Source organism: Podarcis melisellensis (genome assembly GCF_964234715.1).
Source record: "Podarcis melisellensis genome assembly, chromosome: 5".
Taxonomy (NCBI): domain Eukaryota; kingdom Metazoa; phylum Chordata; class Lepidosauria; order Squamata; family Lacertidae; genus Podarcis; species Podarcis melisellensis.
Window position 1 is genome coordinate 940,814 of NC_138537.1, and position 103,751 is coordinate 1,044,564.

The 103,751-nt window shown below is 48.7% G+C and overlaps 1 protein-coding gene across 1 annotated transcript; it reads left to right on the forward strand.

The window, feature by feature from the left end:
* Positions 1 to 9,125: 9,125 nt before the first annotated feature.
* MB21D2 (Mab-21 domain containing 2) lies at positions 9,126 to 71,533 on the forward strand. The gene is made up of 2 exons (XM_081911133.1): positions 9,126 to 9,402; positions 69,519 to 71,533. The coding sequence occupies exons 1-2, from the start codon at positions 9,141 to 9,143 to the stop codon at positions 70,781 to 70,783; spliced, it is 1,527 nt and encodes a 508-aa protein (XP_081767259.1). The 5' UTR covers positions 9,126 to 9,140; the 3' UTR covers positions 70,784 to 71,533.
* Positions 71,534 to 103,751: the final 32,218 nt, after the last annotated feature.

Genomic DNA, 103,751 nt, shown 5'->3' on the forward strand with positions numbered 1-103,751 from the left:
TCTTATCCTGGGTCTGAGAGCTTTCCTCCTTGTATCTCTGCTAGGCCAGATTGAAATCCCATGTTCCCAGTTATGAGAAAATCCGAAGAGAGATTTGCCTGCATTCTAAACCGCATTGCTCTTTGCTCCACTTTGTGGCTAATGAATTGGTTTAATCTGTTAACTGCTCTGAATAAATGGGAAGATAGCGAAAAGGCCCTTAATGCCTCCCTCCCCCTCCCTGAATAAGCAGGATGCCTTTCTAAGGGTAACAACCTTTCTAAGAGCGTCTGCCCCCAGCTCTCCATCCTGTCCTCATAAGGCACACCTGAACTACCTGCCACAGAGTCATCCATTTTGTCACTGGACAACATGTCAGATAATATTGCACGGATGGGCGGGAGACTTGGAAAGACCCCAGGCAGGTTCTGGGGCTGGAGATGCAGACATCATGTTGCCCAGCAGGGCCTTCAGATGCTGCCCCCAGAGGGTCTGTGTGGGGCTGCTAAGAGACGACAGACGATAATTGAGGGCAACAGGGAGGCTCTTGCAGGTAGAAATTGAGGGAATGTTCAGGGAGGCAGGAGAGGATATATTGTTGAATAATATCCTTCCTAACTTGCACTAGCAAATTCTACAACTTAGCAGAGTTTTAACATTCCCCTTTTAAATACACAGCGGTTAGCTTGTTGCAAGCTCGTTTAAGCTTCTCAGTACAGTGGTACCTCTAGATGCAAACAGGATCCGTTCCGGAGCCCCGTTCGCATCTAAAAGCAAACGTAATCAGCGACGGCACGTCTGTGCACACACGCGTCACTTTTCGTCATTTTGAGCATCTGCGCATGCGCAAGCAGTGAAACCCGGAAGTAATGTGCTCTGTTACTTCTGGGTTGCCACGGAGCACAACTCAAATGCGCTCATCCCAAAACACATTCAACCCAAGGTATGACTGTATAGGATTCCTGGTAATCCCCTTTAAGGTAAAGGTAAAAGGACCCCTGACCATTAGGTCCAGTTGTAACCGACTCTGGGGTTGCGGCGCTCACCTCGCTTTACTGGCTGAGGAAGCCGGCGTACAGCTTCCAGGTCATGTGGCCAGCAGGACTAAGCCGCTTCTGGCAAACCAGAGCAGCGCACGGAAGATAGATGTGACACAGTCTTCTATAAAAGTATAAAAAGAGTTTACTCACTCACATTCTGTTCACAAATGGACTTAAGTTAGGAAAGTAATATACACCTGGAATCTATCCCATAAGGAGACAGTCCCTTTGTGCATCTTGGGCTGAGCAGATGTTGCTTCTTCGACGAATGTGGTCAGAGAGAGAGAGAGAGATGGCTGACCAGTCCTGCTCTTTTGTTACCTGTGCAGGTGAGGTCACGCCCACCTCTAGTCACATGCAGAGGAAGTTCTGACTGGCTGGTCCAGACATCATCATCATCATCATCACTTTTTATTTGTATGCCACCTTTCCACAGTTAAAAAACCAATGCTCAAGGCGGCTTAGAGCATAACAAGATTTACATAATTACCAAAGTCATAATATATAAACCACATCAAAAAATACACAACCAAATGGGAAACAATTTCCACATAAATCAAAATCTAAAACTAAGAATACAGCATTAATATCACAGTTTAAAATGACACAGGTAAAAAATAATAGCAATTTAAACAAAAAATGAAAACTAAACTAAACGGAGCCCTCTCTGCCCAGCAGCAGCGGCGACAGCAGTCCTTTATAGAGCCTATCAGGCCCCGCCCTGGCCAGGTGGTGAGTGGCAGGACTGGGGCCCTCAGGCGCTGAGCAGCGAGTCCTCCCTGTCCACTCTAGGGATATTGTACTTGACTGCTCTTGTTTCACATCCCATAGTGAGCAGCCCCTTCTCCCTCCTTGCCCTGGCACCCTGCGGCAACCACAGTAGCCAATTGTCTGGGGATTTAATTAAGAACCTAAGGCAGCCTCCTAATGCCTTTCACATGCATGAGATGAGGGAAAGGCTGACCCTACGGAAGGATTTCAGCTTAGTTCCTGCCTTGCCTCTTGGGTCGCCAGATGGGTGGGCCAGAGCATCCCAGGCATGGCATCATTTTGCAAAGGAAAAGAAATGCCCACAATGCATTGCTGTCATCAGCACTTGGACCACATGACTGGTCGTTGTCTGCCTCCCTCAAGCTCCCGAGCCTTGGAAGGGGCAGGCCTCCAGTCTCCTGCCTCATCAGGACCTGGTATTTTTCTTGTTGTTGTTTAGTTGTTTAGCCGTGTCCGCCTCTTCGTGACCCCCTGGACCAGAGCACGCCAGGCACTCCTGTCTTCCACTGCCTCCCGCAGTTTGGTCAAACTCATGCTGGTAGCTCCGAGAACACTGTCCCACAATCTCGTCCTCTGTCGTCCCCTTCTCCTTGTGCCCTCCATCTTTCCCAACATCAGGGTCTTTTCTCTTCTCATGAGGTGGCCAAAGTACTGGAGCCTCAGCTTCAGGATCAGCACTCAGGGCTGATTTCCTTCAGAATGGAGAGGTTGGATCTTCTTGCAGTCCATGGGACTCTCAAGAGTCTCCTCCAGCTCCAGAATTCAAAAGTATCAATTCTTCGGCGATCAGCCTTCTTGATGGTCCAGCTCTCACTTCCATAGATCATTACTGGGAAAACCATAGCTTGAACTATACGGACCTGGTATAGGCATAGGCAAACTTGGCTCTGCAGATGTTTTGGGACTACAACTCCCATCATCCCTAGCTAACAGGACCAGTGGTCAGGGACGATGGGAGTTGTAGTCCCAAAACATTTGCAGGGCTGAGTTTGCCTATGCCTGACCTGGTACCTCCAGGAGTTTCTGCCGCATAGTCTCACTCCCCTCCGCAAGTGCTGTGCCCCCCTCCGGATCTAAATCAGAGGGCTCACAGAGAGAGAGAGAGAGAGAGAGAGAGAGAGAGAGAGAGAGAGAGAGAGAGAGAGAGAGGTGTAGTGGTTAGAGTGCAGGACTAGGAACTGGGAGAGACCTGGGTTCAAATCCCTGTGTGGCCACAAAATTTACTGGGTGAACCTGGTGGCCAGTCACAGTTCTGCAGCCTAACCAGCCTCGTAGGGTTGTTGTGAAGATAAAGTGGGAAGAGAACCACAGATGCCACCTTGAGCTCCTTTAGTAGCTGCAGAAATTGGCCTTTTCCAGAAAGACTATCTGAGCAGCCCAGAACCCCATGCCTTACTCCGGAGAGTGGCGGCTCAGCAAATGAAGCCTTAGAATGGTCTCCACTGCAGGGATTCCGTGGGCACATTGCACAAATATGCATTTTGCTCATTTAATTATTTACTGCATATATATTTCTCCTTTCTGCCAAGGCATCCAAAGGGGTTTGCAATTTAACATACTAAAACAGAAGGATGCTACCAATTATGAAAAGCCGCTCAGGGTGGCTCAGGGTGATGGTGGTTTTATCAGGAGTTTGATAGCATGAGCTCCCTGGCCTGTTCTTTTTTGTGGCCAAGGTCCCAGTTTCATCAATGTCATACAACCTTTTCCATTTTGTCCTCCTTGTGGGGAGAGAAGGAGGAAGAGGAGGATCACTGCAGGAGGCAAACATCCCAAAGAGACAATCTGGGCCCTGGAGACAGATGGACACAACAATGGCTCTTTCTGGGGGTGCCTCACTTTTGCACGCAAACACACTTGACACCTTCTTTTCAGGGACAGCTCTCTTTCTGCTAGGGTCAGATTCAACAGATTTATGGCCCTTTTAAATCCAGGGCTGCCCGCAGCACCTGTACTCTCGGAAAGAAAGGATTTGCAGGCTTCCCGTGCCTCAGTTGGTCTCCTGAAGGTTTATTGGGCTCTTTACAACCCTTCAGAAAGCACCAGCTGAGTTTCCACATCTGGGAGGCTTTCCCCCATGACGCAGTCTGTCTCTGAGCTTCTCAAAGCTACCTGCTTATTCTGCATCCCTTCCTCATTCCAGCTGAGTTTCCACATCTGGGAGGCTTTCCTCCATGACGCAGTCTGTCTTTGGGCTTCTCAAAGCTACCTGCTTATTCTGCATCCCTTCCTCATTCCATTTCTTACACAGAAGTTAAGACAACACCCAGTCTTTATTGAGAATTCCCCTTCACTTTCCTTACAGCAAAAAGTCTGGTTTTCCAAAAAGGGGTGTTTGTTGCACTAGGACAGTGGTTCTCAAACTTTTTTCTCTGGGCCACATGTTCAGAATTGCCGTATTTTTCACTCTATAGGATGCACCGGACCATAGGAGGGGGAGAACAGGGGAAAAAAATTCTCCCCCTCTCTGCTCAGCGCCCCTTCCATTTCTCCTCCCGCTTGGCTGAAGGAGTGCTGCGCAGAGAGGGAAAACTGTGCAGCGCCTCTCCAGCGAAGCGAAGCCTGGAGAGCAAGAGGGATCAGTGTGCACTGACCCCTCTCCCTCTCCAGGCTTCAGGCGGCTATCCGCAAGCCTTCGGAGCGCAGAGGGAACTCCTGCTTGCAGATAGATGTTTGAAGGCCCCGGAGCGCAGCAGGAGTTCCCTGCGCTCTGGGGGCTTCAGGAAGCTTCAGTGAAAGCAATGCGAAGCCTCCGGAGCGTGGGGAGAGCACTCCCCCTGCACTTTGGAGGCTTCGCGTTGCTATCGCTGAAGCCAAGGAGCCTGCATTCGCTCCATAGGACGCACACACATTTCCCCTTCATTTTTGGAGGGGGAAAAGTGCGTCCTATAGAGCGAAAAATATGGTACTTGCACCATACCAATTTTGTTTTATTGATAAGAAATACATTGGGAAACAAAAAGAAGCAACTCACGTGTTGATTTATAGTATGACCCTGGGACACCCAGAAAGTATTAAAAAAATGCAGCTACATAAGGACATGAATCATTCCCAAAATAGAAGGTTAAGAGTCCTTGAATCTCAATGGGACAAAGGCTCAGAGTCCACTTTCTTAGGTGATTATTTCACTTCTTGGAACCCTTGTAGATTTCTTGAGTGTTTCAGGAACTTCTGTCCAGGACATCAGATAAACAGCCTCTTGGTTAGGAAAGTTGGCAGTCACAGGATTGGTTCTCCATGGGCCTTCCTTTCTCATTTTTCAAGTGAGCATCACATGAGATACTCTCTCCCTCTGTTTTTTCTTTTAACTGTGGTGCAGCATTTAAAGAAGGATTCCTGGCAATGCATCCCCTCTGTCCCAGCTGGGGACAGCTGCTGAAACCTTTGCAGCGCCACGTTTGCTGACTTTGCAGTTGCAGAGCCTTTCATCACCTCTTCCCTGTGTGGGGCCTTGATCAATTTTTCATGCGTTCGAGTTCCTTTGTAGCATTTGACCTTTCCCCAAAGGGTGCATTTTCAGGACCACCACTTACAAGAAGAAGAAGAAGAAGAAGAAGAAGAAGAAGAAGAAGAAGAAGAAGAAGAAGAAGAAGAAGAAGAAGAAGAAGATCGAAAACCCAGGAAGGCAGGCCAGTGGTCCTTTTTGCTCGGAATAATGCAAGAGTCTTCTGCTGGATCAGGCCAATGGCCCGTCTAGTCCAGCATCCTCTTCTCAGATGTTGGGGGGGGGGAACCAGCAAGTGGGACATGAGCACAAGAGCGCACTCCCCTCTTGCAACTGGCATTCAGAAGCATTGCAACTGTGGAGGGAGCGCATAGCTATTGTGGTGAGTCTCATCGATAGCCTTATTCTCCCCCATGAATTTGTCCAGTCCTCTTTTAACCATCCAAGTTGGTGGCCATCGCTGACTCCTGTGGCAGGGAGTTCCGTAGATTAACCACGCGCCACAAAACGAAGTACGTCTTCTTATGTGTCCTGACTGCCTGCACTGACTGGAAGCAATGGCTCTCCGGGCTTTCAGATCCCTACCTGCATATGCCATTGGGGATGGAACCTGGGAACTTCTGCATGCAAACCAAATGCTCTACCAATGAGCTACGGCCTGACATCAAACCGCTATTGGATGGAGAGACTGCAGAGTCTATGAAGTCTGGGTAGGGCAGCCCTCAAGGTGATCTTACCATTAAATTGAGAGGGGACATGTTAGCGAAGCAACCAGCTTGGCATTCACAGTCGTAACCAAGAGAGGGCAGCAGTGGGCACCCACGCCAGCCAGGGAAGACTAAAAAATAGGGCTGGCAGACCTGAGGAAGAGACCTGAATCACTTGCAGCAGGTGGAAAGGTCTTGCAGGGAGCCCCATCTTCTCCACATAAATCCTCCATTTTTTGCCTTTGAGTCCAGTGTTAAATCCATCACAGTCTTTTTTAAAATTATAAATATTTTATTAATTTTCTTTTATTATAACAAATTGCAAATAACGATCATCCAAGTTTACATTTTCCAATCCACCCCCCTCCCCGGTGACTTCTCTCATCTTCCCTTCCTGGTTTGTTACACTGATTGTGGTCTTCTGCATATTAATATTCTTTAGATGTTACGACATTGTCTTCCTTCATATCTTACTTGAATAAAGTTGTGAATGTTTATTCAAAACCTGCCAATGAGTCCATTTCCTTTTTGTTGTTTCTTTGGGTAAGTTGTAAAAGGTTCCCATTCTTTTTAAAAGTCTCTGTTGTCCTTTTCATGTAGTTTATCTGTAGAATTCTGCATAATTCACCCGTTTTTCTTGCCATTGTTCTTTTGTTGGTAATTCTTCAGTCTTCCAAACTAGAGTTATGCAACTCTGCTTGTTTGGATGACACGGGTTCTACCCACCTATGTATTCTGACAAATTCTGGCTGCCCCCTTGTCCTTCAAAGGGAGCTCTCCTAAAGGCTGGAATCATATATGCACACTTAGAATTATAGACTTGTAGTGTTGGAAGGGACCCCCAGGACTCATCTAGTCTGACCCCCTGCAATGCAGGAATCATGGCTGAAGAATCTCCAGCCAATGGCCTCCGAGGAAGGGAGTCCATTCCACTGTCAAACAGCTCCCAAAGTTACTGGGAGGAAATCCCACTGAGCCCCATGGGGCTTACTCCTGAGCACAGCAGAGGGGTTATTTTGTACTTATTGGTGCAGCACTTTGGTTTTTTGGATGCTGAGAGGTAGGCCAAGATTTCCACAAGCTTCTGAAAAATATTTAGGATGGTCTGGAGGTCATCCTCTGAGCGTGCTCACACTACGTTGTCATCAGCATACTGAAGCTCTATGGCGGAAGTTATGGTAACCTTACTCTTTGCTTTCAGCCTGCTCAGATTGAAGAGCTTTCCCTCTGTTCGATATATGATGTCTACTCTGGTGGGGAGTTTCCCTTCGACAAAGTGGCAATGAAAATAATGAATAGAGTTGGGGCAATAACAGAACCCTGTTTAACACCTGATCCCACTGTGAATGGTTCCCTTTGAGAGCCATTGTTATCTGCGATTGTTGCTGTCATATGATCATGGAGGGAGCCAAAGGATGTTCACAAATTTATCTGGGCAGCCAATTTTCAGAAGGACAGTCCACAGGGCATTACGATTTAAAGATTGTCTTCCATGAACACGGTGTTAACAATGAGTCCGTAAGTGACTGTGGAGGCCAGTTCTGGATCCACAAGTCTTTCCACAGTGGGGACATTGGTTCCTGGGCAGGAGTTAATCATGGTGTAGATTTGCCAAACATGCCTTCTTCTTAGCGTGTTTCTCCCTTGCGTCCTGAGTTCAAGTGTCTTCAAAGCCCAGGACACCTTTGGTCAAGGCTGTTCTCCAATTGGAGCCCTTGCAGGCCAGTGTTTCCCAATTGTCGGGGTTTATACTACATTTTTAAGATTTGCCTTGAGACAATATTTAAACCTCTTTTGTTGACCACCAGCATTACACTTTCCATTTTTAAGTTCGGAATAGAGTACAGTCATACCTCGGGTTAAATACGCTTTGAGTTGAGCGCGTTCGAGTTAACGGAAGTTACGGAGTGCATTACTTCTGGGTTTCGCCGCTTGGGCATGCGCAGACGCTCAAAATAACGTCACGCGCTTGCGCAGACGTGCCGTCGCTAGTTACGTTTACCTCTAGATGCGAATGGGGCTCTGGAACGGATCCCGTTCTTATCTAGAGGTACCACTGTAGTTGCTTTGGAAGACGAGGAGGGTGTCAGCTTCTGAGCTACACAGAACACTGCCATCCATGCTTGACCAGGCCAAAGAGTTCTGTGTAGCTTTTCAGATTTCTCTACCAATAAAACAAAACATATCAATTAATTTCGTTGACGAAGGAGATGTGTATGGGACTTAATGGGAAAAGATGAGTAAAATCCAGCATCAAAGGAACATTTTTGCAGCGGCCAGTGGCAGACTTGGTTGGCGGCCAAACCTTGCCTTGGAATAAATCATGTTCATTTCAGAGCTACAGGCCAGAGTGTGTCCCGTTGGCCTTAAAGTGCACCCAGCCGCGATGAGAAGCAAAACAAAGTGGGCGCGAACCGAAACAGGCCCATCGGCGTGGCAGCTGCCTCCGGGGTCAACAGAGACCCTGAGCCAGCTGAGCAGAAGCTTCTTCCTTAAGGCAGAGGCGCGCCTGGACTCCCTTGCGCACTTGCCAGAGCCGGCAAGCGCGGGTTTTGCGCCCCCCTCGGGCTGCGCCTTTGGCGGGCTCCAACCTGGCCAGCCCCTCGGTGCGCCCCGGCCTCCAGGCTTCTTGTACGGGGGAACGGATCCTGCGCCGCCCCCAAAGCTCCTGACAACCTCCCTCCCCCCGGCGGCGAGGGGTCCTGCTCCGCGGCGAAGCTTCCCGGGTGCGCTCGGGCGCGCCGCATCGGAGCGCTCTGCGTGGCTCGAAAGCCGGCCGCCTGTGCCCGGGCGCGCGGGGCGGCGCCGGTTGGAGGTGCCGGCGTTGCCGCGCGCGGTGTGGGCGGCGGCGGCGAGGCTGGGCCGGGCCCGGGAGCGCGCAAAGCAGCCTTGGCAGCGCGGCCACTGGGAGCGCCGTTGCTGGGATTCCCGGTCGGGCGTCCCGGCGGCGCGGCAGCCGCGCTCGCTCGCGCGCTCCCGGGCGCCGGGATCCGGGGCGGAGGAGGAGGAGGAGGAGCCGCCGCGGGGCGGGCAGCCGGCGAGCGCCAGGCCCGGCCTGCCTGGCTGCTGCTGCCTGGGCGCTGGCGGCGGCGGCGTCTGCTCGCGGTTGCGCGGCGCCTGGGGTCCGGCTGGCGGTCCGGGCGGCGGGCGCGGCTGCCGGGTGCGCTGCGCCTGCTGCTCCTCCTGGCCGGCGCGAAGATGGCCGCTCCGCCGCTGGCCGCCAAGGCCGGCTCGGGCGCCGCGCCTGGCCCGGGCCGGGCTCCCTCCTCGGCGGCGTCGGGCGGCTCCTCGCTGTCCGCCGCCGCCGCCGCCTTCCCGGAGCTGGACTTCCGCTCGGGCGCCCGCGTCGAGGAGCTCAACCGGCTCATCCAGGAGTTCACGCGCCACGACCAGCGCGAGTACGACGACCAGCGCGCGCTCGAGATCCACACCGCCAAGGACTTCATCTTCTCCATGCTGGGTAAGGGGCAGAAGCAGGAGGCGGCGGCGGACCAGTTGCTGCGCGCCGCTGCCCGGAGGCTCCCGCGGGCGCAGGGGCGGCCAAGCCCCCAGACGGGCGCGGCTCCGGGGCGCCGGGATGCCCTTCTTCGCCTGGGAGAGTCGGGGAGGTGGCGATGGTCCGTTTCGGGTTAATGGAAATAGGGTGGGGGGAGAGGAAAAGGGCAAGGACCCCGACTTGTCGGTGGGGGGGGGAGTTCTGGGCGTGATCCTGCCCCCCCTCCGTATGAGGCTGGGCCCTGGGGCTTGCAGGGAGCCTGGCACCTGTCGCACTGGCGGCTCTTGCCTGCAGCCCTGAATCGGAATTACGCCCCCCCCCCATTTCCAATAGAGCATGCTTCCAGAAGCCAGGATGCCACCCTGCTCCCCAGTCCTCCCCATCCAGCCCAAAGCCGTGGGTAGCTTGGCAGAAATGCCCGGGGGGGGGGACACACCGCTGGGCAAAGCCTCGTGCGCCTCCTGGTCCAGCTGCGGAGGAAAGGCAGCCCTTGAAGGCAGGCCGGGGGACGGAGCCGGTGGTCCCTCTTTGCAACGGGAGAGGAAGCAGGGAAAGCAGCCCCCCCCCCCCGCAGCCCCACTTTGCTGATTATTTCGGAGAACCCGCCCGTTCACCTCGGCAGCGAGGCCACGGCTGTGGCTCCCCCCCCCGCCCCCAGCTCGTCAGCTGAGACAAAGGGCAGAGAGGGAGAGGGGTGGGCGCCTCCCTCCCGCCGGTGCGCAAGAACAGCGCTCCCACCCTGGGCAAACGGGGAGCCTTCAGGCCATGGGTGCTCAGCTGGCGGGATTGTGTGGGGAAGGGGGAGCGCCCCACCTCCTTCGTAATTATGAAGTCTGAGATGTATTGGAATGGACATAAATCACTGCTGGAGCGTGTTGCAGGCCGAGTAGAGAGTCAAGGCGAGTCCCCTGGGATCGCAGCTGCCCTCCTCGCCCTCTTAGCGCTGCGTGAAACTGTAAGATTTAATCCTGGCTGGAGCAAAGGACCACTTCTTTGGTTTTGCTTTTGAAGAGGGCTTTGCAAAGCCAGGTAAGGAAGCCCTTCTCCTCTGGCCTAAGGTGGCTGTTGCATTGCCCAGGCCTCAATGCTGGCTGCCTTTGGTCCCAGCTCTCAGCTGTGGTTCCACGATGAAGCTGCAGGTTCAGCAGGTGCCCCTCTCTCCTCCCTTGGCCTACCTGTGAGGAGGAGGAGGTTGGAAGCTTTCCTTTCCGTCCCTGTTCTTCATTAACTGCCCTCTAGCATTGCGTCCAAACTACACAAACTTCAGGTTATTCAAAGGAACAAAGGTCACACTGAGGCTGACTTCTTCCACGCAAACACCCATTTATCTCTCTGCAAACGTGGAAGGATATATTCAGCAACTTTTGGAAACACGCAAACTTTTTTTTTTTTGAGGGGATGGTCTTACCTTTCAAACAAAATGACCAAGGGTTGGCCAGTCTTTATTTTCAGCCAGTAAATGAGGCTAACCACCCTTTCCCTCCAGAAATGTTCCTGAGAGTGGAGCTGAGCTTCTAGTCACCTTGCGGCTGTGACGGAGGAGTGTTGTGGGTGGGGGTCAGTGGGCACAGGCTAAAATGGACAGGGGGAGAGTCTGAGGCTCAGGCATGTCATGCTGAACCGTAGTTTAGTGTAGCACCTGGACCCAGCCTTTTGAGCCGCAGAGTCCCAGAACAGCCACGAGCTTTGCAGTCCCAGGGAAGCCTAGTGTGATCTGCTATGGGGCCTTTGTGAATACTTGATAGGATTAGTGATCTCTTGGTGATGATCCTGTTGCTAAGGTGCTCACGGGACGCTTGTTTGCTGCTTCCTGTCTTCCTGTCTTTTAAAAATAATAATTTTTATTGAGTTTTCCATATTTAATTACATTTCATTACACAGATCTATAACATAAAGCATTGCTCCAACCAGAGCATTGACTTCCCTCCCTTTCTGACTTCCCAACATCTTTTAACAATGCTTCCTGTCTTTTTGGCCTTGGTAGGCTCTGAGTTCCAGGTGCCAAGCAGTTAGTTCCCTGGACCGTTTCCCTTCTGTCCCTGATCTCGTCCCTGCCCTGGCTTGGCTCCTGCTGCCAGTACTGGGGGAGGAACTGCCCTACGTATAGCACAGGGCCTTTGATCGGGAAGCAGATGCATGTGGCCGCAGAGGGTACTTCCTGCTACCCTCACTCTGACTTGGCACTGGCCAGAGCGTAACACTCCCTGGTGCTCAGCCTGCAAACCAAGCCACATCTCAGCTCCTGACCCCTTTCGTTCCAGCTTGGCTGTAACCGGCTGGCTGGGCAGTGAGCTAGTAGCCTGCCTGCAAGGCTGTGTCAAAGGGTTTCTGTCGCTCTGGGGTGGGAGTGCTTGAATTCCTCCCCAAGCCTTAGAAGCCAATCAAACCTTGGTGATGTTTTTGGAGCCCCGGCCGCCTCCCCCTGGCCCTTAGTAGATTCAGTGAAGGACCAGGCAGCCACACTAAATCCAGTGTTGTGGGGCAGACCCCCAAGTTCTCCTTTTAGCGCTGCTTGATAACATGAGAAGCCCCTGAGCATGCAGGAGTGGCCCACATTTTCATGATTTAATCAGAAACACTTATATACTGCTTGGTATTAAAAAAATGTAATCTCTTAAGTCGTGACTTCTTATAACACTTTGGCCTGTGTCTGGGTGAACTGGGGGCAGTGGGGACCAGTCAGAAATGGCTTCTGTGGGGAAGGTTGCCGTGTTTAACTGTGAATTTCCGTGAGGAGTGACTACCTTAGCAAAGTGCTTCACAGGTGAGGACATTGTCGGGTTCACTAGTACGCTGGTATAACTGGGAGCCCCTCTCCAGGGGTGTCCGTGTGATGTGCTGAGGAGAGACAATCTGGCTCTAAGGTCCACAAGCTTCATTGCTTGTTTGCCAGCATGTGAGAAGCAAGAGGCCTGAGAGCAGTTTAGGGCAGCCTCTCACGCCCCTTCAAGGCGTCTCAGGTTTGGGGGTGCCTCTGGTTATGCTGCTGCTGCCTAGATGCCTAGATGGCTGTGGGGACCTGAGGCTCCTTCTCTCCCTGCAGCAGCTCTCCTGGTGCAGGATCGGCCCTTTGCCACTCATGCAATATCTGCATAACCTGCCTCCTGCAACAGGACTGCCTTTGGAAATGCTTTTGGGACAGGCATCTGGTCCAGAATGCAACCACAAGAGATGTGCTCAGCACGTGAAGCATTACTACTCTGATATCGGATCAACTTGGCTCCAGTTTTGGGACTGGTTCAAAGGGCTGTTACTTAAAGCCCGAAATATCTGAAGGGTGGTAGGAAGCTATGCAAGGCAGGGCCTTCTCAGTAGCGGCACCGAGATGGCGCAGCTTCTTGCCATGGGTGGTCCGTCTGTCTTCCTTGCTGATGGGTTTGAGCCGACAAGTTAAAATGTCTCCATTGGGTCTTTGAGGAGATAGAACAGGACAGATAGAAAGGACTGGAAGCGGTTTTAAGATGCAGCTGTCTCTGCCCAGCTTGGCTAAAGGTCATTTCCTGAGGCAGTTGTAGCAAATGGAACTTCCAACCCTGCTCAGGTGAACTTGCCTGTCATTCAGTAGCTAAGAATGTGCCCTGCAGGTGCACAAATTCTCTAGCAGCAGTAGATGGCTCGATGTTTCTGCCGCACCTTTGCTGTTTGCAAAGGCTGGGCGTGTTCCCCGTAATCTTTACGTGACTCTTCTTGTCCTGGCTAGACTTGCTCCAGGAGGAAAGCGCCAAGGGTTCCTGGAGAAGCCTATGTTAGCAGCTCTCTCGCTCCCACTTGATAGAGAACTTAGCTGGTGAGTGCCCGCAGGATTAGAACCTTATTGGGGTGGCTCGCTCAGAGGAACCCCTAGGATTGCAGCAGTACAAATAGGAACCCCTTCAAAAATAAAACCCTAAGGGAGCAACCCCCTCCCCCAAAGGACCCACCTGAACTGAGCATGCTCAGTGGCTGCAGAACGCTGAGCTTCTGTTTGGGAGGGGAGAGAAGCATGAGGGAAACAGAAGGGAGTAAGAAAACAGCAAATCTTCTGAATGCTGGTTACAGGGGAGAGTGTTGTTGCGCTCAGGTCCTGCTTGCTGGTTTCTGGCTGTAAGACCAGGGGTCCTGGCCTGGGTGGGCCCCTCTGGCCTGATCCTGCAGGCAGACTCTTCTAATGTTCTTAGGATGCCTGGCCGGCCGGCCCCCTGAACAGAAGCTCTCCGTTGGCTGCCTTTCCCACTTGAAATCTAATATTCCCCAAATCATGCCTTTAGAAAAAAGGTCTAGGCATGTGCTTGGCAATGGCACATAATTATATATCTACAAGTGGTAACTAGGATACCGTTCATGGTGGTTCTCCATCTCTCTCTCTCTCTCCTCCCCACCCCCACTCCCACCCCGCCCTACGGAAAAGCCTGACAGGATTCTGCATGAGCTCACACTCGAGAGAAAGAGCCGTTCCGTACAGTAGGCACAGTGTTAATGAACTCGAAGCACTTCCTGTTTGCAATCCAGCTGTGCATCTTTCTCATCATCGGCTTCCTCCTTCTCTCTCTCTAAATGCTGGAGCTCTGAAAAGGCAGGGAAAGTTCCACAAGGAAGGATAAGAGTTATTAGAAGCAGCCTTGTAAGATGAGTAACCGAAGCCGCATCCTGGCCCCTCCGGCTGCCCAAAGGAGAGACTCCCAAGGGATTCCCAGGAGGGTCCCTTATGCCTCCTTTCATCAGCGACCCCAAAGGTGTCTCCCTTTCTGGTTGGTGGTACAGTGGGGTGTGTGCTTTGCGGGCGCTCTTGTCTCTTCGCAAGGGGCTGCAGAGGTGGCGGCGGCTGGATGAGCCTGGAGAAAAGAGCTTATGGAAGTGACCTAGTTATTGTGTTATCTTATCGCAGATAATCTCTCTCTGCCTCCCCCTCCCCCCCCCCGCCATGGCGTCTCTGCTCTGCCTTCGCAATTGGAGGCAGAAGCACTCCCAAGTACCAGTTGCTACAAATCGCAGGAAAGGAGAGTTGCCCTTGTGCTTGAATTCTGCTTGCTTGTTTCCCATCGGGGGCATCTGGGTGGCCCCTGTGAGGCGGGCCGTGGGTCAGATCCAGCAGGCTGTTATTCACGGAATAGAAGGCTGCCAATGGCCTTGGCTCTGCTGGAAACAGCAAGGCTTTCCCTGAGTGCCACTCGCTGGAAGACGCAGGAGGGCAAAGTTTGGGTCCCGCTTGCAGGTTTCCCATAATAAACACCTGTGGGAGCAGGATGCTGGGTTGATGGCCTACTGGCCTGATCCAGCAGCGCTCTTCTGGTTTTCTTAGAGAGCATATGGATTGCCAAAGAGTGGCGACGGGGGAGAAACTATCTGGCTGCTTCCCATATTTCCAAAGTCAGGATTTTCACCCTGTCCTTCCCGCATCAAGTGCTCATCCTTTGTGTCTGATCCAGAGTCCTCTTTAAAAGGAGTAAGTGTCAAGTGGTCCAGTAGCGATATTGTTCTTCGTTCTGTATTGGGGACCAGAAACTCAGCTCCACAGAGGTGCTAGCTAGGGGGTTGCGATGAGCTTTGCGCTGCAACAGTTTTCTGACCTGTGGAACATTTGGCTGCAGATAAGAGTGTTTGTGGTGCTTGTAGTGGGGGGTTATTGGGTTATTGCTCGATAGCTGAGAGTGAGCAAACCATATCAAGGATGCTTCTCCTCTCTCTCTCTCTCTCTCTCTCTCTCTCTCTCTCTCTCCAGTCAAGGAGGGTATAACTTTTATGAAATAATTTTTCACTCTGTAAGACGCACCAGACCACAAGACACACCTAGTTTTTGGAGGAGGAAAACAAGGAAAAAATATTCTGAATCTCAGAAGCCAGAACAGCAAGAGGGATCTCTGCGCAGTGAAAGCAGCAATCCCTCTTGCTGTTCTGGCTTCTGGGATAGCTGCGCAGCCTGCATTCACTCCATAAGACGCACACACATTTCCCCTTACTATTTAGGAGGGAAAAAGTGAGTCTTAGAGAGCAAAAAATACGGTAATTAAAATAAAATCAATGAAGCATTTGTTCTCCCCCATCCCTATTGCTGTCACTTCTGCAGCTGTTTTATTTCTTTAAATGTTTGTAAGCACATAAGAGGAGCCTGCCAGGAGCTCACAGCTCTTTAGATATACCCTGGTCTCTCCCAGGCCCTCATCCCCGATGCCACACTGGTGCACAGGGAGGAAGGGGACAATTGGTGCACAGGGAGGAAGGGGCTCCACCTATGATTTGCGGTGTGCATTTAGCTTACTCTGCAAAATCCGAAAACTTCCCCACGAGCCTGAAATGAGTTGAAAGGGTCTCCAGCGCACAGCAGAGACCCTGGGATTCCGATGTGCATTGCCTCTGAGTTAGGCATTGTGGAAACATGGACGGCAGGTCACTTGCGTGCACGATGGAGTTCCCGCATGCACCATGGTGAGGAAAACACCTTGCCAGCGGCAAGCCAAGCGCTTCTGAATCTCGCCGTGTGTCAACAAGCCTTTGGTTTCGTACCTCAATTGTCACGGCAGACTCTGTCGCTTGTCTGGCCTGTCTGCTGGCTAAGTCGTGATTTTAATCCTTTGCGACGTGTGGCTTCTGGGTGTCACTCTAATCTCCATCTGTGTGACAGGGAACCGAGCCATGGGGGGATGTCCTGGGGGGTTCTGGCACCCGGAGACTGATGGCGTGGTACTTCTTTGGGCAATCGCTGCTGCCCCCTGATGAATGGAGCTGCGCAGCTCGGCTTGGCGCACTGCTGGGTCTTGTGCTCTTCCCAGCAGGCAAAGGTGGCAAGGAGGGAGCTATGTGCCAGCCAGACAATGAACTGAGGTTTTGCTGGGGGGCGGGGCGGCGCCTGTTGCCACAGGTTTGCCTTGCAGCGCTTGAGCAAGTAGACTAGAAACTGCCGCATCTTTCACTGTGATTCCTGCATGGCTGGGGGTTGGGCTGGATGACCCCTGGGGTCCCTTACGATGCTGCAGTGCAGTTCTGTGGATCTACGCCTTGTGCATTGAGTCCCCCCCTCTGTGCTCATCGCATGGCAAGCGGCGCATGTGAGCTCTTGCAGGTAAGATCGCACTTCCGGTGCCTCTCAAAAGGAGGTCTGCATTCCAGCTCTACCTCTCTTTTAAATCAGAACCGGTGAAGGTCCTGTGTGAGTGCCTGGAGGCGGTTGGAAGATGGATGGCAGCAAACAGATTGAGGTTGAATCCTGACAAGACAGAAGTACTGCTTTGGGGGGACAGGGGGTGGGCGTGTGTGGGGGACTCCCTGGTCCTGAATGGGGCAACTGTGCCCCTGAAGGACCAGGCCTGGGAGTCATTTTGGACTCACAGCTGTCCATGGAAGCGCAGGTTAATTCTGTGTCCAGGGCAGCTGTCTCCCAGCTCCATCTGGTACACAGGATGAGACCCTACCTGCCCGCAGACTGTCTCACTAGAGTGGCGCATGCTCTGGTTATCTCCCATTTGGACTACTGCAACGCGCTCTACGTGGGGCTACCTTTGAAGGTGACCCAGAAACTACAATTAATCCAGAACGCGGCAGCTAGACTGGTGACTGGGAGCGGCCGCCGGGACCACATAACACCGGTTCTGAGAGATCTGCATTGGCTCCCAGGACGTTTCCGAGCACAATTCAAAGTGTTGGTGCTGACCTTGAAAGCCCTACCCGGCTTTGGTCCAGTATACCTGAAGGAGCATCTCCACCCCCATCGTTCAGCCCGGACACTGAGATCCAGCTCCGAGGGCCTTCTGGCCGTTCCCTCATTGCGAGAAGTGAGGTTACAGGGAACCAGACAGAGGGCCTTCTCGGTGGTGGCGCCTACCCTATGGAACACCCTCTTGTCAGATGTCAAGGAAATAAGCATCTATCCTATTTTTAAAACAGATAGGTAGCCGTGTTGGTCTGCCATAGTCAAAACAAAACAAAAATTCCTTCCAGTAGCACCTTAAAGACCAACTAAGTTAGTTCTTGGTATGAGCTTTCGTGTGCATGCATACCAAGAACTAACTTAGTTGGTCTTTAAGGTGCTACTGGAAGGAATTTTTTTTTTGTTTTGACTATTTTTAAAAGACATCTGAAGGCAGCCCTGTTTAGTGAAGTTTTTAATATTTAATGCTGCATTGTTTTTAGCACTCGATTGGGAGCCGCCCAGAGTGGCTGGGGAAACTCAGCCAGATGGGCAGGGTATAAATAATAAATGATTAATAATAATAATAATAATAATAATAATAATAATAATAATAATTGTGTGGTGTTGCAATGCGCTTGAAGTGGCCCTCTGAGAAAATAAGAGAGTCGCAGAGTTGGGAGGGACCTCTGAGGGACATCTAGCTCAGCCCCCTGCAAGGCAGGAGTCACAGCGAAAGAATCCCTGACAGGTGGCCTCTGCTTTGAAGCCTCCAATGCAGGAGAGAGTCCACCGCCTTCCGAGGGCATCTAAGAGAGACCAGAGGTGGTTTATGGGACCCTTGCATGGATTCACTCTATGCCTGCCCCAGAATTCTCTCCCTCGCTATTTTTTTTTTTTTTAAATAATTTTTATTCATTTTCAAACACACAATAAAAAACAAACAAAACACAAAACAAAAACATACAAAACATTTAAACACGTATAATTTCATAATCTTACTTTCATGCACCTTCTTTCCTCAGACTTCCCCATACCTCCCTTTCGCTGCATCCTTATTTTACAATTCTTTAGCAACCCTTTAGTCAATTTGTCTATTAGTTCCCTTTCATTAAATTTCCTTAAATTTATTAGTTACAGCTGTAATTCTCTACTTCTTACCCCTTGACATCTTAACACTCCTCAATTTTACAACAATTTTTCAGATACGGTAATCCTGGCTTTTTAAAGTGGTTTTAAACATGGATTGGGAGGGGAAGTGCTGTGAATTTTCTCTTCTCCAAAGGAGCCTGGGGTACAGTCCCTGTTTGTTTCCCCAGGGCTTTTGTTGGGAGTGTGCTGAGACAGTACAAGGCTGTCCTTGGCAGTTAGCAAACGTTCTTTGCTCGCTGGCCTTGTCTATCCACGTGGCAGCATCTGGCTGACTGACGGGGATTTATCCCCCCCCCCCCGACTGGAGGCCAAGAATCTCTTGCACAGAGCTGACTGTTTCTAAAACTTGGGCCTGAAGGTGCTGCACATGAATAGCTCTTGGGTCTTTGGTTAAAGCCCCATTTCTTCCCGTTCTATGGATGGGTAAGTTGAGGCACAAACTCTTCTTCCCATAAAACCCCCTTCTGCATCTTATGGTGACCACCTAACTGGGAACTAAGGTTGGAATTCGCAGCGCTGGGTTCAGTGTTAGGTGTTTCTTATTTGGGTAGGGCGGCAGTTTTGGTGTACTTTGGTCGGTAGAAGCTTAGTAACCAGTTCAGCCGTGGCGCATCTGGAAACACGTAAATGATTATTCAAAGTGCAATGCTAGTTTGCGTATGCCGTGACACAATGTCAAGGTTCAGCGATGCCTTGGTGCAAGGTGACAAAATGTTCTAGTCAGATAAGGTTACCGCACATGCAGGAGAATTGAGCATAGGCCAGTGGTGTGGACTGGGGTGGGTGGAGAGGAATTCAAGGAAACCATGGTAGATTATTATTTTCTAATATGATTCAGAACCTTATAAGCTCCAGATTAAGAACCCCTGCATGATCTGACATGCCAGAATCCCGCCTTTAAGCTGTGATACAGAGGTTTTGCAGCTCTCTGTGTTGTCTGAAACTCTGCAAACTGCTGAAGAACCCCTTACAGAAGTGTCTTTCTCCATAGTGAACGCTCTTCAGTCTCAGGGTGAGCAAGGCGTGTACTGGCCATTTCAGAGACTGGAGTTCCTTTGCCACTTTGACGTTAACATTCGTGGAAGAGGGCCTACAGAGGACTACTAGACACAATGACTGCGCTCGGCCTCCAGTCGGAGGCAGCAGTCCTTCATTAATTTATAGAGCTGCGCAATTGGAAGGGACCCTGAGGATCATCTAGTCCACCCCCTGCAATGCAGGACTCTCAGCGGAAGCATCCAAGACAGATGGCCAACTAACCTCTTCTTAAAAGTCTTCAAGGAAGGAAAGTCTGCCACCTTCTAAGGAAGTCCACTCCCCTGTTGAACTGCTCTTGCTGTCAGAAAGTTCTTCCTGATGTTGAGTCAGAATCTCCTTTTTTGTAAGTTGAAGCCATGAGTTTGAGTCCTACCTTCCAGAGCAGGAGAAAACAAGCTTGCTCCATCTTCCATGTGACAGCTCTTGAGATATTTGATGATGGCTCTCATTGTTGTTGTTGTTTAGTTGTTTAGTCATGTCCGCCTCTTTGTGCCCCCCTGGACCAGAGCACGCCAGGCACTCCTGTCTTCCACTGCCTCCCGCAGTTTGGTCAGACTCATGTTTGTGGCTTCAAGAACACTGTCCCACCATCTCGTCCTCTGTCGTCCCCTTCTCCTTATGCCCTCCATCTTTCCCAGCATCAGGGTCTTTTCCAGGGAGTCTTCTCTTCTCCTGAGGTGGCCAAAGTACTGGAGCCTCAGCTTCACGATCTGTCCTTCCAGGGAGCACTCAGGGCTGATTTCCTTCAGAATGCATCAGTTTGATCTTCTTGCAGTCCATGGGACTCTCCAGAGTCTCCTCCAGCACCAGAACTCAAAAGCATCCATTCTTCGGTGATCAGCCTTCTTGATGGTCCAGCTCTCACTTCCATACATCACTACTGGGAAAACCAGAGCTTGAACTATACGGACCTTTGTTGGCAAGGTGATGTCTCTGCTTTTTAAGATGCCGTCTAGGTTTGCCATCACCTTTCTCCCAGATGGCCCTCATATCTCCTCTCAATTGTGTCTTCTCCAGGCTAAACATACCTTGATCATCTTGGCTTGCCCTCCTCTGCACATCTTCCAGCTTGTAAACATCCTTCTTAAATTGTGGTGCCCAGAACTGGCAGAATAGTGCTTCAGAGTACGAGTTGCTGGAAGCCACAGGAGGGGAGAGGGCTCTTGGGCTCGAATCCTGCACGATGGTTTCCCATTGAGGCATCTGCTTGGCCATTGTGAGACCAGGATACTGGACTAGCAGGCTCTCCTGATGGTTTTACGTTCTCTGTCTGGCACACGAATGTTGCTAATCTAATCTCTCCTCCACCCAGACCTTCATAGTTCCTGAAGAGTCTGGAATTTGCAGATGTGGCATGATGCATTTGGGGTGTGGCCAGCGAGTACACCCCAATATCAGGGTTTGGGGAGCTTCTCTTGTTTTTAGGAGGTTTTGTTTTAGTCCAGGGGGGCAGGCAGACCCCCTTGGTGTGTGGTTCTGTCTGGTCTGCCAGGCTGGGTCTTCCAGCTGTGTCCTGTTCCGTCCTTCCCAACAGCACTCTAATCTCTGACAAAGTGGCGAACAGATTAAGCCCTGGAGACACTTGACTTCAAGGGCCTCTGGATTGGCAGTTCGGTGGTGGCTGGAGCAGGCGGGGAGGAGGGGGCTGGAGTGGAGCAGGCCCCTGCCTTTTCTGTAACTGAGCTGCAGTCGCAGAGTAAACACGACCTGCATTTCCATTCAGGATTTTGTTCTCTCTCGCATATGGAAGGAAAGGCGGCCAGCTCAGCTCAGCGACTCTTTCTCGGTTTGGCAGGGGGAAAGGCCAGGCGTGCCAGGCTGAGAGGGGAGCAGGCGCCGCTGAGTCGCAAGGGGAGCGATGACAGCTCCCTAGGAGGGCCTGGGCTCTGCGGGTTGACTGTCTGGCTCCTGTCTCTGCTCCAGAGATGATGGAGAAGCATCCCTAGGAAGGAGCAGGGCTGGACATCCAGGAGGGCCGTGGCTCAGAAGTGGAAGTTGTGCCGGGTCAATCGCTGCTCTGATTTTGCGAGCGTACAGGGCGGAAAGTTCCCTTCCACCCTGGCTTTAAGAACAAAAGGACTGCGGTTTGCGAAGGGGGCTGAGAATTGCAGCTCTGTGAGTGGTGAACTGCTCCTCACAGGATTTCTTGTGGGGATCCGTGACTAGATGAGCCTTGAGGTCCCTTCCAATTCTTCCAGGGACTCTTGTCTCATGTCCTCATGTCTATCAGGCTTGATTTCTCTGCTCCACTGATAATAATAATTTCTTATTTATAACCCGCCCTTCCTGGTTCAAAAAACCAGGCTCAGGGCGGCTAACAACAGATTTAAAACACGTAATTGATGCAACAAAAAACCAGCATAAAATACAGTATAAAACGTGAATAAAAAATTCAGAATTCAAAAATCAATTCAGGGGGGAAATACATCCAATAAACACCAGATGATCACCAGGGCTAACTAGCTAAATTAGTCCTATTTGGGCCAGCAAGGAGACCAGGGGAGAATTAGCTGTGGGATCCCAGAGTGGGTTATCTTCATAAAAAGGAGAGGGGGAAGGAAGGAAGGGGAATAAAAGATCAGGCTAAATTCAAATTAAAGGCCAGGCGGAATAGCTCTGTCTTACAGGCCTTGCAGAAGGAAGTTCAATCCTGCAGGGCCCTGGTCTCCTGGGACTGAGTATTCCACCAGGTCGGAGCCACCACTGAGAAGGCCCTGGCCCTGGTGGAGGATAATCTGACTTCCTTAGGGCCTGGGACCTCTAAACTATGGTTATTCATGGACCTTAAGGTCCTCCGCAGGGCAGACCAGGAGAGGCTGTCCCGTAGATTCGAGGGCCCTAAGCCACAAAGGGCTTTAAAGGTCAAGAAAGACCTGCACCTTAAACCTGACCCAATACTCCACTGGGAGCCAGTGCAACTGGTAAAGCACTGGGTGAATATGCTCCCATGGCAGGGACCCCGTGAGGAGCCTCGATGCAGCATTCTGCACCCGCTGGAGTTTCTGGGTCAGCTTCAAGGGCATCCCCACGTAGAGCGAATTACAGTAGTCAAGCCTGGAGGTGACCGTTGCTTGAACCTTTCTAAAGCTTCTGGCTTGAGGTACTTCATTCTTGAATCCACAGCAAAAGGTGACCGAGCCAAAAGAATGACGACATTATGTAATGTTGTTCCTCCTCACTCTTGAGGTTCTGAAAAAACAGATGGGCTGAGGCCAAGTTCTGGTCTTGGAATGCTTGACCTCTTCTCTCTCCTGGGGAGACTTGGGCCATCTGGGTCTGGCCATGGAGGCTGAGCGTAGCCGTCCTGGTCAGCAGCCTACAAGAGCCTCCTCCTCCTCCACAATTTTGTCTCGTTGCCTTTCTAAGTCCCCTGCCTCCAGTGGGAGTGAGTTCCATAGTTTTTACTCACCAATTCCACTGAGATTTAGGCAGTTCCAGATGGAAATGCCCAAAGAGAAGGGCGTCTGTGATGGATGGGAGTGTCTTTAAAATGAGATCTTGGAGGCACAACCTCAAACAGTAGGAGGCTCTGAAGAAGCCAACAATTGTTACTCAGCCATGCTTGCAGCTGCTGCCTGCTCCCTCGGGGCCTCATCCAGCCCTCCATTTCTATGACTTTTCCCCACAACCAGGCACCTATAACCGGGAGCGAGGCTGCCTGGACAGAGAAGCATATGAGGGTGAGGATAATGTGTGCATGGAGGGTTTCGTCCCTTACATCTATGTCCCTTCCCTCTCCTTTTTGTGTGTCTGAGGCAGATCTGGGCTGATGCAGACCCACACATCTGCTGTCCCCACTGTGGCTGTAGATTGAGTCTGTGAAATTGTCTACCCCTTCCTCTCATTTTCACCCACTGGAACACTGTGATTCAAACCGCAGCTCTCCTTGGCATCAAGGGTCCAGCTTGAGCTGGCGAAGCTGAAGCCTTGCTCTTTGGCTTCTGTAAAGGTAAAGGGACCCCTGACCATTAGGTCCAGTCGTGCCCGACTCTGGGGTTGCGGCACTCATCTCGCTTTACTGGCCGAGGGAGCCGGAGTACAGTTTCCGGGTCATGTGGCCAGCATGACTAAGCCGCTTCTGGCGAACCAGAGCAGCGCACAGAAACGCCGTTTACCTTCCCGCCGGCGCGGTACCTATTTATCTGCTTGCACTTTGATGTGCCTTTGAACTGCTAGGTTGGCAGGAGCAGGGACCGAGCAACGGGAGCTCATTCCATCTCCGGGATTTGAACCACCGACCTTCTGATCAGCAAACCCTAGGCTCTGTGGTTTAACCCACAGCGCCACTTGGGATCAAAGTCTCTTTCTGGGCAAGGGGGCCGGGAAACCACTTTTCCTAAGAGGTTTGCTGCTTGGGGGGAGATCTCCTCCTTTCTCCCTGGCTCAGGTGGTTTGGTGCTTTGGAGATCCCCTTTGTGATACCCTCACAAGTGAATTTTCGTAAGGGTGGGGGTTGCGTTCTTCCTCCTCTGTCATCTGCCCCTATGATGAAATGGCTCTTCTTAGGAAACAGCCTCTGGGAAGGATAACCTCGGAGGGGGAGTCCCTGTGGCTGCTTCTTCCTCTTAACTTGAGACCTCGGGCAGCCGCACTGGCTTCCCTTTTCTCTCTGCAAATCTCCTTCCTGGCTCCCCCCTCCCTCTGCTGCCCTGCTGTGGTATTTGGGGAATGTGACCTCCGCCAAGTCACAGCTGCCCTTTTCTTTTCCCAGAGAAAGAGGCGGGGGGGGGGGCACATTAGGGCTTCTGTGGGCCAGTTCCTTCGCCCACCGCAGAGAAGAGCCATTGTGCCCTCTTTGCGGTGTTATTTAATTACAGATTTATTTGCCTGGTGAAAGCCCCATTAGAGCAGCGGGAGGTGGCAGCATCAGAGCATCACTTCAGGGGCCGAGTCCTGTCAGCTCCTCCCCCTCCACCTCTTGCCTCAACCATTTTTTGTTTCGTTTTTAGTTTTATAAAGGATTTTAAGTCTTTGAGAGAGAGAGAGATTTATTGCATTTCTGTGCTGCTTTCCTTTCAAACAAATCCCGAAGCTTCTTAGAACAACAACAATTGGCAATAGTGTAACAGTGTCACAGGTCTTCTTTGGCGATCCCTTGTAGCCGAATAAGATTGTCTTCCTCAGCACGGTCTTAACAATGAGTCCGTAAGTGACTGTGGAGGCCAATTCTGGATCCACACGTCCTTCCACAGTGGGGACGTTGGTTTCCGGGCAGGAGTTGATCACTGTGAGGGTTTGCCAAGCGTGCCTTCCTCTTAGCACGTTTCTCCCTTGCGTCCTGAGTTCAAGTGTCTTCAAACCCCATGACACCTTTGGCAAAGGCTGTTCTCCAACTGGAGCACTTGCAGGCCAGTGTTTCCCAATTGTCGGTGTTTATACTACATTTTTTTAAAGATTTGCCTTGAGGGAGTCTTTCAACCTCTTTTGTTGACCACCAGCATTACGCTTTCCATTTCTAAAATCATAAAAGAGTAGTTGCTTTGGAAGACGATAATCAGGCATCCACACAACATGACCAGTCCAACGAAGTTGAAGAAACTTTGCTTCAATACTGGTGATCTTCGCTTCTTCCAGGACACTGGTATTCGTTCGCCTGTGTTCCCAAGTGATGTGTAAAAAGTTTTTGGAGACACTGTTGATGGAATCTCTCGAGGAGTTGGAGATGGCGTTTATAAGTGGTCCACATTTCACAAGCAGACAGTAAAGTTGGTAGTACAATAGCTTTGTAAACAAGCATTTGGGCTTCCCCTTTGAATGTCCCAGTCCTCAAACACTCTGCACTTCAATTGGGAGAAAGCCGCACTTTCAGAGCTTAGGCGATGCTGGATTTCTGCATCAATGTTGGCCCTTGTGGAAATATAACTGCCCAGGTAGTAGACGTGATCAACATTTTCCAATGTTACACCAGTGTAACAGGTACAGCTCAAGCCGTATTATATAATTAACAAAACACCAGCAAGACACTTAATGATCTGTAAAGCACAGTAAACAAACCCACAACAAAAAAGTAAAAAGCTGAGCATCACAGTTACAACGTAAGTTATATGATTAACTGATCATCAATAAAACATTTATAACAGGCATAGGCAAACTTGGCCCTCCAGATGTTTTGGGACTACAATTCCCATCATCCCTGACCACTGGTCCTGTTAGCTAGGGCTCCTGGGAGTTGTAGTCCCAAAACATCTGGGGGGCCGAGTTTGCCTATGCCTGATTTATAATCTATAAAACAATGTTGAAAGGCAGCAATTGAAAAAGTTAGCTGAGGGCACATTCCTCTTGCAGCGGAGGCAGGTGTTTCCTCTGTGACCCCTCCCGTTGCCCCTCTGCCGGGCCAATCTGCCTCGGTGCTCCGTGACCCTCCTTGAACATCACCCCACAATGCCCTGGTGCCAGTTCCCCTGGACCACGGCTGCAGCATCCTTCTCCATGCTTAAGCCCCCATCCCAGAAAAGATGCCAGGTTAGGAGGATGAGGGGCAGGTGGGATTGATGGATTGGACTGGATTGCTATCTTTCTCTGTTGATTTTGGTTCAGGTGAATCCCAGAGCAGCTTACAAACAGGAAATAACAGTAACATGAACGAACATCACAAATGCAGCATAGATCATGTAGAATAATCAAACCATAAACCAAAGAGAATATAGATAGAAATTGCTCCCTCTTCTGCTGCAACTGCCATCTCTGCTCAGGATCGGGCAGGAAAGAGACCGCCAGAGTCTCCTCCGGCGCAACGCTTTGGGGGGGAATCCTTCTTGCCAGCCTTTCCATATGTGGGGGAGAGAGGGTGTTTCGGAAGCCCCCCCGTCATCTGCTGCACCCTTCTGTGCCGGATCAGACCAAAGACATGCCTGGAGCTGGTGCAGCTGTGGAGCGTCTGAAAGGCAGGTTGGGGAAAGCAGATCTCTGCTGACGGATGCTGAGACCCAAAGTGGCCTTGCTTAGCCTTGCAAGAAGTAAGAGGCTCGTGAGAGTCGGATGAAGGTCGCTACATTAATAATAATAATTAATAATAATAATAATGTAGGGGAGTTGTTCATGTGCAGTGTAAGTATTTGATTCTTTCTCTTTCCCTTCCTCCCGGGTTGCCTTTGCAATGGGCTGCACTGGGAAGGGAATAAACATGGTGTAGCAGCTGAGCAGAGCTGCCTTTTGCCCCCGTCTTTTCCCCGTCATCTCAACCCCATGTGTGCCCACTCGGCCCCTTCAGTTGGCGGAATTGGCACTGCGTAATCAAACAATTAAACCCCTGCGTTGTAAACAATTATCAGTAATATCCAAGGCAACACGATGACCAAGTACAACAATGCAATATCAATATAAACTCTTTATATTATACGGAACATTGAATAATATGAAATATGCACTCTCTGCAAAACCAAATAAACAGAAATCTTATAAATCTCTGAAAGTCACAAAGTGTGCACACTCTTGATGGATTCTCTTGAAAACATAGAACCAAATAAACATAAGTCTTATAAGTCTCTGAAAGTCTTTGTGGACTATGCAAGTCTCTGAAAGAAGCCATGGGTCAGATTCTTATCTGGTGAAAACAAGCCGTAAAGCTTTGTTTTATAACATCCAACGCTGCCAAAGTGGTCCGCAAACATATACCCACTGTTTCATATAATTCTTCTTCAGCACAGCAGAAGGACACAGAAATGCTTCATAAACTGCAAATGAATTATTGAATTATTGAAACGATGACCTGCAGGTGCCATAATAACAACAACAGCAGCAACAACAACAACAATAATAATAATTTATTATTTGTACCCCGCCCATCTGGCTGGGTTTCCCCAGCCACTCTGGGCGGCTTCCATAGAAACCAAAAATACACTAAAATATCACACATTAAAAACTTCCCTGAACACAAGATGCCCATTCCTCATTGGCAAGAACTCAGTTGTTTAGTGTGGCAGCAACTACACTTCGGAACTCCCTGCCTATTGATACCAAGGAGACACAAAACCCAGACGCTTAGAAATGCTGATGTGAAGTTCAGTCTGTTTTAGTGTTTCAACTTTTTCTATGCTTTAAAGCATTGTGCATTCCTCTTGGGTTTACTTTTTTGTAAACCACTTTGAGGGTTTGTTCTACAGGCAAGCGGTGGATAAATTTTTCGAAACAAACAAACAAGCGAGAGATGAAATGGTAATATTTGAAGGTCAGCTGCTCTGTTGCCTAATATTACTGTTCCTGCTCAGTTTTTCCTGGGGCTTATGGGTTTTCCTTCCTTCCTTGCAGTCGGCCAGCCTTCTGCCGTCTGCTGTGTGCCGCACACACAAACGGGAGGCGGATTAGAGAGGGAGGAAAGCAGATTTGCTGGATTCATGTTCTGCTGCTGCTGGGGAGAAGGGGGACTTCCTCTCTCATAACAAATTTCAGGGAAAGCTCATAGCAGTTGCGCCCAAGGCTTCTTGAGAGAGGATATGTAGCAACGGAGGCTGAGTTTCATTTGAGCAGTGAGGGGTCAGTGCGTGGGGAGAATGAAAACTAATAATAATAATAATAATAATAATAATAATAATAATAATATCATAATAATAATAATAATTTATTATATATACCCCGCCCATCTGGCTGAGTTTCCCCAGCCACTCTGGGCGGCTTCCAATCAAGTGTTAAAAACAATACAGCATTAAATATAGTATTGTGATATAGTATTGTGCTTTGCCTGGAAAACAACTACAGTGGTACCTTGGTTTAAGAACAGCTTCGTTTATGAACAACTTGGATTAAGAACTCTGCAAACCCAGAAGTAGGTGTTTTGGTTTGTGAACTTTGCCTTGGAAGTAGAACATGTTTCGCTTCCTGTTGCGTGTGTTCCATTTGTAAATTGAGTCCCCCGTTGCTATGGGAAAGCACGCCTTGGTTTAAGAACGCTTTGGATTAAGAACGGACTTCCAGAACGGATTAAGTTCGTAAACCAAGGTACCGCTGTACTTGAGTTTTAACTGCTTTGCCAGAGTCTGAAGAAAGCAGGGAGTGTGTTTTTTTTTGGGGGGGCAGAATTTTCCATGTTGGGCTTTGGAAGAAGCATAGTAACCTGCAACTCCAAGTTCTGTGTTGAAATGAGCAGATTTCCATACAGGTCTTAGAAACCTAGACTTGTTGGGCGGTTCCCCTGGGGTCATCTAGTCCAGCCCCCAGCAATGCAGGAATCTCAGCTCAAGCATCCCTGACAGGTGACCACCCAATCTCTGCTTAAAAACCTCCAAGCAAGGAGAGTCCACCACTTTCCGATGGAATTTCTTCCACTTCTGAGCTGCTCTTCCTGTCAGAAAGCCCTTCCTGATGTTTATTCGGAATCTCCTCTCTCATAACCTGAAGCCATGGGTTCGAGTCCTACCCAGCCACAGTGGACTCTCTGGGCACTGCCGCTTTGACTGACTGGGGATTGGGCTGTTCACCTGTCGAATGTCTCTCTCCGTCAGAAAGTTCTTTCTGTTGGGTCCCTACCCTTTTATTTAACAAAACACATATACAGTGGTAGCTCGGGTTAAGTACTTAATTCGCTCCGGAGGTGCTTTCTTAACCTGAAACTGTTCTTAACCTGAAGCACCACTTTAGCTAATGGGGCCTCCCGCTGCCACCGCCGCACCATTTCTGTTCTCACCCTGAAGCAAAGTTCTTAACCTCAGGTACTATTTCTGGGTTAGCGGAGTCTGTAACCTGAAGCGTCCGTAACCCGAGGTATCACTGTACCACTAGATCAAGCTCATCAGTTTTGTTGAATTAATTAAGCCACATAGTTTTAATTGGATTTTGAATAGAAGTGTGCCGTTCATTGTTACCGTTTTGAATTTTTCTGTTCTGCTGCCTTCAGTAGCAGTACTGAGTTGGGCAAACTGCCGTTCTGAAAAATGCTTTTTATAGAGCAGGGGTCTCTGGGGATGAGTTTATGGAACCAAGAGGGGCAGGGTGCCCCAGAAAAGTTTGGGGGCCAAGCAGGTTTCTGGGCATAGTGCCCCCTCTTTAGTCCTGCTGTTAACATGGGTGATTTACACAATCAGCCTTTAAAGCAGTAGCACAAGATGCGCTATTATGGGGTAGAGAAATATGTAGGAGAGTGTTTTTCCCCGAAGTGTGTCTGTGGAGCTTTCACGGGGCTGCTCATGTATGTTCTTGCTGCCTGTGAGGCTTCGCACTGGGCTTCTTGAAGTCTCTGCTGAAAGAGTGGGTTCCGAGTTCAAATTCTGGCTCATTTGGCCTATCTTGGCATTTCCCCTCCATCCTCTCTAATCCACTGTCAAGTCCAGCACAGCGCAAATGTGGTCTTGGGAAATGGTGAGCAGGGACGAAGCTTAGCGACAGGCCTAATAATAATAATAATAATTTATTTGTACCCCACCCATCTGGCTGGGCTTACCCAGCCACTCTGGGCGGCTTTCAAAAAATATTAAAATACTGTAATACATCAAACATTAAAAGCTTCCCTAAACAGGGCTGCCTTCAGATGTCTTCTAAAAGTCTGGTAGTTGTTGATCTCTTTGACATCTGGTGGGAGGGCGTTCCACAGGGCGGGCACCACCACCGAGAAGGCCCTCTGCCTGGTGCCCTGTAATGTCACTTCTCACAATGAGGGAACCGCCAGAAGGCCCTCAGAGCTGGACCTCAGTGTCCGGGCAGAACGATGGGGGTGGAGACGCTCCTTCAGGTCTACTGGGCCTTTGAGGCCATTTAGAGCTTTCAAGGTCAGCACCAACATTTTGAATTGTGCTTGGAAACGTACTGGGAGCCAGTGTAGGTCTTTCAAGACTGGTGTTATATGGTCTCGGCGGCCGCTCCCAGTCACCAGTCTAGCTGCCACGTTCTGGATTAGTTGTAGTTTCCGGGTCACCTTCAAAGGTAGCCCCAGGTAGAGCGCATGACAGTAGTCCAAGCGGGAGATAACTAGAGCATGCACCACTCTGGCGAGACAGTCCGCGGGCAGGGAGGGTCTCATCCTGCGTACCAGATGGAGCTGGGAGACAGCTGCCCTGGACGCAGAATTGACCTGCGCCTCCATGGACAGTGGTGAGTCCAAAATGACTCCCAGGCTGCTCACCTGGTCCTTCAGGGGCACAGTTACCCCATTCAGGAGCAGGGAGTCCCCCCACATGCCCGCTCCTGTCCCCCAAAAACAATTCTTCTGTCTTGTCAGGATTCAATCTCAATCTGTCAGCCGCCATCTATCCTCCCAGGTTCATTCCCCAGTGGCAGCAGCATCTCCTTGTCTGAACCCCCTGAGATCTGCTGCTGCCAGCCAGTGCAGACAGTATAGAGCCAGACAGGTTCAGTACCAGGCAGGTTCCTGTTTTCCTGTGTGCTTTGCCCACAAGTGCATTTCGATGCTCTGACATTCGGACGAAGGCGGCTGCGTCGCTGCCTGTGCTGGCTGGGGGCTGGCGGGAGTTGGACTCCAAATCCCCAGAGGGTGGCAGGTTGGAGACTGCCGGGCTGCAGCAGCTTCTGTCTGCTGTGGGGACTTTCCAGCTTCTTCCCCGCGGGAGACTTTGCTGAGCTGCAAAACTTTGCGCTATCCTGAGTAAGGCAGATGCCCACCTGGCAACATATTCCCTCTCCCCGCCCCCCGCCATGCCATCTGTTGCGGGAGAAAATCAGTAAATAAAGATTCTTCTCTTGTCCTCTTTCAGTAGATGCTTCTAGACCAAACCAGGCCTGCTCTGAGTGACCCCCCTCCTGCCAGGAGGGCATCTTGCTCCGGCTCAGTCGCTTCACTGTTGGGCACCGTAAGGGGTTTCCAGATTTGGGGGGGGGGCTTCCCTAGTACTACCAGTCGTTCTGCTGCTGTAAGCTGCAAACAGACGAGGGTGCAAATTGCCCCCTCCTTAACTGACAGATCAATCAGTTGATGGGCTGGCAGGGAGCATTTGGTTATCTTTGCATTCTGTAGTTGACCTCCTATTTAGTGTTTTTTTTTTTTAAATGTTTGGGATAATATTTTAGGTAAAGGTAAAGGGACCCCTGACCATTAGGTCCAGTCATGGCCAACTCTGGGGTTGCGGCGCTCATCTCACTTTACTGGCCGAGGGAGCCAGCATACAGCTTCCGGGTCATGTGGCCAGCGTGACTAAGTCGCTTCTGGCGAACCAGAGCAGCGCACGGAAACGCCGTTTACCTTCCTGCCGGAGCGGTACCTATTTATCTACTTGCACTTTGATGTGCTTTTGAACTGCTAGGTTGGCAGGAGCAGGGACCGAGCAACGGGAGCTCACCCCGTCATTGCGGGGATTCGAACCACCGACCTTCTGATCAGCAAGTCCTAGGCTCTGTGGTTTAACCCACAGCACCACCCAGGATAATATTTTAGTTTCCTGTTAATTATGTTTGAATGAATGCTAATTGTCTTTGAAGGTATATACTTTGTCTTTAACTTTCTTCAGTAATGTTTTATTCTGGATTGTTTTTTTTTTTTTTGATGTTTTAATGTAGGTTGTAAAGTGCTTTGAGATCCCTCCCCCTTAAAAACATAAAGCAGTATAGAAAATCATCATCAACAACAGCGAGAGGTCTCTTGCTCCATTCTTTCTGGGCACAGCTGCAAACGGCTTTTCAATTTGTCCCACTGTTTTCCCCAGGAAAACCTGCTCTTTACTGCTGAACCGGAACAAACAGCAAAACCAGGTAGACGTTTGCTCCAATTCAGCAGCAAAGAGCAGGAAAGCATTGGGATTGGTGGGAATGTGGGTGAGCCCTTGGTGAAAGCAGGATCTCCCAGTGGGGATCTTGACTAGCAAATGGCTTCTGGTGGGAGCCCAGCCTGCTGGGTTGTCACAGCTGACAACTGCCAGTCTCTCCAGCCAGATGGAATCTGCCAAATTAAAGCAGCCATATGGAACCTGCCCCCTGGATGTTTCCACCCACGCCACATCTTTTCCTTTGCCGCTTCTCTCAACCACCTGACACCCCCCCCCCCCCCGGTCTTAATGCTGTAGAAAGCAGCCCTCTGGAATAGGCTGCTTTCTATATGCCGCTTGATGTAAAAAGAACCCCCTCAGAGCTATTTACAAAGGAGGTAGCAAAATTATCAGTAAGTGAAGTTAACAACAATAATTCAAAGCTTTCAAGAAGTTAAAGTAACAATAGACAGATTAAACAGATTTAAACCTCGCTCCAAGTAGAGTGGAACCTCTGTTGTTGAACGTAATCCATTCCATTCGACTTCCAAAACGTTCGGCAACCGAGGTGCAATTGCCGGTTCCTTTTAAAAAATGGAGAAACAAGCCGTTCGACTTCCCAGCCACCTTCAAAAATGGAATTCCCTTCCAGGTTGTCGGCCTTCGGGTTCCGAATTGTTCAGCTTCTGAAGCGTCCGACAACCGAGGTTCCACTGTATCTGCGTGGGCTTGTCTGGACGAGAAGGTGGCTGCTTGGCATCTATAGGCAGGGAGTTCCAAAGGGTAGGTTTGGAATTGATTTCTGGCAAATATGGAATGGGTATCATGTGGACCCTGTAACAGGGCCAGTTCCACCAACTGAAGCAGTCAAGGCATAGAAGGGGGTCAGGCGATCTCATATGTCCCAAGTGGTTAAGGGCTTAATACAGTGGACGCTCGGGTTGCAAACGTGATCCGTACGGCGGGCACATTCACAACCCGCAGCTGCGCACATGTGGGTTACGATTCGGCGCTTCTCTGCATGTGCAACCACCGAAACCTGGAAGTAACCCATTCTGGTTTTTGGCGGGTCTGTAACCTGAAAAAAAGGGACGCGGGTGACGCTGTGGGTTAAACCACAGAGCCTGGGACTTGCCGATCAGAAGGTCGGCAGTTCGAATCCCCGCGACGGGGTGAGCTCCCGTTGCTCGGTCCCTGCTCCTGCCAACCTAGCAGTTCGAAAGCACGTCAAAGTGCAAGTAGATAAATAGGTACCACTCCGGCGGGAAGGTAAACGCCGTTTCCGTGCTCTGCTCTGGTTCGCCAGAAGTGGCTTAGTCCTGCTGGCCACATGACCCAGAAGCTGTACGCCGGCTCCCTCGGCCAATAAAGCGAGATGAGCGCCGCAACCCCACGACTGGACCTAATGATCAGGGGTCCCTTTACCTTTACCTTTAACCTGAAAAAGCGCAACCTGAAGCGTCTGTAACCCGAGGTATGACTGTATACTGATAGCGCCACCTTGATCTTTGCCCTGTGGCTTATCAGCAACCAGGGCAGACCTTCTGAGCACAGCTGTTTGGTGATGCCAAGGCCTTATTTACACCTGTAGCCCAACCTTCCTCTGGCAGGGGAGCTGTGGGCGCCCAACGGCCAACTCCTTCCAAAGTGGTCTGACCTTTTTGTGCCTCACTGGTGCCTTCAGTCCAGTTTCTCTTCCCCCCACTGGCACAGGACTCTCCTTCCAAGTTGGTGGCCATCTATCCCCACCTCCTGCAGGAGGGAGTTCCAGGGTTTAACTCTGCACGGAGAATTAATTTCCTTTTTCCCTGCCCCGAATCTTCCAGCATTCAACCTCCTGGGATGCCCATGAGTTCTAGTCTTATGAGGGAGGGAGGGGAAAGAAACAACCTCTACCCACTTTCCCCCTTCTGCAATAATAAATAATAAAAATTTATTTATATCCCGCCCTCCCCAGCCGAAGCCGGGCTCAGAGCGGCTAACAACAATAAAAGTAACGCAGCATTCTGAAATCAATTCATTTTGAAATCAATTCAAAATCAAATTAATGGCAACCATTGGGCTAGAGTTCTATGAGGATTACCAAAGGAGGGGGTCAGACTGTGCCCTGACCAAAGTCCTGGTGGAACAGCTCTGTCTTGCAGGCCCTGCGGAAAGATGTCAAGTCCTGCAGGGCCCTAGTCTCTTGTGACAGAGCACTCACACACCAGATCGGGGCCACAGCCGAAAAAGCCCTGGCTCTGGTTGAGGCTAGCCTAACCTCTCTGAGGCCCGGGATCTCCAAGATGTTTTTGTTTGAAGATCATAAGTTCCTCCATGGGACATACCAGGAGAGGCAGTCCCGTAGGTACGAGGGTCCTAGGCCGCATAGGGCTTTAAAGGTTAAAACCTAAATAATAAAAAATAATATGGCACCATTAAATTAGTTGAAAGGAATATGAAGATAAGTGAAAATATATGAAAAGTTAAACTTTGGTTAAATAATATGTTAAAATTAAGCTTTTAAGATTTGGGTAAAATTATTTAAAATTAGGGACATAATATTTGAAAGTTATAAAATAAGAATTGAAACAAGGTGATAAATTGCTGGATAAAGTTTGATAAACTTGGAACGCAGGAACGAGAGACGTGAGGAAGTCCAATGAAGTGAAGAAAGTATGGTTATTGTAAAGTTATATGTCATTTTGTTTGTTTTTTATATTGTATTAAGAAAATCTTGAATAAATATCTTATAAAAAAAAATACCAGAGACTTTAAAAAATAAAAATAAAATAAAGGTTAAAACCAGCATCTTAAACCTGATCCTGTACTCCACCGGGAGCCAGTGCAGCTGGTATAGCACTGGGTGAATGTGATCTTGCAGTGAAGACCCCATAAGGAGTCTCGCTGCAGCATTCTGCACCCGCTGGAGTTTCTGGGTCAGTCTCAAGGGCAGCCCCACATAGAGCAAGTTACAATAATCCAATCTGGAGGTGGCCGTCGCGTGGATCACAGTGGCTAGGTCAAGGCGAGAGAGGTGAGGAGCCAACTGCTTAGCTTGGCGGAGATGAAAAAATGCCGCCTTTGTTATAGCTGCAATCTGCGCCTCCATGGAAAGATTACACCCAAAATCACAATTTTATAAACATCTCTTTGCTGCCTGAAAAGTCCCAAACTCTGCAACCTTTTTCCGAGCCGGCCAGCTGCCGGACTCCAGTGGGGCTGCTGCAGCCGTGGGATAAGTGGCTCTGCCCCAGAAGACGTTTGGGTGCCTGTCATGTGACTCCTCCAGAGCCCTGACCTTTGGTGCCCCCGGCCCCCTCCCCCTTTGCAGCTCCAGATAATTAAATCACTTTCACCCTTTGCCACTCAGGCAAGCGCCGGCCTTTGCGGCGCCTCTTCCATTTGTTGCTTTGGCCACCGCAGAATTAGCCAGCCTGTGGTTTTTCAGGAAACAAAGCTCTTTCTTCCTTTATTCTTCCTTTCCTCTCCCCTTGGGTTGCCTCGAAAATAAATGTTGACCTCCTCTGTCTGTTGGGCGGCACGCAGAGACTGTTGCTGCCGCTTCTCCCCCCCGCCTCCTCTTGTGCAATTGCTGTGCCAAAGACGCTTTTCCAGGTCATGAGGCTGCAGCAGATGCGCTTCTATTCTACCGGATGAGTCAGCCAAATCTGGCACAGCGTCGCATCCCAGAATATCTGTCAAGGGCTCAGAAGGAAGAGGCTTGCAGAAACCTCGGCCAGCCATCTCCCATGCGTTTGGGCCACACAGCAGCAGCTGCAAATGTCACCCTAGTGTCCTCCAGATGTTTTGGACAAGCAGTGTGGCTGAGCTGGCTGGGGCGCCCGGGAGTTGTAGTTCGTGGTGGAGACGCGATGGAAGTTTATCAAATGAGGCGTGGCGAGGAGAAAGCGGGAAGAGGAACGGTTTCCTCCCTCTCTAATAACATTGCAAACCACAGACATCCAACGGAGCTGAGTGTTGGAAGATTCAAGGCAGTCCTTCTTCTTCTTTTTTTTCCCCACATAATTTTTATTATTTGTTATTAATGCACATCAATAAACAATAAATCAAACAAGACAACACAAATACAATGATTTCACATCCTTTTCATATCTTCTCTTTTTTTTGTACTTCCCTCAGCTGTTCCGTAAATCATCCGTATTCATCATTTTTAAAACGCATTCCATAGATTTGTATTGACATTTTTAAAGCTTTTCCCCTCTTATTCCCTTTAGACAATACTCTTAGCTTTTTTACAGTGCCTCTTTAAATCCCTTAAGCGTCATCTGTCCTTGACATAGATGTTCCAGATACTCTACATATTTCACCCAATCCCCGATGAATTTTTGGTCTTTTAGGTATCTAATCTTCCCTGTCAATTTGTCTAACTCTGCGTATTCCAACAATTTTATTCTCCAATCTTCTATGGTCGGTATTTCTTGCTGTCTCCATCTCTGGGCCAGAACCACTCTTGCGGCTGTGGTTGCATACCTAAAAAATTTACAATCTTCCCTTTTTATCTCCTTTCCCAGTATTCCTAACAGAAAGACTTCTGGCTTCTTTTTAAACGTGTATTTTAATATCTTCTTTAACTCATTGTATATTTTCTCCCAGAAGTCCTTCACCCTCCCACATTCCCACCACATGTGGTAGAAAGTGCCCTCTTTATCATTACACTTCCAGCACCTATTGCATGTCTTATACATCCTTGCCAATTTCACCGGTGTCAAATACCATCTATAAAACATCTTCATTGTATTTTCTTTTAACGTCATGCAAGCAGTGAAATTTAGACCCTCCTTCCACAATTTTTCCCATTCCTCAAATTGTATATTGTGACCCACATCCCTTGCCCAGCTAATCATTACCGACTTAACCTCTTCATCTACCAGATTCCAATCCAATAACAGTCTATACATTTTAGATAAATTTTTCATATCATTGTCTATAACCTCGGTTTGAAATATCGATTCCTTGTCCATAAAACCTCTATCTTTACCGTCTTTCTTAAACATCTCATTCATTTGGAAGTAGTGCAGCCATTCATATACGTGTTCCTTAATCTGCTCGTACGGTTTTATTTTCCACTTTCCCCCTTCTTTAAACAGTAGTTGGTCATATGTTATCCACTTTCTTCTCATATTTATTTTCTTGACACTCTTTGCTTCTTGAGGTGAAAGCCAACGTGGTGTTCTAGGTTCTAATAGATTTTTGTATCTGTCCCATACTTCAATTAAGGGACCTCGGAAGATGTGGTTCTCAAACCCCTTATGGACTCTCCTTTTTTCATACCATAGCTGGGCATGCCACCCAAATCTATTATCGAATCCCTCTAAATCCAGCAATTCGTTGTTCTCCAATTTGATCCACTCTTTCGTCCAGCAAAGACATGCGGCCTCATAATACAGTTTCAAATCTGGCAGGGCAAAGCCCCCTCTTTCTTTTATATCTGTTAGCAGTTTAAATTTAATTCTAGGTTTTTTGCCCTGCCAGATGTACTTTGAAATCACTCTTTGCCATTCCTTGAAAATCTTACTTCCTTTAATTATGGGGATAGTCTGAAATAGGAACAATACCTTCGGGAGCACATTCATTTTAATTGTAGAGATCCTTCCCCAAAATGATAATTTCAATTTTCCCCACACCTCCAAGTCCTTTTTAATTCCCTTCCAAGTTGGTTCATAGTTATTTTTATATAAATCTATATTTTTGGGAGTTATCCAAATACCCAAGTATTTGACCTTTTTGACCACCTCAATTTGGGTTTGTTGTTGCATTGTTTCTATTTGATCTTGATCTATATTCTTAACAATCATTTTTGTTTTAATCTTGTTAAGTTTAAAGCCTGCTATATTTCCAAACTGTTCCATTTCTTCCAAAACCACTTTTGTCGTGCTAAGTGGATCCTCAATCGTTATAACCAAGTCGTCTGCAAATGCTTTGATCTTATATTCATTCTGGCCGATTGTCACTCCCTTTATTGCCATATTTTGTCTAATTGAATTTAAAAGAACCTCCAACACCGTTATAAAAAGTAACGGCGAGAGGGGGCATCCCTGTCTCGTTCCCTTTTGTATCTTTATTCCTTCTGTGACTACGTTATTTATAACCAATTTGGCTTTCTGTTCTGTGTAGATAGCTCTTATTCCGTTAAGGATATCTTTGCCTATCTCCATATGTTCCAGATTTCTAAGCATAAAGTCCCAAATTATGTTATCGAATGCTTTCTCAGCATCGACAAACATCATTGCAGCTCGTTTGTCAATCCTAGCGGACAAATATTCCATCAAATTAACTATGTTCCTTATGTTGTCTTTCATTTGTCTGTTTGGTAAAAAACCGGCCTGATCTTTATGTATAATTTCTGACAGAATCTTTTTCAACCTCTTTGCAAGAATTGCAGCAAATATCTTATAATCTAGATTTAGAAGTGAGATCGGCCTATAGTTTTTGACTTGGGTTAGGTCTGAATCCTGTTTTGGAATAAATGTGATAAATGCCTCCTTCCATGTCTCCGGAATTTCTCCTTCTCTTAGAATATTGTTCATTACTTCCTTCAGTGGTGTTATCAAAATTGGTTCCAATTCTTTATAATAGCAGGCGGTGAATCCATCCGGCCCTGGAGCTTTTCCCCTTTTTAACTCTTTGATCGCCTCTTTTATCTCTGCTGTATCAATTGGGGTATTCAGTTGCTCTCTTTTTCCGGTCGGAATCTTTTGTATCCTTTTCTCTTTTAAATATCTCTCTATTTTCCTCGAATTATTTCTTTCAGTATTTTTGTATAATCTTTGGTAATATTCCAAGAATCCCTTTCTAATTTCCTTGCCTTAACCCGAACCCCAAGGCAGTCCTTCTTCATGCAGCACAGAGTTAAACTGTGGAACTCTCTGCCACAGGAGGCAATGATGGCATCTGACCTGGATGGCTTTAAAAGAAGATTGGACACATAGAGGAGGAGAAGGCTTTTGATAGCTACTTGACAGGATAATAATACAGTGGACCCTCCAGTTACGTACCGCTCTGGTTGCAAAACTTTCAGGTTACGAACGTGGCAAACCCAGAAGTGTATTCTTTCAGGTTTCGTTGCGTGTGCATGCGCAGAAGCGGGCCTCTGGTTACGGATTTTTCCGGGTGAGCACGGACCCCCAGAACGAATTAGGTCTGTAACCAGAGGGTCCACTGTAATAATAATAATAATAATAATAATAATAATAATAATAATAATAGTATCCCACCCATTGGAATGGGTTGCCCCAGCCATTCTGGGTGGCTTCCAACAAATTAATAATAATAATAATACTAATAATAATAATATTTATATCCCGCCCTCCCCAGCCGAAGCCGGGCTCAGAGCGGCTAACATCAAATGTATAACACATTAACATAAAATCAGACAATAAATTAAAATACATCCTCAAATCAGATCAGGATCAGAATAAAATCCAATCAGATGGCAACCCGCAGATTAGGGCTGTTTAGGGCTGCGCTGTCTCCGCAGTGGGAGGGAGCAATTTTTTTGAATACCAGCGGCTGGAGAGCACAGGAGGTTTTCTTGCACGCGATCCAAGAGCTCTTTTGGTTTTTAAAGGTTAAAAGCAACCATTTGCAAGGTGTTCAAAGTGCCATGTCTCTGCCAACAGTCCTGAACCAGCTGAATTTCGCAGTCCGCCTTCGGTGGCAGCTCCCTGTGGAGCCGGGCGCAGTAGTCTAGCTGGCAAGAGATGCTCCTGGCATTCTGTCTGTCCCTCTCTCCCCAACCCCCTTTTAAATATATAGTCCTTTTCTCTGTGGGACTGAATGGGGACGGGACACGGCACAGTTGAACAGGGGACTCTCCTTGCCAGCCCTGCTCTCCCTCCCCTCTCAAGGCAGCGGTGTTTCCTGTTAGCTTCTGCTCGTAAGAACTTGATTAGTGAACTCCTTTTCTTTTAATCAAATTGGAAATCTTCCAGGGGCAGCTTGAATGAGCTGCTCTTAGCCCCAGTTGGGCTCTTCTGGCTGGGAGAGTGGAGGCGAGTGTGTGAAGTGTGTGTGTGTGTGTGTGTGTGTGTGAGAGAGAGAGAGAGAGAGAGAGAGAGACGGAGAGAGAGATGAATAAGTCCATAAGAGTGGACTTTCTTCTTGGACTTGGCTGCGATTGCAACTGGAGGGAACTTTGGCTGGTGTCTGATCAGAAGTCCTTCATCTCTGCTAGCAGGAAGCAGGCCTGAAAGAGGCGGACAGAGGCTGTGAAAGCTCCTTTGCCTGTTACAGATCCCTTTTCGGTGCTACAAGGCAGCTGAAAATCGAAAGGAATAATATAATAATAATTTATTATTTATACCCTGCCCAGCTGGCCGGCCCTCCGCAGCCACTCTGGGCCTCCAACACAACATTAAAATACAGTAATGCCTCAAACCTTAAAAGCTTCCCTAAACAGGGCTGCCTTCAGATGTCGTCTAAAAGTCTGGTAGTTGTTCTTCTCTTTGACATCTGGTGGGAGGGCGTCCCACAGAGTGGGTGCCACCACCGAGAAGGCCCTCTGCCTGGTTCCCTGTAGCTTTGCTTCTCATAGTGAGGGAACTGCCAGAAGGCCCTTGGCGCTGGACCCCAGTGTCTGGGTAGAACGATAGGGGTGGAGACGCTCCTTCAGATATACTGGACCGAGGCCGTTTAGGGCTTTCAAGGTCAGCACGAACACTTTGAATTGTGCTCGGAAACGTACTGGGAGCCAATGTAGGTCTTTCAAGACCGGTGTTATATGGTCTCGTCAGCCGCTCCCAGTCACCAGTCTAGCTGCCACATTCTGGATTAATTGCAGTTTCCGGGTCACCTTCAAAGGAAGCCCCACGTAGAGCGCATTGCAGTAGTCCAAGCGGGAGATAACCAGAGCATGCACCACTCTGGCGAGACAGTCCGCAGGCAGGGAGGGTCTCATCCTGCGTACCAGATGGAGTTGGGAGACAGCTGCCCTGGTCACAGAATTGACCTGCACCTCCATGGACAGCTGTGAGTCCAGAATGACTCCCAGGCTGCGCACCTGGTCCTTTCAGGGCACAGTTACCCCATTCAGGACCAGGGAATCCCCCACACCTGCCCGCCTCCTGTCCCCCCAAAACAGTACTTCTGTCTTGTCAGGATTCAACCTCAATCTGTTAGCCATCATCCATCCTACATCCGCACATGCTTTCTTCACCACAGAAGAGAGAGAGAACCAGCGTGGTGCAGTGGTTAGAGGAGGGGTAGCCAACCTTTTTATACCTTCCACCCACTGATGCATCTTTCTTGATGGTAAAATTTCCTTACTGCCTCCAGTGCTTGATGGAAGGAGGATTCAGCTTGTGCCGTAGAACCCCCTACCGCCCACCTAGACTCCTGAAATGTCCACTAGTGGGCAGTAGGGACCCAGGTTGACAACCCCTGGGTTAGAGTGTCGGACTAGGACCGGGGAGAGACGAATGTTCAAATCCCCCACTTGGCCATGAAGCTCCTTGGAATGACCTAGGTAGGGCCATGCACTGCCTCTCAGTCTGACCGGCCTCACAGGGTTGTTGGGGGAAGATTAAATGAGGACCCTGTTGCCACCTTGAACTCCCTGGAGAAAAAAGGTGGGATAGGTAAAGGGACGCCTGATCATTAGGTCCAGTCGTGGGGTTGCAGCGCTCATCTCGCTTTATTGGCCGAGGGATCTGGCATACAGCTTCCAGATCATGTGGCCAGCAGGACTAAGCTGCTTCTGGCGAACCAGAGCAGAGCACGGAAACGCCGTTTACCTTCCCGCCGGAGTGGTACCTATTTATCTACTTGCACTTTGACGTGCTTTCGAACTGCTAGGTTGGCAGGAGCAGGGACCGAACAACGGGAGCTCACCCCGTCGCGGGGATTCGCACCTCCGACCTTCTGATCGGCAAGTCCTAGGCTCTGTGGTTTAGACCACAACACCACCCGTGTCCCTGTGGATTATAAATGCCATAAATAATGATAAGTAGGTGTAGAATAACTACCACCAGAAAATGTTTGCAAGGCCAGCTCTCTCCAAGCCGGATGCTGCGGTTCCTGTTTTGCACTCGTTTTACAACACCCTCAGCCACAAAAAGGGAAAGTGCCTGCAAAGCCTGGCCAATTAGGGGTGGGGGTGGGGCAGGGGGGGTCCTTCCTGTCTCAGTGCAAAGAGACGGGATCCCTATCTATATTTACCCTGCAGCGGAAGTCCAGGGAGGGGAGCATCCATGGCTGCTCCCAAATTTATCCCATCCTGCTCCCTTCTGCCGGTGGGAGGTGGAAATGGCTCTGGAGATTTTTGCTGTGGCCTCTGCTGCCGGGGAACCTTCATGCAAGTGAGGGTGTGTGTGTGGTGGTTGTCATGCAGGAGATATAAGGGACAGAGCATGGGAACCGAACAGGAGACTTGCAGAAAGCTTTTTTGCTCTCCCTTCAGCCTGAGAAAAAAATGCTGTGCCTAGCTTATATATAAGAGTTTGTAGCTTATATATAAGAGTTTATATATAAGAGCTTATATATAAGAGGGACGCAGGTGGCGCTGTGGGTAAAAGCCTCAGCGCCTAGGACTTGCCGATCAAAAGGTCGGCGGTTCGAATCCCCGCGGCGGGGTGCGCTCCCGCTGCTCGGTCCCAGCGCCTGCCAACCTAGCAGTTCGAAAGCACCTCCGGGTGCAAGTAGATAAATAGGGACCGCTTACCAGCGGGAAGGTAAACGGCGTTTCCGTGTGCGGCTCTGGCTCGCCAGAGCAGCGATGTCACGCTGGCCACGTGACCCGGAAGTGTCTCCGGACAGCGCTGGCCCCTGGCCTCTTAAGTGAGATGGGCGCACAACCCCAGAGTCTGTCAAGACTGGCCCGTACGGGCAGGGGTACCTTTACCTTTACCTTTAGCACTTTTCCCTTTTCAAAATATAGTCTGGCTCCCACAAGGTCTGAGGGACAGTGGACCGGCCCCCAGCTGAAAAAGCTTGCTGACTCCTGGCTTACAGGGTAGGACCCCAGAGACCTGCAAAAGGGCATCTTGGTTTGGAGAAAATGGAATCTTGTTCTGGGTGGTTCTTAGACTGGCGTAAGCAGGACCTCCTGGGGTGTGCATAGGCCATTGTTTGTGGTTGCCCCTGACCCCCACCCTCTGTCCACGCAAGAGGACTCTGGCGAGTTGCATGTCTTTCTGCTGAAGTTGTGCAAGAGCACAGCTCTTCCCCATCCTCGTCCAGTTGCCTGCACCCCTTTCCTCCAACCTCCTCCCCCCAAAGGAGCACAATGAGGACATCTGTTCCTTTGGAGCCTTCTCTGGCAATAAAACTCTGCCCAGAGAAGGAGGCTGGGCTGGCGGCTGTTGTGAAGTCGCTGTTAATCACCAGTTGTTGAGTGACAAATGTGTCCTCGGCTGCCTGTTGAAGAGGCCCCCAGACCCAGGCCAGGTCCAGGGCTGGGGGGAGGCTGGGGGCAGGGATCCCTTGCCAAGGAGAGGGGGCTCAGGTGCCCTGGCGAAGGCATGGGCTGAGCTGGAGGAAGGCTGCCTGCCTCAGAGGGATTGGCACTTTGGAGGCACCCTGGAGGAGGAAGCGAGTTGTTGAGGGCTTGCCCAGTTTTGCTTCTTTGGTCCTGAGGATTTGGGTTGCTGTGGCTCAGCGGGCTGGGCACCTGCTCTGCTTGCAGAAGGACCCGGGTTCAGTCCCCTTCCGCACCTCCAGGGAGGGCTGAGAACTTCTACTCCCACAGATGCAGGATCCCAAGAGCAGTAGGGAACTCGGGGCATCATCCAGGCTGACCCCCTCCCCCCAAAGTCATTACAGTATTTTGCAATTCATTCATGATGATGCTAGATCACAGACTGTGCATGTTTGGGTGCGAGGTGGCATGAAAACGATCACTTTGGATGAATTAAAGGATTTATATTGGTATCTCTTCCTTCCTCCAAGCAGCACAGCGGTTTGTGCAGAGTTCAGGCAGGGAGGGAGTCCAACTAGTCCCTGACTGAGCCTGGGGAGAGCTGGCCTCACAGGGCCCCTGAAATCCCTCCTGCTGGGCCCGACACCCTCAGCTACGGCCCTGGATGCCTTCTTGTGACGCTGTCTGTACCAGAGGATTAAAGGGCCTTTTCATTTCTGGGAGAGCGCTGTGCCAGCCGTGGAATCTGGCAAGGACAGGAAAATGGGCAGCTGGCACCCTTGCCCAGACCGGAGGCCCCATTTGTGGCCATGGACCCCCCTCTCCCCCTCTGCCTCCTCTTCCCTGTTCCACTTTAAAGGTTTTCTGCCTCGATCCTGGCACAAAGCCCCTCTGCTCCGCCGTAATCCCCTTCTCCGCCTTAGTCACGGTGAAATCAGCTCTAATGGGTTTAGAGAGCCCTGCCTCTCCCTGGGTGGGTCCCTGCTTTGTGGGCCGGATCAAGCAGGTGGACTGAGAAGAGGCAGCAGCTGTGAAAGGGCCTGCGTTGTGGGGCCTGCAGGTGACAAGGGCTTGGGCTTCACCAGAGCGCTTGCACATTCCTCCATGCGCACAAACACACGCAATGGTGGGAGGTGTGGAAAGGCAGAGGCCCCCCTCCCCCTGGCCGGCTGTGCAGCTAGGAAGTTCGGAAAATGCGCTTGCAAAAAGGGCGAGGGATGTTCCCCAAACACCCCTGAGGTTCCCATGTCCAGCCTAGAGGTCATGATCCCAGAGCTGCCTCCATGCACCAATAGTGGCTCTGGAAAGAAAGTCCAGGATGGTTTGGCTCCGCTACTGCGGTTGGAGACCTCAGTTCTTCTGAATCCCAGTTGCTGTAAACCACAGGAGAGGAGGACAAACCTAGACAGCATCTTAAAAAGCAGAGACATCACCTTGCCGACAAAGGTCCGTATAGTTCAAGCTCTGGTTTTCCCTGTAGTGATGTATGGAAGTGAGAGCTGGACCATCAAGAAGGCTGATTGCCAAAGAATGGATGCTTTTGAATTCTGGTGCTGGAGGAGACTCTGGAGAGTCCCATGGACTGCAAGAAGATCAGACCTCTCCATTCTGAAGGAAATCAGCCCTGAGTGCTCACTGGAAGGACAGATCCTGAAGCTGAGGCTCCAAGACTTTGGCCACCTCATGAGAAGAGAAGTCTCCCTGGAAAAGACCCTGATGTTGGGAAAGATGGAGGGCACGAGGAGAAGGGGACGACAGAGGGCGAGATGGTTGGACAGTGTTCTCGAAGCTACCAGCATGAGTTTGACCAAACTGTGGGAGGCACTGGAAGACAGGAGTGCCTGGCGTGCTCTGGTCCAGGGGGGCACAAAGAGTCGGACATGACTAAACAACTAAACAACAACAACAACAACAGGAGAGGAGAGTTGCTCTTATGTTCGAATCCTGCTTGCAGGTTTCCCTTTGGGGCATCTGGTTGGCCACTGTAATTTCAGGATCCTGGACAATATGCCCCCTGTCCTTTGGTCCTTATGAAAGTCGAAATAAATATTCCAGAAGGGGAGAGACCACAGGACTATAAAGCAGAGGCAAATCAGACTTGACTGCCTAGGGCATGGGTAGGCAAACTAAGGCCCGGGGGCTGGATCTGGCCCAATCGCCTTCTCAATCTGGCCCGCGGACGGTACAGGAATCAGCGTGTTTTTACATGAGTAGAATGTGTGCTTTGATTTAAAATGCATCTCTGGGTTATTTGTGGGGCATAGGCATTTGTTCATATACGGTGGTACCTCGGGTTACATACGCTTCAGGTTACAGACTCCGCTAACCCAGAAAAATGCTTCAGGTTAAGAACTTTGCTTCAGGATGAGAACAGAAATTGTGCTCCGGTGGCGCAGTGGCAGCAGGAGGCCTCATTAGCTAAAGTGGTGCTTCAGGTAAAGAACAGTTTCAGGTTAAGAACGGATCTCCGGAACGAATTAAGTACTTAAGCCGAGGTACCACTGTATATTTTTTCAAAATATAGTCCGGCCCGCTACAAGGTCTGAGGGACAGTGGACCGGCCCCCTGCTGAAAAAGTTTGCTGACGCCTGGCCTAGGGGCAGGTGAGCCATCCCATGGAGGAAAGGTTTGCCTGGCTGCTCGCCTGCCCTTCTCACAGGGACGCCTCTTTTGTCCTCTCCTGTTTGGGTTCTTCCTCGAGGCGCCCTTCTCCCCCCTCCTCCTCTGCAGGAGATTCCAGGGTGCCCCCCCTTGCAGTTGCCCCAGCAGGACTGGGGGTGGGCAGGCCCCCTTGTGACTTTGCGGCAGGCATCCTTGCACCCGGGCAGATGGGCTGCGCTGTGTGTGGTTGAGCCAGGCAAGTGACTTTCCTTCCTTCCCGCTTGGCTGCTGGCCCTGTTCCTTTGGGATCCCCCCCCTTGGCTGCTGGCCTTGGCGAGGGAGAGCGGCTGGCCAGGCTCCCTCGCCACTGTGTCCGTCTTGTAAATCCAAGTGCGCTTGGAGTCAGCCAAGGCTTTCTGTGAATGACCACAGAGCGACAAGTCTGGCGGCCGGCCGTCTCCCGATGGATCTGGAGCACGGAGGGTTCCCCGTTTGACCGGGGAAGGAGGGGAGCATGCTTGGCTTTGCCCCCACACTTCCAGAAGCCCACAGCCTGGGAAGCTGCTGTCCCATTGCTTGCCTGTGATTCCTCAGCGTTGACACAACAACATTCCCTTTCAAGATGAGGCTGTACCACCAGCACAGACCTCCTAGGAGGCTTCTAGCTCCAGAATCCTACAGCATCCTTAATCTTTGCATCATTACACATCCCCCCAATCTCTGAGAGGCACCAGGGGTTCAAGGTGCTTACCAGGGTTTGGTTTCCGTGGGGCGGAGGTCAGCGGAGCCTGTGGTATCATTATTATTATTATTATTATTATTATTATTATTATTATTAATACCCCACCCATCTGGCTGAGTTTCCCTAGCCACTCTGGGTGGCTCCCAACCAAATATTAAAAATACAATACAGCATTTAACATTAAAAACTTCCCTAAACAGGGCTGTCTTCAGATACAGTGGACACTCGGGTTGTGAACATGATCCGTGCGGGGTGCAAGTTCGTAACCTGCAGCGTTCGCAACCCATGGGTTGCGATTTGGCGCTTCTGCGCATGTGCAAAGCGCAATTTTGCACTTCTGAGCATGCGCAACCGCTAAAACCCAGAAGTAACCCATTCCTTACTTCTGGGTTTTGGTGGTCCACAACTCGAAAAAACGCAACCTGAAGCATCTGTAACCCGAGGTATGACTGTATATGGCTTTAGGATATATGGTTTTATTTGCACATATATTCAACCTGAGTCTTGCAGCATTAACACCCCACCATCTCTTGTTTCCCTGTTAGTTGCGACTTTGGATCCCGTGCGGAGCAAACAGGTCTCAGTGTCGCCAGCTTCCAGCCTGCTTCCAACTCAGCTCCAACACCAGTCAGGCTAATGTCCTCCTACCTGGCAGACAGGTGAGGGGGCTGGAGGAAAGGCCCGCCCCTTCCTTAGCCTGGAGGGCCCCCTCACTTAGAGGCAGCATTTGCAGACTGGCTTCTCCTTTTGGGATGTTGATAGAGACACCTGAGTGGCCAGCTAAGGTCACCGTCTTACAAAGAAGCTTGTCCGACCAGTTCAGCAATAGACTATTCTATCATAACCCTCACAGATTAAAAGGCCCCAAGAATTGGAAAGGAGTCCAGGCATCATCCAGACTGGCTCCCCAAACCCATAATAGTATCTTGGCTCACTTCCAAGCCTGCCAGAGCCTTGTTCTGACCTCTTAGGCGGTTCTTCCTGATGTTGGAGCCTGACGATAAGAGCTGTTCGACGGGAACAGTCTTGTGAGATGGTTTTTAAGCAGAGCTTGGGTGGCCACCTGTCATGGATGCTTCAGCTGAGATTCCTGCATTGCCGGGGGTTGGCCTGGATGACCCTCGGGGTCCCTTTCAACCCTACAATTCTAGGAAGTGGCTGTGACTGTAGTGGAGCATCTGTGTAGGATTCAGTGTGGCAGCCAAGTGGTTGTGTGGGATTGGTGCTGTGTGCGACAACAGCAGCTTGAATTTTATTAGCTCAAAGATGGAAAAGCGAGGAAATGCCAAAGAAAGAACAGGGGCAAGAAAAAATGATGGGATGTGCCGAAATGGCGAAGCGGACTGAAAGACTTAAAGATAAGGACCAGAGAGACTTCAAAAAAGCTTGGGGACTTTTATAGTGGACGCTCAGGTTGCAAACGTGATCCGTGCAGGATGCACGTTCGCAACCTGCAGCAGTGCGTCTGTGCATGCACGGGTTGCGATCTGGCGCTTCTGCGCATGCGCAAAGTGCCGAAACCCAGAAATAACTCGTTCCGGTACTTCTGGCGGGTGCGTAACCCCATAAAACGCAACCTGAAGCGGCTGTAACCTGAGGCGTGACAGTATGATGTATATACAGAAACAATGTGGTGAAATGGACTCACTTGCAGGATTTGACGAAGACGCTTACAATTAACAAAACATAAACAGAAAACATAAATATGAGGTTAAAATGTTAAGAATAGAATAATAAGGTATAATTTCAATTTTAGTATATAAGGGATACGAAATTACAAGGAGAAGAAATGAATATGTTATAAACCAGAAAGGGATGTTTGGGGAAGTTGCCCGGGGGGGGGGGCGGAAATTGAAAATGTAATTTGTGATTCTTTTTATTAGCAGTGATTATGTTAAAATTGGTTGCAAAATCTTAATAAAAATATTTTTTTTAAAAAAAAATCCAGCGTAAAAGGCACCAGACCTGTTCCAGAGGAGCTCAGGAATTGCAGGTGGAGTCATGAGCCACCGTTGTGGTGAAGGCATTTCCCGACTGGGCTTGCCCTTTGCCAGAGGGTGCACTGGCGCATTCAGCCCTCTGGGCAATCTGGGCAATGCAGTCTCTTCCGTAGATTTAAAAGAATGCAAAATGCAAAACCTGGTTTTCAGTGCCATTTGCAGAATCAACCATGGATGGCCTGACTAGTTTTGCAGCTTCTTTCGTCGTTGACACTGCAAATGCTGCTTTGTAAGCATTCTGTTCAATCTTTACTGTATTTAAATAATCAGGGGCTTGGTATATGAAATGCACCCATTCTAGTGCAAAAAACTTCCCAAGGGTTGTTGTTATATTCCAGCCAACAACATTTCTCTCCTGTATTTTCTTCAATATAATTTTATAGACTTTAGGTGCAAGCCGTGGTTTACCATAGCATTTTGGCTGGACCTGGGGCTCCTGGTTTGTCTCGCTCTAGAGGGGCTATTAACTATAGATATGGTTTGTTCCTGGTTTCCCACTTGTGGTTTGTGAAACAAGCTGGGTTCAGACATAATGCCAAGACAAACCATGTTTTAACTCACAGCTGTGCAGTGACAGCAGAGCTGCAAGAAGCACAAAGTGATTGCAACCTGGTTGCCTTTGTGTTCGGTGCGGATCCGCTCACTGGGTAACCAAAATAAGTGATAGTCCCACTCTATTCTGCCTCGGTCAGGCTCACCTGGAATCAGGGCCGGATTCAGGTTTGATGCGGCCCTCAGGTCCTGAAGGTAGTGGGGCCCTTTATATGTCCAGCTGTCCTTTGTCAACAGCAAACTGTCACTGTTTTTTTGTGTTGAATATGTGCTATATAACACATAACAAAATGTGTATTTTATCAAAGTAACTGTTGAACTGAAATACAGTTAAGAAGAAGTATATTAATAGTGAAAGACAATTAAGAAGTATATGACAGTCCATGCAGAATGTAGGCACCCTGTATATAGAAAGGAGCAAACCAGGGATATTTGAGGGAGCAGGCTAGCAGGTGGGGCTCGTGACTTATATCATAGGAGCCTACACAACACATTTGTTTTTTATCATATATTTTGGAAATGTACATCCATGGGTTTTTTTTTTCTTTAAATTTTTTTTGGGGCCCCAAGAGAGTGGGGCCCTAAGCTAGAGCTTGTTTAGCTTATACGTAAATCCAACACTGCCTGGAGATCTGTGTCCAATTCTGGGCGCCACAGTTTAAGAAGGATGTTGACAAGCTGGAAGGTGGGCAGAGGAGGGGACCAAGATGACCCAGGGTCTGGAAACTGAGCCTGATGAGGAACGGTTGAGGGCTTTGGGGATGTTTAGCCTGGAGAAGAGAAAACAGAGAGGTGATCTGATTGTTGCTGTTGTTTAGTCATTTAGTCATGTCCGCCTCTTTGTGACCCCTGGACCAGAGCACGCCAGGCACTCCTGTCTTCCACTGCCTCCCGCAGTTTGGTCAAACTCATGTTGGTCTCTTCGAGAACACTGTCCCACCATCTCATCCTCTGTCATCCCCTTCTCCTTGCGCCCTCCATCTTTCCCAACATCAGGGTCTTTTCCAGGGAGTCTTCTCTTCTCAGGAGGTGGCCAAAGTCTTGGAGCCTCAGCTTCAGGATCTGTCCTTCCAGTGAGCACTCAGGGCTGATTTCCTTCAGAATGGAGAGGTTGGATCTTCTTGCAGTCCATGGGACTCTCAAGAATAGCATCAGAATTCAAAAGCCTCAATTATTCTGCAATCAGCCTTCTTGATGGTCCAGCTCTCACTTCCATACATCACTACTGGGAAAACCATGGCTTTAAGTATACGGACCTTTGTTGGCAAGGTGATGTTTCTACTTTTTAAGATGCCGTCTAGGTTTGTCATTGCTTTTCTCCCAAGAAGCAGACATCTTTTAATTTCGTGACTGCTGTCACCATCTGCAGTGATCTGATAGCTATCCTCAAATACCTGAAGGTCTCCACCAGGGGAGATGGAGCCACTTGCTTTCTGCTCTTCCAGAGCTGTTTGACAGTGAAACAGACTCCCATGGAAAGTGGTAGACTCTCCTTCGTTGGAGGCTTTTAGGAAGTTTGGGTGGCCATCTGCTAGGGATTCTTTCGTTGTACTTTCTGCATGGAAGGGGGTTGGACTAGATGACCTCTGAGGTATCCTTCCGTTACGGAAAAATCTAGGTGTGAAGCTTCTCAGTCCCCCAGCTGGTTGGGCAGAGCCCGCGGGTCCCTGCGGAATAAAAGAAGGAGTCCAGCCACCAACTGGAGCAAATAGCTGTAGATCAAAGTTTATTGCGCAACAGGTTCAAAGAGCAAATTCTGAACCCCGAGGATGGGGTGACAAGGACTTTTAAAAGTTTGCCACCACCTCCCAGAATACAGTTCGAAGGGGAGGGGTTAACATTGGCAAACATGTCCAGACAAGTCCTTGGTACAAGATTAGCATAAGCAGACATGGGAGGGCAAGACTCAGGTATAAGATGAGCATAGACAAATATATCTTAAATATCCATCACCCAAAAGTACAATAGAAGTTCCTTTGCATGTCTGGAGCCTGAGGCAAGTCAGGTGGTGAGATTTGGCTTCCCTTGGCTAACAATGAGCCCAGCAATTGCCACCTTTGAGAACTTCCTGGAGTCCTTTTTCAAGGGGAAAATAGCTTTGGAATGGGGGAAACTGGGAAAGGAGATGATTTTATATTATTTTTTAAAGCTAGGTAACTTCCCTGAGCTGTCAAGTCGAAAGGATACATTCAGGCATAATATTTGTAATATTTAACTTGAAAGATGTCCCCCCCACCTGTAATTTCCATAACACCTTCCAGCCCTACAATTCTATTCCTCTATGACTCGCTGCTTTAGGCCTCTTGCTTATAAGATGTGACCACTTGGTTTGGGATGCAGTTCCTGCCGACCTCTCTTCCTGGAGCAGCTTTGACCCTCCTTTCCTTCCCTCTCTAAGGGACCTGGCCTTCCATTTGACTTCAAAGCAGCAGGCGGCTTCTCTTTTTTATACTTTTCATTCTTTTCCGTGGCGTCTGGTGGTGTTTTTTTCTTCTTAAAAATGGATTTATAAATAAGTGTTGATGCAGACCTTTCATTTCCCAGCCAGCATCTTTAGGAAATGTCAAAGCGTTTTGCTTTGATTGCTGAACTTCTAAAATAAAGAACCCTGAGGGTGCGAGAGGCAAGCGCTCCCCACATGCAGAAATATACCGTATTTTTCCTTGTATAAGACTAAGGGTTTTTTAACTAAAAATAATGTTAAAGGGGGGGTAGTCTTATACACGGGGCAATCTTTCCCCTTTTTCTGAATTTTGACTCTCCCAAAATAGGAGGTGTCTTATACATGGGGGCGTGTTATTCACGGAAAAATATGGTATATATTTTTATGGCAATGTTGTCTAATCCCAGGGGAGGCTTGCCCTCTAGTGGCCGCCGCAAGTACTGCAGACTCCCCCCCCCCCTTATTTTAGCAGGGTTTCTATGTGGTCTTGAAACTTGCTAAACTTATGCAAAGTACTGTTCCGAGTAGTTCTGGTGGAGGAGAGCAAAGTGCTCTTGAGCATCATGAGCCTCTGGATCGCCACTGTGAGAAGAGGCCTGATTCATCAGGCTTTCCTTGTTCTTGCACACAGACTTTAAAAAAATGTAAGTACGGTTAAGGCGACTGGGCAGCCTTCCTTTGTTACAGATATTGTGGCACAGAATGACTGGCTGATGTTGCTTCAATGGCAGCAAATTGCTGGAGACAATATGCTGGAGATCTGTCCTGAGTACATTGAATAGAGGAGCAGAGCTTTAGAAGGAGATGTACTCCCTGCCCCATTCCACTTAGGGCTTCTTCTTGTTTAGTCGTGTCCGCCTCTTGGTGACCCCCTGGACCAGAGCACGCCAGGCCCTCCTGTCTTCCACTGCCTCCCGCAGTTTGGTCAAACTCATGCTGGTAGCTTCCAGAACACTGTCCCACCATCTCGTCCTCTGTCGTCCCCTTCTCCTTGTGCCCTCCATCTTTCCCAACATCAGGGTCTTTTCCAGGGCGTCTTCTCTTCTCATGAGGTGGCCAAAGTATTGGAGTCTCAGCTTCAGGATCTGTCCTTCCAGTGAGCACTCAGGGCTGATTTCCTTCAGAATGGAGAGGCTTGATCTTCTTGCAGTCCATGGGACTCTCAAGAGTCTCCTCCAGCACCAAAATTCAAAAGCATCCATTCTTCAGCGATCAGCCTTCTTTATGGTCCAGCTCTCACTTCCATACATCACTACTGGGAAAACCATAGCTTTTACTAGATGGACCTTTGTTGGCAAGGTGATGTCTCTGCTTTTTAAGATGCTGTCTAGGTTTGCCATTGCCTTTCTCCCAAGAAGCAGGCGTCTCTTAATTTCGTGACTGCTGTCACCATCTGCAGTGATCATGCAGCCCAAGAAAGTAAACCAGGGCAGGGGTGCCTAAACTTTTTTCAGAGGGCCAGATTTGATGAAGTGAACGTGCATGAAGTTGTTGAGCTTTTTTGGGGGGGGGGATTTAGGGGGAGAGTCCTTGATGTATGGTAACTTGTGCAGGTGTTTGGATACACATTGCAGAGGCAGAGAATTGACCATGGAGCCTTCTTCCCCCCTGCCTGCATTTCTGCAGTAAAACATTTACAAATAAACCCAATGTAGTACTGCAAAATCCCATGAGTCTCCAGAACACTCTCTTCCTCCTAAGGGGAGCCAGACCTGGGCTCCTTCACCCGTGGGTGCTGGTGGCAGCTCAGCAGCCAGGAGATGAGACCGGCCAGAAACAAGGCTTGCACACTGTTAAGTCAGGCAGCTTTCCCGTTGAAAGATACAGCTTGATAGAACCATTGGCAACTAATAACTCCTTTTGTTTTTAGAGGGAAGCACTTCAACTCTCAGATATGTTTCTGTGCTCCTGCAATTTCAGAAAGTGTTTCATGTTAATACATAGATTATAGGTTTGATAAAGGTAAAGGGGACCCCTGACCATTAGGTCCAGTTACGGACGACTCTGGGGCTGTGGCGCTCATCTCGCTTTACTGGCCGAGGGAGCCGGCGTACAGCTTCCGGGTCATGTGGCCAGCATGACTAAGCCACTTCTGGCGAACCAGAGCAGTGCTCGGAAACGCCGTTTACCTTCCCGCCGGAGCGGTACCTATTTATCTACTTGCACTTTGACGTGCTTTCGAACTGCTAGGTTGGCAGGAGCAGGGACCAAGCAATGGGAGCTCACCCCATCATTGCGGGGATTTGAACCGCCGACCTTCTGATCGGCAAGTCCTAGGCTCTGTAGCACAGTGCCACCCGCATCCCTTATTGGTTTGATATTTTAATATTAATTTCTAGCCTCCATTCTAATGCAGAGCGAGGAGCAGAAGGAGCAGGTTCATTTCATCAAGTTTTAAAAGTTCATTTATAAAATAAAAGTTCACATTGCAGGGGGTTGGAGACCCTGCAGTTCTGTTTCCTCTCTCACACTTTTGGCTGATGCGCCTTCTAGCTCGGGCTAAGATGTCAGGAGTGGGTCTTGCTTATTTATTTATTTTATTACGTGTATAATAATAATAATAATAATAATAATAATAATAATAATTATTATTATTATTATTATTATTATTATTATTTATACTCCGCCCATCTGGCTGAGTCTCCCCAGCCACTCTGGGCATACACTCTGGGTGTACATTTAATTATATTATAATTTTATTTATTACATTGTAAACATTGCATTTATCACAGGAGCCCGACTGCTCTCCCTCCTCTTGCAAGGGACTAGTGCCCTTTTTATTCCAGGGGGTACTCAAGGGTGTGCAGTACCGGCACCTCTTTTGTTGTTGCCCAAAAGTGTGGCCCAGAGTACCAGCACCTCTGCTCTTAACCACAGTTAATGCTAAGAGGGAGTGCAAGCTTTTTGAAAGCGTCCAGCTCTGCTTTCAAGTCCTGGCTAAGACAGGGAACCTCAGTCAGGAGTAACACTGGCTCAGGTCGTGCAGAAGTTTGCTCCGTAGTTAAGGCTCTTGCAGGAAGGTGATTGTGGGAAGCCGATTCTATTGCAGGCAGGATCCCGGTCAAGGTGAATAGCTGCCTGGCGGTCGAGGGTCTGGACCTGCCCTAATCCCATGAATGTTTCTGCCTGCCAGGCTCTGCCACTCGCTTCTTTGGGTCTCCTGCGTTTGGGTACTGAACTGAATCCTCTTGGGTCCAATCCCTGCAGAACCTCCTTTTCCTTGGTCAGTGCAGAATGTAAATTGGACTCTTGGCACCACCATCTGGCTGAAAACAGAAGGGCGGCTGCCGATTCCTGCCTCAGACCACACCTGGTTGCCATGACTTGCAGGTTTCTGAAGTTTAGGGACGGCCGTTTGTGAGGCTCTAGGTTTCTGATCTGTAAAAATGCCCTTTTGCTTGGGTTTTTGCTGGATCTCATTGAGATCAGGCGTTTAACAACTGGCTTGCTGGACGAGAGACAGGAGACAGCGGTGGCAGCAAGCGTGGTTGGCATCTGTCTCAGGAGACAATGGAGGAGAGAAGACAAACCATTGGAAGTTTGCAGCGCCTGCTGTGGCCATAGAGACCAATGCGGGAGAGACATGTTTTGTTGCAGCCGGGCAGAGGAAGATGTCCAGTGGAGCTTTTGCAGATGCCCCATGGCATTTCTTCTCTCTGTGCCCCTTTAATCTTGTATAAAGAAGGGACCGTATACTCAGAGCCCTGGGAGGAGATTTAAGGGGATAGATATTTAGATATCTAGATATTTAGATATTTGAAGATGGCTCTTGTATCTTTTCTCAGTCTCTGCCTTTCCAGGCTAAATATACCCAACTCCTTTGACTGTTCCTCATCAGGATTTGTTTCCAGGCCCTTGATCATCTTAGTTGCCCTCCTCTGCACACCTTAGAAGATAAAAGGAAGGTCTTCTTCATGCATCACATAGTTAGATGGTGGAACTCATTCCTGCAGGAGGCAGTGATGGTCTCCAACGTGGGTGGCTGAGGGCTGGAGAAATTTATGGAGGATAAAAGTCTAGGAAAGGCTACTAGCCGTGCTGGCTACGCTCTGGAGACAGGGATGCTGACCTAGATGGGCCCTTGGTCGGATCCAGCAGCCTCTTCTTATGTTCTTATAGAATCACAGAATTGTAGAGTTGGAAGAGACCTGAAGAGTCATTTAGTCCATCTTCCTGCAGTGCAGAAATCATAGCCATGTTCTTTCAACATTTATTTTGGACTCACAGCTGTCCATGGAGGCGCAGGTCAATTCTGTGTCCAGGACGGCTGTCTACCAGCTCCATCTGGTACGCAGACTGAGACCCGACCTGCCCACAGACTGTCTCGCCAGAGGGGTGCATGCTCTGGTTATCTCCCGCTTGGACTACTGCAATGCGCTCTACCTGGGGCTACCTTGGAAGGTGACCCAGAAACTACAACTAATCCAGAATGCGGCAGCTAGAGTGGGGACTGGGAGCGGCTGCCGGGACCACATAACACCAGTCCTGAAAGACCTACATTAGCTCCCAGGACATTTCTGAGCACAATTCAAAGTGTTGGTGCTGACCTTGAAAGCCCCAAACGGCCTCGGTACTGTATACCTGAAGGAGCGTCTCCACCCCCATCATTCAGCCCGGACATTGAAGTCCAGCTCCGAGGGCCTTCTGGCGGTTCCCTCATTGCAAGAAGTCAAGTTACAAGGAACCAGGCAGAGGGCCTTCTTGGTGGTGGCTCCCACCCTGTGGAACGCCCTCCCATTAGATGTCAAGGAAATAAGTAGCTATCTTTAAAAGACATCTGAAGGCAGCCCTGCTTAGGGAAGTTTTTGATATGTAATGCTGTATTTTTTTTTTTGCATTTGATTGGGAGCCACCCAAAGTGGCTGGGGAAACTCAGCCAGATGGGCAGGGTATGAACACGTTGTTGTTGTTTGTGTGTGTGTGTGTGTGTGTGTGTGTGTGTGTGTATCCTGCCTTTCCTCTGAGCCTCCTTCCTTCATTTCATCATCATGTTTGCCAGGGCTGGTGTGAATTGTAGTTCAGCGCCTGGGGAGGTCCAGATGCTGCCCACACCTCCTGCAGTGCAAAAAAACCCTTTGGAGCAGGTCCCTGGGGGCCTGCAGAAGCTGCCTCCTCCTGGGCATCTAGGGGCCTGGGCACGCCATCCTTTGGTGTGGCACCATTGCACCGGCACAGGAGATTCGTGGCTGGTTGGTGGCACGTGGTTACGGCCGTGCTTTCCTGCTGACGCTGCTGCCTCCTGTCCCCATGTGCCCTTTCCCCACCTGTGTCTGGTTTTGAAACTTGCCCAGTCCCCTTGCGCTGCCGTGAGTGGATGCTCTGCTGCACAACGCACAGCCTTTTCCTCTCCCCGGATCACGGAGCGTAGGATCAGCTTGTTAATGAGGAATTTGAAGAGCCGTGCAAAATGCTCCCTGCGCACCTGTGATCTCTCTCTGGCAGCAGGAGATAAGCTCATTGTGCTGCATTGAGCATCTCTGAGGACGATGCCTTTCTCAGGTTCCGCTTTTGAGCAGGTAGGCTGTCGCCCGGTGAGGAAACTTGGGTAGCCCTCTCTCTGGGAGGGTGGAGGTGCAATGCTCTGCACACTCTATAATCACCTTACTCCAGGGGTGTTATTATTTCCTGACTCTAAACTCCCAAGCCCAGAGTTGGAAGGGACCCCAAAGGTCATCCAGTCCAACCCCCCCGGCAATACAGTGTTGGGATGTGTCCGGGGAGACGGGGGCATTTGGCAGGCCCCCAGCTGGCTCCAAACACCGGCCGGCAGCCGGGTGAACTCTGGTTATTGGAACAGCATCAACCAGCGACTCGAGCCTCTAAAACCTTCAGAATCTGAGCACACTCTTATCAGCAGAGTGAATCAATCTTCTCACAACGGAAGAGGTACACAGAGACATGTGTAAGCTTATTTACAGGCGTTTATTCAGCAGGGATGCGGGTGGCGCTGTGGGTTAAACCACAGAGCCTAGGACTTGCCAGTCAGAAGGTCGGAGGTTCGAATCCCTGTGACGGGGTGAGCTCCCGTTGCTCGGTCCCTGCTCCTGCCAACCTAGCAGTTCGAAAGCACGTCAAAGTGAAAGTAGATAAATAGGTACCACTCCGGCGGGAAGGTAAACGGCGTTTCCGTGCGCTGCTCTGGTTTGCCAGAAGCGGCTTAGTCCTGCTGGACACATGACCCGGAAGCTGTATGCCGGCTCCCTCGGCCAGTAAAGTGAGAAGAGCGCCGCAACCCCAGAGTCAGCCACGACTGGACCTAATGGTCAGGGGTCCCTTTACCTTCCCTTTACCTTTATTCAGCATAGTTCAGGAACAAAGGGAAAAACATGTCTGCTTCCCTTCGTGTCCAAGCAAACAGCAGTACAGCAAAAGCAAAATACAACGGAAGTTCCCAGCAGACTGTGCTGGAAGTTAACAGACATGTGACATACAACAACGCCACAAGCCTGTTCTGAAGGTGGAATAGAAGTATATCCCAACATACAGGAATTGCAACTGAAGCTTCCACAACAGAGGGCCACCCAGGCTGTGCTTAAAACCTCCCAGGGGGCAAGCCTGGATTCTTGTGACACCCCATTTCAGTGTCCCGAGTGGTGCGAGTCCAGGGGTTCCTTTGCTTATTGGGGGTTCGGTTTCCTTGGCATGAAGGTTAGCGGAGACCATGGTGTTTTTAGGGTATATGGTCCTATTTGCACGTATGTGCAACCTGAGCACAATAACGGAGGGGCTCACAGCGTCAGCACCCCCAAAATTGGAAGGGACTCAGGGCATCATCCAGACTGCCCCTCCCAAAACCCCCAATGTTATTATCAATGACCATGCATTTTGAAAACCTAAACCATACGATGATAAACTTTGGAACAAACTCCCAAGGCAGCCAGCAATAAATATTATTACAGAGTGGGGAAAGCGAAACCCTTAAAATATCACAGATTAAATTCCAGGCCCCCTCAGAATGGAAGAAAGGAGAAAAGCTGCCTCTGCAGCGGAAAGTAATAAAGAGCCAAGTAAAACTGTCTGTGCAGAAGTTTTCCACAGATAAAAAGCAGGCTGCTGTTCTTTGGCAATTTTAATAGTGCGAGTTTTTGTGGAGGGGGGGGCTGGGCTCATACGGGCTGCTGGGAGGCTCCTGAAAAGAGATGGAGGGCTGCAAGGGATGGATATTCAGGATGAGACCCGGCAGTTTCCAGGCCCTGAGGTCACGTGTTTGGCTCTGTTCCATTAAAGGAACACTGGGATTTTGTCTCTGGCTGGGACATGCCTGCTACTGGTTTATTATTGTTGTTGTTCTTGTTGTTGTTGCATTAATTACCCCCCCATCTTTTCCTCTGAGGAGCTCAAGGTGGTAACATGGCTGTTCCCCTCCTCACTTTATCCGCACAACAACCCTGTAAGGAAGGTTTGGCTGAGAGGCAGTGATTAGTTTCCAAGGGCACCCAGTAAGCCCCATGGCTGGGTGCGGATTGGAACCCTGGTTTCTCCCAGGTCCTTCTCTGACACTCTAACCACTATTACACACTGCCTCTTATCTATCTATATCTATCTATCTATCTATCTATCTATCTATCTATCTATCTATCTATCTATCATCTATCATCTATCTATCTATCTATCTATCTATCTATCTATCTATCTATCTATCTATCATCTATCTAATCTATCATCTGTCCATGCCTTTTCTGCCCCAAAGTGGTATTAAACAGCGTATTAAAACAATATATACTGTAGAGCACAGTCAAATGTCTTAAATCAGTCAGAAGGCAAAACGCTTGCAGCCAGTTGGAAGCCTTCCTGAGCTTCCAGGATCACTGAGCCCCTAAATCCCTCTCGCTTTAGGGACTAGAAACCTAAGTAGACAGTGAGAAAAGCAAAGAAAGCTGACCCCTGGCGAGAAGAATTAAGGGCCTGGAGATTTTCTAAGCGTGCATAAAGGTAAAGGACCCCTGACCATTAGGTCCAGTCGTGGCTGACTCTGGGGTTGCGGCGCTCATCTCGCTTTATTGGCCGAGGGCGCCAGCGTGACTAAGCTGCTTCTGGCCAGCATGACTAAGCTGCTTCTGGCGAACCAGAGCAGCACACGGAAATGCTGTTTACCTTCCTGCCAGAGTGGTACCTATTTATCTACTTGCACTTTGCTGTGCTTTTGAACTGCTAGGTTGGCAGGAGCAGGGACGGAGCAACGGGAGCTCACCCCACCGCGGGGATTCGAACCGCCAACCTTCTGATCGGCAGGTCCTAGGCTCTGTGGTTTAACCCACAGCGCCACCTGCGTCCCCCTTGTTTATGTTTAAATTTCTATCTAGCATAGCACTTATGCAGCCAGGCCATCTGATTCTGATCACCTAGAAAGAGACACATAAATCTTAGCAAAGTTTAAAGTCTCTCTTCTCCCCCCCCCACCCCCTTGGGGTGTTGTTCAGAGAGGAAGCCACAAGATGGCGCTGAGGGGTTTGCGAATCAGACCCCAATGAGAGATTTCTGCTTCTGTGCCGCACACTCCATACGGAAGTGGTTTTCCTTCTATGCTTCCAAGGTGTTTGACTGCAATGCTCCCATAATGCTTGGCTTTCCTGCAAATGAGTCAGTTTGGCTTGGGGGCAGAAGATGAAAGAAGCATCTGCCATGTAATAATAATAATAATAATAATAATAATAATAATAATAATAATAATTTATTTGTACCCCACCCATCTGGCTGGGTTTCCCCAGCCACTCTGGGTGGCTTCCAACAAAGATTAAAAATATGTTAAAATGTCACACATTAAAAACTTCCCTGAACAGGGCTGCCTTCAGATGTCTTCTAAATGTCAGGTAGCCGATACTGGCAAGAGGGAGAAATTAGCAACTGCCTTCATTGGTAAGAGTTTTTTGGGGGTGGGTGTATAACAGGGGTCAGCAGACTTTTTCAGCAGAGGGCCGGTCCACTGTCCCTCAGACCTTGTGGGGGGCCAGACTATATTTTGAAGGGAGGAGCGAGAACAAATTCCTACGACTCACAAATCACTGGTGGAGGAAGAGGAGTGGGGGGGGGAGCGCACTGCCCCTGGCAGCGCAATCCTGGTGGGGTGCCATTGCGGACTGCCCCCCCCCCCGCCTGTGCAGGGGGCCACGCCCCCACAGGCAGCATGCCACGACCCTACGACGAACACCAGCCCCGCCTGCTCTCCGCCACTGCCACAAATAACCCAGAGATGCATTTTAAATCAAAGCACACATTCTACAGTCATACCTCGGGTTGAAGTAGCTTCAGGTTAAGCATTCTCGGGTTGCGCTCCGCGGCGACCCAAAAGTAACGGAGCGCATTACTTCTGGGTTTTGCCACTCGCGCATGCACAGACGCTCAGTGACGTCACACGCATGTGTGGAAGCGGTGAATCATGACCCGCGCAGACACGGGTTGCGTTCACTTCAGGATGCGAACGGGGCTCCGGAACGGATCCTGTTCACATCCAGAGGTACCACTGTACTTGTGTAAAAACACCAGGCAGACCCCACAAAGAACCCAGAGGTGCATTTTAAATAAAAGGACACATTCTACTCATGTAAAAACACCAGGCAGGCTCCACAAATAACTCAGAGGTGCATTTTAAATAAAAGGACACATTCTACTTGTGCAAAAACACGCTGATCCCCGGACCGTCCGCAGGCCTGATTGAGAAGGCGATTGTGCTGGATCCGGCCCCCGGGCCTTAGGTTGCCTACCCATGAAGTATAAGGTCTTGCACCTTAAAGGATGTGCTCAACATAAAAGAAAAGAAAGTGCCCAGCATGATCAAGTATTCCAAAAGGACTGGAGCAAATTCATTCAATATTTGAAAGATCAGTGTAAACAGTAATCACTTTCAGGGTTGTCTGAAGACTCGTAATGAGGAGGTTTTTTTTAACCTTTCTATATTCATGTAAATTTTAACACCCTAAGTAATGAATGAATTAGAATTGGAAAATGTATACAATGCAGTGATACAAAGGTTGACTGTGAAAGCCATGAGGCGGGCGGAGAGGAAGGAGCCAGAGGGACAAAGTGGATCAGAATGATGTGAATGTATATTATTAAATGGAAAACCTATAAAAATTATTTTAAAAAGAAAAGAAAAAAGTACCTGTGTGCCTGGGTTAGCAGTTGGGGGGGGGGGGCGTGAAAAACGGCCCAAGCTGTCAAGGCAAGGCCTGGATGGCGTCAGTGAGGAACACAAGCCAAGCTGGGAAGGATTTTTAAGGGATTATGGGATGTCCTGGGACTGAATCGCAAGAGGGTAATCCACGCTCGCTCCTAGAGAGGAGCCACAGTCCACATGCAGAGGACACGTGAACTGGACTGCCCTGGCCGGGCAAAAGCTCTTTCTCAACAGGAATGTCTGAGGACCAGATCTGTGGTCAAGGTGCAAATTCAGGAATGGGGGGGGTAGGGTTGCCCCTGTGGCGTGATGGAGGATTGGGGAGAGGGAGACCTGAGACCTGCCCGTTAGGGTAGTTAATATATTATTATTATTATTATTATTATTATTATTATTATTATTATTATTATTATTATAAAATACCTGCTCCAAAGGTCTTATTTTACTCCAGTAGGGATTGTATAGCTATATCTAAAATTTCATGCATATCAGTTAATATCTTGACCCTCTGCCACTGAACTGAAATTTCAGCCTTTGCGACATGGGAAAACGCCCAAGTAAACAGCTATTTTCGTCACTTTATGACTGATTCAGCTTTATTTTGCAGGAATTGCATTTTTTTTAAAAAAAAACAATAAAAGATGCAGAATGCAAATTGATACAACAAAAACCAGTACTAAAAAAAAAAACCCTTTTAATGATGATAGTATTGATATTGAAATCAAAACATGACTCATATGATCCTACGACAATTCTACATTTAAGCAACTGGATAGGTGAATATTGAATACCAACTTTTATTATGACATAACTTAATACTAATAATGACATGTAAAGTTACATTTACATTACTTCAAGAATACAATAGTAAAATAAAGCTGTGAATGTGAACTATTTTGGGACAAAATCCTTGATTCCTGTTTCGGGTATTTTGCCTGATTCTCCATTGATGTCTTTATAGTTATATCACGTCGCTTCATACCAACTACATTCTGACTTGCTTTTGTCACCTCCTTGACAGCTCTCTCCACCACTTGTGTGTGACACTTAAATTTAGGTGCCCATGCACACATGGTGGGCTGGGTGTGCATACGAGAAATTCCCTGAAGAGAGGAGAACTCTGTGTCAGGAAGAATAACAGGCTTGATGGTGTTCGGTTTTGTAGGAATGTTCAGGGATGCAGGAGAGGCTATTATATCCTTTTCCAACTTGTGTTAACAAGTTCCACAATTTAGCAGAGTAACATTTCCCTTTTTAAACTTGTAGTGGATGCGTTTGCTCAGGCTTGCTGAAGCCTCTGTAAGAACTGTTCTGGTATTTCCCCCTTATTCCCTCATAAAAGATAAGACATGACACAGTCTTCTATAAAAGTATAAAAAGGTTTACTCACACATCATTCTGTTCACAATACGATCCCAGAAGACAGACTTAGCTTAGAAAAGTAACATACACCTGGAAACTATCTCATAAGGAGACAGTCCCTTTGTCCTCTCTTGGCTGGAGGCCAGGAGAGCATCTTTGGCTAAGCAGATGTTGCTTCTTCGATGCATGTGGAGAAAGAGAGATGGCTGCCCTGCCCTGTGCTTTTGTTGTTACCTATGCAGGTGAGGCCACGCCCACCTCTAGTCACATGTAGAGGAAGTCTGTCCCAGCCCAGAAGGAAACAGGAAGTTGACCTGCCGGCTGGACAAACATTCCTCCCCATGTGTAAACAGGTTCACTCTAGGAATGTTGTACTCGACTGCTCTTGTGTTTCACATCCCACGGGTTTTTGGATACAGAAAGCTTTGTTTCCCCACCCCACCCCTCTTGCAACGAGGGGGGTGTTCAAATATGCCATACTTCAATCTATGGCCTGAAATAGTGTCCGTCACCAAAAACAAACCCTCCTGGCTTGGTTCTGCTGCATGTCTAAAGAGCCTAGTGTAGAATTTTAGGGTTGGAGAGGGACCTCTCGGGTCCAACCTCCTGCAGTGCAGGAATCTCAGCTAAAGACTCCCTGGCAGACGGTCATCCAACCTCTGCTTAAAGGAAGGAGAGTCCACCACATCCCGGTTTAACTGTGGAACAGCTCTAACCGCCAGAAAGTTCTTCCTGGTGTTGAGTTGGAATCTCCTTTCTTGTAACTTGAAGCCATGGGTTCGAGTCCTACCCTCCAGAGCAGGAGAAAACAAGCTGGTTCTCTCTTCCTTGTGACAGCCCATTAGATATTTGAAGGTGGCTCTCCTAGCCTCTTAGTCTCCTCTTTTCCAGGGTAAACATACCCAGCTCCTTCAACCATTCCTCATAAGGCACCAGGCTGCAAGAGAAATATTCTGCTTGCTTTAAACTGGTCCCTGGCGTGGTTGCAAAGTATAGCGCAGCTTTCTGACCTCCAGTGCCAAGGGGAAGATCTGCTCCTAACTCTTCCTCTTTTCCTTCGGATGCAAAAGTTGCTGTCGGTTTTTGTCCTAAAATAACAAGCTGTCTTGGCTTGGCTTTGCATTGAGCATTCTGCTTAATGGGGCTTAATAAAGATTTTTTTTATATATAAAAAGGTAGACCTTGAACAGCATTTGCTATTTTAGAAAAAAAAATCATTGCAAAATTGCTGACTCCCCCGAATGGAAGAATTTGGTGGGAACAGGAGGGCTGTGTGTGTGTGTTTTTGGGATGGGGTTTGAGGGCTGGGAGAAGGATGCTGGCAGGATTTCCCCCCCTCTGACCCACGTGTTAGAGCTCCTTTTGTTGCATCTTGAAAATCTCCGGCAGGGAGCAGAGCGTCACATTCATTGGGCATGTGATTTTAAAAATAGTTTCCCAAAAATAACTTCAAACCATCCCATAGGGCTCTTTTTTTTTCAGAGGCATGTTTATTTAACAGCACTTTAAAAAACCCAAAAAACCAAGCCAGCAATGTAAGAACCTCGAAAGGCGTTCTTTCTGCCTGCTTTCCCCTTTTCTCCTACACTGCTCTTGCGTGAGAAATTTCGGGATGCCTTTCTCCTCCCCTTCCGAGTTCTGCTTTTCCACAGCAGACTTCTGGTTTAGGTTTTTTTTAACCCAGAAGGCTGACATTCCAGAGAAACCAACAGCCTCCCCCCCCCCGCCCCCTGTATTAATTTATTTGCAATATTTCTAGTCTCTTCTTCATTGAGTGTTTTCAGTGCCAGAGCAGGGAACAAAGTCATAAAAATAAACAGAGGAAAGCAACATACGGAAAGTTCTGTTGTCATTTTTTCTTGATTTTATGGTTTGGCAAACTGCTTTGAGATTTGTCTTTCTTACAGTCTAGCAATGTATACATTTTAAGAAATAAAATAAATAAATTAGGAAGCCACATAGACAGGACCAAGAAACAACCAAACGATTCTGTTACAAGACGCACAAGCAAAATTACAGCAACATCAATTAATGATTCCCAATTTAATTTAAAACTGCAGTTGTCTGGCTCACGGCTTAACGCGTCCAAAATGCAGCTGGCTGTGAATTGCGGTCGGTGTCCTTGAGCCATTTGTATTGGGGTGGTTTGTCTGGGCATTGATACACTTTCAAGATGGGGGGGGGGAGAGGAGAGTCCTTTTAGGAGCATACACTAATCTTTCTTTCCAGTTCGAGATGGGTTAGGCCAGGGGTGCCCAAACTTTTTTCAAAGAGGGCCAGATTTGATGAAGTGCATGCATGAGGGCCAACCAAGAGTTGACCTATTTTTAAGATGGAAGTTGTTGACCTTTTTTTACGATTTTACCCAAAGTTGTTTAGCAAAGAATTTAATTGTTGAGCTTTTTGAGGGATTTTACCCCAGGAAATAGGGATGCGGGTGGCGCTGTGGGTTAAACCACAGAGCCTAGGGCTTGCGGATCGGAAGGTCAGCAGTTCGAATCCCTGTTTCCATGCACTGCTCTGGTTCGCCAGAAGCAGCTCAGTCATGCTGGCCACATGACCCGGAAGCTGTACGCCTGCTCTCTCGGCCAATATAGCAAGATGAGCGCCACAACCCCAGAGTTGGCCACAACTGGACCTAATGGTCACGGATCCCTTTACCTTTAAAGGGTATTTAGGACACGGGTGGCACTGTGGTCTAAACCACAGAGCCTAGGGCTTGCCGATCAGAAGGTTGGTGGTTTGAATCCCCGCAACAGGGTAAGCTCCCGTTGCTTGGTCCCAGCGTTGTTACCTGCCAACCTAACAGTTTGAAAGCACAAAGTGCAAGTAGATAAATAGGTACCTTCTGGCGGGAAGGTAAACGGTGTTTCCATGCGCTGCTCTGGTTTGCCAGAAGCGGCTCAGTCATGCTGGCCACATGACCCAGAAGCTGTACGCCGGCTCCCTTGGCCAATAAAGCGAGATGAGCGCCGCAACCCCAGAGTCAGCCACGACTGGACCTAATGGTCAGGGGTCCATTTACCTTTTACCCCAGGAAATAGACTGCCACAGGGGCCGGATTAAACCAAATGGCGGCTGCATTAGGCCCCTGAAATGGACTTTGGATATGCCTGGGCTAGGCAGAGGAGAGAGAACGCACTGGAATAGACCCACCCCTCCATCTAAGTGGCCTGGGGAGGCTTCTATTATACCTCACCTATCAAGAGGGACTAGAAACTTGATCTGTCGCCTGACAACCCACACCTTTGTGCAGGGCTCTTCGCATACACATAGTCTCAAGCGGCAAAAGTGCGCTGAACATGCCCTGCTCTCATGTAGGTGCAAGGCTGACTCTCCTGAGCACCAGATTTCAGTAGTCATTTCAGAGTCACTCTGGAGGAGGCAAAAAACAGCTCACCTAGAATCATAGAACTGCAGGGCCAGAAGGGAGAGATTTCTTTTCCCACCTCCTTCCTGCAGATGCTGCCGGTGGCGGCATTTGAACCCAGGACTTTTCTACCCGCCAATCTGGTTCTCTGTGCTCCGGTTAAAAAGCCAGCAGAAGTTGTCCGAGAGGACAAAAGGGAGGGGGCAAGGTCGTGGCGCCCTGTAAGGCAATCTCCTGCAGAAAATAGTTTAGGTCAATGGGTTGGAGAGAGAGCAGGTTTTAAATACAACTGACATGTGGCCTTGGCCTCTGGAGTCGGGTGCCTGCGATCGATCGCGGAGCTCTGAGCCTGAAACCGCCCTGGTTTCGAAGATTTAATTCCTTGCAAATTGAAAAAAGCAGGGAGGGGAAGCGTCCCAGATGATCAAAGCTCTGCGGGTGGATTTCTTGACAAGCTTTTCAGTCTCTCCACTTTTGATCCTCTGAGCGCACGAATGCCGTTCAGACACCCAGCCTTCGAGGGAGGAGGGTGGCGGTGGCAGCACCTTATGAAGCGCGCACAGTTGAGTTAGCCTAACAAGGGGCCTATTGGTCCTCTGTGAACATCAGGAGAGCCTCCTGGATCAGGCCAGTCGCCCATCAAATCCGCCATCCTGTTCTCACAGGGGCCAACGAAAGGGAAACCCGCAAACAGGATTCGAACACAAGAGCAACCCTCTCTCCTCCTGAGGTTTCCAGCAACTGAGACTCAGAAGCATCGCTGCCTCTGACAGTGGAGGCAGAGCAGAGCCATTATTCAGGATCTTAAGGTCCATGAATAACCATAGTTTAGAGGTCCCGGGCCCTAAGGAAGTTAGACTATCCTCCGCCAGGGCCAGGGCCTTCTCAGTGGTGGCTCCAACCTGGTGGAATGCTCTGTCCCAGGAGACCAGGACCCTGCAGGATTTAACCTCCTTCCCCAGGGCCTGTAAGACAGAGCTATTCCGCCTGGCCTTTAATTTGAATTCAGCCTGATCTTTTATTTCCATTCTCTTCCCTCCCTCTCCCCTTTTATAAAGATCACCCGCTCTGAGACCCCACAGCTAATTCTCCCCTGGTCTCCTCGCTGGCCCAAGTAGGACCAATTCAGTCAGCTAGCCCTGGGGATTATCTTTTTGATTATTGAATTTTATTGTTATTCATGTTTTTATACTGTATTTTATGCTGCTTTTATAATTAAGTGTTTTAAAGTGTTTTAAATTTGTTGTTAGCCACCCTGAGCCTGGTTTTTGAACCGGGAAGGGCAGGGTATAAATCTTATTATTATTATTATTATTATTATTATTATTATTATTATTATTATTATTATTATGGCTGGGAGCCCTTGGCAGCCTCCTCCTCCTCCATTAATTTCTCTAATCCTCTTTTAAAGCCATCTCGGTTGGCAGCCACCACTGTGTCCTGGAGCAGGGAGTTCCAGAGGCGCTGTGTGAAGAAACAGGCAGTGATGTCCACCAGCTTGGATGGCGTTAAAAGAGGATGCGAAAAATTCACAGAGGAGAGAAAGGTTCCTAACTCTCAGGGCTGGCTTCTCACTCCCCTGTCAGAGGCAGCAAATTCTTCTGAATGTCACTTGGTAGAAACCGCACAAGGCGAGAATGTTGCTCTTGTGTTTGAATCCTGCCTGTGGGTTTCCCATAATGGGCATCTTGTTGGCCGCTGTGAGGAGAGGGTGTGTTCCGGTCTTCTCATTGGGACTTTTCTGGGGGGTAAATGGGGCCAGAGTGCCTCCGGGATAGAGAGATAGATTGATCTAATAGATCTGATGCATACCACCTGAACTAATGCCATGAGCCGCCGAAGTGAGCCAAGCATACAGTCCAGACCAGCGCCCATCTTTACGGCCTAATTTGACCAGCAGGCCAGAAGTTCCCCAACGCTGCCAATTATTTATTTGTTATATAACATTTACACACCGCTGTATAAAAACGGTTTACAAAAAGGGAGAAAACGATAAAATTATCCAGTTGACCATGATAATTTAAGACATACTAAAGCATTGCAGGAGATGGACTACAATTCTGTGAATCTGTAAATAGTTTAAAAATACAGGCGATTGGAACTTGAAGCTCATATTCCCTTTAATAATGGTGGCCTAGTTTTGAGGACCACAGCAAGGAACTCGGCTGGATCATAGGACTGGAATTTGCCCTGAAAAAAACAGACATAAAAACCACCCGACTTCCCCAACTGTAGAGAAAGCAGTGTTGAGATCAGACAAGATCTAATATCCCTATAAAGGTTGCAGCAGACGCAGATTGTACAATTCCTGTAACTCTTTGTGCTTAACGCTTAGATTGCTACCATTTCCCATTGACATGGGATTAGGTGAAGATGTTGCCCCTTCATGGTGGATGACAATGGAAACATTGGGTCCAGCAACCTTTGAGCAGCAGACATTCCCACCCCATGGGGAGGAATGTGCCTTTAGGCAGACACCCTCTTCAGCATCTTTTTAATTCATTTTCCTTTAGACTTGAAAAAATAACATTTTTTTTTAAAAAAAAACCACGATTAATATTGACTCCCCTTCTCCCCTTTCCATGGTGCATTTTATTACTTCCTTTCCCATTACATATTTTAATTCTCCCTACAAATGTGAGCTCTTGAAAGGCATAAGGTCTTTCCGCTGCCATCTTTTTTAAAAAATTTTTTTTATCGATTTTAACATATAAATTATAAAATGTACCACAAAACTTATAACTTATACAATCTTTTTAGATTTCCATCAGCACCTCTGATGATCCACCGTTTTAACCACTTCTTATGCATTTCTTCACTTTATATTGCCTTTACATCTCTTAACAAATCATCCTTCCCCTTCTCCATTTTTGCAATACTTCCAATAATACTCCTCACAAAACTTCTTGCAAACCTACAAACGTTGTCTGATCTTCACAAATACTTTTCATATAGTCCGTAAATTTACTCCAGTCTTTGTGAATTTCTGGTCCCGCCGGTTTTGAATCCTTCCTGTTAGTTTATCTAGTTCTGCACAGTCCATTAGCTTTCCGCTGCCATCTTATAGCAAACCAGTGAGGACTCCCGGCTCTCCTCTTTCTGAACTTCTTCTCCTTTCTCTTTGCAGGCATGGTGCAGAAACTTGACCAAAAGCTCCCGGTTGCCAATGAGTACTTGCTCCTCTCTGGGGGTGTCCGGGAAGGCGTGGTGGACCTGGACCTGGACGACCTGAACATCTACGCCCGCGGCACCGACTACGACATGGACTTCACCCTGCTGGTGCCGGCGCTGAAGCTCCACGACCGCAACCAGCCCGTCACCCTGGACATGCGCCACTCGGCCCTCTGCCACTCGTGGCTGAGCCTGCGGCTCTTTGACGAGGGCACCATCAGCAAGTGGAAGGACTGCTGCACCATCGTGGACCACATCAACGGGGCCACCAACTACTTCTTCTCCCCCACCAAGGTGGCCGACTGGTTCCACGACTCCATCAGCGTGGTCCTGTCCGAGATCCAGAAGAAGCCCCAGAGAGGGATGCCCAGGGTGGAGAAGGTGGAGAAGAACGGGACCATCATCTCCATCATCCTGGGGGTGGGCAGCAGCCGCATGCTCTACGACATTGTCCCCGTCGTGTCCTTCAAAGGTTGGCCGGCCGTGGCTCAGAGCTGGCTGATGGAGAACCACTTCTGGGACGGGAAGATCACCGAGGAGGAGGTCATCAGCGGGTTTTACCTGGTGCCCGCCTGCTCCTACAAAGGGCGGAAGGACAACGAGTGGAGGCTGTCTTTTGCCCGCAGCGAGGTCCAGCTGAAAAAGTGCATCTCCGGCAGCCTCATGCAGGCCTACCAGGCGTGCAAAGCCATCATCATCAAGCTGCTCTCACGCCCCAAGGCCATCAGCCCCTACCACCTGCGCAGCATGATGCTCTGGGCTTGCGACCGGCTGCCCGCCAGCTACCTGGCGCAGGAGGACTATGCTGCCCACTTCCTCCTGGGCCTCATTGACGACCTGCAGCACTGCCTGGTGAACAAGATGTGCCCCAACTACTTCATCCCCCAGTGCAACATGCTGGAGCACCTCTCCGAGGAGACGGCCATGCTCCACGCCCGCAAGCTCTCCTCCGTGCGCTCGGACCCGGCCGAGCACCTCCGGACTGCCATCGAGCACGTCAAGGCGGCCAACCGGCTGACGCTGGAGCTCCAGCGGAGGGGCAGCACCACTAGCATCCCCTCCCCGCAGTCGGATGGTGGAGACCCCAGCCAGCCGGATGACCGGCTGGCCAAAAAGCTCCAGCAGCTGGTCACCGAGAACCCGGGCAAGTCCATCTCCGTCTTCATCAACCCGGACGATGTCACGCGGCCGCACTTCCGGATCGATGACAAGTTCTTCTGAGGGACGGCTTCTCTCCCCAGCCCAGTTTCAGACTTGAGCCTCGGCTCACCGCCCCCCCAAGACCCTCTCCCTCCCACTCCCCTTTTTGGAATCTTTTTTTAAAAAAAACATATCCAGCTTAGATTGGATTCGTGGAGGACAAAATACAGACTTCTTCCTGGTTCTGCAGGGTGGGGCAGTTTCTCACTGTTTTTGTTTGCTGCTACTTTCCCCCTTTCCGGCCTGTGTGTCGCTTTTGAGGAATCCCTGAAGCCACACTTCCTGGGTTTCCCCCTCTTCCTCCTTTTTTTGCAACCTTCCTTTCCGTCTTGATCTTCTGTTGCTTTTTCTTCCCGGAGCTCCCTCCCTTAGCTTCGAGGTCATGAGTGCGAGGAGTTCCAGAAGGGGATTTTTTGGGGTGGGTGGGTGGGGGTGTTGTGGCTTCCTTTCCATTGCTGGGGGGGGGGTCCCGTTTTCATTTGCTTCATTTCCTCTTTTGCTCCCCCAGAAGGACCGAGGCGGCTTTGCAAACAGTGACGAAACGTCCCAAAACGATGGGGTGTTGCTTCCCACACACAGCCCCCCCCAAAGTCACTTCTTCTTGAATGTAATAGCTCAGATTTGGACTTCTCGTGGCATAAGGAAAGGTGCCTCGGCCCACCTTCCACGCGGGGGAAAGGAAAACGGTTCTGGAATGTTAGTTTTTAGTGCGTGTAATTATTCAAAGCCTTATTTAAATGCTATTAAAGAACGTACCATGATAAATGTCAATTTGCACTAATGACATCATCTGCCGGCTTCTGGCTTCTTCTAAGGATTTTGCATCGGGGGGGGGGGTCCCCTCTTCCTGGTGCTCAGTCCCTGCTGCTTTCCTGGATCCACTGAGAGAGGCTCCCGGCTGGCCTAGATAAAAGGGCTTTGCAAGGGAGCCCATGGATAAAGTCGGCTCCTTGCTTAGCTTCTCCTAAGCCCCCTTTCGGTTTCTTGCATCCGCGAGAGGCGGCCGTACCAACAGCTCCTGCTCTGTGGTCTCACCAGAGAATCCATGTGGGGGCCTCCCTGCTGGCGGAAGATGGGGGGCCTGGGGTGCTTTGACCCAGGAGACCCGGCTCTGTGGGAGAGCCAAAGGGACTGAGTTCAGCTCCCAGCAGCATCTCTGCGGAGGGGTGGGAGAAGCTCTCTGGGGCGCAGCTGCCATCCGTGCCCACAATGCAGAGCCATGGCTTCCAGTGTCAGCCAGCCCTTCAGAAGCAGGAGGACTAGAACCTTGTGTTGCATTAAGGCAAACGGCTGTAGCTGCAGGCATTTGATCTGCCTGCAGAAGGCCTGGACTTCAACCCTCACTGGGGTCTCGGAGAGAAGCCTGAAACCCTTGGAGAAGCTGCTGCCAGCCAGTGCAAACAATATTGAGCTAGATAGACACACACACACCCAGGCCTTGCTGGGATAGGGCAGCAGACAGAGAGACAGGTATCAATGGCCACAGAAGGGGAGATCAACACAGCCACAGAAGGGGAGAGTATTGATCTCGTGTTCGAATTCTGCTTGGGGGTCTCCCATCAAAGCACCTGGTTGGCCACTGTGAGAACAGGAGGCTGGACTGGATGGGAACCTCTCATGCCATTATTATTATTATTATTATTATTATTATTATTATTATTATTATTATTATTATTATTGAATTTATATCCTCCCTTCCTCCTCAAAGAGCCCAGGACGGCAGATAATACATTTTTTTTTTAAAGGCAGTTCCCTGTGCGTTGCACCTTCTGGAGCAGGCAGTGGTGTAGTCTAGCCTTGAGGTTGCAGATTAAAAAGATGGGGAGGAGGACCACGGAGGTACCAAAGGCCACGACAGCCACCCCTTTTCATTTATAGTGTTGATCGGCACACATTTCCAAGGAAACACCCTCATAAACTGAGCTCAGGCAAGGAGGGCTCCGTCCCAGAAGGACCACAAGAAATGGCAGGATGAAGTCTGCAGCCCCAACAGAGAGCAGACCCCTTTTTTCAGCCTGGCTGGGGGGGGGGGGCTATCTTCAGGGGCCTGTTTTGTGGTTGACATGGCTGCCTGCTTGAGGTTCCCTGCTCTCATTTCACCCTGGCTCGTTGAGGGGCAGAGATGGCGTCCAGTGTCCCTCCATAGAGGGGGCTCCCGGTCGCTCAGTGGGGGAGACCATGCACCAACACCCCCACTTAAAGGCATAGCTGTCAACTTACAGATTTGAAAATAAGGGAACATCAGCCTCGAAAATAAGGGATCAACAGCCAAAATAAGGGATTTTCTCGACACAGGTATGTTCAACTTCTGAGCCCTCCGAGCCAAAGGCAGAAAGCCCAGCCAGCAGCCAAACGAAGCCTCAAGCGGTGGTTCCAACAGCGCAGCAACCCGGCAAAGGGGATGCAGCAAGGGAAACCACCGTCACCTCTCCGCTGGGAAGCGCTGAGCAAAGGCGAGTCCCCAGGCAAGGCGGCTGATGTAACTGGCACAAGGCATGCAAGCTCCACCCCCCAGTCGTTCTTAGACTCCTTATTGGGTGAGCAATGCAACCAAGCAACACAGTTGGAGCCTCCCTCCTCCCTGGCCGGCAGGGAGGGAGGGAGAGAAGCTGCTTCCTTCGAAACCCGGGAAATTTAAGGAACATCATCAATAAGGGACAGCAGCGGGACATGGCGCTGGGATAAGGGACTTTCCCACCAAATAAGGGACGGTTGACAGCTATGCTTAAAGGAAATCCCGTGATGGGGAGCAGCGGAGACCATTCTGGTCCCGAGAGGCTGGAGATCTGCTGCCCATCAGAGCAGGCCGGCCTTTCACCTGGCCTTGTGCCCCCTCCCCGCTGCTTTTGGATAGCCGCTCTCATCAGCCAGTCTGGCCACGTGGAGCTGAGGCTGATGGGAGCTGTAGTCCGCAGCAGCAGCAGCAGCCACTAGCTGGCAATGGCTGGTGAAGACCCTTCCTTTCTGGGCTGCATCTTTTAGATTGTGAGCCTGCGGGCAGGGGCTGTTTTTCTAAACCCTAATTTGTAAGCCTAAGTCAAAATGGCTTTAAATAAATTGGTTCGTAAATGAAAAGGCAGCTTTTCCTGTTCTTTGGAAAGACAAAGGGATTCACCCGCTTGATCTCCATTGTACGTGAAAGGTAGGTCACTATCCCTTCTCTCTCCCCCCTTTGCAAATAGGAAGGCTCAGGGAAGATTGCAGTGGTCCTCGCTGTGCAGAGATTCGAACTCTGCACTCTGAAATCCCTAATTGCACTATGCAAACTCCCCTCCTTATCCCCCCCGCCTTTCTGCATTCTCCAGCACACGCAAGTCTGCCCCAAAACATTTTTCCTTACTACCCCCCCCCATTCCATGCTTGCACCTTTGCCTCAGAAGGATCAGACCCTTTCTTAGTCATTGAACTGTAGAGCTGGAAGAGACCCAAGGGGTCGTATAATCTAATCCGTTGCAAGGCAGGAATCTCAGGGTAGAGGACTATGATAATCGGAAGGGACTCAGGGCATCATCCAAACTGACCCCCCCAAATAAAAACACACCTCACAACAATATGGCTGTGCTGTCTGGGGGGGGGGGCGTGTAGTCCAAAACAGTTGCAAGAGCACCAGGGTTGTAAAGACTACTTTTTGGGGAATGCGATGAGTAGCCTCATTTGCATTGCAATGCTATTGGCTTTTTTTGAAAGCTTCTCCCCCCCCCCCCAAGAAATCTGAGATCTCCAGCCTCCCTCGTCGGGCCCTTCCATCCCACATTCTCTCCCAGAGAATGCTCATTAATCTCTTTAAAAATAGAAAAGGGGGTGGGAAGTTTGTTGGAAGTGCAAAGTCTTCTCCTTGGCTCCCACCTCCGAGGCATCTGCGCACACCTGGAGGTCAAACGGGGAAACGGAAGAACACGGCCTCAGAAGGTCAGAGAGATCAAAGGAGAGGAAACACCCCACCGCCAGGCGCAAGGGCCTGTAGGAACAAGACTTGCTCTCCGGCCTTTTCAGCCGAGCCCCTGCTGTTGGGCCACGAACAAAACCTCTCCGAAAAAAGGTGCTCAGATCAACCCCAGCAGAACAGTCTTAACAAAGGGCTGAGCCACAGGGAATGTGGCAGCGGCAGGTCAGCCTTTGGTCGCTGTTGCTGAGCGTGCTGAAAAAGCCTGGGCAGGTGATGTTCTGTTCTCGCTGGCCAAGGTGTGCTATATATAAATTCCCATCTCCCTAAAATCTGAAGCATGAGGCCCTGGCCCAGAGCAGCTGGGAAAGCAGAAACTCACTTCTCTCCTCCCCTTCTCTAGCCCTCCCTGTTCCCCCTTCTGCACTGCTTTATTCCTTTTTCTCCCTCCCTCCCTCCCTCACATTTAAAAAGCAAAACTGACAGTGACTGGTTTTGCAACTATGGAAGAAGCAGCTTGCAGGTCAATTCTGTGTCCTGGGCAGCTGTCTACCAGCTCCATCTGGTACGCAGGATGAGACCTTCCCTGACCGCATACTATCTCTCCAGAGTGGTGCATGCTCTGGTTATCTCCCACTTGGACTACTGCAATGCGCTCTATGTGGGGCTGCCTTTGAAGGTGACCCGGAAACTACAACTAATCCAGAATGCGGCAGCTAGACTGGTGACTGGGAGCAGCCGCCGAGACCCTATAACACCAGTCTTGAAAGACCTACATTAGCTCCCAGTACGTTTCCGAGCACAATTCAAAGTGTTGGCGCTGACCTTTAAAGCCCTAAACGGCCTCAGCCCAGTATACCTGAAGGAGCATCTCCACCCCCATTATTCAGCCTGGACACTGAGATCCAGCACCGAGGAACTTCCGGCGGTTCCCTCCCTGCAAGAAGTGTAGTTACAGGGAACCAGACAGAGGGCCTTCTTGGTGGTGGCACCCGCCCTGTGGAACGCCCTCCCATCAGATGTCAAGGAAATACAGTGGTACCTCGGGTTACATACGCTTCAGGTTACAGACTCCGCTAACCCAGAAATAGTGCTTCAGGTTAAGAACTTTGCTTCAGGATGAGAACAGAAATCGTGCTCCGGTGGCGTGTCAGCAGCGGGAGGCCCCATTAGCTAAAGTGGTGCTTCAGGTTAAGAACAGTTTCAGGTTAAGAACAGACCTCCAGAACGAATTAAGTACTTAACCTGAGGTACCACTGTAAACAACTATCTGGCTTTTAGAAGATCTGAAGGCAGCCCTGTTTAGGGAAGTTTTTAATGTTTGATGTTTTATTTGTTTTTAATCTCTTTGGGAGCCACCCAGAGTGGCTGGGGAAACCCAACTGGATGGGTGGGGTATTAATATTAATAATATTAATATTAATAATTTGTTTTTTATACCCCACCCATCTGGCAGCCTCCAACAAAATATTGAAATACAGTGGTCCATTAAACATTTAATACTTCCCTAAACAGGGCTGCCTTTAGATGTCTTCTAAAAGTCTGGTAGTTGTTGCTCTCTTTGACATCTGGTGGGAGGGCGTTGCACGGGGGGGGGGGGGGCTTCCAACTATAATTCTAGGATTCCACGATCTGCCTTGGCAGCAGCTGTCTCCCTCCCTCGGTGCAAGCGCAGGGCGAGGCGGCCACAATGTCTCCCCGTCTTCAGAGAAAGCCATCGCACCACGCTGGGCTGAATCCCCCTGAGCACCGCCAGTTTGCAAGGCCCTGTGCCCCTGCAGCTGTTCTGGCGCCAGCCCCTTCCTGCCATATGGAAGCACTGGCTGGGAAGGGGAGGCTGGTGGCAGAAGTCTGCCCGCGCCTGCACCACGCGGAGCTAATCGGGAGTAAAACGCCGCTGCTGAGAGGGACTCGGTAAACGTCCTGTCGCCTCTTGTTAAAGTCATGGGATGCAACTTCCTTGCCTCGCTGCCTCTCGCCTGGCGGCTTCCAGGGCGGGGGGAATAGCAGTGACTTGGCAGAAAGGAGATTGAGGCAGAAGGGGGCTCCCACGGAATTCTAGAGGGGGAAGAGTCCTCTAGTCCAAGGCAGGAATCGCAGGAAAAGAATACCTGATGGCTGACCACCCAACAACCTCTACTAAAAAAACCCCCTGTGAAGGAGATTTCCTTTGTTGTTGTTGTTGTTTAGTTGTTTAGTCATGTCCGCCTCTTTGTGACCCCCTGGACCAGAGCACGCCAGGCCCTCCTGTCTTCCACTGCCTCTTGCAGTTTGGTCAAACTCATGCTGGTAGCTTCGAGAACACTGTCCCACCATCTCGTCCTCTGTCGCCCCCTTCTCCTTGTGCCCTCCATCTTTCCCAACATCAGGATCTTTTCCAGGGAGTCTTCTCTTCTCATGAGGTCATTGGAGCCTCAGCTTCAGGATCTGTCCTTCCAGTGAGCACTCAGGGCTGATTTCCTTCAGAATGGAGAGGTTTGATCTTCTTGCAGTCCATGGGACTCTCAAGAGTCTCCTCCAGCACCAGAATTCAGAAGCATCCATTCTTTGGCGATCAGGCTTCTTGATGGTCAGCTCTCACTTCCATACATCACTACTGGGAAAACCACAGCTTTTACTATATGGGCCTTTGTTGGCAAAGTGATGTCTCTGTTTTTTAAGATGCTGTCTAGGTTTGTCATTGCTTTTCTCCCAAGAAGCAGGCGTCTTTTAATTGTGTGACTGCTGTCACCATCTGCAGTGATCATGGAGCCCAAGAAAGTAAAATCTCTCACTGCCTCCATTTCTTCCCCTTCTATTTGCCAGGAGGTGATAAGACCAGTGGCCGTGATCTTCATTTTTTTGATGTTGAGCTTCAGACCATATTCTGCACTTTCCTCTTTCACCCTCATTAAAAGGTTCTTTAATTCCTCCTCACTTTTTATCATAATAACATCAAATAACAAAACATACAATTCCAAAATTTTCCCCTCCCCCCCGACTTCCCTCAACTTCCTCTTCTGGTTTTTTAACACACAATTTCCCCCTGTGTTTTTTTGTTTGTTAAATATTAATACATTAAATTCCTTAACTGTTACTATCCTCTTATCATTCTAACACTAGGTTGTATTTTCTATATTTATTTTGTCCATTGTAAGTGTTTACTCAAAACCTGCTAGTGAGTCCATTTCTTTACATTGTTTCTGTAAAGACAACATGCAGTACAGTGGTACCTCGGGATGCGAACGGGATCCGTTCTGGAGCCCCGTTCGCATTCTGAATAGAATGTAAGACACGAAAGCGCATCTGTGTCTGCACGGGTTGCGTTTTGCCGCTTCCACACATGCGTGTGACATCATTTTGAGCGTCTGCGCATGCGTGAGCGGCGAAATCTGGAAGCAATTCGCCCAGTTACTTCCAGGTTGCCGCGGAGCACAACCTGAAAGTCCTCAACCTGAAGCACATTCAACCCGAGGTATGACTGTACAGTGGTACCTCAGGTTAAGTACTTAATTTGTTCCTTAGGTCCGTACTTAACCTGAAACTGTACTTACCCTGAAGCAAAACTTTAGCTAATGGGACCTCTTGCTGCCGCCGCGCTGCCGGAGCACGATTTCTGTTCTTATCCTGAAGCAAAGTTCTTAACCTGAAGCACTATTGCTGGGTTAGTGGAGTCTGAGCCTGAAGCGTATGTAACCTGAGGTACCACTGTATATGGTACCCCATCTTTTTAAAAGTCTCTATTTTCTTAGTCTTTCAGTTAGCTTTGCCATTTCAGCATATCCCACCAGTTTTTCTTGCCATTGTTCTTTAGTTGGTAACATCACTAGTTAACCATATTCACCTTCCTTGAGGGTCTCTTCCAACTTTAAGATTCTACAATTCCACGATTCATGTATTTTTATTTTTTGGTGTGTGTCTGTGTTTAGTGCTGCTTTGGTCCAGCAGAGGGAGCTGAATCCAGCAGCTGAAACAAGTTCACTGTGTGCAGTCTTCCACAACGCACATACCCTGTTGGGGAAGACTGCGCCACTATTGTACGTGTGTGTTTTATTGATTGATTGCATTAATACCCCACCTTTTCCCCCTGTGAATGTGCAAGTGGTGTCAATGCTTTTATCCATCTCCCCATTTAATCCTCATAATAATAATAATAATAATAATAACAATAATAATAATAATTTATTATTTATACCCCGCCCATCTGGCTGAGTTTCCCCAGCCACTCTGGGCGGCTCCCAATCAGTGTTAAAAACAGTACAGCATTACATATTAAAAACTTCCCTGAACAGGGCTGCCTTAAGATGTTTTCTGAATGTCAGGTAATTCTTTATCTCTTTGACATCTGATGAGAGGGCGTTCCACAGGGCGGGCACCACTACCGAGAAGGCCCTCTGTCTGGTTCCCTGTAGCCTCACTTCTCGCAATGAGGGAACCGCCAGAAGGCCCTCGGCGCTGGATCTCAGTGTCCGGGCAGAACGATGGGGGTGGAGACGCTCCTTCAGGTATACAGGACCAAGGCCGTTTAGGGCTTTAAAGGTCAGCACCAACACTTTGAATCGTGCTCGGAAACGTACTGGGAGCCAGTGCAGATCTCTCAGAACCGGTGTTATGTGGTCCCGGCGGCCACTCCCAGTCACCAGTCTAGCTGCCGCATTCTGGATTAGTTGCAGTTTCTGGGTCACCTTCCAAGGTAGCCCCACGTAGAGCGCGTTGCAGTAGTCCAAGCGTGAGATAACTAGAGCATGCACCACTCTGGCGAGACAGTCCGCGGGGAGGTAGGGTCTTAGCCTGCGTACCTGATGGAGCTGGTGGACAGCTGCCCTGGACACAGAGTTAACCTGCGCCTCCATGGACAGCTGTGAGTCCAAAATGACTCCCAGGCTGCGCACCTGGTCCTTCAGGGGCACAGTTACCCCATTCAGGACCAGGGAATCCTCCACACCCCTGTGAGGGAGGCCCTGGGGCAACCCTGACCTCACCCACCCAGTGCTTGGTCCTTCCACACTGAGCACAACCAGGCACAGCACCCAGGAGCTGGAGGAGGAGGAGGAGGGGAGAGGGCTGTGGGACGGAGGCCAGGGAGACCCAGGAACAAATCCCACCCAGCCACGGAGCGCACTGACCTTGGGCTGCTTGCTATCTCCCAGACTGACCTACTTTATGGGGTTGTTGTGCGGTTAATAGCACAAGGATGGAAGACTGAGGAAACTCCGACTAAAGAAGCATGGCAAGAGAAACTGATGGATTATGCAGAATCGGCAAAACTGACATACAAGCTACGGGACAAGGATAACTGTGACTTTAAAGAGGAATGGGAACCTTTTACAAAGTATCTAAAGATGCAACCAAGTGAATTGGACTCCTTGGCAGGCTTTGAATAAACACTCACAAACTTTTTATTGATAATAATCAGTTAGATAAATTAAGGACTTACACAATTCTGTGACATGCAGAGAATAGCATTTATTGAGAAACCAGAGATTTGAATTGAGGGAAGTTGGGGGGGGGGGAGGGGTGGTTTTATGGGAGGGAGGGGGGAAATGGGGGGGATATGTTTTAAGATAATATGTTTTGTTGAATTACCTAATAATTTTTTAAAAACAACAACAAAAAACTCTCCACAAGAATTCATTTTGGAGCAAGCCAACCAGGCAAGCCTTCGAATCAGGCGGTTGGTGGAGGTGAGCCTTAAGGTCTTCTGGCAAACCTGGGCGCTCTCTCTATGCTTGTCTGGGCACACCCCTCCCAACCAATATGCTTAGGAAGGTGTCCAAGTGTGTGCTAATGGCCTCTGCTTGATTTTTTTTAAAAAAAATTGCAAGCTCATCTCTAGTGGGGGGGGGGGAATTCCCTTTGGGGGTTGAAGTACAGGGACCCACACCAAACTCCCAATCAGTCAGACTTTCTTCAGTAATGCATCACTGGAGAGAGTCCAGAGTGAGAGCGGTTCCATTAGCCCACACCCGGTACAGTCATACCTCGGGTTGAATGCGCTTTGGGTTACCTCTGCGGCAACCCGGAAGTAATGGAGTGTGTTACTTCCGGGTTTCACCGCTTGCGCATGCACAGGTGCTCATAATGACGTCACACGCATGCGCAGAAGCGACGAAAAAGCGACATGCATGTGCGCAGACATGCCGTCGCTATTTACGTTTGCTTCTAGATGCGAACAGGGCTCCGGAACGGATCCCGTTTGTATCCAGAGGTACCACTGTATAAGAAAAATACATCATCTTGGCCGTGTATTTTTTGGCTAACCACCTTTTGTCCCCCAGCACCTCCCCATCTCCCAGGCAACCACAGCCCTTGAAAACACCTACCCAACCCAGTTGTTGTTGCTGTACATGCAGAGCCCTCCTTGTTCCTTCTCTGGAGTTGCTCTAGCAGTCAGCATTAAAAAGGTAAAGGGGCCCCTGACCATTAGGTCCAGTCATGGATGACTCTGCGGTGCTCATCTCACTTTATTGGCCGAGGGAGCCGGGGTACAGCTTCCGGGTCATGTGGCCAGCATGACTAAGCCGCTTCTGGTGAATCAGAGCAGCGCACGGAAATGCTGATTACCTTCCCACTGGAGTGGTACCTATTTATCTACTTGCACATGACATGCTTTCGAACTGCTAGGTTGGCAGGAGCAGGGACTGAGCAACAGGTGCTCACCCTGTCATGGGGATTCGAACCGCCAACCTTCTTCTTCTTCTTTAAATATTTTTGTTTTTGTTTTTGTTTTTATTTTTTATTGGTTTTCCCGTATATACAGTGGTACCTCGGGTTACATACGCTTCAGGTTACAGACTCTGCTAACCCAGAAATAGTGCTTCAGGTTAAGAACTTTGCTTCAGGATGAGAACAGAAATCGTGCGCCGCAGCAGGAGGTCCTATTAGCTAAAGTGGTGCTTCAGGTTAAGAACAGTTTCAGGTTAAGAACGGACCTCGAGAACGAATTAAGTTCTTAACCCGAGGTATCACTGTACATCTTCTAACCTTATTTCTCTAACATTTTCCCATATTTTCCTCCCGCCTCCCCTGGACTTCCCTCATACTCCCATTTTGTTTTATTCCCATATTGTTCACCCTGCATATTGTTTCCCCAAAATCTTCCCGATACATATAATCTTATTTTTAAAATTATTATTATATACAATTGTGAACCGCCGACCTTCTGATCGGCAAGCTCTGTGGTTTAGATGACAGCGCCACCTGCGCTGTTAGCATTAGGCTCCTCCTAAACTGGTGCTTACCAGTTTTGTGGTCAGGCTGTACAGCTGCAGAGTGAAGCTCACCTCACTGAGAATGGTTATTTGCACAATTTCTACCCCACTCGCCCCCCAAAGCCTGTGTCCGTGGCACACAAGGACCCTCTCCAGACTCAGTGGGCCTCCTTCCCTCCCATCCAAGCGAGTACATTTGGATTGAGGCCCCTTCTCGGATCCACCAAGTGCCCTTCAAGCGACATGCTCAAAGGGAATAAAGCTTCCTCTCTCCTGCTTTGCATCCTCTGGCTGGCTGCAAGGCATTGACGGATGGCCGGTGGGGCAGTGCTACATATCATTACCCAGTTTGTACATTTCCATTCCCGTCTCTTTGTCCAGCTCACCCTTGTGGGCTTCGGAGATAAGCCCCAGACATCTCCATTGTTCAAAATGAGAGCTGGGCCTGGATCCCTTCTCTGAAGGACACACACACATGGGCAGTGTTGCAAGAGAGGTTGCCAGCACCGAAAACTTGAGCTATTGGTAGCCTCCAGCCGGGAGGACCAGGGGCCAGGAGGGGGGCAACCTGATCGCACCCTGCAGCGCAGATTTGCTGAAGGAGAACAACTCGCCTTTGCTTCTGAGTGAATCTGGGAGGAGGAGGGAGAGGGTGGGGGGGAGGAATCAAGGGGGAAAGCGGGGAGGGTGGAAAACTACAACCAAAGTCCTTTTTATGACTCACTTTTGGAACAGAGCAGGAGGGAGCAGAGCGGAGGGGGACTCCCTCCCCCTTGAAATCCCAGGCAGGTCAGCTCCTTTTCTCTGCAAGGTGCATGCCGTGCCACAGACTCCCAGTGAAGGTATCCTGAGAACCTGGAGGCCCAGGAGTAGATCCTGCTCTGCCCTGGAGCCTCCCACCACCAAGCTGCTCCAAAATATGACTCCCCCCTCCTTAAGTTAAGGGGGGGACTCTAGGTCAAGGTGGGGTCTCATCACACCTTTGCAAGAAGGAGATCTTCCTAATTTCTAGCTGGACCTATGAAGGCATTTCTGGGCATTGGTTGACTGGTTGTTCTAGTCCAATATTTCCTACTCTGACTTTATTGATTCCTGCATTTCAGGGGGTTGGGCTAGATGACCCTTGAGGTCCCTTCCAACTGTACAATTCTATGGTTCTGTGATTTATATCCAAGGAGCTGAAGGTGGTATATATACATAGGTAAAGGTAAAGGTACCCCTGACCGTTAGGTCCAGTCGTGGACGACTCTGGGGTTGTGGCACTCATCTCGCTTTATTGGCTGAGGGAGCCGGCGTTAGTCCACAAACAGCTTCCGGGTCATATGGTCAGCATGACTAAGCCGCTTCTGGTGAACCAGAGCAATGCATGGAAACACCTTTTACCTCCCCGCCACAATGGAACCTATTCATCTACTTGCACTTTGGTGTGCTTTCGAACTGCTAGGTTGGCAGGAGCAGGGACCGAGCAATGGGACCTCACCCCGTTGCGGGGAATCAAACCACTGACCTTCTGATCGGCAAGTTCTAGGCTCTGTGGTTTAGACCACAGCATCACCCGCATCCCTATATGCATGCAAAGCCTAAAAAGAGACAGGACATCAGAACTGACATGATAACCATGGCTAATAAACTGGTCACTTAACATTCTCCACCTGAAGCAGGGCAAGGAAGCTCTGGGCTCACCTGAGCTCTGATTTTTCTCTCTCTCATTTCAAACTGTGCACAAATGGTCCACCGTTTGTGATTCACTGACCCCCACATATCCCCCCCCCCCGGCCTGGGAGCAGCACCCCTGAAGAGGAGGGCCAGTTTAGCCATTTCCCCAAATGGTAGAAGCATTTGGGATGGGGTGCTCCTGTGTGCAGACAGAGGCAAGAGGTGCGTTCAGAGGAGGGCGACCAAGATGATTCAAGGTCTGGAAACCAAGCATGATGAGGAATGGTTGAAGGAGCTGGGCATGTTGAGCCTGGAAAAGAGGAGACTGACAGGGGACATGATAGCCATCTTCAAATATCTGAAGGGCTGTCCCATGGAGGAGGGAACAAGCTGGTTTTCTCCTGCCCCAGAGGGAAGACCCAATGTATCCAAGCTGCAAAGAGGGATATTCCAACCAAACCTTAGGAAGAACATTCTGATGGCAAGAGCTGTTTGACAGTGGAGCGGATTCCCTCTGAAGTTGGTGGACATGCCTTTGAGGTTTTAGAAAAGAGGTTGGATGGCCATCTGCCAAGGATTCTTGAGATGCGACCTCAGCATTGCAGGGGGGTTGGACTAGACGCCACTTGGGTGTCCCTTCTAACCCGACAATTCTGAGCAATCTCTGATGAACGCTCAGGGCTTGCTTGCATTCCTCCTCGCATGTCGACTTTCCCTTATGTGCCCAGACTCAGTGCCAGAGTCAAATCCTGTGTTGCGTGGCCCGTTAATGTGGGTTTATCCAGATAAAACATGGCATCTGGTTATTCATCTTGCTGATAATCCTCACCCTGGCCCAGTAATTTAATCAGCGCAGGGATGGAGATTAGGCAGCAATAATGGACCACTGCCCCCTTGTACATCTGGCGCCTTGGGAAGGGGGGCTTCCAGAAGCAGCTTCTTTCTGGCCCTGTGGAGTGAGGTGCCAAGAGGGGAGGAGACTGCCAGGGGCTGACCCTCATCTCTGAGGTTCTCTACATTGGAAAAGCACCAGTTTCTTCTGCGATTTGAGCAAGTGAGGGGTTCTGGGCATCATATCTCCCACTTGGACTACTGCCATGCGCTCTACGTGGGGCTACCTTTGAAGGTGACCTGGAAACTACAACTAATCCAGAATGCGGCAGCTAGACTGGGGACTGGGAGTGGCTGCCGGGACCACATAACACCAGTCTTGAAAGACGGACATTGGCTCCCAGTACATTTCCGAGCACAATTCAAAGTGTTGGTGCCGACCTTGAAAGCCCTAAACGGCCTCAGTCCAGTATATCTGAAGGAGCGTCTCCACCTCCATCGTTCTACCTGGACACTGAGATCCAGCACCGAGGGCCTTCTGGCGGTTCCCTCATTGCAAGAAGTGAGGCTACAGGGAACCAGACAGAGGGCCTTCTCGGTAGTGGCGCCCACCCTGTGGAACACTCTCCCTTCAGATGTGAAGGAAATAAGCAGCTATCCTATTTTTAAAAGACATCTGAAGGCAGCCCTGTTTAGGGAAGTTTTTAACATTTAACGCTGTATTGTTTTTAACACTTGATTAGGAGCCACCCAGAGTGGCTGGGGAAACTCAGCCAGATGGGTGGGGCATAAATAATAAATTATTATTATTGTTGTTGTTGTTGTTGTTGTTGTTGTTGTTGTTGTTGTTGTTGTTGTTATAGGACTGCAGAATGCTTTCCTTCTGAAAACGTGTACCTGCAAATGCTTTGCCTCTCATCTTCTCTTTCGAATGTAAGAAAAGCCTTCAGGATTAGGCCAACGACCCATCTGGCCCAGCATCCTCTTCTCACAGTGGCCAACCACATGCCTGCAGGAAATTGGCAAGCAGGGTTTGAATATGAGAGCAGCACTCTCTCCTCCTGTGGTTTCCAGAAACTGGCAGTTTCCTGCCTCCAACTGCGCAGGCAGGGCACGGACATCCTGGCTAGTAGCCATAGATATCTTTCTCCTCCATGAATTTGTCCATTGGCTCCTTTAGAGCCATCTAGATTCATCATCATCGTAATAATAATAAATTTAATTTATACCCTGCCCACCCCAGCCAAGACCGGGCTCAGGGTGGCTAACACCCGATATAAAAGCAAATTGATTGAAATACAACTTAAAAACAAGATTAAAATACAACATTAAAAGATTAAAATACAGCCTCATTTCAATGGAAACTCAAAGCAAAAACTTTTTGGGGGGTCTTCACCAAGGCTAACTTTCCAGACTGGTCCTACATGGGCCAGAAAAAAGCCAGGGAAGTCCCCAAAAAGGAGTTCCATCACAGGAGGAGAAAGGAAAAGGAATAGGAATAGGAATAGGGGGAGGGAATCAAATTGATTCCAAGCTGAAGGCCAGGCGGAACAACACTGTCTTACAGGCCCTGCGGAAAGAAATCAGATCTTTCATAGAATTGTAGGTTGGTGTCTACTACTCTTCTCAGCTCCACAATGACTCTATGGGGCTAGAGGGGGGCCATTCCATTTTATCAGTAGGCAGCTGGAGTATAGGAGAGCCTATCTGATAGAGCTGGACCTTGAGTCTCTGCCTCCCATGTAGGTGGCCAAAGGCCCATCTCCCCTCCAACATTTCGCAAGCAGAAGTGAGCAGGGACAAGCTTGCCAGCAGGACCCCAATTTGTATGCCAAGCATCACTGTCCATCAATCTCCCCTCTCCTGGTCAAGCTCTCTTTTCCTGTGCTTGTGCCCCAGCTGTGGAGCTTCATTTCATGGCAGCTTCAGCCCGCTTTCATTAAAAATATGTATTTACTTCACCCATTAAGGTGTGATTGTTCAGGTGAGTTTTCTACCCGCTAGTCACAACAGAGGCTGGTCAATTCGAGCGATGAGGGCACTGCCCCACCAACCTCCACATCTTCCCTCCACCATGCTGCAAAATGCACCACGAAGCCCCCACCTCCATGGCTCTCTGCATGCGTGGCTGTTCTTGGTTCTTTTAACTGGGCATGTTTACTTGTGAGAACGCAAGAACGCGAGAACTTGTGGGACGTGGGTGGTGCTGTGGGTTAAACCACAGAGCCTAGGACTTGCCAATCAGAAGGTCAGCAGTTCAAATCCCCAGGACGGGGTGAGCTCCCATTGCTCAGTCCCTGCTCCTGCCAACCTAGCAGTTCAATTCTATGGATTCCTTCAACCATTCTTCATATGGTTTGGTTTCCAGACCTTTATTTATTCTGACTAGCAGAATTCATAACACTCTGGGCTGGTGTGTGTTTCTTTTTGTTCCAGAGGAGGAGCAAAACAAGAAGTGTTCAGACACATTAAGCAAAACTTTCTCTCTCTCTCTGCCTTTCACTTAATGGGGCTCTTTCCACTCTCCTCATTAGCCTCCTGCGTGGTTGGACTCGATGGCCCTTGTGGTCTCTTCCAACTCTATGATTCTATGATTCTAAGGAATCTCCATGGACATAACAATTTTTACCCGCAGGGCAGAATAAAGATAATAGTTTGAGTTCCTCACTTGAAGCTTTATAAATTTATATACTGTAACATCACAAATGGAAATCATTAATTATGTTGACTAAGGGATTATTATTATAACTGAAATGTAACCGCCATCAATTAAGTTTATGGAACGCAGTGATATAAGACCAGAAATGCACCCAAACCATCATGCAGGAAGCCACTTTAACTAAGATGTATTAACTGGAAGTTGATTGGCCCTTTGATAATTGTATCATTTGGGAATTAGTCGTTATTGTAATTTGGCTATTATTGGGGGTATATTGGAAAATTATTTTAAAAATTATTTAAAAAACAAATTTGATTGACACACCTGAGTTTGCTCTAGTTGAGCAGTTGTGTGATCTTCACCAGGTGAGGGACCACGGCCTCCACCCAGACCCGATGAGCTCCATGGTCACCTGGTCACTCGTGAGCTGGGCTGGGTTCCCTTGCTTGCCTCAGTCTCCTGGGGTGCCTTTTCTGCTGCTCCTAATGCCCCAGAGCCCCCCGAGTCTGTGGAGATGGGCCACCTCCAGTTCTGGTGATGCGCTGTGAGCTGCCCGGTGGTCTTCAGATGAAGGGTGACATACAAATTTAATAAGTAGTAGAACAATAATAATAGCAGAACAGCAGTTTGCACGACCCACTAAGGAGGGTAATACAGTGGTGCCCCGCAAGACGAACGCCTCGCAAGACGGAAAACCCGCTAGACGAAAGGGTTTTCCGTTTTGGAGGCGCTTCGCAAAACAAATTTCCCTATGGGCTTCTTCGCAAGACGAAAATGTCTTGCGAGTTCCTGCGGGTTCCCCCCCTTTCCCCCCATTTCCCTAAGCCGCTAAGCCGCTTATCAGCTGATCCGCTGATAAGCCGCTTAACAGCTGATCGCTAAAAGCCGCTAAACCGCTAATAGCGCTAATCTGCTAAACTGTCAATGGGCTTGCTTCGCAAGACGAAAAAAACGCTATACCAAGAGCCTCACAGAACGGATTAATTTCATCTTGCGAGGCACCACTGTAACACCATAAAATTCCAAACAACAACACGTGATTGTGCATTTATTCAAAAATCCAATTACAACCATCTTGTTTAATTAACTAAGCCACATGGAACATGGTTTGAAAACTGGACTGTGATGTTCTAGTTTGTGGCTTATCCGGCAGCCACAATTTCCAGTACATCCCCCCGCCCCTTTTCCTTCGTTAAAAAAAGGAAAAGGCATCTTGAGACGCAGGTGCCAGGACTCTCACAGGTAGCAGCAGCAGCAGCAGCCCTGCACCTGCCCTCTTCTCTCTCTCTTGCCCATCTTGGAGCGGCCAGAAGCACCAACCGCCTCCTTTGACTTCATAGCAGCCTCTTAAATATTTCAAGACTGCTCTTATCCACTTTTTATTGGCTCGGTTCTCAGCAGCGGCTGACACCAGGAGCAAGACATGACAGCCTCTTCAGCCTTTATCCCTTCTGTGAAGCATCATATTTTTAAGATCTTCTTTTTCTCTTTCTCAGATATTGGTGCAATGCCTGAATCTGGAGTGTTCTTTTCCTGCTTCATCCCAGTGCCCAGTAAACTCCTGTTGGACTTCATCTCTTTTTCTCCATTGCAAGGGGCTGGACTAAATGCCCTCTTGGGTCCCTTCTTACTCAACAATTCTATTCTCTCTCTCTCTCTTTTTAATTTTAACAATTCTATTCTCTCTCCCCCCTCTCACACACACTGCAGTGCTGGATTTACATACAGTATAAACTAAACAAGCTCTAGCTTAGGACCCCACTCTCTTTGGGGCCCCCCAAAAAATTAAAGGAAAAACAACCTGGATGTACATTTCCAAAATATAAGATAAAAAACAAATACAATAAAACCTACATGCAGCAACAGTGTTGTGTTGTGTAGCTTCCTATGATGTAAGTGTCCCATTAAACTTTAATTAGTTTAATGTAAATGCCCAGTGCACTTCCTTCTTTAAAAGTCTCACCACAGCAGAGGATTTCGCGCAGCAGCTAAGAAGGGCAGGAGAGGCAGCATCTTCCCAAAAAGGAGTCCTGGAGCATGCGGTTTGTAAATCAAAAATAAGGTTTATTTACAAAACACCAAAAAACAATCCTGGCGACGAACCACACATCTCAGCAAAACACACACCCAAAAGGGAGAAGGGGAAGAACAAACAAACAGGGGGACTATTTATACAGACTCATGTTCCTGGAAGCCTAATGACCTCCAGCTGCTCAGTGATTAGAGCGTTTCTGCTACTCTTTTAACCCTTTGATAGCAACACCCCCTCTCGCTCGTAACACTGAGCTGTACCAACCTTAATACAAATTTAAACCTGAACAGAAACATTTATGAGATTGCGGACTCAAAGCTTTTGTAAAACCGTCTGCGAGATTTTCTTGGCTTGGACAATACTTTAGTTCAATTAAACCTTGTTTTACACTTTGGCATACATTTTGATAACGGATATCCAAGTGTTTTGTGTGCGCCTTGAATTGACCTGATTTAGCTAGTTTAATACAAGGTTGATTGTCTTCCCACACTCTGATAGGTAGGGAACATTCTCCAAACAATTCTTGTACCAGTTGCTTATAAAATTCCAGTTCTCTACATATATCTGATAACGAACTCAGATTCAGTTGAACTTAAAGCTATAAGTGATTGCTTTCTTGATCTCCAACCAATTAGTGCATTTCCAAATTTTATCGCCATTCCTGACACTGATTTTCTATCTGGTCCAGCATCTGCCCAACTGCTGTCGGCCCAACATTCAAGTTGTGTGCTGCCCTCTGCTGATAGTTTTAAGCGAAAGCTTTTGGTAGTTTGGAGATACCTTAAAACTCTTTTTACTCCTTGCCAAGCATGCATTGATGGTTTTTCAGCTTGTCTACACAGCATGTTGACAGCATATGTTATATCGGGCCGAGTCCACTGTGCAATGTGGAGTAGACTGCCTATCGCTGACTGGTAAACCCCGGGATTACAGAACTCTGCCTTTTGCTCAGTTTGAGCATCCTTTGTGTAACTTAACTCCATTGGGGTTTTAACACCAGCACAGTTGTTCATTTTAAACCTTTCCAGCAACTGCTGGATTTTAGCTTCTTGGCTAAGCCAATAGTTACCATTTTCATCTTGCTGAATTTTAACTCCTAGATAAACAGATACATTGCCTAGTGATTTTATCTGAAACCTTTCTCCAAGCTTTGTGGCAAATTGTTGTGCAAGTTTATCATCCTTTCCACTGTATAATAAATCGTCAACAAATATCAAAACTGCTTCTTGTTCACATCCCGAGCCTTTTAGATAAAGACACGCATCTGCTGCGCTCTTTCTGAACCCCATGCTCTCTAGAGCATCGTTTAAGCAGGAATTCCAATTACGGGCGGACTGTTTCAGCCCATAAATGGATTTGTGTAGGCGCCAGACCTGGTTTGGCTTGTCTCCTTCAAAACCTGGTGGTGGTGTCATATAGACTTCCTCCTGTAAGTCTGCATTTAAATAAGCCACATTGACATCAAAATGAAACAGCTTATTTCCCTTCTTAGCTGAAGAGGCTAGAAGCATTCTTAATGACTCCGATCTTGAAGTAGGGGCATAGATTTGAGAATAGTGAACACCTTTGCGCTGCGAAAACCCTTTTGCAACTAGCCGGGCTTTATATTGCAACTCTTCAGTAGTTGTGGGCTTTAAACGATATACCCATCGACAACCTACAGCTTGTTGCCCTTTCGGAAGCTCTGTACTTGTAAACACACCGAGAGACTTCATTGAAGCCATCTCTTTTTCCATTGCTTCCTGCCACTTTACGGCTTCTGAGCTTGGAAGCTGTTGTACTTCCATATAGCTTTCTGGCTCACACTGTGCCATATTTACGTATACACTTGTCACCTTAAACCGCTCTGGCGGCTTGCCCTTCGTGGCGCGTTTTGACCTGCGCAATTGCTCCTCTTGTGCCCCCTCTGACCGTTGGCTGTCAGAATCTGTCTCAGACTTTATATCTGGACGCGCCCCTAGGGATAAAGACCTCCGTTTAGATACCTCCCTTGGGCTTGGTGTTGCAGGTGACCTGCTTTGCTTTTGCTGTCTGCTAGGCCTACTGACTGGCGAAGTTGGAGCACTCCTAGATTCTGGCTTTTCTACCTTAGGAGAAGAACCTCGTGCCTGATCAGAATCTGCATCTGAACCATGTGCACCATCCCCTTCTGGCTCATCACTCTCTGGACTTTCTTTCTCAGCATGAATGCCTAAATCATCTCTCAAAATGTCAGGGTTAGCGTGTAAGTGAGTCCATCCGGACTGCTCACAAAAATCAGCGCTCCTACTGAGGACCACTCTTGTAGTATCCCCACCTGGGTCCACAAACCTCCAAGATTTGGCATGTGGTTCGTACCCGCAAAAGATGAGTTTCCTAGCCCTTGGACTTCCCTTTTTCCTTAACGCTTTTGGGATAAGTACATAGGCTTGAGATCCAAACACCCGAAAGTAATTAACTTTGGGCTTCTTCCCATATAAAGCAAAATAAGGCGTAGTATCAATTACCGAATTATATACTCGGTTCAGAATATGAGTAGCCGCCTGCCAGGCTTCCGCCCAGTAACTTTGAGGAAGTTTAGCATCAAACAACATAGAGTTTGCCAACTCTTGCAGAACCCTATTTTTACGTTCGGCCACGCCTCCTTCTTGGGGGGAATAAGGTGTAGACAGACGATGCTTAATTCCCTTTTTCTTAAAGAAATTCTGCAACACAGACCCGGTAAATTCTGACCCTCTGTCTGAAAAGCAAGTACTCTAGTACCGAATTCAAGTTCTACCGCATGAACCCAATTTTTAACTGTTTCTGCAGTATCTGCTTTTGTTTTGAGAGGAAAAAACCATGTAACCTTTGTTTTGTCATCCGAGAGACACAGTGCATACTTCGAACCTCCCATGCTAGCAACAGGCATTGGGCCACATAGGTCCATATGCACAAGTTGGAATACTTTGTCAGATTTCCTATCTGAACTGGGATAGCTGCATCTATGAACCTTCGCACTTTTGCATGCAGTACAATCCAAATACTTAGTACATTTGTTCAATTTGCACCCTTCTGATAATTCAGGTTGCCTTTTAACATACTGAAAATTAATATGCCCTAAACGGCGGTGCCATAAATGAACACAAGAATTATGGGTAGGCGTGTTCACACAACCAGCATGAACCTGTTCAACTTCATCTGGACTTGTCTCAAAATAATATAACCCATTTCTGCATTCCACCTGCAAAAGAGATACGTTATTCTTTGAAATAGTGCAAACCCCATTTTCAAACACAGTTTTAAACCCATTTCTATCAAGTTCTGACACAGACAAAATACACCCCTTCAGTCCCTTTAGCACGTAGGCATCAATTTCTGTTTGCAAACAATTCAAGAACACTGTGCCTACAGTCTCTAAGGAACGTTTAGTTGAATCTGCCATAGTCACAACTTTAGGGGTTAGCAAATGTCTGCAATTCTGCAAACGTACACTAGATGGCGCTACCAGGTGGTGAGATGCACCACTGTCGATCAACCAGCGTAGATTGCTGCCTTGGCCACGCCCTTGCATCAACGCCATTGCTGAAGCCATGTGCTGTGTGCTGTGGGAGTAGCCACGACCTCCTCCTCTTCTTCGACGTCCCCTGGAACTCCTTGTCTGGTAACTAGGGGTAACGGCCTTGTTGCTGTCTTGACCAGGTTCACGTGTGCAATTCCTGATTAGGTGGGAAGGGGAACCACAGCGAAAACAGTGTCTAGCTGCAAAAGCATTTACTGTGTGCTCAAACTCAGCATCAACACTCTTAGGCACAGCATAACTCCCCTTTAAAGACAAACCTCTTTCTCTTTGCCTTTTATCCTGTTCATCCGCAAGCCGAGAAGAAATGTATTCAAGGGTTAATTCAGTTGAAGGCATAGCTTCCAAAGTTAGAGCTAGAGTCTCATAGCTTTTATCAAGAGAAGACAACAATATGTATGACTGCTGCTCCATAGAAAAAGGAATGCCCAGCTGTCTTAGTTGATTAAAGGCAGACACCATTTTGGCAATATGTTCTTTCACACACGCTCCCGGTTGGAGACGTAAATCAAACAAACATCTTGTAGCATGGATCTTGGCCCCCGCAGTGTTTCTGGAATTTAACCGCTGCAGAACCGTCCAGACCTCATGCGTGTTCTTTAACTCAGAAACATAAGGCATTTGCTCTGGTCCCACTGCCAAAACTAGTAGACCTTGGGCTTTCCTGTCGCGTTTCTGTGAAGCTGCTGCTGCTGCTTTGGCTTCTGCAGACGCGTCTGCAGCTGCCTGTAAAGGTGGTGCTTCAGTACAGCTCCACAACTCTTTTGCTTGCAACCAAACCCTTACTCTAGCCTTCCAATCTTGCCAATTTTTCCCATTGAGTCGCGTAAACGGGACAGTAAAACTTTCCTGGGACTCTGCCATCCTCCCTGGGGCTTAGGAACGATACTCACACACCTGTAGATCGTCTCCCAGCTGCTGAGGTGGCTCCTTGAGGAATCAGACGTCTTCCAGCGAGTACAAACTGCGCAGTGCCTCTTTAAAACTTTTCTAGGCACGTTGCAGGACTCAAGCTGCTTTGAAGGCTTTCGTTGTCGGCAACCGCTTCTGCCTTCACTCCAGTCCTTGCATAAATCACTCTGAACTGCTCTCCTTATCTCCTTCTTGACGTACAAACAACCATAACCTGTCCCATTAAACTTTAATTAGTTTAATGTAAATGCCCAGTGCACTTCCTTCTTTAAAAGTCTCACCACGGCAGAGGATTTCGCGCAGCAGCTAAGAAGGGCAGGAGAGGCAGCATCTTCCCAAAAAGGAGTCCTGGAGCATGCGGTTTGTAAATCAAAAATAAGGTTTATTTACAAAACACCAAAAAACAATCCTGGCGACGAACCACACATCTCAGCAAAACACACACCCAAAAGGGAGAAGGGGAAGAACAAACAAACAGGGGGACTATTTATACAGACTCATGTTCCTGGAAGCCTAATGACCTCCAGCTGCTCAGTGATTAGAGCGTTTCTGCTACTCTTTTAACCCTTTGATAGCAACAGTAAGTCATGGGCCCTGCCTGCTAGCCCGCTCCCTCAAATATTACTGGTTTGCTCCTTTCTATGTATAGGGCGCCTACATTCTGCATGTGCAAATGGCTTGAGATACCTATGAGGTCCATCAATTACCCTATAGCATATATTCCACACACAAAAAAGCAGCAATTTGTTGTTGTCAAAGGACAGCTGGACATATAAAGGGCCCCATTACCTTCAGAAGCTGAGGGGCTCACCAAACCTAAATCTGGCCTTACACACACACACACACACACACACACACACACACACAATAATAATAATAATAATAATATTTATACCCAGCCACTCTGGGCAGCTTCCAACAAAATATTAAAATACAGTCAAACAATAAAAGCTTCCCTAAGCAGGGCTGCCTTCAGATGTCTTCTAAAAATCTGGTAGTTGTTGTTCTCTTTGACATCTGGTGGGAGGGCGTTCCGCAGGGCGGGTGCCACTGCCATTAAGGTGTCCCTGACTCAGATATCTCCATGAAATCATAATTTCAGTGAGACAGGCCTGAAAACTTTTACTCCCAGTTTTGGGATCCCACTGTCCTGGTGCCAAGGCAGTCTATTCAAAGTCCTAGGGAGATTTGGCCCCTGCTAGAATAGGATGCTATGCTAGAAGGGCTGTTGGCCTGACTTTCTTACGTTCCTCTGGAAGCGAAATGGACATTGTGCCATGATAGGCATCCATTTAACATCCTCTCAAGCAGAGGGGCGGGAAAGGGCTTGCCTGTTCGGCTTCTACACACTGCTGTTAAAGGTGCAGGAGCTCTTCCTTTAGAAAAAGGTGGCAACCCCAGGCAGGTCTCACTGACTTGAAGGAGAGAGCAGCTTTTCCTTGTGGGAATGTTCAGGGGTGCAGGAGAGGCTATTATATGCTTTTCCAACTTGTGTTAACAAGTTCCACAATTTAGCAGAGAAACATTCCCCTTTTTAAACTCGCAGCGGATGCGTTTGCTCAGGCTCGCTAAAGCCTCTATAATAACTGTTCTGGTATTTCCCCCTTATTCCCTCATAAAAGATAAGACACGACACAGTCTTCTATAAAAGTATAAAAAGGTTTACTCACACATCATTCTGTTCACAATACGATCCCAGAAGACAGACTTAGCTTAGGAAAGTATCATATACCTAGAAACTATCTCATAAGGAGACAGTCCCTTTGTCCTCTCTTGGCTGGAGGCTAAGAGAGCATCTTTGGCTAAGCAGATGTTGCTTCTTTGATGCATGTAGTCACACAGAAAGAGAGAGAGATGGCTGCCCTGCCCTGTGCTTTTGTCGTTACCTGCACAGGTGACGCCCACCTCTAGTCACATGCAGAGGAAGCCTGTCCCAGCCCAGAAGGAAACAGGAAGTTGACCTGCTGGCTGGACAAACATTCCTCCCCATGTGTAAACATGTTCACTCTAGGAAGGTTGTACTTGACTGCTCTTGTGTTTCACATCCCACATCCCTGGCCTCTGCTGTGACACTGGACCGTCTGAGGACTGAAGAACACTGACTATTTATTTAATATTTTTACCCTTCCTTTCCTCCAAGGAGCACACGGTGGAATACCTTGTTCTCCTCCCCATCTTATCCCCCTAACATCCTGAGAGTGAGTGACTAGCCCAAGGTCATCCAGGGAGATTGACGAGCGAATGGGGACTTGAACCCTGGTCTCACAGATCCTAGTCTGATGCTCTAGCCACTACACCACTACTGCCTCTGTCCAACATACAGGTTCACCCTCCAACCTCTTGCTGCTGCTCCCCACCCTCCAGCTTTTGCCACCTGAAGCAGCCGCCTCCTTCCGCCTGACGGCAGAGCCAACCCTGCCTGCTGCGGAGTTGTGGCTCTGAAAAGTGCCACCTGCCCGCTCTGCCCAATCTTGTGCTGTTTTCTGAACTGCACCCATAGATACAACTCTTCCATCGTAGGCTCACTCGCTGCCAGGAGAGGTCAGAAGGACAGGGGCACCTGGCAGCCGCTGAGAACACCTGTTCCTGCGTTATGCCAAGCGCTAGGATCTCCCTGGCACTGCTCTGCCTTTGTCTCTGCCTTTGTCTCTGCCTGACGAAATTGGAGCTGATGGAACTAAAAGCACCCCTGCCTGAATGGAAGGTGTACAGTTACAGATAGGAGATTTGATACAAAACTGGACAATAATGGGGACCCCCTGGTGATTTGAAAACCTCAGAAGCTTACAGGGATTGAGGGGTGTTGAGGAATGGGTGGCTTAGGACCTTCCTGCCAGATGGGGGCTATAATAATAGAATTGCAAAGTTGGAAGAGACCCCGAGGGTCATCTAGTCCAACCTCCTGCAATGCAGGAAGATAATTGTTGTTGTTGTTTAGTCATTTAGTCATGTCCGACTCTTCATGACCCCATGGACCAGAGCATGCCAGGCCCTCCTGTCTTCCACTGCCTCCCGCAGTTTGGTCAAACTCATGCTGGTAGCTCAGAGAACACTGTCCCACCATCTCGTCCGCTGTCGTCCCCTTCTCCTTGTGCCATCCATCTTTCCCAACATCAGGGTCTTTTCCAGGGAGTCTTCTCTTCTCATGAGGTGGCCAAAGTCTTGGAGCCTCAGCTTCAGGATCTGTCCTTCCAGTGAGCACTCAGGGCTGATTTCCTTAAGAATAGGTTTGTTCTTCTTGCAGTCCATGGGACTCTCAAGAGTCTCCTCCATCTGCCCCAACAACATCTTGAGCCCAAATCCTCATGAAGCCACAAATCAAAAGATGTTTGGAGGGGCCCTGGCTCCATGGACCTTGGAATGAGATTGTCTCCCTTCCTGTCTTGGTTCTATGGCTTTTAGGCTGTGCTGAGGAGAAGAGGCCCCTTGTGTGTTCCCTCATGAGTCTCCTCCAGCACCAGAATTGCAGGAAGATAATAGGGTTCTTGGTTGTTGTTTTTTAAAAGTCATGGGATGTAGTTGGAATAGCACCAGGGAGCAGAGGCCACAGTCTGACTGTGGTGGCTATTTGGCTGTCTTTGGCCACTCACATTCTGTCTGTCTGTCTGTCTGTCTGTCTGTCTGTCTCTCTCTCTCTCTCTCTCTCTCTCTCTCTCTGACCCACCTCATGAGGGAGTGAGGGGGAACTATGGATGCCGTCTTGAGCTCTGGTAGAAGCTGAAAAAATGTGCTGCTGCTGCTGTCTTGGGGCCATGGGGAATTAAAAACAAACAAACCAACCAACTTGGTCATTTTCCTGCAATGAATTATATTCTGCTGCTGGCACACACAAGTCAAAGAGGTGAAAAAGTTTGTCCATCGTTTTATCTGGAGAGGATGCTCTGGCCAGATGTTTGGAAGGGTTCTCAATGGATGGGTCGGAGTGCACCACCTGACATTTCAACGTGCCTTGAGCTCATCTCTCCCTCCCTCCAAGCAGCTTAGAGCAACTTTGCCCTGGGAGGTGATCAGCAAGCTCAGCTCTCGTGGGTTTTGCAAGGAATGCCCAACGCTTCTCCGGCAGCCTTCCAAAGTATGCAGAATGGACGGGATCCAGCTGCAATTACAGCAGATGCACAGCGTTCCATTGAGTTTAATGGAGGCTGGCTGACGACTTGACTTTTAAGCCAGTTGCATAATGCATTGCACAGGTATTTGCAGCAAGCATCAACAAGGGTGTGGCAAGCAAGCGTGCCTTCCTGTCGTAGTTTCGGAGATGGAAGCCTTGTATCTCTTCCCTCCCTGCTGCTTTCATGTGCTTTTAATGTGTGGCTCCTAGAATTGATTCTTGATGCACCTTGTCCATTGCTGTTCCTGCAAAAGTGGCCCTGTTCTTCCAATCCATTAAGAGAACATCTTAGCAATGGAACAAAGCTGGCTTTCCTTTCTCTCTGCCTTGAGCTTTCTCAAGAAAAAAGACAGGACAAGCCTCTCACGGAGACTGCTAGATAGGTTTTCTAAAGGTTGCGTTCTCAAAGTTGTTTCTAAGGAAAACTGGAGCCATCTTGCATTTCTGTTCCTCCAGGCAGGGAGCTGGGATGATGGTTTGAAGATCTTTTTCTCCCAACAGAATGTTAAAAATGCGACAAAACATCAAACATTAAAAACTTCCTGATACGGGGCTGCTTTCAGATGTTTTCTAAAAGTCAGGTAGTTGTTTCTTTCCTTGCCATCTGATGGGAGGGTGTTCCAAAGGGTGGGCGCCACTACCGAGAAGGCCCTCCGCCTGGTTCCCTGTAACCTCACTTCTCGCAGGGAGGGAACCGCCAGAAGGCCCTTGGAGCTGGACCTCAGTTTCTGGACAGAATGATGGGGGTGGAGATGCTCCTTCAGGTCTACTGGGCTGAGGCCGTTTAAGGCTTTCAAGGTCAGCAGCAACACTTTGAATTGTGCTCGGAAATACAATAACCATTACAAGAAACCCCAAAGGCTGCAACCATTCCTCATAGGGCAATCATAGAATTGGAGGGACCCGGTTTTGGGCGATCCTTTCCGTCATCTCCATTGCTCTTTCCCCTACCTCCCCAAAACTTTTTGTGTTTTGTCTTTTCGTCAGATTTGGCTCCCATTGATTGGCATTCCCTCTTTTCGACAGCATTATTTGATTCATTGTGCTGTTGGATCAATTACTGCTTTTACGACATCCATTATGTGCTGGCTGCATCCTCCTTCTGGCTTGGCTCTATAGAGAACATGCTGGCTTCCTCTGCCTTTGCTGACTTCCCTCACCATAGAAGCATAGAGGGACCCCAAGGGTCATCTAGTCCAACCCCTGGCAACTACAGCCAACCCCTTCCCTGTGATAGTCTTCAATGGGTGTCCTATATGAAAAGCCGTCCTATATGAAAAGCTGGGTGAACTTTGAATTTCGAAAGGTTATTTCTTCTCACCCCAAAATCTTACTCCAGTTTGGGTGAATTCTCACCAACTGTGCCTCCTTAATGTAGTTTTAAAAAATTAGTATTTTTTAAAAATAGTATTTTTTAAAAAATAATTTTTCTAAATTACATTTACAAATATTCATTTAAACAACCTTAAGTCAATGACTTCCCTTCTTCTCCTTCCATCATTCATTTTGCATAAAATGTTTACTGAATATATAGGTGAAAATTGTGTTTATTTAAAAACGCTTGTAGCATTAAGATATATATTCATCAGTGTAAATAAGTTTTGATGGATGTAACAATGGATTACTGAATGGTTTAATTTATGTAAAATATGCAGGGATGTACAGAAAGTTAAGAAATTCCAATGAACCAGAACAGAAGCCACATGTTTATTTATTTCGTAAAATGTATACACCGCTTGATTGTAAAAAACAAAACCCAAAACTACCTCAAAGTGGTATACAAAAGATAAAAGATATTATACTTTAAAAACATATAAAAGTTTGAATACTAAAACAGATGAAATTTATTTCAACTTTCTAAGCATCTGGGTTGTTGTTGTTGTTTAGTCATTTAGTCGACTCCGCCTCTTTGTGACCCCCTGGACCAGATCACGCCAGGCCCTCCTGTCTTCCACTGCCTCCCGCAGTTTGGTCAAACTCATGCTGGTAGCTTCGAGAACACTGTCCCACCATCTCGTCCTCTGTCGTCCCCTTCTCCTTGCGCCCTCCATCTTTCCCAACATCAGGGTCTGTTCCAGGGAGACTTCTCTTCTCAGGAGGTGGCCAAAGTCTTGTAGCCTCAGCTTCAGGATCTGTCCTTCCAGTGAGCACTCAGGGCTGATTTCCTTCAGAATGGAGAGGTTTGATCTTCTTGCAGTCCATGGGACTCTCAAGAATCTCCTCTAGCATCAGAATTCAAAAGCAGTAATTCTTCGGCGATCAGCCTTCTTTATGGTCCAGCTCTCACTTCCATACATCCATAGCCTCTGGGTAGGCTTGTCTAAAGAGGATATTTTAATGGCTTGACTCTTTGCTTGGGAGAGTGATGGAGACATCTGCAAATATCAGCTGGCTTTCAGAGGGAAAACTCCTCTGTTAACATTTCTATTTGCTTGTTTGTTTAAAGTGGGGGCAGGTAAGAGGCCCATGTGAGAGACCCAGGCCCCTGAGTCTAACGATGCCCCTGTCTATTCACCGCATGGCTCTCTGGAGGCCCCTTCAAGTGCTGGTTCATTGCAGGTGTCCTCTGCAACACGTTCTTTACACAATAAAAGTGCATTCGTGTGGGAATTTTCAGGGTGGCAGGAGAGGATATATTGTTTATTAATATCCTTCCTAACATGCATTGGCAAGTTCCTTTACTTAGCAGAGTGCATTCCCCTTTTCACAGCACAGCAGATAGCTTGTTGCAGGCTTGTGTTAGCCACTCACTATCATACAATTCAGTATTGAATTGTACGTTCCTGCTAAGTCCCCTTTTAATCCCTCTTAAAAAGAATAAAGACACCACAATCTTATTCAAAGTCAATAAAAGACGTTTACTTACATCAGTTCACAGTTGGATCCCTGAAGGCAGACTTAGTTACAAATATGTACATTTGGAACTACCCCATATGGGGGAATAATCCCAGTGACTGCAGGCTAGCAGTCCTGCAGTTCACACGACGAAAGGAAGATGGAGAAGAGTTGAAAAGAAGGAAGTGTGCTGCGTGCCTTGCCCTTTTGTTACCTGGACAGGTAAGGTCACGCCCACCTTCTATCACATGCAAAAGGAAGGATGCTCCAGCCCAGGAGGAAACAGGAAGTTTTGACTGGCTGGACCAAATCTTTCCCCGCATGTCTTCTCAAGGAAAACAAGGATTGTTGTACTTGACTGCTACTTATGTATCACATCCCACAATTAGTCTAGGCAGATTGATTCTGCTTTATTAGTTTTTCTGTGGCACTACCACATCATTCCTCTCTGAAGGAACTAATTGCAGTAGGAAAAGCAACAGGATTTCAGCAGGAAGCTACGGGATGTGTGTGGGGATGTTCAGGGAGGCCGGAGAGGATATATTGTTTATTAATATCTTTCCTAACTTGTGCTAGAAAGTTCCTTTACTTAGCAGAATTTTACACCCCCCTTTTAAACGCATAGCAGGTAGCTGGTTGCAGGCTCTCACTATTAGGTTCCTGGCAAGTTCCCTTATATCCCTCGTAAAAGAATAAACACATCTCAATCTTAACAAAAAAATTCCTTCCAGTAGCACCTTAAAGACCAACTAAGTTAGTTCTTGGTATGAGCTTTCGTGTGCATGCACACTTCTTCAGATACCACAATCTTGTTTAAAGTATATTAAAGACGTTTACTCACATAATCAGTTCACAGTTGGATCCCTGAAGGCAGACTTAGTTACAAAGTATATATATGAGGATCCATCCCATATGGAGATAATCCCAGTGTCCTCTGTTGGCTGGAATCCAACAGAGCATTTCTAGCTAAAAAGCTGCTGGTCCAATGATGGAGGAAGTCAAAGAGAGAGAGGGTGCTGCATGCCTTGTGCTGTTGTTACCTGGACAGGTATGGTCACGCCCATCTCTAGTCACATGCTAAAGGAAGTATGTCCCAGTCAGGAGGAAACAGGAAGTTTTCAACTGACTTGGACCAAACATTCCCCCGCATGTCCACTCTAGGAAAACAAGGAATGTTGTACTTGACTGCTACTTATGTATCACATCCCACAATGTGCACTGTTGGGAAATGGACCAGGCTGTCCACCCTGAAACTTCTGCAAGAACAAACGGTATTGAAAGCTGGATTGCATATTGTTGTTGTTGTTTAGTCATTTAGTTGTGTCCGACTCTTCGTGACCCCCTGGACCAGAGCACGCCAGGCACTCCTGTCTTCCACTGCCTCCCGCAATTTAGTCAAACTCATGCTGGTAGCTTCGAGAACACTGTCCCACCATCTCGTCCTCTGTCGTCCCCTTCTCCTTGCGCCCTCCATCTTTCCCAACATCAGGGTCTTTTCCAGGGAGTCTTCTCTTCACATGAGGTGGCCAAAGTCTTGGAGCCTCAGCTTCAGGATCTGTCCTTCCAGTGAGCACTCAGGGCTGATTTCCTTAAGAAAGGAGAGGTCTGATCGTCTTGCAGTCCATGGGACTCTCAAGAGTCTCCTCCATCTGCCCCAACAACATCCTGAGCCCAAATCCTCATGAAGCCACAAATCAAAAGATGTTTGGCGTGGCCCTGGCTCCATGGACCTTGGAATGAGATTGTCTCCCTTCCTGTCTTGGTTCTATGGCTTTTAGGCTGTGCTTAGGAGAAGAGGCCCCTTGTGTGTTCCCTCATGAGCCAGCTGTGATTTCTGCCTTGCAGGGGGTTGGGCTGGATGACCCTCAGGGGTCCCCTCAATCTCTACAGTTCTGTGATTCTACGACAGGTTTGGGAACTGTGCCCAAGTTACCAATCTCGCTTTCGTCAAGGCAGGTTTGGGGAGGGCTTTTTTTAAGAAGGGAGGAGGGGGAAGAGCATGGGAATGTGATCTCATCCAGCACCGTGTTCAATCAATGCCAGATCTAAAAGGGGAGAAAATCGGAAGCATCGAGTCACAGCGTGGTGTCATTTGACACTGACGAGTGCCGCTGAAGGTGACCCTGCGCTTCCAAGTGCCAGGAGACTCTCTGGATCAGCGCAGAGCGACACACACACCGCCCGACATAAATATGTATAATTGCAAATGTTTTATGACTATTATGGCAGGTTGAGTGGCCTGTTCTATCTTTCCTCAACCTGGTCCCTCGCGGAGGTTTTGGACTACAATTCCCATCAGCTCCCAGGGTGCAGGGCCACACTATGCTGGGGCTGGCAGGAGCTGTGCGCCAAAACTGGTGCCGTGCCAAATAGTTGGCCTGCCTTCCCTGCTCCACAAAACGTTCTCCGCCATTAATGGAGAAAATAAATATCAAAGGGGAGAGAGAACTTTGGTGAAGTTCTCACGGGTGTGGCACAGGGTCTTTGTTGTACTTGCCTTCCTTTTTAGGTGGTTAAATCATAGAATCATAGAATTGTAAGGTTGGAAGGTGTGGAGTGTAATTCAGTGGGAGCAGTCAAATACAACATTCCTTGTTTTCCTAGAGTGGACATGCAAGGGTATGTTTGCTCTAACCAGTCAAAAGTTCCTGTTTCCGCCTGGGCTAGAGCATCCTTCCTTTTGCATGTGATAGAAGGTGAGTGTGACCTTACCTGTCCAGGTAACAAAAGGACGAGTCATGCAGCACACCTCTCTCTTTTTGACTTCCTTCTTCGTTTGACCTGCTTCTAGCTAGGACTGCTCTGCTAGCTCTCAGCTAGCAGAAGCACTGGGATTATTCCCAGATATGGGGTAGATTCACATGTACATATTCATAACTAAGTCTTCCTTCAGGAATCCAACTGTGAACTGATGTAAGTAAACTTCTTTTATTGATTTTGAATAAGATTGTGGCCTCTTTATTCTTTTAAGAGGGATTCAAGGGAACTTACCAGGAACGTACAACTCAATCTGAGACAGACTGAATTGTATAATAGTGAGAGGCTCCCACGAGCCTGCAACCAGCTATCAACATGTAAGAAGGGGAATGGAACTCTGCTAAGTAAAGGAACTTGCTAGCACAAGTTAGGAAGGATATTAATAAACAATATATCCTCTCCTGCCACCCTGAACATTCCCACAGAAGTGACCCCCCAAGGGTCATCCAGTTCTGCTGCAATTTGGGAATCACAGTGAAGGAATCCCTGACAAGTGGCCGTCTGATCTCTGCTTAAAAACCACCCGTGAAGAAGAGAGCCCACAGCTTTCTGTTCCTCGATACAAGAAGCTGGCATAAAGCAAGGTGG

Excerpts from the sequence above, each read along its gene's own strand:
- MB21D2 (XM_081911133.1), top strand. The coding sequence starts at position 9,141 with ATGGCCGCTCCGCCGCTGGCCGCCAAGGCCGGCTCGGGCGCCGCGCCT. Across the intron at positions 9,403-69,518 it reads CTTCATCTTCTCCATGCTGG|GCATGGTGCAGAAACTTGAC; the intron begins GTAAGGGGCAGA and ends TTCTCTTTGCAG.